Genomic DNA, 144,179 nt, shown 5'->3' with positions numbered 1-144,179 from the left:
GGTAGGTGTGCCAAGGTGTATGCTCCACCTATCTGCCCCAGGGACTAACAGCCAGCTGCTGTGAGTGTTGCTCCTTCACCTGGGACCCTCCCCATCTTCCAGAACCCCCAGGCCCACCCACCACCCTATCTCTGTTTGGGCCCTTTCGTGTGGTCATTTCCAAGTATTGTAACCCACCCTAGTCTATGAATGTAGACACACACATGAGTGCATTTTTATACATGGCTTACTAGAATATGTGGGTCACCAAGGCTCTTTCATCGATGACACTAGAAAAAAATGTCTGCCTCATTTTATTTCTGCCTTCTCTCAATTCCTTCCCTCGTTTACTATATTAGCAACTAAAGAAAGGGGTGTTTTGATTTGATCGCCCAAGAAAATCATTCCCCAAAGACCACAGGAATACATTTTTAGTTTCATTTAAAGTTGACTAAGATTATTGAACAGATTGTAAAACAAAAATAAAATGGGAAGCCTAATGAAACAAATGTCTGAAACACAACATGTTGCCATCGCCAGCCTGGCTGTCCAGGACAGCTCTTCCCAGAAGCCAACCAGATTGAAATAAACAAATGGAAGTGGAGAAGCTGAGATTATTCTTAAAGCCGGGCCCGTCATTCTAGCTGCCAACCAAAAATGATTTCTACCATACAAAAGTCTGCAACAAAAATTCGGAAGCAACCAAGGTCCAAGATGTCCTTCAGTAGGGGAAGGGATAAACAAACTGTAATACATCCAGACAATGGAATGCCATTTAGCCATAAAGGGAAATGAGCTATCAAGTCACAAACCTACATGGAGGAACTTTAAATACCTATTGCTGTGTGAAAGAAGACAATCAGAAAAGTCTACATACTGTGTCATTCTGACTACATTACATTCTAGAAAAGACAAAATTATAGAGACAGTAAAAAGATAAAGGTTGGGGGAGAGAGGGATGAATAGGAGGAGCACAGAGGATTTTTAGGGCAGTAAATCCATTCTGTGTGACACTGTGATGGTGGATACCTGTCAGTATACATTTGTCAAAATGCACATCTCAAAGAATGAACCCTAATGTAAACTATGGGTTTTAGTTAATGATAATGTATCAGTTTGGGCTCATCAATTGTAAGGAATGTACCCACTCATGAATTGTATGGTGGGGCATTTGAAAGGGTATATGGAAATTCTCTATACTTTCCATTCATTTTTCTATAAACCTGAAACTGCTCTAAAAAATAAAGTTTATTCATTTTAAAAAAAAAACATTAAAAATTTTATTAGATGTTTGTCTGTGGATGATCCTCTCATAGATTTAATTAAGGACCTTTCTTGATCTCAAAGAACACATAAAGACCTTCAGGTAGACTGTCCCATTCAGGTGTTGGAAAACCATCCTTGGGTAGAAGAAGGTGGAGCCTAGAGAATCTATTTCAGTCCCAGCTCTTGTTTCCTCGCTGAAAGTTTGTGTGGCCTTGCCTGGTAGAGTGTAGGTTAATTGCCCAAATCTTTCTCCATTTGTCATCTATAAAATGTAGATAAAAAGAGTGGCCCAGTCAGTTAAGTGTATGACTCTTGATCTCAGCGTCTTGAGTTCAAGCCCTACATCAGGCTCCGTGCTCGAGTATCTCACAAAACTATTGTAAGAATTAAATGTGCAATGCCTAGCACAGAGCAATCCCTCATTGATGCCTACTGGGTGCTATTCTATGCAAGCTGCGGTACCTCTCTGGACCTCAGTGTTCTAATTTGTAAAGTAGGAGATTGTATTGGGGAATACTGAGGTGCCTTCCAGGACAGCTGTTCTAGGTTTCTATAATTGGGCAGCTAAAGAACAAGGCCTGGCTGAATGAAGGCAACACACTGAAACTAAGTATTATGAGCAACCATTCTTTCAAGTGAAAGAAAAAAAAAAGGAAGGGATAGACATTTACTGAGAGCTGGTTCTTTGTTAAACCAGTGCTTTCCACATCTTGTTTCCTCCAATCCTTACCAATCCCCTCGATATAGGCACTATTATCACTCTTCTACTGAAGAGGAACTGGAAACTTCTCCACTCACCCAGCAGGTAGTCAAGGCAGGGTTTGAACACAGGGCTGTCTGACCCGAAGCTCATGTTCTTTCCTCCACTCCGTGCTACCTTTATCTACTTCTGGGGGACCCCAGCTTGTCTTCCACTTGGCAGGAAGAGACATAGAAATACTGGGAACAACTTCACAATAAGATGAGACTGCTTACCAAGATTTTCTCTGCAAGAACAGAGCATGATGAATCCCGCTAATGAAGAAGAGAAATGCCAAAGGTAAATAGATGCGAATATCCAAAAAAGTTCACAGCCACAGTGAGGCTCCAGCCAGACAGCACCGAATAAATGTCTACTCTATCTTTTTGAGGAGTGTTTTCTGAACACCTCTCACCCTCCCATTCCCTGCTGATCCAGCAGCTCTGGCCCTGGAGCTGGGAGAAAGCCTGGAAGAGAAGACCAATTTTCCTAAAATCTAATGGTGAGACAGGCCTCCTTTCATGTATACATCATTTCCCTTGCAGCCACCAGCTTTCACTCACCCAGCTTGGTCCCGTACAGACTTGGAATTGCAACTCTTATACATTCAAGCCCAGATTATCCTTCTCAAAGGAAATCAACCATTGTCAAAATCCCCTGATAAATCATTTTTTTTATACTGCTTTCCCAGAATGTTCAAACTCTAAATTGAAAGAACAAGCAAAATAAAGTTGATGGTTTTGAATATCAAATCTCAGCCAAGAACCCAACCAAACATGGTACCAGGGCTCCAAAGACGTCCCCTGTTCCCCAACAGTTCTCAACTACCAAGGCCATTCCTCTCCAGAAAGTCATGGGCCTGTGCGAACATCCCCAAGAATAAGGAGGCCACTTTTGGGCAAGACCTGAAGGCACAGCGCAGCGCCCTCCCATGAGCTCAGCTTAGAGCAGAGGGGCTGCCTCAGAGGTTTGGATCTTAATCTGTGATTCAGCTCTAAAAGCTGCACAGGGGAAAGTACCCAGCACAACTGTGGGCAAAACCAGGAAGGAAGCAGCAAGAGAAAGCCAGAGTGGGTTTCAAAGCAACTGTGCCTGAGGTCCTAGCAGTGAATCTAGGGACTTTAGACCCTGGATGGGCCACAGAGCCCCCTCTTCCCAGGATCCCACCTTAATCGGCCTCCCAGCTAAGCCTGGAGTATATTGCACGTGAACCAATATATGCTTTCGTGGGAGAGTGACCTCCTCATTCTCTGCCAGAGACACAACACAAGCCATAAAACAGAGACAGCAAGCTAACAGGATGCACAAAATGGGGGCATAAGAAGGAAGAAGTAGGAGGGAACATTGAGAAGGTGAAGATGTGGGCTAGAGAGGCAAAGATTCATGGAAATTCCCCTCTCTATGCTCTTTCTTTTCTGGATCTTTGGGTATTTTATTTTACTCCAGCCCCCATCAAAAGTCTTTCCTCCACAAAGTCTTCTTCAATGCCACAACCCAACATTGGCACCTCTCCTTCTCCCAAGCATGTTGGGCAATTTTAGTCTGAATTACCAGTCAAGCTCTTTATTTATACCTGCTTCTGGGTTCAAGCATATAAACTCGGTTCCTAACACATCCTTCCAGCAAGAGGTATTCATTGCTTGAGGGCAAGGTTATGCTTGAAACCTCCTTTGCCACAAGATCTCCATTGCTCACTGAAATCCCTCCACCCAAATACTGTCATAGACGAGGCATTAGCAGAAGAAACCACAAGAGCTCTCCCTTCAGAACCACCCTCTGTGGGCCTCATAGATGAGGCAAAGGACCTGCCGATCTTTGTCACAAACTACTGATAGTGACCGAAGTTGCTATTTCATCCAGAAATTGGTTACCATTTTTCAAACAGACACATGCACATTTTGATTTATAGAATACAAAGTCATTTCAAGGCAATGCTGCCTTTTTATTAACTTTTTCTCATAGATTTTTTTTCTAAATGAAAGTTCAGGTCCAGGAAATTTTTTTACATTAAAAAAAAGAATTTCTATGTCATATTAGAAAAGATGATAATCACTGAACATGCCACATGCCAAATACTGAAATCTCTCCCCATTCAGTCAGGCAGGCGACATTCTGCTAAATGGATCCCAGGGTCCAAATTCCCCACTTATAAACTCAACCTGCTGCAGAGTCAGTTTCTTCGAATGGATACTTTCCGAGCCTGCCAAATGTAAGCTTCTGAAATCACAGAACCTCAAAGCCTAGGACAAAGTTTAAATGCCACTGATGCAAATGTCACCCTTGACCTATTTGCTGGGAGTAGCAATCTTAAGCAATATGATTTAACAGTTCTATTTTAACTTACAATAAACAACAAGGCCCAGTTCCAATGGCTGTCCCTCCACAATGATGGTTATTCAGAGTCCCATCCTTGCATGGCATGGAGGAGGAGACCATCACGCTTTATCATATTTCCCAGCATTAACAGAAACAGTAGGACCTCTCTCCTTCCTTGATTCACTACCTTTATTTCCCCAAGCCATCTGGAGTGATAGCCATTCAGCATAGTGAGCCCCACTGAAATAAATGGGCATCACTTGAATGCCCTAATAATTACTTACATTTCCACATGTTACATTTTCCAAGAGGCAACTGCCAAGTTAACAAATATTCCAATTCTGACAGTACTTCCATATTGTATGATGACAGTGATTACATTTAGGGCAAAAAATGAAATGAGTCTTAAACTGAGTTGTAAAATAGTGATGCCCATCCAAAAAGCTGGGACCTGGAAACAGACAGCCTTGGGCTTGCAACTTCCTCTGTAGAGTATCCACAACAAACAGAGCCAAAGATTAAATTGCTTAAACAAAAGATAAGGCAAGCCTGCCAGTCTCCCCAGTCCACCTCTCCTAACTAGACCAACATCATGAATTACTGTGTGTCGATAACTGTGCTGTGCTTCTCATCCATTATTGCATTCAATTCTTCCTACCAGGCAGGTACTATTTACATTGCTCTTTAGCAGGTAAGGGCATTAATCCTCAGGAGCTGTGTAAGAAAACCCAGGTAAAACAGCTAGTGTGAAGCAAGGCCGATTCAAACTGAGAGTCCCTGACTCCAAAGACCATGTATTTTCCACTATGCTACACTAACCTCTCAAGAGAAAAACTTATTTATAAGCGTGGCAGTCCTCGCAGCCAGGCAGATGTGGACAGATTTGAGTATGGCCATTGTCTAAGAAAGCAGAGAGATACCTGGAAGGCTTAAAAAAATGGTTCATCCTTCAAATATTCAAAGTTCCCCCTTCACACAAGAACCCCTACTGAGTTTTCTAATTACTATGCCCTCAGCTGGCATTGCTAACAAAGAGATTTCAAAAATCAAATATGAGCAAGAATGTCCCACTTACTCGTATTTGTAACCATATTTAAGAATGGGCAGTGAGTCATCAATATGGAACTCCAAGTACAGACGCCATGCGGATAGCCCTTGAGGTCTCCCGGTGGAAGCTAGGTGTGTGAAGGGTTCCAGGGGATGTGCGTGATGCTAGAAGGGGCAGTGTACCTAGGTCAGGAGCTGGCTTCAGCCCCACAGCCCCCACAGGAATGGGGATAAGAGATTGCAAATGCTGGGGGCCAGACACAATGGTGCTCTTGGGAAAACCGCTGATCCAAACTCACAGGCCACAGGACTTCATCACAGGCCAAAGTCTTCATCAGGACTTTGGAGCAAATCTCAGAACTAAACAGTGGGAAGAAGGCTAACTGGGGTTATACATGACTCAAATAAAGTTATGGATATATTTATTTTGTTTTTTTTACACACACATTTGTCCCAACTGAAGAATTACAGTGTTGGCATGAATATGCATTAAAAGACTAGCAACTGAGTTGTGTTCCAAGGGAATTGTATTGACTATACAGGCAGCTAATGACATGGTTTACTTTTCCAGAAGAATCAGCACTCATTTTCAGAGTGACCTTGTAGTTTAAACTCTTTAAATTGAGAACACAATGAACAAGCTCCTCCGCTGAATTCATAAGTAACTAAAACACAGCAGCACTGAGCCACTATCTGGGTAATCCTTTTGCCTTTTGAAATCTGGGCTGACCATTGTTTGTGCATCAGTCTCCCTGAGCTACTAATATCTGCAAATAGTTCTTTCTATACCAGCTTAAGAGATCTGGACTTGGGGTGCCTGTGTGGCTCAGTCGGTTGAGCATCCAACTTTGGCTCACGTCATGATCTCACGGCTTGTGGGTTCGAGCCCCACATCCAGCTCTGTGCTGACAGCTCAGAGCCTGGAGCCTGCTTCAGATTTTTTGTCTCTGTCTCTCTCTGCCCCTCCCCAGATCGTTCTCTCTCTCTCTCTCTCTCTCTCTCTCTCTCTCTCAAAAGTAAACATTAAGAAAAAAAAAGTAAGAGACCCTCACTCAATAGAACCCATATGTCATAGATTATTTGCTTAACCTCTCTCAACACAGAACTTTGGCAAAGAGGTTCTTATTTATTGCATGGACACCTGACCAAATGGATTTGTTTCTGAACAAGGTTGGAGGTCACTAAAGGGAGCATGCACCTGGTCACCAGCCAGCCTCACCCTTTTAGTGTACTAGCCATCCCTGAAGCTCTGCCCTGTTAACTGACACTATGAGAACTTTGTGTTCAAGAGTGTTCAAGAGCCACAGAGTACTATGACTCCAATTTGTGATCACATGACTCAAAAATTTTATCTTATAAAGGAAAAAAAACCCCTGAAGTCCAGACAGGTTAAGTAATGTGGCCAAGGTTACCCCACTAGAAGGTGGCAGAGCTGTGAAAGAAACAGAGTCCAGAGTCTGGGCTCCAAGGCCCAATCTCCCTCCTGAGCATGAATTGTATCTAAGACAATGGTCTTCAAACTTAAGAGCATATCAGAATCATCTGGAGATCTTGTTAAAACACGGATGGTTGAGTTCTACCTCCAGAGTTTCAGATTACAGTATGTTTGGGGTGACTCTTTAGACAACATTTTTTAATAAGTTTCCAGGGAATGCTCACACTCTTGGTCTGAGACCAAACACTTTAGGAAACACTGATCTAGGATGTGTGGTAAGGAAGAAGTTGCTCCTCTGACCTCAAAGACACAAAAGATTTATCTAGCAACACAGAATAAAGCCATTTGTTCCAGTTTCCAAATCTGTTCTGAGCTAAGTTAAGTGAGGTGAAATTGTCTTGGAGAGTGCAAGTTCTAGAAGAAATCCCAATGTCAAGGGAAAGGCTTCCATCCATCCTGCTGAACCATAGTAATGGACTGGATTTGAGTCCATCATCAAAGATGAGGAAGTGAGTCCTCAGGCCAATACAGAAGCCAGATAGAGGTCCATGGAAAGTAACCTGGGCAAAGATGAAGATGGGCCCAGGCAAGCAGGCAGGAAACAAAGGTATCGGTTGGGGGATGCAGCAGGAGTCAGAGCTCAGACTCAGCCTGGCCCGGTCTGGCACATGCAACCAAGAACATAGGTGAATGCCAGTTAAGTTGTTCAACCAAGAGCAGAAACACTAAAAGTCACTTATAGAAGACAATGCAAGTGTTGATTCACTAAGAGAGAAAACAAAACTTAGCTGCAACTGGAAGTGACTTCACCCCTTGATGGAATCATTCAATGAGCAATACTTGAGCATATCCTGGGTGCCAGGTCCTGTGCCAGGGACTGAGAAGGTATTGCCTCTGTTCCCCAGGTGCTATTGTTTTGGGAAAGAGAAACTGAGTACAAACAAGTCTGGTGAATGTCATAAATGTTTAAGAGAGGTGTAAAGCACTTCACAGAAGAGAAGTAACTTCCACCTGGGAAAAACCTCTGTTTCAGGCTTCTCTTGCTTTTGTCAGCAAATGAATGTTGGCTGACCCCAGAGTTCCATCCTCAAACTTTTTATTGTTAATGGCTATTGGTGACCTAGAAATCCAACCCACATGCTCATGACTCTGAAACTCCCTTCCCCAGCATGATTCCCCTCAAGTTCCATCCCAGGCTATTTCCAACCACCATCTGGACATGAATGCCTGGCTCTCAATCCCCTCAACTCAACATGGCCCAAACTAGATTCACTTTCTTTCATATTTCTAACTGTTACAGTGACTAATTTGATCATCCAAATAGCCTCCCAAGCTAAAATACTCCAGTCCTGTTTGGCTCTTCCTTCTCACTCACTTTCCATTCCTGATGGAACCAGAATCTCTTAGTTCTACCTTCATAACTGTCATTCATCTGGCTTTTTCTCTCTGTGACCATGGCCTTCATCAGCACCTTGCTAGGCTCCCAAAGCTCTCTCTTCTCTGAAAACCTCTGCCTCAAGCCTCACCCTCCATACAGGGTTGTCTTTCACACACCAAAAAGCTTCTGGGAGCTTTGTTTGCCCCTTTGTTTCAGGCAATTCACAGCCTGAAGGAGAATGGACAAGGAAAGGTTATAAGGGCCATGGCTGGCAGGTCACAGGAACTGTCCAGTGTTCAGCTGGTGTCTGAAGGACAACAGCAATAAATGAAGATTGAGAAGAGCTAAGTCTTGGCTATCTGTGAATGCCAACAAAGGACATTCAACTTTACTTGGCTGGCCATGGGAAGTGAGAAAAAGCTTTTGAAGAGAGATGTGATGTAATCAGAGGTATGCATTAAGAAGATTAGTTTGGCAGGAGCTTATAGAAAAGATTATATGGAAAATAGATGAGCAGTAATGTTGCTACAGAGGCATCTGAGTAGGGTTAACCTTGAACTGTCCTTTTGCCCTCTGTCTTTAGATATGCAAATACTCTCGTCCCATAAATGAGACCTTCAGTTTACTATGTTGTTAGTTTTATTCACTGCCTTATGTCTCTCTATCAGAGAGACACTTTCTAATCTTCTTAAGTTCTAAAATGAAAAGTCATTTTTTCCCCTCCATCTTCCTCAACACCTTGTCCCTCTGGCATCCTTCTGCTTAACATTATGTGTTGAAGAAATTCCCTTCCTTCTAAGCCAATGACACCACACCAGTCTAATAACTATTGTAACATTGTAGGAGGTCAGTTCTCCACGTGAAGCCCAGCTGGCCCTTGCCCTCAGGGGTATTAGGTGAATTTGCCAATTCACATGAGCCAACCAATGTCCAAAGTCAACTGTGGAAGCTCCGAACCACTGTTTCATCTAAAATCTCAGCGATGGACCCTCGGTGGCCAAACTCACAATGCTGAAGTGTAAATAAACATTTCAATGTAGTGCTATTCCATAACAAACTCAATGATCACACAGATCAGGAAGACCAACACATCCTCTATCTATCTCCATGGGCAATCTCTGCAGCACTATTTTTTACCCCAGGGAATGTCCTGTCCATAGAACTACACATCTCTAATTCAAGCCACCAACATTACAATTTCCTTTTTATTTCCTTCCCCTATTGACCAGCCCCAGGGATGATTGCCATTTTCTTTCTCTAGGTATGCTAGCACACTCCATTAGATTACAGCCAAGCTATGTTGGACTAGGGCTCATTCTGTCTCTTTGCCTGGGTTCTTAACCTCATCATGCATAAAATTCAACATAGAGGATTACAAAGGAAGTCAATGACATTGAACGATAGTCCTGACCAATGGCCAGGGAGCTTTCACATGGATATCCTAGTGACAATGGGCTCACCGACTTCATGAGGCAGAGTGCTACAGGCTACTGTAATTGAACATCTTCTGAAGGTGAAGCCATGTGTCCCACCACAGTGGGAGATACCAAAATCATATACCTTAATGTTGTGTATAATTTAATTATTAAGAAAATATATTTGCCCATTTAATGGAAATAGCATCATTATAAAGATTTTCAAAAATTATCAAGAAAGTTTATGTTCTTGCTTATAAGTAAAACTCAAACTTCCCAGGAAAGCACTGAAGAGCTTGCACAATCTAACTCAGAACTATGTTCCTGACTCATCTCTTTAGGGTCATATAATGCACGATTCATACAGTAAACACATCTCTACTCTTTGTTCTCAGGCCAGACTTGATACTCTTCCATTTCCACACTTTTGCTCCCTCTGGTTTCCACTTCCTCTGTCCTAACAGCTCAGTGCTGAGACCAGCTCCCTTATCCTTCACAAATTCACCTCCAAGGGCCCAATAAAATCAGCAATAGCAACAACAAATATAACCAAACACTTATAACTAGGTCTCAACATGTCATGGTTGAAATTCCCAATCCATGTGTAACAAATGGAATATATAAGATATATTGGGATGGTCCCCTCTGCCCTTGGAGTAGCCAGGTAGGGTTTGGGGAACTGGGTTCACTAGGCTCATCACCTCCAAATGGAGGTCACCCTTCCATTTACCCCAAGTGCTGCTGCTACAGATCTTATCATTCCTACAGGAGTAGAAACTTTGGGAAAGCACAGCATCAGGAACCCTCTTCAGTTCACACTCCATCAAACTTCAGGCTCTGGAATTGCTCTTACCCCTCCTCACCTGCTTGCTCTGTTGTCTCCATTACTAGCCCATTGCCTCATTCCTGGTCTTAACCTCTCTCTCTAGCCCTTTAAAACTGATGCTTCCGTCAAATTCTATGCTTGGTTCCTAATCCTTGTTTTCAGATTTTCCTCTATTCCATGTGCCACAGTGTGGATGACACTAACTTCTCATTCTACTCAGTCCAGCTGAGGTGTCCAATGCTTCCTTACTTGTATGGGACAGAAATCATACACACTGCTCCTTTTCTCTGATCTAGATTATATTTATCTTTGAATCTCACTTCTTACACTAGCTTTCCATGAGCCCAAAAGTGACTTCCTCCTTCTCTGAATAATTACCTACTTCATCAACTGTTTCCCATTGAATGACAAATATATTTTCTTAATAATGAAACTACAAGCAACTTTGAGACATATGCTTCTCGATATCTCTAGCTAGCATATGGCACACATTCAGAAGATTCCCAAGAGCTGTTTGTTTTTATTCAGTTGATGAACCTAAAATATCTCTATATTAGTCATATTTCCAAACTTGAAAGATATATAGAAGTGACCAAAATATGGATCCTGGGGCGCCTGGGTGACTCGTCAGTTAAGCACGCAACTCTTGATTTCAGCTCAGGTCATGATCTCACGGTTCTTGAGAGCCACTATGCTGACAGTGCAGAGCCTACTTGGGATTCTCTCTCTCTCTCTCTCTCTCTCTCTCTCTCTCTCTCAAAAAATAAATAAATAAACTTAAAAAAAAAAAAAAAAACAAGACATGGATCCTAGATGATGGTCCTAAACTGATTCTAAAGGAGATATGGGTAGAGAGATAAAATCAATTGAATAAATCTTTTTTAATTCTAGCTGGTACTATGGACCCAAACCCCAGGCAGTCTCCTGGTGAACTGAGCTAAGCTATCAGGCAATCACAAAGACATGTTTGGAGAGGAAAGTAGTCTGCTCCATACTGCCCTTCCATCAGGCCATAGCCTGGTTCTTGCTTACCTGTCACAGGATATGGCCACATAGGCCCATCCAAGTGGCATGCAAGTCAGGCCTGGTTTGCCACACCAGCTGCATGAGAGCTGCAGAGGAAAACAGAGAAACCCAAAGAAAGCCTGCCAGCTAGATAAAAGAACCTCGAATCTCCTCTCCCGTCCATCATAGGTGGGGATGGGTGAACTTTGAGTGGCTCTAGAAGCCAAAACTCTAACTTCATCTAATAACCCCTAATGGATAAAATTCCTAGCAAATGTATGATTGTTGTGACACATATAAACTTGGACCCAGGCATGGGTGTTTTGATTTTGACTCATCTGAGCTACTAACATAAGGTAAATTAAAGTCCCCCAGATAGAGACAGGGTCACTTCTCAAGATTGATGTGGGGCTGAGGTTGCCGCTTTTGAAGTTATGTAGTCCCCAAATATGGCAGCCTGCAGGGTAAGAACTGTGGAAGGAAGATTCTTATGCTGGGGAGTTCCCGATTGTCTTTCCCAACTAGGTTGGGCACTAAAATTCAACCATGAAACTAAAATCACACTTGATAGAAAAATGAAACGTGATCTGATTAACATATCCTAGCTAATATTTGCCTCTACCTGCACGATTGTCCACATGGACAATGAAAGAAGGGCGGACAAAGGAAAAAGCTTTTTCAGTGTTTATTCAGCAATCCCTGAGGAAAGGTAGGCCAGATAAGGTGAACACGAGCATTCTGAGCACAAGGAAAGCATACTCTAGGATGAAGTAAGGAAATTACCTAGGCTCTTCAGCAGTCTGGATAAAATGTTTTCAAAAAATTAGTCACGTTCCTTTGCTGCAATTCCTTGCTTACTCAGCAACCATCTGACTATTAATTAAATTGGTATTATGGTTTTAAAACGAGTCTTTTATGATTTGCTTACCATTAATCAAACCCACAGGGCTTATTCACCTCCAGAGGAGCTAGCAAAATTGAATTCTTTACCCTGCAAAGATCCAGGGCCCCACACCACTCCCAGTCCGTCCCGTGAGACCCAGTCCAAGTACTTGGCCAGCCAACTGTCCACTCTGGCTAATCAGCTTACTTGCAATAATATTAATAGGCATTTCAGGGTCAACAGATCACTGGCTAGTAGTTGGCATGCACCCTCAGAAACTAAATGAAGAAAAAGGAGTTAATCTATTGTAACTTTTAAATCATTAATAAATAAGTCTGCTTATTATAAGGGAGAGAGCAGAAGAAACTTAAATTAAGAGCAGGCCTGAATTGTCCATTAACCACCTCATATTCTCTGGTAGGAGGAGGAATGTTGTCATCAAATTAGTCTTTTTTTTTACCTCAATTAAACATCTACACTATAGTCCCATGGTCAGGACGTGAGGAAAAACAGTACATGACTAAGAAAAGACAAATTTATGGCATAAATGTTTCAATAACACACCTTTTGTTTTCTGGCATCTTTTTGTTTTCTGGATCCTTGTTGCTGCTTATATTTGCCCTAGGGCACAGTTTCTACAGCAACCACTTAGGACTCCAGGAATGTGGTGACCTTTGACCCTAATTCACCCCTCTTGGTGGATCCCATGTAACCATCTTTCTAAAAGAGCTTTCACAAACTCAAATAATCATGGGGAAGGCAGGTCCTCTTATCTGAGTGAGCCTGTGTTTATCCATGTGACCCTCAGTCATCATAGATTGCTACTCAGGCAGGAAACACTGGACTTTTCTTGTATTTTTCATTGCCACTGGTTCCATACAAGGGTTCCTTTGACCAAGAACGCATTTCAACTCCTTTTCTCTTTTTCCTTCCTACTTGCTCTTCTCTCACCTAAAAGGCACCATAAGCTGCTTCTCCAGGATGCTCCCATTTGAAGAGAAACACTGGCCAAAGAGAGTATGTCAGAGAGGGGAGTTCTGGGTGATGAGGGTTTCAGGAATTGTGTCTGAAGAGGACTCATTCAAAGAAGTGGGAATATCTGTTTGGCAACACAAAACAAAAGACAAACACAAAAACTAAAAACCAAGCTGTCATTCACTATCTAAAACGCTGTTAGAAGACCAGCGATTGCTGACCCAAGTTTCCAGGAAGATGAGTCAAACAGGGCATGGATACAGAAAGAAAAAAGCTCGAGCCTGATAGTGCCACTGGAAGTATTGCTTAGCTTCAGAGCTGGAGGGAGGCCTCATGAGCTGTGATGTCTGAGAGTGAGAGCTTACTGCCATGTGTCAATAAGGGCCTAGTGTTGCCATCTTTTCCGATTTTTCAAGAAAATCCAGGAATCCAAATTTTTACACAATGTCTCAACTTTTATTTTTTTTAAGTTTATTTATTGTGAGAGAGAGCGAGAGAGAGAGAGAACGAGTGGGGGAGGAGCAGAGAGAGAGGGAGAGAGAATCCAAAGCAGGCTCCACACTGTCAGCACAGAGCCGGATGCAGGGCTCCATCTCACCAACTGTGAGATCACTACCTGAGCCAAAATTAAGGGTCTGTCACTTAACCGACTGAGCCACCCGGGCGCCGCAGCACTGTCTCGACTTTTAATTTTAGAACTATTTCAGAATATTTAAAGAAACATTCCACAGTCATACATACCATGTCTATGAGCTGGTGGCAGCCTGGGATTGCCAGTTCACAATGTCTGCGGGGGACATTTCCAGGTTCCAACAGAGCATAGTGCTAAGATAGAAGGTTGACTTGGGGGGCGCCTGGGTGGCTCAGTCAGTTGAGCGTCCGACTTCAGCTCAGGTCACGATCTCGCGGTCCGTGAGTTCGAGCCCCGCGTCAGGCTCTGGGCTGATGGCTCAGAGCCTGGAGCCTGCTTCCAATTCTGTGTCTCCCTCTCTCTCTGCCCCTCCCCCATTCATGCTCTGTCTCTCTCTGTCTCAAAAATAAATGTTAAAAAAAAATTTTAAGAAGGTTGACTTGGGATATGAGACAATTTTCAAATATTTAAAGTTCATAGTCAGAAAACAGGCTCTCCATCCAAGTTCTGAGCAACGGAAACAAGTCAAGAGAAAAATCAGATGACAATATATGTGAAACGTTAGAGAAAGGGTTTTCTCCTTAGCAGAGATATTAAACTGAATTCTTATAACTATCCTTGACACCAGGACAGTGGTTTAAGGTTACAAAGAGCTTTTATATTATCTCATATTAAAAGTTATTAGAAAGGTCCTTTGAGGTAAGATATTAGGTATTTCTACTTAACAAAGTCATGAGCTGTGTGTCTGAGGTATTAAATAACATAGAGAAGGTCATCCCGGAAACAAGACGGCAGAATTAGGAATTGGATGACTCAGTTTATCTATCTCCAGACTCAAAACTCTTTCCAGCGCCACGTCAGAGTCAGACTCCAAGGCTATAGGATTTCATTCCCAGCTATACTCAGAACTGGATTTGCTCATTGTTGCTTTCATGTGGTCAGTCCACTCTCCCCGAGTCTTCTGCACATTTCCATATTCCTGAAATGCCTCCCTGTCCTTCCACTACTCCCTGAAAGCCCTTTATCCTTCATGATTGCTTGTCGACTTTCTTTTAGCCTGACTCTGTCAGCTGTGGGAATTCTTTCCCTGCCCTCGCTCCTCCAAACTAGACTTATCCTTGATGTGTATTTGTCTAGAATTTTTGTCTTATCATCTGCATGTGTCTGTAAGGACAACCTTGTCTTCATGAATCTATGAATAAAGCCACATACATATTATGTGTGCACACATACACCTGAGTTAGCTCTTAATCAATGAATCATCAAATACTAATAATTTCTAGATGTGTAAGTCACGAGAAGGAAGAGAATCTGCTGTCAGCCCTAACTTCTATTTCTCACAGTCATCGTTACTTCCGTCCAGAAATTTGGATTGTGACTCTGTTTTTTAAGTAATCTCTGCACCCAACATGGGGCTCCAACTCATAACCCCAAGATCAAGAATTGCACACTTCACCAGCTGAGTCAGCCAGGTGCTCCTGGATTTTGATTCTTGAGATTTCATAACCAGCTGGGCAGCTTGGTTCCTGCACGTTAGTGCAGGAGAAGGAGTAAAGTATATCTGGTTCTCTGTATTTCAGGATCTTTGATGCCAGTTTGAAATATATCATTATTCCTTAAGTTGAGATGAACCTTGTCTGGGAAGAACACAAAATTGGTGGAGAAACTGCTGAGTAAGCAAAGGTTCCAGATGACTTAGTTTGGCTAAAACATAGGCCTTTTAAAATATAAGCACTGCCAAGGGTTTCTCCTATTGACCCATGGACGTATATCCAGTGCAATGATGTTTTCGAATGCACTGTACTTAACCCTGTGTGGCCAAATGTCATTCTAAGTGAAATAAATCATTACAACTTGCATCCAGCATATAAAGCAAAAGACAAAATGTATAGAAAATGAAAAGGCATGCAGAGAAATCGGTCAGGGAGGAAAAAAAATATCTCAAGAATGTTGCTGCATCCTGCCAAGGAGGAAGAATATTTTTGTTTGATTTTGCTTATTTTTGTTTTGGTGACCAAGCTGGTCAAATGACCTGTTAAGAATAAGAATATTTCATAGAGCTAATGTTCCTACGCTCTAATCTCTCTAGGCAAGGTTCATATTTGTATGAGTTACTTATTCTCTCTTTGTTGACTAAGTCAATAATCAGAATCAGCAGGTTTGGAGTCATGTTGGCAGGGATCAGCATCATGGCTTGGGAGAAGTGAGTATAAAAGCCCCAAGCTGTGGGCAGCCAGCACAGACAGAGGCTCTCTCGTTCTTGGCAGGATGGCTTCTCATCTGCTCCTCCTTTGCCTTGCTGGACTGGTACTTGTGTCTGAGGCTGGCCCTGCGGTGAGTGTTTGATTCTGTGAAGTCCTTTTAGATGATTCTTGTGTACACCTGATGAAGTAGAAGGGCCCTCTCCCAGCTCTGCCAGTCAGCTTGTGTTACTAGGACAAGGGTACCCAGGATCGACTTTTAAATATCATCGATTCAAACTGCAAAATGAATGAAGTTCTGCAGAGCTCACTGACCTGGAGCTTGGACCCTGGGTGCTCCCCACTATAGCTTTGGTTCACTGGGTTTACGGTGCCTGCCTCCTTGGCTCAGTTTCCTCAAATATATGGTAGGAATAACAATATGATATTCATGAAGCTACCAATATTGCATTGTCAGACGTGCATCCTTTTATAAAGTTTATTTCCCTTCAGCTCATCAAAATGTATCTATTGATTAATCTCTGAAAGGCTGGGTGGACAACATTCTAGTCGAATACTGAATGCTTAAGTCCTCTAGAAGAATTAACTAATACTATAAAATGCATCCTTAAGTAGTCGACATTATTTTACAACCAGTAAGAGGGAATTACTACAACAGCAGCTGACTAAAACGTTCTCAGGAAAAACAAGCTATTTGGTCCTGTGGCACATTGCATCTTTTTAGTAACTCCACTCAAATGGCAAGGCTTAACAAAGCAACTGTTCTCAGAGGGCCTATTTTCTCCTTTAAAATTCATTATACATGTTCCAGGTCGATGGCAGCATGTCCGGAGGCAGAAACCAGTCTTTCTTTGGGAACAATCATGTCTGTGTTATATACTGAGAAGGGGAGCTCATTAACTGTCAACACTTACAATGCTGGAAATGGACTTGGCATGGACTTCTTGCCTTGTTCCAGATTTCTAACACCATAAAGAACAGCTCCTTTCACTCTTAACCAGTTTTGTTGACCTCTTACTGGTCTTCTCTATGCCCAGGGCACTGGTGAATCCAAGTGTCCCCTGATGGTCAAAGTCTTAGACGCTGTCCAAGGAAGTCCTGCTGTCAACGTGGCCGTGAAAGTGTTCAAAAAGGCTGCTGATGAGAGCTGGGAGCCCTTCGCCTCAGGGTAAGCTGCCCAAGAAACCCAGACATGGGACCTCATTCTAGCTCCTCATTCTCCTGCCACTTGTTAGAGAGAGCAGCTCACATCATTCGTTGAAGAATCTTCAGGTAGATTGAAAACACAGGCAGAGGTCAAGTGGGCCCTGGGGAGGATGCCCTCCTCTCGCTTTGCTTAGTTAGCTTGGAAATGTCCAAGAGGGGGAGCAGCATTCAGGGCAAGTAGCAGGGAAAAGGAGCCAGCACCTCGTCTACTCCAGTAGTGGTTCACTGCCTTCTTGGGTCACAGGCCACTTTAAGAAGGTAATGAAAACTATAGTCCTCTGCGCCCAGTAAAATCACACCCACACGCACACACAGACACACATGCACACACGCACACACCATATATAGAATTTCAGGAGTGTCACAGATTCCCTGGTGCCCTTGCATAACATTCAAGCTGGGGTCCTTGTCTTGGAATTTTGTTTTTTTAATATTTATTTATTTAAGTAATCTCTATCCCCATCACGGAGCTTGAACCCACGACCCTGAGATCAAGAATCACACACTCCATTGACTGAGGCAGCCAGGCTCCCGTGTCTTGGAATTTTAGGCAAGATGTACAATTTGTGTTACTTTATTAAGGAAAGGAAAGGAAAGGAATCGAGGGACAGCACTGATGAGGCAGTTCTCTGCATTTTTCCTGGATCATCCAGAATCCAGCACTTATGTCTAACAAGCACTGTGGAGCACCTACTCTGTGAAAAGCCGGGACTGTCACACTCAGTGACAAAAAGACACAGAAAAGAAAGACGCATATGCAAAGCAGAGCCATCGCCCAACACAGGGTACAACAATGACTTCTCCCCTTCGTTGGCCACTTTACAATTCTCATAGAGTTTTTCCACCTCCATTAACAAGAATAGCAAAGAAAATGCACATTAGTAAACCTAAACCAACTAACTGAAAGAAAGGGCAACCAAGAAACCCTCAGCACCAAACAATACTGCTCAGCGTTTGTATCTCCAGGATGGTAAATTTCTGTGGGTTTTCACTGAATCTCAAGAACCACATTATGATTCTTCACCCATCACTGGGAAGACCATTTTCATTGGTGTAGTTTCAATTGAGTTTTCATTTGTGACTCCATTTATGTTTATCTAAAATGCCAAGCACTATGTGGAAAGTACTTAAGGGAATATTCTAAGCAAGAGATAGAATGAACACATAAAATATTCAGATGTTCATGTGAAACTTTTTATGACAAGACAAAAAAAAAAGAAATTAAATATTCTCTTCCTAGAAAAGAAGAAAGGTGGAAAGGCAGTGATGAAAGTTAGTGAAGACAATTTCCATTTTTATCTGTCAGTTTTGAGGTCTAATGGAGAGCAATTTCTAACATCAGCAACTGAGCTGGTACATAAAGGGAAATAGAAGTTCCCTAGTCATTTCTTTAAAAGGAACTGCCTAGTATTTATTGTTGGAAAAGTGTTACCAAAGAGATTGAATAAGTAAATAATAAAAAATTCAGATGCATTATACTTTGGGGTTTCCCCAGTGTGTTCCAATGATACTGCCTCTGAAAAACACCCTGACACCAGGGAGGGAAGCAGTGAGACCCTGATGTCATGGGGAACTGCGGAGTCAAAGCAGCTTATGGACACTTCCAAGGGGTAGTTACAAACCTTCACCCAAACACCAACCGTGAATCGCAACAACTCTTTTTTTTTTAATTTTCTTTAATGTTTATTTATTTTTGAGAGAGAGACAGACAGACAGAGCATGAGCAGCGGAGGGGCAGAGAGAGAGAGACACAGAATCTGAAGCAGACTTCAGGCTCCAAGCTGTCAGCACAGAGTCCTACATGGGGCTTGAACCCACGAACCATGAGATCGTGACCTGAGCTGAAGTCTTGACCGACTGAGCCACCCAGGCACCCAATAATGACTATTTTTGAAGTGAAACATTACACCTATATCTTCTGTTCTCCTAAGAAAAATCTGCAATAAGCTTTTTGAAACATTTCTGACAAATTTCTTGTCAGTTAATTTCAGAATTAACTGAAATTACCAGTTACCAGAATTTCACCTTTCCTTCTCATCTCCCTTTCCTGAATATGTGTGTGTGTGTGTGTGTGAGTGTGTGTGTGTGTGTGTGTGTGTGTACACACACAGTAAAACCTTGGTTTACGAGCATAATTCATTTCAGAAACATGCTTGTAATCCAAAGCACTTGTATATCAAAGCAAATTTCAAGAACCATTGGCTCAATTGTAATCATGTGACATTTGGCATCATGTACTACTTGTATCACAAGACATTGCCTATCTGTCAAGTTAAAATTTATTAGAAATGTTTGCTCATCTTGCGGAACACTCGCAGAACAAGTTACTCACAATCCAAGGTTTTGCTGTAAATAAAAATACATATAAATATATATATATTTCCCCTCACTTATACACACTGCACATATGTGTAGTGTAGTGTGTGTGTGTGCGTGTGTGCGCGCGTATGTGCGTGATGTCACCTTGCCATGCTTGCCATGGCATTTATTCCCCTAATGCCTAACTTAACCTGTAATTTTGTACCTTCTAGGAAAACCAGTGAATTTGGAGAGCTCCATGGGCTCACAACTGCTGAGAATTTTGTAGAAGGGGTATACAAAGTGGAAATAGACACCAAGTCCTACTGGAAGTCACTTGGCATTTCCCCGTTCCATGAATATGCAGAGGTGAGAGTATAGAGACACATGAGTGTCTTTTATTTTTATTTTTTTGTTTTTCATCCCAGGCAATGCCCAGTTTGCACACCACATACCATGGAAATGTCACTGGGAAACTGAACTAGCACAGATTCCCTTTCCTGTTTCTACAGTCAGAAATCTAGAAAACTCTGAAGAGCAAAGTTTATTTTTAAGTTTGGTGGAAACTCATTGAGTAACATGACCTGAATTTACATGATGCTCCTTACCGTCTTCTTTCATTCCACCGAATGGGAATATTTGAATATTTGCTAGCTGAAGAACTGTTAGCATGTTGGATTACTAGGCAGCTCTCCAGACCCTACCTAGGGAAACAAATCATCGACACATCATTTTACTTCCTGAAATCTGAAAACACGCTTTATTCCAAAACACGCTTGGCTCCCAGAGGTTTGGGTAAGTGACTTGGGGCAATGCATATAGAGACAGTAAATTCAAAATAATAAGGGCAACACAATAGATACCACTTATCAAGCATGTACCCCTGCCAGGCTATTGTGTTTTCTATATTTAACCTATTCAGTCCTCATGAACAGCCCACTGGGATTGGTCCTATTATTACCCTCATTTTACAGAGAAAGAAAATGAGGCAGAGGGCAGTTCAACAAGTTGCCAAAAGTCACAGGCTAGTAAAGGGAGGGGCAGAAATCATTACCGACAGGTCCCAGACTGGGTTTAGCCTCAGGTGTGCCTCAGCTTTCTTCCAGTAAGAAGTCAGGCTAAAAAAAATAATAATAAGGCCACATTTGCAACCCTTGGTTCATACTCTGTTTTTTGCTTATGAGGTAGTAGGAACCTCAGAGTTATATGTGGCCCCACTCTTGCTGCCTCCTCCTTGTATGTAATTCCTTAAATCATTTAAAACAGATGGCTGTCATGGAAATACAATCCAGACATGTTGGTCAGAGTCAAAGATCAAATAATTGCATCAAAAATAGCTCAGCACGAAAGTAAACAATTCTCTCTGGCTTCGTCATGGATGAGACTTTCAATCGACAGAAAAGGGTTCTTTTAGTAGACAGTGTTGCCAGAAAAACTGGGGCAGGGGGCTGTTTGACTCACAAAGCATCGAGGGAGCCCCATCCACCAAGAAGCTTGCCTTTGGCTGTTCCTTCTCAGTGGGGCGGCAAGACAAAGAGCCTAGTTTAGACAGTACAGGGCTTAGAGGTGTCCCTAGAGTCTCAGCCTTTGCCCTAGATCAGCCTCCTTGGAACCCGTGTCTGCTCTGGTCTCAGCCTAAAGAGACCATGTGAGAACATTCGCTGCCATACTGCCCATGATATGTTGTTCCTAGTCACTAGATGTTAGCTTCCTTGTCTATTATTTACCCTCTTAGTATTCATTCAACTAACATTTTGAAAATAAAAGCCTTTGATGTGTCAAACACACTGCTGAGTGCTAGAAATTCAGAAGTGAAAACACATTCCTGCCCTTGGTGTGGAAGGAAAGGGACTGAGGTAAGACATATTAGGTCAGACATTCAGCCCAACCTGGAGCTCGCATGGATACGGAGAGTGAGAGAGAGCAGTTAGGCAAGAGTGAGGCCCAACGCCTCAGTTCAGTAACTGGTGATTGCGGGTCCAGCCAGGAGTTCCTTCCCTGCCAGCTTCTTCTGATCAAGACCTCCCTAGACAGCTGCTATTCTTCAACATTAGTCACCTTCTCCCTAGCCAATGACGCAGGTGGCCATGTTATACTTACTGAGAAAGTTGGGAGATGTCCTGTGGAACTATCAGGCCTCTTCATTTCATGGGATTTTGAGCACAGATTATGCCATCTACAGTTTTCAGGAAGAATCAAGTGGGGCTGGAGGCCAATGTCAGTATAAGAGAGAACAAGCTTTCCCTAGTTCTTTTAGACACTTGGCCTTTAAGGAATGTTTTTTTTCTCCTTTCAGAGAGATTCTCAGGTGATTCTTACCTCCTCTTGCCCTCATGCTATTTTTATTTTCAGTATAGTTTAATCAGATCTTTCCTCTCCTGTCCCCAAATAATCAAGCCTTCTTTTTGCATATTAGGAACAAAACATATTTATCCAGGATGTGTCCCAAGTCCATTCCAAGGCCTGTGTACACAATGAGTAAAATCAAAGACCTCCTCACTGCCCCTCATCACTCTCCTGAGCCAAATCCATCCCTTCTAGACTATTCCAGTGCCTGAGTCTCAGAAGCTCTACTAAACTTGCCTCAAGTACATGGCTAAATAGAACAACACTTTTGTTAACAATTTGTCCATGTAGAAAGCTCAAATGAGCTCCAACCTATGTGTGTCTATTTCAAAATTCCCACATGATCCTCCACACTCTGTTATTGTAAATAGAACCCTAGGATGCTTTTACTTCAAATTCATTGCTTGTTATCCACATAAAAATATACTTGTTAAAAAATGCAAAGGAAGAGAGAGAGAGAGAAATTTCTGGGTTTATAGATGGGAGACTTAACTCCTAGCCTGGCTCTGTCCTGTATAAACGTGGGACAAACACTAACTCAGAGGTCTAGTTTACTTATCTATCAAGTAGGAAGAGTTATTCCCCGGCAGCTCTTAAAATTCAAGGTCTCCGGGTATCTCCGCAGGAATGGCAGTCACCATTCTTCAGTCTTCACGTCACTGAATGCCCGTTACTGCCTTTTCTCCTTTTTTTTTTTTTTTTTTCTAAAACCAAGAAAATGGACAAGAGGATCCAGGCTCTCTGTGATTTCTCTCAGTCAGGCTACAGCCACCCTGATTTTTAGTGTGAATTTGTAAAAACGACATGAAACAAAAAGGAGAGACCTGATTCTACAGGCAGTAGTTAAAGAAATCTTGTCCCGAGGGCTGCGCCAGGCCCCTGTGGAGTCTCACCAGCCTATTTGGACTTTTGCCTTTTGCTCAAGGTGTTTCAGAAAAAGAAGTAATAAAATAAAATGGATTAAATTGGCACTGGACCTCCAGTGACCTCTCTCCCCGTGACTCGCATTTTAGGCTCTGTGAGAAATGGACGCTGTCTTTGCTCTCTCTTAGGTGGTGTTCACAGCAAATGACTCTGGCAGCCGTCACTACACCATCGCTGCCCTGCTCAGCCCCTACTCCTACTCCACCACGGCCCTCGTCAGCAGCCCCAAAGAATGAGGGACTCCCCCTTGGGTGGGTTTGAAGGATTTTGTGTAACCGATAGTGTTCCATTTTTATTAATGCAGTGTTTTCACTTTATACGCTATGGTAGAAACTTGGGCAGAGACAATAAAACATTCCTATTAAAGCACTTCCTGTTTCATTTGGACTCACTGTTTTATTCCCTTGTTGTCCTCTCAACAAAAACAAAATTTCAAACTTTAGAGAGAAGCAAAAGAACTCAAAAAAGTCTCTGGCTATATTTCTCGGAGAAATCCCAATCCCTAATGTCTTTCAAGCTAAGCACATATGCCGCATGGTCGGTGGCCACTAAAAGCGTACATCCTGATGGAGTACCTGGGTGGCTCAGTCAATTAGGCATCTGACCCTTGATTTCAACTCAGGTCATGATCCCAGGGTCGTGGGATGGAGCCCCACAATGGGCTCTGTGCTGAGTATGGAGTCTGCTTAAGATTCTCTCTCTCTCCCTCTCCTTCTGCCCCTCCCCAGCTCACATGTTCTCTCTCTCTCCCTCCCTCTCTCTCTCTCTTTCTCTCAAACACACACACACACACACACACACACACACACACACACATTCTAAGGGCTCCTGGGTGGCTCAGTTGGTTAAGCATCCAACTTTGGCTTAGGTCATGATCTCACAGTTTGCGAATTCCAGCCCCACGCTGGGCTCTGTGCTGACAGCTCGGAGCCTGGAGCCTGCTTCAGATTCTGTGTCTCCTTCTCTCTCTGCCCCTCCCTTGCTCACAGTCTCTCTCTCTCTCTCTCTCTCTCGCTCTCGCTCTCTCCCTCTCTCTCTCAAAAATAAGTAAACATTAAAAAAAACACATTCTGAAAATGAGAAAGCTTGAGTTTCCTCTAACCTTCAGTGAATAGCAAAAGATAAGCTCTGAGGACCCACTTCTTTATTCTGTGCATTCCCTTTAAGTGCTTTACTGATTTTCAGAGTAGCACAGCTGTACAAGGACAGACCTGCAGTGGCTCAAGTCCTCTAATCCGGTTCTGACCAACTACACCCCAAGTCAGCTGACTAAAAGATGCAATCAGAGAGCACTCACACCCCCAATTCACTCAGACTAATCCAAAATTCATGCATGGAGAAGCCACTACATGCCAAACGCTATTTTCGGTGCTCTGAACATACAGAATATGATCTAGTACCTGTGTTTAAAGAACTCATGGCCTTTTGAGAAGATGACTGCGTCAACATGATTTGACAGAGGCTATGGTACAAGGCACAGCGAGGGGAGGAAAAAGGGGGGTAGCAAAAAGCCTGGCGAAGTCAGACAAGGACTCAGAATAAATTTCACTTCTGAATCTTGGCGACTCACCAGCTCCAAAAGGGAGGAGTTATTCTAGGTAGAGAAGAGCAGAGATTGCAAGGCCAGACCAAGTGAAACAACGTGATTCGTGAGGGAACAGATGGTGAGTGAGGATGCTGACGTGTAGGAGGTATTGAGGTGGGCTACGTTGTGCTGCTACACTGACAATCTCAGTCTCTGTTGCTCAACAAAACCAAACTTTATTTCTCACTCACGCCAAGTCCGATGTAGGAGTTCTTCATCTGGTGACTCCCAGGGTGGCTTTCCTCTATGGTGACTCAGGGCCCAGGTTTGATTTATTTTGTGGCTTCAAAGGATACCTGATCAACAGACTGGAAGAATAGAGAAAGTATGGTCTTAATCCCCTCTGTGCTGAAGTGACACACATGATTCCCACTGACATTTCACTGGCCAGAACCTGTGGCATGGTCTCATCTAGATGCACTGAGCAATGTGGTTCCTGGCCAGGAGTCATTTCCCAGAATGACTACATTCTGGAGAAAAGCACTGATCTGGGTTGGTCAAGAACCATCTCTGCCACAGTAAGACTGGAAACAGAGGGAAAGGAGGTTGGAGTGAAGGTGGGCTTTATATGGCACCTGCTAGAGCTATGAATTCATCTTCTAGACAATGTGGATCCATGCTGGGAACCTTGTCATCAGGCAACACCTCTCACCCCCCACCCCACCCCTGTGTGGCTGGGGCAGAGGTAGTTACTTCTTGTACACAAGCTCCAACCAGGGTTCCCTGGGACCACCTGGGTCTGACCCAAGGGATAGGCCTCAACATACCTAAGCAGCCATCCCATTTACCTCCAAACTCAAATCTAAAACCTTGCTATGCTTTTGCTGACTGTGTAGAAGGAGTCAGAAATTTGAAGAAAGTGGAATGTAGGTTTGGGCTTTTTGACATGTATTAACCTTTCCCCCAAATATATGTGGCAAAATCAATGCCTCTGATTCTGTTAATGAGGTTAGCAAGTCCTTTTCCCATGTATATTAAAGCTAATCCACATACAATTGCCATTTTTATAGATTAAATGACCAAATATTGGCACTCTTGTAAGATTCAATCTAATACTTACAATGATTGTATTGGTCACCGATCTGCATGTTTATGAAATGCTACATTTCAATTTGGCTGCTGTTAAATAGCCATGGATTTTTATAGCCCAAGCAGATTGAAAATATGAATCTGCCACATATATACCTGAATTGAATTTAACTTTTTAATTTTCCTGGCTCATGTCTTCTTGGTATCAACAAACCTAATCTTGTCCACTAAAGTCAATTCCATTTGACTTCTAGTTTAACTTTCAGACTTCTCCTTCCTTTCTGAATGTCCTCTCCCTTCTGGGTGCTATGTAGCATCTTGGCATGTGTTGTCTGGTCCCTGATAGTCCTCTGTCCATGCTTCCTCCACTGAAATGATGCTTTATCCTTTGCTCTTTGCTGTTATGTATTAATATCTCAGCTTATGCCTTTCATGGCCACTGTTAAGGGTTGAATTGTGGCCCCTGAAGAGGTATGTTGAAGTCCCAACACCCAGTACCTGTGAATGTGACCTTATTTGGAAATTGAGTCTGCAGATGTAATTAGTAGAGATGAAGTCATTAGGGTGGCCCTAAGCCAATACAACTAGTGTCCTTAGAAGAGGAAAATTCAAGGGCACCTGAACGGCTCTGTCAGTGGGTTAAGCATCTGACTTTTGATTTTGGTTCAGGTCATGATCTCACAGTTTATGGGATCGAGGCCCTCCATGCTGACAGCGCAGAGCCTGCTTGGGATTCTCTCCCCTCCCCTCCCCCACTTGCATGCACATGCTCTCAATCTCTCAAAATGAATGAATGAATGAATGAGGAAAATTCAGACACAGACACACAGGGAGAAGGTCATGTGGTGACAGAGGCAGAGAATGGAGTGTTGTGGCTGTAAGCCAAGGACAAGAATTAATCGCCTTCAACAGATGTCTTCTCCTTTTTAAGTTTTGGAAGGAGTATGGCCCCAGCTGACACCTTGATTTGGGACTTCTAGCCTCCAGAACTGCGAGACAATAAATTTCTGTTATTTTAAGCCACCCAGGTACTTTGCTGTGGTACTTTGGTACTTTGTGGTTCTTTGTTACTACAACCCTGGGAAACTAATAAAGTCTCCTATGGCGTTCTTCCAGATTTTATCCTGGGTTTGTATTCACTGAAATATAACATTCCGAAAGTCAAAATTTACACTTAATAGGTATTTAGATTTCTTTTCTATACTTAGTGATGCTGAACATATCGTCTTGTGTTTATTGGTCATTTGAACCTCTTGTGAACTGCATATTCACCTCATTTGGAGGCGGTCTGTTTACTGAATATTGATTTATAAAAGTACTGTGTATATTAAAGATATTTACAAGTTATATTTGAAAATTAGATGTGACAAAGGAAAGTTATCTAAGTTGTAGAAAACTACATCAGCCAAGATACCTTGATGGAAATTGATGTGATGATTGCAGAGAGGAGGGTGGGAACTGGGTTGTCACAAGCAGAGAGATAAAAAATCATGGGGGGAAACTGGACGGTAAGTAAGTTGGGTTATAGAATCACTGAACGCTAGGTTTTGGAAGCCTTTTGGGGATAAGAAAGCTGAGCTACAAAAGATTCAGTAACTTGCCCAAAGCCGTGCAGAGAGCTTTGGAAAGCCCTGAAAGGCACAGAAACAGACTTGCTACAGTGGTCTATTGGCTCCTAATTCGCTCAGCCTGAAAAGAGCTGCTTACCCAATCGCTTGAAATAGCAACGAATGCTAATTAGAAAGTCCTGCCAAAAACCTACAAAAGCAATGATATCTGCTTCTAACATATCAACCTTGGTGGCCTCCAATCAGCCCCATTCTCTTTCCCATAAAAACACCCAAGAGATAAATGAGTATTTTAATTAATTCCATTCATGGCCTTTCTCACTAATAAGAAACACACATCTCCTACTTCCCTAAATCTAGAAGGATCTTTATCATGTTTTATCAATTTCCCAATAACTTCAGGAATAAGTACTTCGTTAGGTACCTAGTTTTTGGTCAAACACCAGTCTAGATGTTGCTGTGAAGGTGTTTTTTGTTTTTTGGGGGTTTTGGGGGTTTTTTTTGACATGATTAACATTTTTTTCCTCCAGCTTTATTGGGATATAATTGACACATAACATTGTATAAGTTTAGATGTAAAACATGAGTATTTGACATACATATATACTGTGAAAAGATTACCACAATGAGGCTAGTTAACACATTCATCACCTCACATAGTTACCTCTTGTGTGTATGTGTGTGATGAGAACTTTTAAGATTTTCTCTCTTAGTGACTTTCAAGTATATAGTACGGTATTGTTGACCATAGTTACCATGCTGTACATTACACCCCCAGAACTTATTCATCTTATAATAGGAAGTTTGTACCCTTTGACCACCTTAAATGTAATAAACATTTAAATCAGTGGACTTTGAGTAAAGCAGATTGTCCTCCATAATGTGGGTGGGCCTCATCCAATCAGTTGGTGGTCTTAAAAAAATACCGAGGCCCCCAGAGAAAGAAGGAATTCCGCCTGCAGCCTGCCTTTAGAGACAAGACTGCATCAACTCTTCCCTGGATCTCTAGTTTGCTGGCTGGCCCTGAAAATTTGAGACTTGCCAGCCCCCACAATCACGTGTGCCCATTTCCTTAACATAAATCTTTCTCTCTCTAAATATGTATATTTAAGTATAAATAAATTAACATTTTATATTTAATATAAATGTATATTTATATTTATATTTCTCTGGAGGACCCTAATATAGGGACTATATCCATCCTTTGAAAAACATGTGTATGGTAATAAGGAGGCCTTGTAGGGTCTGGACCAGGGGAATGACATGGTGAAAGTTGAATTTAAGAAAACAAAGCTTGGAGCACCTGAGTGGCTCAGTCAGTTAAGTGTCTGACTTTGGCCCAGGTCATGATCTCATGGTTCTGAGTTCAGGCCCCACATCGGGCTCTCTGCCATCAACGCAGAGTCTGCTTGGGATCCTCTGTCCCCCTCTCTCTCTGCCCCTCCCCCACTTGCACTCTTTCTCTCAGAAAAGAAACATTAAAAAAAGAAAGAAAATTTTTAAAAAAAAGATTATTAGGAATGAGCCTGGTGGGATTGATTGGAAGCAGAAGCAGGGGAACCAGCCCAATTCATTTGCAGAAATGAATGTTTGAGGTGTAGATTAGCGTGATTTGGACAAGTGCGGTACCCATGGGAATTCAGAAAAAGGAATGAATATTAGATTATAAAATATATACATGATGAATGGGTTTCACTTGCCTTTTCCAGAAGAAAATTACAAGGTGGATTGAAAAATACCTCGTGCTTTAAAGGAGAGTCGAATGAAACTATCCCTCTGGCCCATGTCGACTTCCTAATATTTGAATCAGTAATTTATCTCCATACACGAAAACATAAAATCAGTCTTTGTAAAGGAACCATGTGTGTATATGTGTTTGATAGCAGATATTTAACAACTGGCTCTTCAGAGAAAAAAACGTCAGCCCAGATTTGTAGTGTTTGCCAATTTCTGTGGCATTAATAATGCCACCATGGCCAACTTCAAGCAGCCAATATGGTGTCACTGAACGCAGAGCTGGAAAGAGAAGAAAAAAGCAGCACAGCTGGACAGCACAGTGTCTCCACCATGCAGACACCACAGACATAAGTAACCTCAAGAGGGTAGATAAGATGATTAGAAGGTAATGAGATTTGAGTATGTATTACCTTTATTTTAATAGACTTTACTGCTGTGTTTGATAATCAACTCATAAAATTCCTGAAGACTTTACATCAGGTATCACATGCTGGCTCCAGAACATCAGTGCTTAAATCCTCTGTCACAACTCCTTTCAAATGTCATTTGACTGTGAGTGTACATGAGTGTGGACGGGGAGGAGGGTAAAGGTAAATAGCAGTGTCATTTTAAAGGGCAGGTATTCATTCTCCTAAAATGTCCCTGCCCTTTCAAATTTTTTTTTTTAAGGTTTATTTATTTTTGAGACAGAGAGAGAGACAGAGCATGAACAGGAGAGGAGCAGAGAGAGAGGGAGACACAGAATCAGAAGCAGGCTCCAGGCTCTGAGCCATCAGCCCAGAGCCCGACGCGGGGCTCGAACTCACCGACCGCGAGATCGCGAGATCGTGACCTGAGCTGAAGTCGGACGCTTAACCGACTGAGCCACCCAGGCGCCCCTGTCCTGCCCTTTTAAAAAGAAGAAAAAATATACTGCTATAATGTCCACATAAAGCGTATTCAAATACATATAATTTTAATGAGACATTTATATGCAGCAATCTATTTCAAGATTAGGGGCACCTGGGTGGCTTCAGCTCAGGTCATGGTTTCTCCATTCCCAAGTTTGAGCCCCGCTGTCGGGCTCTGTGCTGACAGCTCGGAGCCTGGAGCCTGCTTCTGATTCTGTCTCCCTCTCTCTCTGCCCCTCCCCCGCTCGCACTCTACCTCTGTCTTTCTCTCAAATATAAATAAACATTTAAAAAAAGGATTAAGATTGCCTCTGTTTGAAGTCTTTTCTGTGCCATGTATCATACCTGTAGGGAACCTGAGATCATCATTAAAATCAATTCAATGTCCTGAGACTTTGAACCCAGACTTCATAGGTAAAATTTATTAATCCGGTCACATGTCAATGAATTCATTAGTACATTTTTCTCCCCATATAACCTTTCTTATATTTCAAAGTGCTACACTGCTAAAGCCTGGAGACTCATCTCTGAGGTAAGACCAGCCAGTCAGCGCTTTTAGGGGCAAAGGAGAAAAGGAATATTTTTCTCATGGTTTCAAATATAAATAGAGAAAATAAATGGAATGTGCACTTGTACTATTTCTACATATATTTGTGTCTCTCTGGCATCCTCTCCTCACCAGGGCCCAGGGCTGTGCTCTGGAACATGAGGGAGTGGTTGGGGATTGACGTGACCTGAGGACAAGAAGGAAAGTATCAGAGAAAAGATAACAAATTAATGGAGTCATATAAATTCCAACAGTGGGGAAGCAAGCCATGGACATGAGCCCAGTGAGGTCAGTATTGCTGGAGAACAGGCCTGAGCAGGGAGGCCAGCATGAAGGATGGCGGACAGCCTGTGAGACCCTTTATGCACCACCCCAAGCAATTGCTAGTGAAAACAAGCATAGAGGACTTGTTCCTCTCATCCCAAATGCAAGGTTTTTAGCAGAAAAGTGGCATGATTAAATTAGAATGTGAGAATGCATTTCTTATTTAAGGAAAAAACCTCTATGTCCTATTGTGTGTGTGTGTGTTTTTTTTTTTTTTTTTTTAATTTCAGGATAGTTAACATACAGTGTTACATTAGTTTCAGGTATACAATATAGCGATTCAACAGCTCCGTAGCTGAGCTCAGTGCTCATTGCAGTAAGTGTACTCTTAATCCCCTTCACCTATTTCATCCATCCATGCCTCTCCCACCTTCCTTCTGGCAACCATCTGTTTGTTCTCTATAGTTAAGAGTCTAGGTTTTTTTTTTTTATTTGCTTTTTTTTTGTTTCTTAAATTCCACATGTGAGTGAAATCATATGGCATTTGTCTTTCTCTGCCTCACTTATTTCACTTAGCATTATACCCTCTAGATCCACCCATGTTGCTGCAAATGACAAGATTTCATTCTTTTTTTTATGGCTGAATAATATTCCATTGTGGTACGTGTGTGGTGGAGGTGTGTACATGTGTGTGTATTCCACTTCTTCCTTATCTAGACTTCTGTCACTGGACACTTAGGTTGCTTCCATAATTTGGCTATTGTAAACGGTGCTGCAATAAACATAGGGGTGTGTATATTTTTTCAAATTAGTGTTTTCATATTCTTTGGGTAATTACTCAGTAGTGGTATTACTGAATCATATGTGATTCTATTTGTAATTTTTTGAGAAACCTCCATACTGTTTTCCACAGTGGCTGTACCAATGTACAGTCCCACCAACAGTGCACGAGGGTTCCTTTTTCTCCACATCCTTGCCAACACTTGTTGTTTCTTGTGTTTTGGTCTAAGCCATTGTGACAGGTGATGCTAGGTCACTGTGTTGCTTTTTTTTTTTTTTAATGTTTATTTATTTTTGAGAGAGAGAGTGTGAGTGGAGGAGGGGCAGAGAGAGAGAGAGAGGGAGACACAGAATCTGAAGCAGTCTCCAGCCTCTGAACTGTCAGCACAGAACCTGATGTGGGGCTCAAACTCATGAATTGCAAGATCATGACCTAAGTCGAAGTAGGGTGCTCAACCAACTGAGCCACCTGGCACCCCTCTCGTTGTGGTTTTGATTTGCATTTCCCTGATGATGAATGATGTTGAACATCATTTCATGGGTCTCTTGGCCATTTGTATGTGTTCTTTAGAGAAATGTCTGTTCGTGGTTTCTGCCCATTTTAATTGCATTATTTGTTTTTTTGAGTTGTATAAGTTCTTCATATATTTTGAACAATAACCCTTATCGGGTATATCATTTGCAAATATATTCTCACACTAAAAGACACTGGTTGTCTTTTAGTCTTGTTGATTATTTCCTTCACTGTGCATAAGCTTTTTATTTTGATGCAGTCCCAATAGTTTATTTTTGCTTTTGTTTCTCTTGCCTCAGGAAACATATCTAGAAAACTGTTGCTATGTATGCCCTGTTGTTTTAACATCTTATTTTGAACTAGTTTTAGCCTCAGAGAAGAAAAGTTGGAAAAAATAGCACATAGAGCTCCTTACCCAGATCCTAATGCTAACATCTTACGTGATCATAGTCCAATATTCGAAACTGGGAGAATAACATTGATATAATTAATCCTTGCTAGTGGCCTCTAGTCTGTAAGTTTCTCAGACTTTCCTTGCTGTAGTAAATTCCTGGGGCTGCCATTAAAAAGCACCATAAACCAGGTAGCTTAAAACAACAGAAATTTATCGTCTCACAGTTCTGGGGGCCAGAAGTCGAAAACCAAGACATTGGCAGGGCCATGTTCCTTCTGAAATCTGTAGGGTAGGATCCTTCCTTGCCTCTCCCTAGTTTCTGGTGACTTGCTGATGATTTGGGGGCCGCAGACTTGCAGTTGTATTTCTCCAGTGTCTACCTCTGTCTTCCTATGGCTGTCTTCTTACCGGACACCATACACAGGAGTAATCTCATCTTGTTTTTTTAATTTATATATTTTGTATTGTGGTAAAAAGCACATAACATAAATTTTACCAGCTTACCCATTTTTTAGCTAGCAGTTCAATGGGTTGAGTATATTCACATCATTCTGAAATAGACCTCTAGAACTTTTTCATCTTGCAAATCTGAAACTCTATTCCAATTAAACAATGGCTTCCCATTCCCCCCTCAACACAGCAACCCCTGGCACCACCATTTCTACTTTCTGTGTCTATAAATTTGACGACTTTAGATCCTCATATAAGCAGAATCATACAGTATTTATCTTTTTCTGACAAGTCTGACCTCATCTTAACTAATGACATCTGCTATAGCCCTATTTCCAAATAAAGTCACATCCCGAAGTACTAGAGGTTAGGACTTAAAGATATCTTTTTGGAGGGAAACACGATTCAACCCATAACATTTGCTTTTCATGCCCTTGACATTTTTGAAGAGTACTGACTAGTCATTTTGTAGCATGACTCTCAATTTGGATTCACCGGACGTATTCTCATGAATGAAATGACACTATACATTTTTGGTAAGAATACCACAGAAGTGATATCATGCCCTTCTGAGTGTATTACACCTAGGGGTTTATGTTGTCAAAACGTCAAACACTATGCCCCATTTTTGATAAACAGAAAGTCTCGTGCAATGTGCTGCTGAGGGTGGGAGAGGTAATCTCATGGCTGCTTGAAAGAGGAATCAGAGAGAAAGAACCTTGGGATCTGGAATAACACACTTGACATTGCTACAGCTTTATAAGCTGGTGATAATAAAGAACATGACGCAACCAGAACAGAGAGAAGAGAATGGTGTCAATACTCTCCAGCCCAAATCCACCAGGAACACATCTATGTAGTTGAACCACTTGAGTTTATTGCCTTTTCTAGGAAGAGAGAACACATACCAGGGGGAACCATAAAGTGTCTCACTTAGAGTGTTGAAAAGAACCTATTGTAGGTTTTGGGCTTCAACTGATTTGAGGAAGAGTCTGAGGAAGTGGGATTTCGTCTAGTTTGGATGCTGTCAGAAAATGGATGCAATTCTGTGGTGTCTCAGGGGTCTGTCCATCTGTAGGGAGGGCAGACTAGAGAAGAGAAAGAACTGCAATTTGGTAATAAAGCAGAAGCAGTTACTCCTTTCAGTGAGAGGGGACATTTGGTGTTTTGTGGGTTTCATGGTGACTTGGTTTTTTGTCTTACTTTATCATGGTCTCAGAGCAACCTTGATGATATTGATGTTCTGTGATATTGTCACGTCTAATGGAATGACACTGCCCAGATGTGAGCCCCAAACTAGCTTGTGATGACATTGAGGCCAGTTCCTCGGTGCATGAGCTACTTCCTGGCCCCCTCCCCCTTTTCCCCAATGTCTATAGAGGTATTTAGAAAATCCACAGGTAGCAATGTGGCTTTGTTGTGGGAATGAGAGAATTAGAGGAGTCCATGAAGTCTCAGGCATGATCTTGGCAATCATGGTTAGCAGACTAAGTGAACAAGCCAGCCACTGAGCCCGGGAATATGAACGGAAAGGCAGATTTGTAGGCCGAGATGTTGAGCTCAACTTCTACCATGCTGAACTTGAGGTAATCAAGCTTTTTAATCTTATACCTTGGAAGCTGGCAGAAAGCAAAAATCACCAATATTAAAATAGCTTCTGAAACATTTGGATGGCACCTGCCAAACAAGGACATTTAGAGTATTTATGCCTTAAACTACATTTTATCCACAGAGGCAGCACTTCCTAGGGATTTTATTTCTCATCCAAACCCTCAGTTTTACAACCATCCTTCTTTCTACTTCACAGTTCGTAGAACACACTCCTCCCTCAGCCCCATTACTTCTTACTGCCTCTCAAAATGGAAATAAGCTCCTAATCAATTCCATTTCCCAGTTCCCCATTTGCTGTGGGTTAGTACTGCCCCAGTTAATTTCAAGCCAAGGCAGATGGTCATTCATCTTTGGCAATCAATGCAAACGCTGACGGTCTGTTCTGGAACCACTGTCGGCTAGTAAGGAGAGAGGGGTATGAGAAGCCTGCTTAAATAAACACTAGAGATGTGGTGCTCCCCTCCATGCTCAGCAGCCACCACCTGCTGTCCCTGCCACGAATGTCACTCCCCAGGAGGCCAGAGGGTGTGAAACTGAGTATAAAGCCTGCTGTGGAAATACAGTGGTGGGCTTAGGAAGAGAACTCTGGGTCTGGCCTGAGAGCCCCCAGCAGCTGTCTAGATGACCCGTGCTGAATGAACACTACTACAGCCTTCCCTGGGAAAGACTATTTGGAAAATACATCGGAATATATTTCAAAGTATCTGCAGAACAGTGTCCAGCACATAGTCAGTGCTCGATAAATATTTGCTGAAGAAGTAAGTGAAAGGCTTGGCTCTGAACAGGCAGATAGTTCTCGTGTGGGCCCTTACGAGGTCTTTGGGTTTTACCAGGTGGTTTTTCCTCTCACACAGACACATGAGAAATGGCAGCATGACCCTACCAGATCTACACGAAAGGAACCAGTTTGTTGAGAAACACTGAAAGACCACCAGCTCCTGGGAGTAACCAAGTTCAAATACTGAGTACAGGTTCTGCATCCAGGAAGTGACTTCAAGAACTTAGGCACTGAGAATGTTTAAAAATAGAAACAGCCTGTCTAAAATGCTCTTCTGCCTAGGGCCAGGGCCAAAAGAACAAGAGTCCCTTTTGTTGTAATTGGTTCAAATTACAACTACAGCCTATTGAGTGGGTTTTGCTTCAGCATCTTGAAAGACAGACCTTTCCATTACAGGTTACCCCACAGAGAAGCATCGTGGGATGGGAGCCCCCCACTGTGGGGAGTCAGGGCCTGCACAGGGAGTGAGGATCCCCCATGGGGAGACAGGGTCCTGCATAAGAATTTGGGGTCTGGTCAGGAATCAAGGCTTTTCCTGCTGGGGAAAAGAGGCAAACACACAGGAAAATCCATGAACATTCTGGCATCTTTTAGGTTAGGGGTGCTCAGCTAACATGGTCCGATTAGAGGGAAACCCAGGACTTCTCTTCCATGGTGAAAAAAGAAAGTGATATGCCCCCCTAAAAGAGTGCAGCCTAGGAGGTGCTGGTAGCTGTCCCCTAACTATGAGGGGTGACCTTCAGGGGGGAACCAGTTCCAGAAAGGTAGAAAGTAAGACTTGGTGACAATTTGGAGCAGCCAAAACATCTAATATTTCTCGAATTTTCATTGGCATTAAACAATAGTTTCTTTATTTTGTAAGTGTGTTTGATGCAGCGTTCTTTTTGAAATCCATTTTTATTTATAAAAAAAATTCATTTTATTTATAAAAAAAGTAGGGGCGCCTGGGTGGCTCAGTTGGTTAAGCATCCAACTTCAGCTCAGGTCACGATCTCACGGTCTGTGAGTTCGAGCCCCGCGTCGGGCTCTGGGCTGATGGCCCAGAGCCTGGAGCCTGGTTCCGATTCTGTGTCTCCCTCTCTCTCTGCTCCTCCCCCATTCATGCTCTGTCTCTCTCTGTCCCAAAAATGAATAAACGTTAAAAAAAATTAAAAAAAAAAAGTATACATACTTTTAAAAAAGTTTTTTTAAATAAACTTTTAATTTTAAAACAATTTTGGATTTACTGATTTAGTTGTTTTGTTACTTGTGACCAAGAATGTCTCAAATGATACAGCTATAGAAATATTCATCTTCTCTTGTTAAGATAAAAATGTACCAAAAAAATCAATAATGGTTCTAAAATAGGCTTTCTCATGCATATTGCTAAACTGAAAGACTCAATCCTGTGATTTATTGAGAATAAAATTGGCTGAGTTTTTTCAAGGATAATTATTTTATTATACTTTTATTGAAAGGAACTTAATAATGTTTAGAAAACTAAAATTATAGTTAACACATAGTTGTACCACAATAGAATGATTTTCATTAGTAGAATACTATAAACATATTTATATAAAGTTGCAATCACGTAAAATTATTTGCATGCTTCAATTATGTTATCATGAACAATTTCTCATATTTACATATAAAATAATTGCAATTTGTACTTTTTGAAATTTTCATAATGTAATTTTCACCTCAAAAGTACTTTCAAAAAGTAATAATACTTCGATAGTCTCCATTTGGGGGACTCGAAGTTAGGGCCACAACGAACACCTTTATGAAGCATACAGCTTTTTCTTCTGTTAAATTATGTGAATGACTTGACATTTTCTAGAAGGATCTCTTAGTGGAAGTGGGACCCTGAGCATCAAATTGCCTGGGAAGTAGTCTGGGCTTCACAAGCTGTTTGATCTTGCACAGATTACATCAGCTTTCCATGCCTGGCTGTCTTTTTGTTTTTTGGGGTTTTTTCGTTTGTAAAATGGGAATAATCACAGCACCTCCTCCAAAATGTTATTTTAAAGACCAATTGTCACCATTCATGTAAAAAGGCTTAAAGCAATCCATGGTAATATTAAGTTCTCAAGAACTATATTGCTTGGAGTAATATTGGAGTATGAGCATATTAATGTAAAAAATTCTATCACACTGAAGCCTTACCAGTTGTGCTTAATAGAAATGTTTCTATCATTATATCTCATGATTGCTTTAATTTTTATTCTTTGACTACAAAGGATGAACGTTTGTCCTCTATTTTTTTTTTATGTTTATTTTGAGAGAGAAAGAAAGCACATGAGTGAGCAGGGGAGGGGCAGAGAGAGAGGGAAAAGGAGAATCCCAAGCAGGCTTGATGCTATCAATGTGGAGCCTCATGTGGGGCTCGAACCCACAAACCCTGAGATCATGACCTGACGCAAAATCAAGAGTTGGAAGCTTAATTGACTGAGCCACACAGGACCTTCCATTTTATTTTTAATGTGTATTGTCTATTCCCTTTAACAAACCATTTTAAAAAATATGTCTAATAGGTTAAAAGGTCTGACTTGTTAATGCATTTAGGCATGAGTATTACTGTATTAGTGTATTGCCACTGTAACAAATTACCACAAATCCAGTGGCTTAAAACAACCCAAATTCATTCTCTTACACTTCTGGAAGCCAGAAGTCTAAAATCAAAGTATTGGCAGGGCTGTGTTCCTTCTGGATGCTTGACCTCAAAGAGTGGTTCTCCTTGCCTTTTTAAGCTTCTGGAGGCCACTTGCATCCTTGGCTCCTGGCCCTTTCTTACAAGGATCCTTGTGATCAGATGGGGTCACTCAAAGAATCCAGGATAATTTCCCCATTTCAAGATCCTTAATTTAATCACATCTGCAAAGTGCCTCACACAGATTAGGGGAATTAGCACGTGGATATCTTGGGAGGAAAAACATTACCCAATCTGTAACAACACACATGTATTGGTTATTCCACACACACGTATTGATCACCTGAAGACAGGTATGAAAGAAAAATGGAGGGAGAAAGAGAAGGAGGGGAGGAAAGAAAGAAGGGAGGAAGGGAGGGAGGGAGGAAGGAAAGAAAAAAGAGAAGGAAAGAGAGTCTGCACTGACCTTGAAAGATATAAATGCTATTGGGGCATAATAGAAAAACTTGCCCTGATTCCTGGGGACCTAGAGACCTCACAGAGGAGTGACCCCCTGAGTTCATCCTTAGAAGCTAAGTAGGAGACACCAGGCAAATGAGTAGAAAAAGCCATTCCTGGCGAAGAGACTGAACGCGCAGGGACAGAGATTTGAGAGCATATTAAATATTCAGTGAAAGGCAAGCAACTTGGTTTAGTTAGAGGCTAGATATTGCATATAGAGTAGCTGAGGATGGAAGGCTTATGCTAAGAAGTTAAAGGACCCATGAGTAAAAAGGAAGCTAGGGTAAATAAAGGTAAAGAAAGGCAATGGACTGATCTGATCAGAGTTTTAAACCCAGTCTCCTGGCCAGGGAGTAGATTGAATGACAGGAACTTTACAAGCGTCTGGTGGAGGAGTGGTAAATTCCATTTATATTTCTTCTTTGTTTTAGTTTATATCTAATAAAATAAATAGAAAGAAAAAGAAATGAGCTAGATGATTTTGAAGTTCCTTCCTGACCTTACTTGATCTTAGTCATAAGGCCAAGAAGCGATTAAAGTTCCTTCCTGACCTAAGTTCTGTGGTCTTATGATTCCTATTCAATTTGTTCTCCCCATGGGAGTGGTAATTACAATACTTTTGATACGAGGCCTAGAGTAAAAAATTACATTTACTCCCAGGAAATGACTTACAAAAGATGTTTTTAGATAAGTACCTACTAAAAAGTGTTATTAAAAAATTACTCAATTATTTCCCAGTGTATACTCATAAGCCTTTGGATAAATTTTCTTTACAAAAGCACATTATAAAAGCAATGCTATATTGCTTGTAACTTAGAAGCAGACTGCAGACTTAGAAGAACAATAAATGTTTGTTGGTCATTTTTTTCTTAATTTTAATGAATTGTTGGACTTGAAGGTTGAAGTCTAGAGTCAGGAATCAATTTCTAGAAAGATTTTTCTGAGGCCTGTAAATTTCTGGGGTTTATAAAATTTCTCATATGCTCTCTGATTAATCTTGAATGGGAAGCATTTAATTTATTCTCTTCTGCCTTGAATCTCTTTCCTGTGGCTTCTCAACTGATCCCTACTTCTACTCCTTCAGAGTGATTCTGAGGAGGAGTAATGAGGTAGATGACATAAAACGGGCTTAGAAAGCACCTAGCACTTTAGGGGGCAGGAGCCAAGATGGCGGAACAGCATGGACGTTTTTTGTGTGTCTCGCATCCATGAAATACAGCCAGACCAACACTAAACCAACCTGCACACCTAGAAAACCGATTGGAGGATTAACACAACAATCTGCACAACCTGAACCACAGAATTCAGCAGGTACGCAGCGCCAAGAGGTGAATTTGGGGAGCGAGAAGCCGTGAAAGGTAGGGAACCGTTTTTGCAGGTGGAGAGAGGACAGAGACTGGGGGGGGGGGGAGAATACGGGAAAAGCACCCCTCCCCAAAAGCAGCTGGAGAGAAAGTGGAAAATTAGAAACAGCCTCAGGGACTAAACTAAAAAGGGAGAAAGGAGAAAGGAGAGGGTTTGAATTCCATTAAGACTGTAAACAGGGGAGCGCAAAGGCTGCAACTCCGCAGCTCCATACCTGGCGGTGCTCTGGTGGAAGGGCGAATCCCCAGGAACAGAGTGGGGTCCGGGAGGTTCTTGGGCACTGGGAAAAGCGGTTCCACTGCTGGAAGGGCATTTGGTAGAGACTGTTGAAGCCACCTGGTCCCGGCAGACCCCAGAAGGCAGCCACATTCGCTGGTGCTTGGGCAACGTCGTTAAGGGTGAAGCCTGGTGCCAGATGTGTGTTGTGATCTTCCACAATCCCTGAAATGCTGCTGCTACACTGTCTCGCGCAGTTTTTCTGCAGTGGGCTGGCACCTGGCCGCAGACTCAGGGCACCGGCAGCAGCAGGATCCAGCAGGTGTTCCTGGGTGCAACCGATATTCGGCCATTGCTCATTCGGCCACTGCTTGGTGAGACCCTCCCACAGAGGGGCTGAACGGGTCAAAGCCACAGTCCGTCGGAAGTGAGGGGTCGGGGAAAACAGAGGCATCCGAGACAAAACTCGGGAGAGAGGTACTGCCTGGGGCCTGGTCTCGGAGAGTGAAAAAGCGGGGAGTGGACGAGAGCTGAAGACAAAGGACAGGTGCGCGATTGCTGATCTGGGAGAACAGACTGGGTAGAGGGCTGACGCCATTTTCACCGCTCCCGCACATGCGCATACACACCTATGAGCACCGCAACAACCCACTCCAGTAGGCTAGCAGCGCCATCTAGTGGAGAGTGGAGCTGTTACACTGAACCCCGCCCAACTGGGCCAACTTCCCTCTTCAAGAACACAAGTCTCACTGCTGGTTTAATTTATGGACTATAAAGAGCTACATAGACTGACTTCTAGGGGAAAATGAAGCAATTTCAGTCCTACGTCAATCTGTTAGCAGGTCCATCTATTCAAATTTCTTTTTTTTCTTTTTTCTTTTTCTATTTTACAATTCTTTTCTTTTTCTTGAATACAGAAAGAGAAAAATTTCATTTTTATTTTCAATTTTATTACTTTTTATTATTTTATTATTTATTATATTATAATTATAATTACATTATAATTATATATTATTATATATTATATATATTTATTTATATATATATTATATATATTATTTTATTTTTATTATTACTATTTTTCTTTAATTTTTATTACTATATGTTTTGCTTTAGTGTGAATTTTTTCAAATGCTACTTTACTTCCATCATTTTATTTCAGTCTACTTCAGTGTATTCACCTTTTCAAATTTTCAAACAATTTCCTTTTTTCTTTTTCTTTTTTCTCTTTCTCGTTTCTTTTTTCTTGAATGCAGAAAGAGAAAAACTTCATTTTTACTTTCAATTTCTATTAAAAATATTTTTATTTAATTTTTATTACTATATTTTTTGCTTTTATGTAAATTTTTTCAAATTCTATTTTACTTCCATCATTTTATTTTAGTCTACTACAGTGTACTCACTTTTTCAAAATTTCAAACAATTTCTTTTTCTATCTTTTTTCTCCTTTTCGTTTCTTTTCTTTTTTCTTAAATACAGAAAAAGAAAAATTTCATACTTATCTTTTTTATTAAAAATATTTTTCTTTAATTTTTTTCTACTATATTCTTTACATTTGTGTATATTTTTTCAAATTCTGTTTTACCCCCATCATCTCATTTCAGTCTACTTCAGTGTATTGATTTTTTCAAATTGTCAAACAATTTCCTTTTTTTTTCCTTCCAGTCCCCCCCCTTTTTTCTCTAGTCTGTCAAACCACCTTCAACACCCAGACCAAAACACACCTAGGACCTAGCATCATCTATTCAATTTGTGTGTGTGTGTGTGTGTGTTTAATTTTTAATTTTAATTTTTTTTTATTTTTATTTTTATTTCAATTTTTCTACCTCATTAATTCCTTTTCTCCCTTCAAAATGACAAAACGAAGGAATTCACCCCAAAAGAAACAGCACAAAGAAACGACAGCCAGGGATTTAACCAACACAAAAACAAGCAAGATGTCTGAACCAGAATTTAGAATCACAATAATAAGAATAGTAGCTGGAGTTGAAAATAGATTAGAATCCCTTTCTGCAGAGATAAAAGAAGTAAAAAATAGCCAGAATGAAATTAAAAATGCTATAACTGAGCTGCAATCATGGATGGATGCAGCGGCGGCAAGGATGGACGAGGCAAAACAGAGAATCAGCGATATAGGGGACAAATGTACAGAGAATAACGAAGCAGAAAAAAAGAGGGAGATTAAGGCAAAAGGGCACGATTTAAGCATTAGAGAAATCAGTGACTCATTAAAAAGAAACAACATCAGAATCATAGGAGTCCCAGAAGAGGAAGAGAGAGAAATAGGGGTAGAAGGGTTATGTGAGCAAATCATAGCGGAAAACTTTCCTAACCTGGGGAAAGACACAGACATCAAAATCCAGGAAGCAGAGAGGACCCCCATTAGATTAAAAAAAAACCAACCATCAACAAGGCACATCACAGTCAAATGCACAAAATACTCAGGCAAGGAGAGAACCATGAAAGCAGCAAGGGAAAAAAAGTCCTTACCCTACAAGGGAAGACAGATCAGGTTTGCAGCAGACTTATACACAGAAATGTGGCAGGCCAGAAAGGAGTGGCAAGATATATTCAGTGTGCTGAATCAGAAAAATATGCAGCCAAGAATTCTTTATCCAGCAAGGCTGTCATTCAAAATAGAAGGAGAGATTAAAAGTTTCCCAGACAAACGAGAATTAAAGGAGTTTGTGACCATTAAACCAGCCCTGCAAGAAATTTTAAGGGGGACTTTCTGAGGGGAGAAAAGATGAAAAAATATATATATAAATAAATAAATACCAAAAGCAACAAAGATTAGAAAGGACCAGAGAACACCACCAAAAACCCCAACTCTACAAGCATCATAATGGCAATCAATTCATATCTTTCAGTACTCAATCTAAACGTCAATGGACTCAATGCTCCAATCAAAAGACATAGGTAGGGTAACAGAATGGATAAGAAAACAAGATCCATCTATATGCTGTTTACAAGAGACCCACTTTAGACCTAAAGACACCTACAGATTGAAAATAAGAGGATGGAGAACCATCTATCATGGTTACTTCCACAAAAGAAAGCCAGAGTAGCCATACTTATATCAGACAATATAGACTTTAAAATAAAGACTGTATCAAGAGATGCAGAAGGGCATTATATCATAATCAAGGGGTCTATCCACCAAGAAGACCTAACAATTGTAAACATTTATGCACCAAAGTTGGGAGCACCCACATATATAAATCAGTTAATCACAAACATAAAGAAACTCATCAATAGTAATACCATAATAGTAGGAGACTTCAACACCCCACTCACAGCAATGGACAGATCTAATAAAAAAATCAACTAGGAAACAATGGCTTTGAATGACACACTGGACCAGATGGACTTAACAGATATATTCAGAACATTTAATCCTAAAGCAGGAGAATATACATTCTTCTCCAGTGCACATGGAACGTTCTCCAGAATAGACCACATACTGGGACACAAATCAGCCCTAAGTAAATACAAAAAGATTGAGATCATACCGTGCATGTTTTCAGACCACAAAGCTATGAAACTCGAAGTTAACCACAAGAAAAAATTTGGAAAGGTAACAAATACTTGGAGACTGAAGAACATCCTACTACAGAATGAATGGGCTAACCAAGCAGTTAGAGAGGAAATTAAAAAGTATATGGAAGTCAATGAAAATTATAACACCACAACCCAAAACCTCTGGGACGCAGGAGTCATAAGAGGAAATTATATAGCAATCCAGGCCTTCCTAAAGAAGGAAGAAAGATCTCAGATATACGACCTAACCTTACGCCTTAAGGAGCTGGAAAAAGAACAGCAAATAAAACCCCAAACCAGCAGAAGACAGGAAATAATAAAGATTAGAGCAGAAATTAATGCTATTGAAACCAAAAAACAGTAGAACAGATCAATGAAACCAGAAGCTGGTTCTTTGAAAGAATTAACAAAATTGATAAACCACTAGCCAGTTTGATCAAAAAGAAAAAGGAAAGGACCCAAAGAAATAAAATCAAGAATGACAGAGGAGAGATCACAACCAACACAGCAGAAATAAAAACAATAATAAGAGAATATTATGAGCAATTATATGCCAATAAAATGGGCAATCTGGAAGAAATAGAAACATATACACTACCAAAACTGAAACAGGAAGAAATAGAAAACTTGAACAGATCCATAACCAGTAAGGAAACCGAATTAGTAATAAAAAATCTGCCAAAACACAAGAGTCCAGGGCCAGATGGCTTTCCAGGGGAATTCTACCAAACGTTTAAGGAAGAGTTAACACTTATTCTCTTGAAACTGTTCCAAAAAATAGAAATGGAAGGAAAACCTCCAGACTCTTTGTATGAAGCCAGCATTACCTTGATTCCAAAACCAGACAGAGACCCCACTAAAAAGGAGAACTATAGACCAATTTCCCTGAGGAACATGGATGCAAAAATCTTCAACAAGATATTAGCCACCCGGATCTGACAATACATTAAAAAAAGTATTCACCACGACCAAGCGGGATTTATACCTGGGATGCAGGGCTGGTTCAATATCCACAAAACAATTAATATGATTCATCACATCAATAAAAGAAAGGACAAGAACCATATGATCCTCTCAATAGATGCAGAGAAGGCATTTGACAAAATACAACATCCTTTCTTGATAAAAATCCTCAAGAAAGTAGGGATAGAAGGAGCATACCTCGAGATCATAAAAGCCATATATGAACGACCCAATGCTAAGATCATCCTCAATGGGGAAAAACTGAGAGCTTTCCCCCTAAGGTCAGGAACAAGACAGGGATGTCCACTCTCGCCACTGTTATTCAACATAGTATTGGAAGTCTTAGCCTCTGCAATCAGACAACACAAAGAAATAAAAGGCATCCAAATCGGCCAGGAGGAGGTCAAACTTTCACTCTTTGCAAATGACATGATACTGTATATGGAAAACCCAAAAGAGCCCACCAAAAAACTGCTAGAATTGACTCATGAATTCAGCAAAGTTGTAGGATATAAAATCAATGCACAGAAATCGGTTGCATTCCTATACACCAACAATGAAGCGACAGAAAGAGAAATCAAGGAATCGATCCCATTTACAGTTGCACAAAAAACCATAAAATACCTAGGAATAAATCTAACCAAAGAGGTGAAAAATCTATACACTGAAAACTATAGAAAGCTTATGAGAGAAATTGAAGAAGACACAAAGAAATGGAAAAAGATTCCATGCTCCTGGATAGTAAGAACAAATATTGTTAAAATGTCGATACTACCTGAAGCAATCTACATATTCAATACAATCCCTATCAAAATAACACCAGCATTCTTCACAGAGCTAGAACAAACAATCCTAAAATTTGTATGGAACCAGAAAAGACCCCGAATAGCCAAAGCGATCTTGAAAAAGAAAACCAAAGCAGGAGGCATCACAATCCCAGACTACAAACTGTATTACAAAGCTGCAATCATCAAGACAGTATGGTACTGGCACAAGAACAGACACTCAGATCAATGGAACAGAATAGAAAACCCAGAAATGGCCCCACAAACATATGGCCAACTAATCTTTGACAAAGCAGGAAAGAATATCCAATGGAATAAATACAGTCTCTTCAGCAAGTGGTGTTGGGAAAACTGGACAGCGACATGCAGAAAAATGATGCTGGACCACTTTCTTACACCATACACAAAAATAAACTCAAAATGGATGAAAGACCTAAATGTAAGACAAGAAGCCATCAAAATCCTTGAGGAGAAAGCAGGCAAAACCTCTTTGATCTTGGCTGCAGCAACTTCTCACTCAACACGTCTCTGGAGGCAAGGGAAACAAAAGCAAAAATAACTATTGGGACCTCATCAAAATAAAAAGCTTCTGCACAGCGAAGGAAACAATCAGCAAAACTAAAAGACAACCGACAGAATGGGAGAAGATACTTGCAAACGACATATCTGATAAAGGGTTAGTATCCAAAATCTACAAAGAACTTCTCAAACTCAACACCCAAAAAACAAATAATCCAGTGAAGAGGGCAAAAGACACGAACAGACACTTCTCCAAAGAAGACATCCAGATGGCCAACTGACACATGAAAAAGTGCTCAACATCACTCACCATCAGGAAGATACAAATCAAAACCACAGTGAGATACCACCTCACACTTTTCAGAAGGGCTAACATTAACACCTTAGGCAACAAGAGATGTTGGCGAGGATGTGGAGAAAGAGGATCTCTTTTGCACTGCTGGTGGGAATGCAAACTGGTGCAGCCACTCTGGAAAACAGGATGGAGGTTCCTCAAAAAATTAAAAATAGAACTACCCTCTGATCCAGCAATTGCACTATGAGGTATTTATCCAAGGGATACAGGTGTGCTGTTTCGAAGGGACACATGCACCCCAATGTTTATAGCAGCAGTATCAACAATAGCCAAAGTATGGAAAGAGCCCAAATGTCCATCGATGGATGAATGGATAAAGAAGAGGTGGTATATATATTCAATGGAGTATTACTCGGCAATCAAAAAGAAGGAAATCTTGCCATTTGCAACTATGTGGATGGAACTGGAGGGTATCATGCTAAGTGATATTAGTCAGTCAGAGAAAGACAAATATCATATGACTTCACTCAGATGAGGACTTTAAGACACAGAACAGATGAACATAAGGGAAGGGAGCAAAAATAATATAAAAACAGGGAGGGGGACAAAATATAAGAGACTCTTAAATATGGAGAACAAACAGAGGGTTACTGGAGGGGTTGTGGGAGGGAGGATGGGCTAAGTGGGTAAGGGGCATCAAGGAATCTACTCCTGAAATCATTGTTGCACTGTATGTTAATTAATTTGGATGTAAATTTAAAAAATTAAAAAAATAAACATTAAAAAAAGAATAAACATTACAAAAAATTTAAAGAATACTTTCTAAAAAAGAGAAATGGATGTCTCAATTAGGGGTCATTTGATTAAGAAACACAAACTCAGCCCAGCAAACTTGAATGACAAGGGATTTTACATAAGGATTCATATGTTTCTCACAGAACACAAATGGAATGGGCACAGCTAGGCCTCACCAGGGACTGGGTCTGGAAAGCCATTGGGAACTGAAATAACTACCTTTTTATCTACTTCTGGGTTGCAAGATTCCCAGTAGAAGTCTTCTTCATTCTCTCTGCAGACCAGCTTCTCTGCTCGCTTAACCGTGTAGAAGGAAATTTAGACTTGGTCCCCACCCCCAAATTACCTGCCTCAGTGCTTAAGTCCCTTCAAATTTCAGAGAATCTGGTTGGCTTTGTTTGTGTATTGTTGTGCTTTCTCTGGGCAAGACTCTACCTTTTGTCCAGGGAGCAGTGGCCAGGAGAGCTACAGGGTGTGTGGAAATCCTCCTTTGAGGAGTTGGCTAAGGCAGGTTCCCTGGGAAAGGGCCTTGGGCAGGGCTGCCAAACCCACTGATATGGCCACAAAAGAGAAGTTATTACATTTGTCACAATCACAATACAAAGTAGGGGCTCCTGGGTGGCTCAATTGGTTAAGTGTCTGACTTTTGATTTTGGCTCAGGTCATGATCTCAGGGGTCATGAGTTCAAGCCCCACATCAGGCTCTCTGCTGTCAACATACAGCCCACTTTGGATCCTCTGTCCCCCTTTTTCTCAGCCCCTTCCCCACTCGTGCCCATGCTCACACGCTCTCTCTGTCTCTCTCTCTCAAAAATAAGTAAAAATTAAAAAAAAAAAACAATGCAAAGTAAACTCTACAGAGAAAGAAAGAAAGAGACAGAGAGAGAGAGAGAGAGAGAGGAAAGAAAGAAAGAAAGAAAGAAAGAAAGAAAAGAAAAGAAAGAAAGAAAAAGAAAAATGTACAGTAAAAATGGGAAGAATAAAAGAGCTGGTAAAACATGCAAACATGGTAGCAGTGACATTTACCCAATGTAGCAAAAACAATGACCAAACAAGAATTATTTTCTTTATTGCTAAGGTTAGTTGTTAGCTCATGAAAAACAACATTTGTTCTGCTTTGTCCAAATACATTTTTCAACTTGTTTCTTTTTAAAATCGATTTTAGGGTTTGCTTTAAATTTAATTTTTGGAGTTTGTAAAAACATTGACACGATTCCAGTTCCTAACTATATAAAATCAATCACACCTAAAGAATCAGTCTCACTGCCAACCCCATGGTCTTTGCCCCACTGTTCCCCTCCCTCTCCCCACAGACCACCATTTTTATGAGTCGGTGGTTTGTCTTGACAGCCGCTCTTTTGTAAAAGAGAAGCAAACACACATACATTTTTTGTTCTCCTTCTTTCATTCACAAAAGGCAGCACTTTATATCATTTGTGAACTTTATTTTTTCCCACAGGACACTGTTAGCCTGGAAAGCAGTACATATCAGAACAGGGAGTTGATGTGCCCTCTTTCATATGGCTGCAAAGCGCTTTAGTGTGTGGGTGACTATTCAACCAGTTCCCTCTGCTTAGTTTGAATCTTTTGCTATTCGAAGTGACACCTCCATGAATAAACTTGTAGGCATGTTGTTTCATATCTGTAGAGATGTGCGTTTAGAATAGATGCCTCAAAAATGATTTCTGGGGCAAAGGGTAAATGCTTTAGTAATTTTGTTCGATATGCTAAACTCTTCTCTACAGGGGTTGTGACATTTTGCATCCTGTGTATGAGAGCACTTGGTTCTCCACAGCCCCCCCAAAGTGTCGGTGAAACTTTTGGGTTTTTGCCAGTCTTCCATGTGGTACTTCCATGTGATTTTCATCTGTCCTTCTCTTGGTGAGAAGAGTCGATCATCTTTCCTATAGGGCCCTTTACCTCTTTTCTAATGAAATCGTTAATTTTGAGGTAACTGTAGACTCACATGCAGTTGTTCAAAACAATACAGAAAGATCCCTGTCCCCTTTGCCAAGTCCTGCTCCCCGTGGTAACATCTTGCAAAGTGATAACGCCATGTCACAACTACTGTGCTGACACACAGTCAAGATACAACAGTTCCTGATCTTTCTTTTTATGTGACATTTCTATGAGTTGGACAAGATGGGGTAGATACATCCCATTCACTTCTCCCACGAATCGCCAAACAACGAAACCCTACCAGAAGACTGAGAGGTGGAGCAGTAAAGAAGGCCAATTCCCTGGGGACATGGGGACTTGACGAGAAACAACCCAGGGGTGAGTTCTGAGAGTTTTTTTCTTGTCCCCTCAGTATCCCAGCCTGGGTGCTAGGGATGTGTGCAGCTCAGAAATGCTGACAGCTGACAGAAATGCAGCTCTCAGAAGAGCCCCCCAAGAAAAGCTGGTTCACTGTAGCCCAAGAACCAGGAAGAGCGAAGGCCATCAGGCAGGCACTTTCCAATTATACCTGTCTATTCTCCAGAAGGCACTACAGAAAAACCAGGGCCCTCTCCACCCCCAACTGGCAGCAGCAGTGGCCAAACCCTGTCCCTACCACTCCCCACCCCTGCCCTCTCCGTGGTAGCAAGGTGATGCTCTCCTCCCACAGGCCCTGTGGACACAACTCTTTCCGAACTCCCTCTTCTATATGACCTGTCCAAGACTTTGTCCATATTTTAATTGGTTTCCGAGTAGGTTATAAAGTATTTAGAGGCAAAGGGGTGGCCCCCATGAGAAGGCCCTGGCAAACATTTCCCCTGCTCGGCCGTAGACCACTCAGGGGAAGGAACTGCCTTATTCACTCCCATGTGCCCAGCACAGCACAGTGCCTGACACAGCAGGTGCTTAATAAATGCCCAGAAATATTGGGGTTGGAGATACCAGAAACAAGGCTGCCAGAAGTTGCCAGAGAGGTTAAGACTGCATAATTACCCTATGCAAAATGATGTTTATACAAGGTCCAAGGATAAGAGATTAAGAGAATAATGAAGGGGAAATCTGGTTACCATGGTGATCCTGTTCTGCCAGAACAAAAGTACTCACAGGATTTCATAAAGACTGAAGCAAAACGAATTGCCACCGTGATTTTTTATGGATTCTAACAGTGGTGGTAGAAGAGAAGAAGGAAAAACAGATGAAGAAAGAGACAAGGGGAGGGATAACTGTGTAAAATAAAGTCTTTGGAAATCAAGTAAATACATTTTTAAACTGCCTCAAGATAGAAATTATGTTCCAGAGATAAATTAACACCTTCTCTCTGGTGTTAAGTCAGCCAGGTGTTTCCCAGGATCTGCTCTCATTCTTTCATCAACACAGTAGTGTCTTGTGACATTTATTTTGCTGGAAGGGGGATTTCCACCTTCTAGGATTTTTAAAACGTCAATAAAAATTGTCTTGGCAGTGAATTCTTCACTATTCTATTCTTTTTATGCACTCATCTATATTAATTTTCTAAAGCTTAATAAATACTTTTAAATTTTAAAAATATGTTGAGTAAAAACTTGGGCCTGACTCCCTATTCAGATACATTTGTGGTTAGGCTGAAATATATCTGTAACATCAGATACATTTTGATGATGGCACTTAATAGTCCTTTTTTTAACGTTTATTTATTTTGGGGAGAGAAAGACAGAGTGTGAGCGGGGGTGGAGCTGAGAGATGGGGAGACACAGAATCTGAAGCAAGCTCCAGGCTCTGAGCCGTCAGCACAGAGCGTGATGCGGGGCTCAAACCCATGAGCCGTGAGATCACAACCTGAGCCGAAGTTGGACGTTTAACCAACTGAGCCACCCAGGTGCCCTGGCACTTAATGGTCCTAATTAAGGCACTGATCCTGCTGAACACAGCTTTAAGTAGGTATGGCATATGTATTAACAGCACAGTAATTTAGAATGCTATGGAGTGTGCTGCCTGAACAGATGGCAAATAGTGTTGCCCAGGCAGAATCATTCTTTCGCTGAGCACTGTGCTAGATGCTCCGTGTCCAAAAACAACTGATACAGACCACTGCCCTCAAAGAGTGAACAGTCTTCAAGAGAGAAAGAAAATGCATGAACAAATAAATGTAATGGCAGGAGACATGCTTTAATAGGGTAGTACTGTAGGGTAGGAATGTAAGGGAGTGAGTGGCACATTTGACTTGGGTTGGCCAGAGACAGCTTCCAGAGGAGCTAGTGTCTTAAGAGATACGCAGGAGACCCTCTCATGGAGGAGGGTAGCAAAGGCCGGGCAGGTGGGAGTTTTCACAGGCAGCTGGGGAATGAAAAAGGGTGCAAGAGGGATGAGAAGTGAGGTGTCGGTCCTAGAGAGGCAAGCAGAAGATAGGTCATCTTAAGGCCTTACATGACAAACAGAAATATTTGGACTGTTTCCTGTAGGCAATGGGGAGCCACTGAAAGACTTAAAGCAAGGTAGCATTTTGAAAGACACAATTTTTGTGGCAATATTTTAGACAGATTCAAAACAGGCGTACCTTTGCAGTAAGACAAGACTGGGGAGGATCCAGGCAATGGTTGCAGAAACAAAAGACCATATAGATTCCAGAGAGACTTCAAAGGTGGAGCTCACGTTGACTGTGCTGAGCAGAAGGGGGAGGGTGACTCTCAGATTTGGCCTTGAGTTACTAAGTGGATGGGAAAACAAGAGGAAGACTAAGTTTTGAAGGGAGATATGATAAATTCAGCTGAGGACATTTCTGTGAACAAGCAGGTAGAGATGGGTCCAAAGTTGACAATGCGGGTCAGGAGCTAAGAATTCTAAGCTGGAGATTTGACTTGAGAGTTTCCTGCATGTACTTGGGGAGACCATGAAGTTGAAGCTCTGCAAGTGTAGAGATCACATGCTTTATGTGGCTGCTTAAACTTATCTAAAATTTGGGGTGCTAAAATTTGGGGCGCCTGGGTGGCTAAGTCGGCTAAGCATCCAACTTCGTCTCAGGTCATGATCTCATGGTCCGTGGGTTCAAGCCCTGCGTCGGGCTCTGTGCTGACAGCTCTGAACCTGGAGCCTGCTTTGGATTCTGTCTCCCTCTCTCTCTGTTCCTCCCCCATTCACACTCTGTCTCTCTCTCTCTTTCAAAAATAAAGATTAAAAAAAAATTTTTTTTAACATATAACATTTCACAAAATTAAATATCTGGTTCCTTGCTCACACTAGACACATTTCATGTGCTTAACAGCCACATGTGGCTAGTGGCCGTACTGGACAGCACAGTCACAGAACATTTCCATCATCATAGAACATACTACTAGACAGGGCTAGTCAGTGGTCCTAGAAAGTGTTACTGACCAAAGAGGGGAGAAGGGAGAAAGAATGGAAGGCAGATGAAGAAGGGTCTTCTGAGAGAACTGGGACAAAGATAGGTGAAAAAGCCAAACCCCAAAGCCAAGGTAGAAGAGAAAAAGCAGTACAGGCCCACGTGGACATGTAACTTCTTCAGTAGCAATACCGAGAGAAGCTTCAAGTTACTGAATGACTTCCATAAGAGAAGTATCGTAATAGGTGATTTCCACATCAGCTACTTAAATCACACAACCCTCTGAGGAAACAGCCTGATTCCCATATGCTGTGTTTATTCTCATGACTATTACTGCTAAAATTTAATTGTGGCCCTTTGCCAGTTTTACTAATTGTTTACATACATTGTCATGTAGAGGGTAATCACTGACTTCATTTCCTAGGAGAATCAAAGAACGCAGTTTATCACTCCTAGAATATGATCCAAGAGGGGCGCCTAGGTGGCTCGTTGGTTAAACGGCCGAGTCTTGGTTTTGACTCAGGTCATGATCTCACAGTATGTGGGCTTAAGCCCCGCGTGGGGCTCTGCACTGACAGTACGGAGCCTGCTTGGGATTCTCTCCCTCTCTCTCTGCCCTTCCCTGACTCATGCTCTGCCTCTCTCAAAATAAATAAATTAATTTAAAAAAATACGTATGATCCAAGACAATTTGCATGAAAGAAAAGCTTGTTAGCCTTGAGCTGAAAACTGGCTTAATTTAAGCCAAGTTTTTGCTCAGCATGTCAGGCACTGTGCTAAGTGCTCTGTTAGGATTGGCTCATCGGATCTCTCCAGCAATCCTCGGGTAGTTCCTATGATCCTCAACTGCAAGATCAGGAAATTGAAGACAACAGGGATGTAAAATTTTGCTAAAATTTCACAGCCAATAATAGGGGATCTCTGAATTCACCCTCAGGTCAATCTGATTCCAGAGTCTTTGCTTATACAGTCCTATGAAAAAGTTAACCACAAATCCTCAAGATCAATTGTAGACAATTATCTCAACTATCCTTCTGAAGCACAGGGTTTACTGCTAAGAAATATTCTGTGCCTTGGGAAAAGTTTCTCCTACACAGATACTCTATTGGCCTAACCCTGCATTGGGGAACACAAAACCAACACTTACAGAGGACACAATTGAGCACCTCATTTGCCAGTATGTAGGTTTTTCAGTTGTTTCCATATCGATTTTACCCACGGAAGACAATAAATTTCATGAGCGCAGGTAATGTCTGATATTTCTTAGAGAGCCTCCAGAGCATACCGTTCAACTGATGGAGTTAGGAAGATTAAATAAGCAATTGAATTCAGGTCCATGAAAATATAAGAATGTGCTAAGAAACATACAGGTTCTATTTTTATAACTTTTATCTTTTTCTTTTAATTGTAGTATAATTTTGAGTGCTGTAGCACTGTCTTTTCTTTAAAAAAAATTTTTTTTAACATTTATTTATGAGACAATGCGAGAGACAGGGTGCAAGCAACGGAGGGGCAGACACAGGGAGACCCAGAATCTGAAACAGGCTCCAGGCTCCGAGCTGTCAGCCCAGAGCCCGATGCGGGGCTCGAACTCACGAACCGTGAGATCATGACCTGAGCCGAAGTCGGACGCTCAACCAACTGAGCCACTCAGGTGCCCCTGTAGCACTTTTCTGAAGTCACTTACACTAAGAGCAAAACAGTACATGCTCCTCAAGAACAGCCTTCTCTAAATAAAAGTTTTGGTCCAGAAGATCTCCGCAACTTTAAATCTCTAGGTTTAAAGACACGACAAAAACATATACTTACAAGATCATTAAACTGAGTGGGCATGTTTCATCAGAGGACACATTAATACCAAAGATAGGGACCTGGGGCAGACTAAGCCAACTCAATTTTACGGCTCTGCATGATTTATTTTTTTTTTTTTTAATTTTTTTTTTTTCAACGTTTATTTATTTTTGGGACAGAGAGAGACAGAGCATGAACGGGGGAGGGGCAGAGAGAGAGGGAGACACAGAATCGGAAACAGGCTCCAGGCTCTGAGCCATCAGCCCAGAGCCTGACGCGGGGCTCGAACTCACGGACCGCGAGATCGTGACCTGGCTGAAGTCGGACGCTTAACCGACTGCGCCACCCAGGCGCCCCGGCTCTGCATGATTTAAATGACTAACTGATTATGATTTAGTGATTGGCTTGATTTGTGACATACAGTGGCAATATCCTGGCAGCTCATACAGGCATAAAAATTAATAATACTTAGAATTCATTACAGAGACAATTTAAGTTGAGAAAAGTCATGATCTCACAATCCAGGCCCAAATACAAATCTAGTCCCTAGGAACTATTTGCCTTAAAGTTCTTCACTACTACCCGAGAACCTGAAAAACAAGAAGGGGACTGACCACAACACACCAGCTTAATTTACTCAGGTTGTGTAGGTAGAAGAAAAGTTCAAAAAGACTTTTTAAATATTAATCTTGATACAATAGATTACTAACTGTACTGACGAAAAATATTTATTATTGTTTGTTTCCGACTTTTATTTATTTTTGAGATAGAGAAAGAGCATGAATGGGGGAGGGTCAGAGAGAGGGAGACACAGATTCTGAAGCAGGCTCCAGGCTCTGAGCTGTCAGCACAGAGCCCGACGTGGGGCTTGAAACTCACGGACCGTGAGATCATGACCTGAGCCGAAGTCGGACACTTATCTGACCGAGCCACCCAGGCGCCCCTGACGAAAAATATTTAAATATCGCTGTGTCTTTTCTGTGTTAAAGGCTATGAGGAGATCACTAAATGTTTATTTTTAACTAAAACTGTTCCAAAGGCAGACACTGTCGTCACTTCATGCTTCTGTTGCAATCCCAGTGCAACCAAGGTATTTATCAACAATTCACCTTAAATTTAGGAAAACTAACACAACAACAACCCTAGAAAACCCCCAAAAAGTTCCTGAGCGAAAATAACTACAGTGTCACACAAAGTCTTTAGAACATTGTATTTCATAAAAGACAATGATAAAAAAGTACAAACATTTCCATGAGAAGCAAAAAAAAAAAAAAAAATGAGAGTACAAGAAGTTACTAGCATTTATTTCAGTGCATTTATGTAGAAGCCTTTCAGATCTAATAAATAAAATGATCTTAAGTACACTTCCTCCTTCAGATAAACCACACTGGCCATTTTAGATCTCTCAGTTGGCATACTTGCAAATACAAGGCAATAAATCCAGAGTGCTAATATTTGTCTAACGAGCACATACAGAAATACAACAGATACAAGGAAAGGCCAAATAAAATGACAGAAAATCTGCTTTCACTTGTAGGAAGCCTCCGAAAGAAGGAGAATTTTGTATTGGTCATTTTTCCATTTTATTTTAAAATGGGTAGCAGTATTTTGGTTGGAAAGGGAATCTAAGCAAGTTTCTGATACATAATCACGTGTTTGCATAACACTGTAAAGAAGTTTTCTTATTGAACACCTTTTCGCAAAATACAAATTTAAATGTAGATTTAAAAAAATACTCATGTGTACACTTTTCCATCTCTTTTCTACCAACAGATCCATTAATCATTACTTCTCTCTGGAGTTGAAAGGCACTATGTAACTTTCCCAGTAGTGCCATAGGGACCTTGTAAGAGTGCCATGTCTACGTACATAAGGTTCTTGACTTTGAAACTAAGAAATACAACCGATAAGTTATCAGAGGATATCTTCATAATTTTCAAAAGGTTTCAACTTGCTTGATTGGATGTGTTCAGAAATAAAATATGTTTTCTGTAGACATACCTCACGCTGACAGAGCAGGCGATCAATACACGTTCACTAATAAATCCACCAAACGTAACGACAGAGAATTTGCATTTGCAATGGACTTGTTAATTTTTATGGAATAGGTTTATTTTCATAAAATAAAGATAATTGAGCAAAGTGTATATATCACTCTTACGGAAACACATAAAAGTCATTCTTTATAGGCAAAAATCAATTTTTGGTGTGCGCTTAAAAAGCAAAACAAAACAAAAAGGAAACGGAAAAGACAAAAAGGAAACTAATGAGATGATTTTCACAGGATGACATAGCATATTCAAAACTGAAGAAAGCTAAGTAATATGGCTCACTCATGAAACAAAAATTGCTATTAGACTTCCAAGAAAATAAGGCAGATACTAGTAGAACTGAGTGCTCCTGAAACTGTGGAGTGTGTATCAAAATGAAGATTCCAAAATGTGGGCAGCTTCACTTTCAAAAGCAAAATATATGTTTTACGTATAAGACTCAGAAACAGCCCTAATTTTCCCCACAATTAAAATATGTAAGTATTAAAAAAATATTTAAGTATTATTGGATTAATTATGCTCCTATGCCCCTACTATCTTGTTAGTGATTACAAATGTTAACATTCCCAACCGTCTTGCATTTCACCAAATTAAACAAACGGCGTTGGCTATGAGACCAAAACGAACAGATACACAAATTAAGAACAAATCTCTTATTTTTTGGAAGGTTCGATTTTTTTGTTATTTCGAGTGCCACCAAAAAAAAAGGAAGGCAAATATTTTGGAAATAATTCTAAGAAATAAATATGGAAAATTCTGTTTGGTATCATAAAGGGAGAGCAATCCATTTTTTCAAAGTATAAGAAATTCAATTATTTTATGATTTGGTTTGTGGTCATTTGTATTGCCAATATTGCCATAAAAAAATAACACTTCACAATTAAACTTAAAGCTGAGATAAATAACTTTGTTTCTGTTTTAGGGGAACAATCCATGAGGCAAATGTTATTCCAACACCCCTCATAGATAGATTTCTTTTGTTCTTCATTGTTTTTGCAGACTCAAGAGATGCATAATTTTTTGTCTTAAATTTCTGAAAATGTTAAGATTTTGTAGACTCTTTGGTTGACTACAGTGGATAATTTTCAAAGTAAGGATACAGTTTGGTTTGCCATCAAAACTTCACCCAACTTTAAAATAAAGCAATACACTGGATGTCAGATAGTAAGACCTGTTCTCAGAGCAGTGTCCTATAATGTCACCGCGTTTAAATAACTGATTATGTATTTTAAAATAATTCTATTAAATTATGCTTTCAGTGAGGCAATTTTAAGAATACCAGAAATGTAATTTCTTAAAAGTGAAAAAAATATATAGTTCTAATAAAACTGGCCGGCATTAAAGGTTCCCTTCAAAACTTGAAATTCTGAGTCCCAGAATTAAACTTAAAATTTGTTTTCATCTACTAAGCATTTATCTTCATAAAAATAGAACATTTAATTTCTTATCTAATAGTATAATTCATTTGTATATTATAAGTACTACTGGGTTTTCCATAGCTCATTCTTTTAAAAAAAATCATTTTGATTTTTTTTTTTTAATGAAAATTGTTTTTTGGCTCTTCTGAACTAGAAATAATAAAAGTGCTGTTCACTATGAATTAAAAAAAAAATACAGTGTACAAACACACACAACCTTGGGAACATTTTTTGAGGCACAAAATCCCTGACAATTACACCAAAGATACATGAAAGACAGTTAACATAAAGAGGTCCTTTATATCGTGTTACATCACAACGTTTACGATTTTCTTGGTAATACTCATGCAATGTGCATAAACAATATGGCTGTGACTTAGCAAAATCTGATGAGATTGCAAGCCAAGGAAAAAAACAGGTAATCCTGGTAGGAAGAAGAGCTGTTTAACTCCTTTCTTCTTATCCTTTAGAACCCTAAGAAAGCTGTGACTTCCACACAAGAGGCTGCAGGTCTAAAGCTCAAAACTAGTATAACCACTTACTGTATTAGTTGGCTGTCAATTATTGACAGTTCCTTCATTTCACACAAGGGTTAACCTTTGTTTAGTGACATAAATTTGCATTGTTTTTTTCCATGCAAATAAAAATGTCTAGAAAAGTCCAATAAAGGCATGACCAATTACATGCAAAACTGCAACACATCTTTTTCAACAATTTGAACACATTAATTTACATCACATATATACAAAACATGTTTAAACAGAAATAAAGCATTCTCTTGAATTAAATTATATATGTTAGTATAAAAATTTTCTCTTTGTAGGGAGGCCCTCTTAACTTCCAGACTTCTGCAACGGCACTGAGTCTCCGCAGTGCTTGCCGAGGGCGAGTGTCTCAGAGTCCAGGATGGGTGATGGCATATAATCTCACACCGTAAACACTAAGGACAGCTGGCTCTTCTCACGGATCAGGGCACTGTGACACGTCCATTCACTGACCTCCATTTAGAATACACTCCAAGTCTGTGATCAGCATTGTGGTCTAGCTTTGCCATGACAGCTACTTCTTTTAATACTCTTCAATTGGAGCTAACTCTGGCATGAGGTTTACAGATATGTTTGTATACAACCTATCAACCAGTATTTTTGGCGTATATATTAAATTGTTCAACCCATCGATGTACTGACGCTCTTTTGAATACCTCAGTAATTTATACCTACAGTGTTAGAGAAGAAAATGAAAAATAACAGCAACATGTTTAAAAAGAAAAAACTGCTGATGAATATCCTCAAGGTCATTCTTGTAATTACAGTGCTCAAAGCTCTGTACAATTTTAATTCTTCATGCATAGTTAAAAATCCTTCTAAACCAGAGCACCTAGGTGGTTCAGTCAGTTAAGCATCTGGCTCTTCGTTTCGGCTCAGGTCATGATCTCACGGCTTCACGGGTTTGAGCCCCACATCGGGCTCTGTGCTGGTAGCATGGAGCCTGCTGCTTGGGATTCTTTCTCCCTCACTCTTTGCCCCTCCCCCACTTGTGCTCGCTCTCAAAATAAATAAATAAACTTAAAAAAAAACATTCTAAACCATTCTAAATTAGCATTTTTACTAGCTTTAAAATGCCTCCTGAAAAAATTATTTTGCACACTTACAACTTAGACATCCTTAAGAAATAAAATATTTTATGTTAACGCTTTATGAAGTAATATGTTTTATATTAAGGAAACACTTTTTATTTTTATTTTTCTTTAATGTTTATTTATTTTTGAGAGACAGAGAGTGTGAGCGGGAGAGGGGCAGAGACAGAAAGAGACACCGAATCTGAAGCAGGCTCCAGGCTCTGAGCTGTCAGCACAGAGCTCGATACGGGGCTCAAATCCACAGACCGGGAGATCATGACTTCAGCTGAAGTTGGACGTTTAACTGACTGAGCCACCCAGGCGCCTCCAGGAAACAGTTTTTATATAAATGGTAACCTGGGCTTCTTAATATAACATAAATACATATGTATATCTCTTTTCTTTATATAAAGAAAAATAACATCAACAGACAAGTCCCTGGAGGAGATTTTTCTCATTAATATAACATAAATACATATGTATATCTCTTTTCTTTAGATAAAGAAAAATAATATCAACAGACAATTCCCTGGAGATGTTTTTTGTGGGGTGCAATGCTTTTTTAAAAAATCTTTCATACATTAAATAATTTTGAAACTTTGTTATCTGAAAGTGATATTAAACTTACCGTCCTAAAAACTGGACTTCACCTCGATGGTGATGAGGAATAGATTTGTATTTCCCCAAGTCTCCCTCTGGTCTTGTTACATTGTATCCAGCATAGTGAACTCTATAATACATGGAAATGAAAATATCAGGGAATAAAATCTGACATAAAATTGATTACGTGAGTTCAAGTTAAAATGCAGAAGAAGGATGCCTGGGTGGCTCAATCAGTTAAGCGTTGACTCTTGATTTTGGCTCAGGTCATGATCTCACGGGTGTGAGACTGAGCCCCACATCAGGCTCCGCGCTGGGTGTGGAACTTGCTTGGGATTTGCTCTCTCCCTCTGTCCCTTCCCCACTTGTGCTCTCTCTCTCAAAAAAAAAAAAAATTAAAATGCAACAGAATGAAATCATTACAGAGTTGTCAATTTCAAAAGGCACTCTTTATTTTTCCTCCAAATTTTTATTTAAATTCCAGTTAGTTAGCATGCAGTGTAATATTAGTTTCAGGTGTAGAATTTAGTGGTTCAATACTTACATACAACACCCAGTGCTCACATCACAAGTGCCCTCCTTAATACCTATCACTTACTTCACCCACCCCCTACCCACCTCCCCTCCAGTCACCATCAGTTTGTTCTGTAAAGTGAAGACAGAAGGCATTCTTCATGAAGAAAGGGACAAACACAAAATAGGATTTAGGAACCTCAAAAATTTTCCACCCCCACAAAATCTTTCCTCAGAAGATGGCAAAGTGCTATTTAACTAATAAAAGGAAATTTACAGAAAACTCTATTAAGCAATTTGTACCTCAACATACCTATTCCAAAGGTCATCATCTTCTCCTCCCCATCCCCAGAAGGCATTAGGAAAACCATTGATCTTTTTAAATTGTTCCACTGTCAGTCCACTTACACCACCAAAAAACTCTTTATATGGAAGACTAAAAAGAAAGCAGAATATAGCATTCTAAAAATGAAATCAAAACAGTTTGCCATATGAAATCAAGTTTTCAGTCTTATATGTGCTTTGCAAAATACACTCTTATTTTCCATATAAACAACTGTGCTGATTAAATCATATTCTGGGAAATGTAAAGTGCACCAAGAAACAAAACATTTTTATATTCTAGTGAAGCATCTAAATGTGTGAGGTAAAATGCAAAATAAAACACTTGTGATAACTGAAATTTAATATTCAATATTGTTACTTTGTCAGACTCAAAACCCAGTGTTCAAAAATTGTATGAGATTTCCACACCAAAGTAAACTTGCTTAAATACATCAATAGTTGTTCATGAAATGTTAGATGTTGTTAAGCTAATAAAATGTCCTAAATTAAATTAACTTAATTATAAATGTGTTATTACAGAGGCTGGGATAAAAATAAATTAATAAAGACAACTCTAGCATTTAATTTTGAAATGACTAGCTGTCTGTTCTTATGATAATCATACCTGCTTGATATGATACCATAATACTCATGGGTATTTACAAATATATGCCTAATGTACTAATATATATAAATGCATATTAATATGTATGTACTAATGTACTAATATATAGATAACGTACTAATGTACTAATATATATATATATAAATGACTTTATTGAGATATAGTAGACATATAACACCTTATACTCATTTTAGACGTATGACAAAATGATTTCACATATGTATATACTGGAAAATGATTACCACAATAAATCTAGTTATTATCTATCACCACACATAGTTATAAAATTCTTCATTTTCTTGTGATGAGAGCTTTTAAGATCTACTCTCTTAGCAACTTTCAAATATACAATATAGTATCATTGGCTCCAGTCACCATGCTGTACATTACATCCAAATATTTACTTATCCTACAACTGAACGTTTGTGTCTTTTAACCCCCTTCAATCATTTTGCCTACCCATCCCCTCCCCCCCCCCCCCCCCCCCCCCACTTCTGGCAACCACCAATCTGTCCTCTGTATCTGTGAGTTTGGTTATTTTTTAGATTCCACATACAACTGAGATCATACAGTAATTGCCTTTCTCTGAGAAATGACTACCTGGTAGTTTTTAATTTGGATTTTATTTTCCTCATCTTTAACTCATATTCCAAGGAATTTGTCAAACTAAGTTGTTCGTTTACATATTGTTTTTCTGATCTCAAGGTAGCATCCTTAGACTTAGTTCTGAATAAATTCCTGTGGCCCCAAAATGCTATTGGGAAGCAGCATGCCACAGCCCCTACAGAGGCCAGGGAGGGCCAGTGGGGAAAATGTGGAGGGCCAGTAGGGAAAACACGACCATGCACAGCTTGTGTAAATCAAGATAAGGGAAATCTGGCCAGGACTATAGCAAAGCTGCCTCAGACAGAGGGAGAGAGCAGATCTCATTTTTTGTCGGAGGGACTCTCACCTCATTCCCTGCAGGGAAGTGCTGTGTGCCAGCTGAGATCTTGTGCGGCCACGGAAGAAGGGAGAAGCAGCTCCTGCATGGAACTCACTGGTTGCAGGAGAAAGCAATCTTGGCCCCACCATGGACCAAAAGCACCCAAAGACAATAAAAGCAATACTGACTCCAAAGACAATCACTGCCCCAGGAGACTGCACAGGCTCACACTTGGGAAGTAAGGATTCCATAGTTATAACACCGGTTGGGGTTCAACAGGGTCAACAGGCATTCATGGCCCTGTTGTGTTTCCCATACCAGTCAGTTATTCTTCCCCAGGCTAGTGGTCTGGGAGAAACCTGAAGATCAGCAGAGAGGCAGATATAGATAAATGTGTGTGTCTGTGCATTGATCAACATGTACAAATTGGCAAGTACGTTAATTCCACTTATTGTTCTGCTTGAGTGGAAATAATCAACTGTACTATAACCAGATGGAGAAAGATTAGATAAAATGAAGGTAGAACAAATAAACTAAAGAAGAGGAAACAGAAGATCAACAAAAAAATCTAGTAGTATTTACCTCACGCTGTCCAAAGGGAGAGAGTCACTAATCTGGGGGCCTGGGCTTTTCTGTCAGCAGCCATCAGAGTGTGAGCACCATTAAGGGGCAGAGATCCTTCATCAGGCTTCATCCCATGGCCTGAAGTCTACCCACTATCAGGCCTATTCCTTAATCTGCTGCCATTCTCCCTAAACTACATTCTAATCTCTACTCAAGCTTCCAAGATACCCTACTAACCGTGGGGTTAGTCTAGGTAGATCTGAGGATCATATTACATTAAAAGTTAATGTTTTCAAGTAAGAACAATCAATTTAAAATTTTTAGTTTATATGATCTATATAATGTTTTTTAGTGAAAATCAGTTACTCTGGATCTAATTTGACTGTATTGGGCTAACCAAAACTGAGTTTCCAACAACCAGATCCTGAACCTGGATGATCTTCCCCAAGCCCATGGTAATGTCGGACTTGGAGTTCAGACACTGCAATAGTAAGGAAAAGGTTTTTTAATAATGACAAGCAAAAAAAAAAAAAAAAAAAAAGGCATTCATTTCCTATCCTAGTGCTGATTAACCTAGTCATGTCCAGGAGACTGTCTGCCTTCTCTAGTGTGCAGGTTGGGGAGCAGGCAAAACTGTAATGTAGGAACCATCTGCCCTGCTCTAGGCTGCCTGTCTTCTCTCCACTTCCATCAGCCAGGAAAACTGTGATGACGTAAATTCTTCTGTGTCAATTTCAGTTACTATCAGCGCCGATGACTTTTCATTTCAAGGTACATGAAGTCAGAGAGAGAGAAAAAAAAAACCACCATAAAAACCCTGCCTTCTACTATTAAAGGCAAGGCAAGAACCCAGAACTTAGAAAGAGAATGACACACTGCAGAGAAAGGGCCTTCCCTGCACTAAAACAAACCACGGGAAAAGCGGAAGCAGAAGGGAGCCGTCATGTGCTATGTGCGCCTACGCAGGGCAGGCCCAACATCCGTGATCTCACACAGCCCTAGGGAAGGGCTGACTCCAAGAAACAAGAACACCAGCAGCAGAGGTATGGGAAACTAACCAAGTCCTATCACTGCTAAATGGGGAACCAAAAGTTAAGTCCACATTTGCTTGATGTAGAACCCAGGTTTCTCTCTCCCACCACCCCACATGCAAACTTCTGAGTGAGGAAGCACCCAGAGGGCAGGCAAGTGACTCTATATCCTGGCTCCCTGTGAGGACGAAGTGGAGTTAAAGACACTCTTTAGGCTTCTGAGCCCTCTCAGATCCAGGCACAGTAACAGAACTCCCACGTCAATGATATGACTTTGTGAGTCTACTGTATGGCATCAGGAGGACTGCGTATTACTCACATATACATGTATTTATCCAGCTTTGCTGCAAAATGACGCGGCATTTCTCCACAACCGTAATAGTTTCGGTCATTTTCAGGTAGATGATCCACATCGTGGAAGATTACGCAGTCCCAGACACTGTCTTTCATGGCCTCTTTGAAGCCCACATTGAAGAGCATCGCACGGTTAAAAGGCTGTGTGCCGGTCTTTGCAGAGAAAAACACAAATACGGTCAGCCTTTGTCATCTGGCTTTTTTCTAACTTGTTGATTCAGGGTGAGATAATAATTGTAAATACATCCAAATCAACTACATAAAATGAAATTTTTCAGGATCTTCAAATATGCAGATATACTATGTTCTTTCGTGCTTTGGTTCAGAGAAGAAAACACTGTTGTTATCTAGTGTACTGTCAGATCACCAGATTTACAGAATGATGTAATTCATCTTTCTGTTTTACTCCAAGTATATCAGAATATAGATCATTTATGACGAGGGAAAAAAAGCCATGAAAAATAATACAGGTTCTATTTTTTAGTGAAGTTTTCCATGTGTGTCAGGTCTAAGAGAAGCAGGAAATGAACTGTGACTCGGCATGCAGTAGCCCTTCTGTTCTAGAACAAGGCCAAAGAGAGCTAAGTCCCTATTGTTAATGCTTACAATAAAGACACAGACATATTCAGAGACGAAAACAATCGGAACTTATTACACGAAACCCAACTTCTTTATTACAACCATTTTCTTTTATTATTAAGAAAAGTATATTAAAGTTCCCAGGCAACAACCACTTTCTGTTTTTATTATTCTTGCTTATGATAAAGACCAAGAGCACTTTAAGGGACAAGAAAATGGGAACTTATTACACAGAACCCAACTTCTTACAGAATAACCACTTCCCCTTTATTTACGAGGAAAGTTTTATTAAGGTGCATCGGCAGTAAAAAGTTTCATTCTACATCTGAGGAAAATTAAAGAGCAATTATCCATGCCTTAGCAATATTTCTCAAAATCATTTCCAAAGACAGCAAAAAAGGACAATGACAGGAGCAAATGAGACACGCAACATGGTCACCACCAGAGTGCTGCCTCAGGAGTGAGAAATGATGAATTTTTAGTCCCGAGTCCCACACTAACTTGAGGTAACAGAAATCCCTTTACTTTTTACAGCTTCCTTCTTCACCAATGAAAAGGAGAGAACATACAGGAAAGGGAATTAAATTATAAGGTCATTACTGGCACATCAACATCAGCTTGAACAAACTCCTTTCCTTTAAGGTTTTAAAATTTTGTTTTTATTAAATGTGGACATAATATTTAACAGCTTATCATAAAAATAAGTTCATCTTCCAAAAGTAAAGCATTTCCCCTGCTCTAGTAGTTTATACTAGTACTTTTCTCCATATTGCAAGGTAATAAGAGTTCTGATGTTTCCCTGCTTCGTTAACTTTAGACGCCGTCCACTGACTTCGTACCGTGGTCATTGAAGATTCACACCACCACGCTCACTGCCCCTCCATCCATTTTCCCAATGTAGTTATATAATAATTTTTGGTAAAAGCAATAGTATCTGCATTATTAGGACTGCATAAATATTTCTGGAGTGTTGAGTGAATTAGGATTCCACTTTCTTTTTCAAACTGGGATTAATGACTGTCTTCTGTTTTCTTAGTTTTCTATGTAACTATTATTACTCTGTACAAAAGCCTCAATAGATATGTCCTCTACTTATTAGTAATTGATGTAGTTCAAACACATCAAGTCACCTACCAATTCCTTCTCCACCCCCTCAAGCCCGACTCCAGCTCCCGCTGCCCTTGATTCTTGCTCCAATTTGGACTGGTCTGACAACATGTGACTCTCATCCTAGGACTTTGTTCCCTACATCACCCCTGTTTTGATTTGGCTTTCTCTATTTGCTAAGGCACACCCTTCAACAGCTTCCTAAGTAAGGGTGCATGAAAAAAAAAAAATATATATATATAGTCAATGAATGCTTGAAAATGCCATCAGTCTACCCTCACACCTGATTGATGTATGGGCTAGGTAAAAACTTCTAGGTTAAAAAATCAATTTCCCCTAGAATTATAAAGGCATGGCTCAACAATGTTCTAGCTATCAGTGTTACCAAGAAGATTCATAATCACTGGTAATTTTTCCTATAGAACCTTCTCGATATCTTGTCTTTTTAATTTGTATTCTAAAATTTTGAAATAAAATGCTTCACAGCAGGTCAGTATTTTATTTGCATACACATGTGAGCCCCTTTAATCCAAAGACATGTCTTTCCTTCTGGGAAATTTTCTTGTATTATTTCTTTGGTCATTTTCTTCCCAGTCCCTCCCCAATTTTTTTCTGCTTTATTTTTCCAGAACTCTGCCCAGCAAGTCTACCACCAAGTGTGAATAGGGAATGCCAACGGCACTGCACCGGCGCCTCATCTCTGCTCCAGGACGTCTGGGCCTCAGCTGGGGGACCCACTTCCAAGGTGGCTCACTCCCCCAGCCGGCAAGTTGCTGCTGCCAAGATGATGTGGTTTCCTCTCCACAGGGCTGTTCGAGTGTCCTCATGACCTGGTAGCTGGCTTCCCTGAGAAAGTAATCCAAGAGACCAAGGCAGAAGCAGCAAGGTCTTTTATGACCTGCCCTCAAAAGCCACATGCTGTCCTTCTGCAGCTTGGTTGCCCACGCAAGTCAGCCCATATTCGCTGGAGACCACTCAGGGGCTCAGTTACACAGAGGCAAAATCCCTGCGGGCCATCTTGGAAGTGGTTACCCCCGTGACATTCTGTCCTGATTGATCTTCTTAACTTCTTATGTTTTAGTTCTATTTTAGGAGTTATTTTCTTAGTGATCTTCCAGCATTCTACGTTTTGTTTTAATAATGACATTTTCTTTTACAGTAACTTCCTTATTCTGACTATTCTTCATGATGTCCTATTTTTGCAGATTCATGATCTTTATTCTCTGTGGATACTGATTATGAGCTTTTGTTGTTCTTTGAAGATTTTATCTGTTCCCTTCACTGTCTCTATTATCTACTCTCCCTCTTGTTGGATCGTATTCCTGCCTGGAATCCACTCCCCATTATTCTAGTCAGGGCTGCCCCAACTTCACCTCCTCCGAGAGGCCTTCCCCGAACACTCTATACAAAAGAACACGTGTCCATGCCCTTACTGCTCTCTTTGCCTTGATCTTTAGCCCCGAGCACCACCTGCCACATCATGAATGATTCACTGCCCATCTCTCCTCACCAGAACGAGGGGCCTTGCCTTGGTTTGTTCCCTGCTGTATCCCTGTTGTTGAATGAATGAAAGGGCTTCATGGAGATGATAAAGCGATGAGCTGGCCTTTTCCTTTGGAGATGTCTAAGTACAACATCAGGCATCTCCTTTCTGAGGCTAATCTATTTCTCTAATAAAGACACAAGTTATGCTCTGTTGTCAGCTGGAGGGGCTGGGGGGATTCATTTCTGAATCCCCTGCTGGCTTCAAAAACCCCAGACAGAGAAAATGCCTAAGGATCCCCAGGGTCCGTATGCAGACTCACTCAACCCCTCCTGCTTCGAGGCCCCACAGCCTGGCTGTGCTGGCACAGTTTGTGTGGTTTCTCCACAGGATAAACTTTCATTTCTTACAAGACACAACAATCACCTGGTGGCACGAGCAAAGATGAGGAACTGGGAATGTGACTGTTTTGTAATCAAACTTTTTAAATCAATCCCGTGACTTTCTGGCCAGTGCTACGGTCCATCTGTGACATCTCTCAAGTGCCGGGACCTGCAGGAGCTTGTCCAGCAGACTGCCTCCATTCTTGTCACAATCACCCTCAACAAGCACGGGGCTTCGAACATCCCCTGCTTTGCTAAGGGAGTCATCAGTGCTCCATCTACTCCCCGACTTGCAGAAATGTGTTGAAATCTCTCGATGACCATCACTTTGTCCTTCTGGTTTAAAACCTTTTTTTCTTTCACTCTCATTTTTGGTGTTTGGAAAGGAGAAGTGGTAAATATGTGTATAACCTCCCACGTTTAACTGAAGTTCTGAGCCGAACTTCAATTGCTTAGCACTTCTGGGCACCAGTCCAGCAGAAAAGCCACTCTTCTATTTCATATGTGGTAAAGATGTTACTACCTCAAAACCACCCACTATCAACTACATGGGCCTGAATTAATATCGATCAAGGCTGAGACTTAGACTTAAGAAGTTTATAAAATATGGATCTTAGCTGCTTTGCAAAGATTGCTCTATCACACACACAAAATAATTCAGTGGTTCTGAACTCTCGGAAGAATATCCCTTTACAAACACTGACACTGTGCCCTCTTCGATAGTTCAGCTGGGAGAGTGGAAGACCATGAAAACACGGATGCAGACGTCTCACCTCCCAACACATTAAGGAGACTGAAATTTCAATAAAGGAAACTAGCAGTTGGTAAAACTGACCTAGAAGTTTTTACTTATGGCTATCCTGAAAGTAGCTAGAAATTGTGATTTGTTATCAGGTAAAAAAAAAAATCCATTTTCATAGTACAGGTTGTTACATTAAAAAGTACATAGATGTACTATATGCATCATCATATGCACAGGAACAAACCTGACAGGGGTAATTTACATACACGGAAGTGTAAATTCTAATAAATAGCAAGCATTCACAGGGGTAAAAATAGAGGCAAAAAGCTAAGAACAGATGTAAAATAAGCCACAAAGGAGCTGGAAAAACATACTAAATATAATAATCTTAGGAACAAAACTTGAATATTTTCCACATGAAATACCCATAAGCATCTAATAATATAAGCTAGGTCACTTTATGTCTACTGATAAATAAGGAAATACATTTTTAGTCAGGTTTAGTGTGAGTAAAAAGAAGGAGTATCAGGATAAAATGAGGTTATCAACATCAAGCCAAAAGTAGCCAAATTACAATATATTTGAAATACAAACAAAATACACATGTTAGAAATGCTACATAGAAATCACTGATAAAATTCAGCAAATGCCCTAGTGTTTGGGAGGTGGGGTGGGGGAAAGATAAGTTAAGAAATCCAAGATGATACCTTAATATAAAACTAGGTAATAACAGGAATGGAAAAAAACAAAAGTATGGCAAATATCTCCAAAGGGTTCAAATAAGACTGAAAGAAATTGTATATATGGAATACTGAGACATGAAGAATATTTATGGAGAAAAAATTAGCTGATAATATGAAAAATAATTCAAGAACAACATTTCACCTTAATAGGTAAGACATGATGATTAAAAATGATAGGAGCATATCAACTGATAAATGGATTAACAAAATGTGGCATATATAATACGCTTAATCCCAAATGAGATTTTACCAAAATATAAAACCAAAGATTCACCCTAAACTAAACATTTTTAATCCCACCGTACCGAAGAGTTCAAGTTCCACTATACTTACCATTCTGAAAAATATTCTCACCTGTTCAATGACATAAAAGGCAAATTCCAGCCTCTGCTTCTGGAGCATTGGAATCAGATGCAAGAAAAAAATTGGGAGATGTTCATGGCGATTCCGGAAAGGAATGAGAACTGCCACCTTTAAAAACAAAATAGTCACATATGTAGATAAATATTGCACAGCAAGCCCTGGAGGTAAAGATAAAAACTGATCCTTAAAAATTTCTGAAAATTTTAAAGTCAAACCCTCATAGATTTTCTCACTAGAGATCCAACAGTGAGAAAAAACAGACCTGGCCTTTGCCTTTGTTCCATTTCCAGTCTTGTGAACCTGGAAGGTGTAAGTGGGTTCTGAGGGCCATTCCTTACATTGTGATATTTATTTATCGTATGGTCACCATGGAAGTCCTAGAAAGACTTCAAAGGCCTGATAAAATCAGGTTTGGAGAAGGCAAAGACTACTGTGGAGAGTAGACTGGAGAAAGCCAAAAATCGATTCAGCGAGCTGGTTAAGCTAAGAGGTAATGGAAGCTTGAACTGAGGTGAGGGTGGAGAAGAAGAGAGGTACATGAATTTTTGGAACATGTGAGAAGTGAATTAACAGGACTGGTTTATGGATTGGATATAAGGAGGGTGGGGAAGGGATGTGTCAAGAGTAACTTCTAGGTTTTAAAATAGATCATAAATAATAAATTCATGATTTTAAAATTGAATTTAAAAGACATTCCACTTGAATATCTACTATCTTACAGATGGCTTATTCAGCCTAGAGTTATTTTTGAGAAATATAAGATATATCATAGAAGTTTCATAATAATATTAGTTATTTTTCATTTAATCAAAATGTAAAATTAAATTTTTGATACATTTTATGTTTTGCAGTGGTAGGATAATACTGAGTTTAAAATGAAATTGATAGTAAAATTACATTAAAATGTTAAGCTTAACAAAGAAAAAGTAATGTAAGCAGTAGAAAACAAAGAAATTCGTCCAAAGAAATGTGTGTTTTTTTTTTTTTTTTTTTACCTAATGTAAAGAACAAAAGAAAAAACAAATATATGGAAATTAAGTTGTTTTTCAGTAAATCGATGTTTCTCCTGGTGGGAAAGAAAAATTATTGGGGCTCTTAAAAGCAAGACTAAAAAACACCATCTATATATAAAATAGGAATAAATGAATAATTATTAACCACCACTTACTCAAATCCTCTATTTCTTGGATCCAAGATTTGTCATACAAACTAAATTACCCTACAATTTAGACTTTGTCCTTGAAAATGATGAAATGTTTTCTAAACATTGCTTTTCTTAGCTAACCTGGCTTTATTATAATTGTGAATTTTCTAATGCAAATTGAAATAAAAACAAATATTTTGTACAGATTATAAATCCCCAAATCATTAGATTTTCAAAGAAGATAACAGTCAAAATATATCTAATTACAGTATCTATGTGTCACTTTATATTCTGGATTTTAAAATACAGTTTAAACTGGTTATAAGAGAAAACTTTGTAGGAACATTATATCTGGGATTTACTAAAATTTCACCTGTACCAAATAATTTTTACTACTGAATGAATAAATGTAAATAATTGAGAAGGCATAGGTTCAGGACCTGGTCCTATTTGTAAAATCAGGTCATGACGTTAGACACAGTCAACAGAAAATAGTAACATTTACTAATGTATTTTACATTACCAGGATAAATAGAGAAATTTTTAAATTATTAAAATAGTTTCATTTTAAAAAACCCACAAAAGATAGTTTAGCAAAACTGAAGATGTCTAAACTAGAATCACCACCACTAGTTTTCCCTAAACACTGATGAGACAGCAGAAAAAGAGACAAGGGCTGCTAGGACACTGATATTTTCATGTGTGCACTATTTTATTTTCAGTGAGTTGTAAGAACTAAAGAGGTTCTGGTGCCTCTCTGCCAGCCGCACTTTTAATCCCATTCCCTTCTGGTTCACCCGTAAGGTACCTCTTGAATGTAAGGACCATAAGGTTGCCGGAGCAAGGCTAACTCACATCCAAGAGTCTGCCCACCCCCAACATGGCGGCCACTGCTCATTCTACACACATCCCACTGACTGGGGACCTGCTGGTGGGTGTCCAGTATTCATTGCTGGCATAGTCACAGAACTCCCAAAGCAACACAACTCCCAAGGCAGCTAGGGACCCCTACGTCCACTCTTAGGAGAGCAAACGACTATGAAAAGTAAAAGAAGGGGAAGAAGTCAGATGGCAAGAACAAACCCCTACCACTGGCTTTACCAGATGTCAACAGTGTGGTAACTTCTGCAGAAGTAAGGGTCAAGCTTGCCCTTCCTCATTCTGAATTTGGCCACAAGGCAGCCGCCTGTGACAATGTAAATGGGCTACAAAAGCAGTTAAGGCGAATTATTTAAAGGAAGATATTTAAAGGAAGAAGCTATTAAGTAGCTGCCGAGTCCACATTAAAGATGGTCCACATTAATTAAATACAATTATGCTGAGTGATGGGTTGAACATATAAGAATAGACAAGGTCGTAGCCTCTAAATCAGCAATTTGTTCAATGAAGCATTTAAAATATCAAGACTTGTGGGTTTTTTTCTTAACCTTACAAGGAAACTGAGAATATTATAAAAGAAAAAAACTACCAGTGTCTTGGCAAATTCAAAATAAGCTAAACTGTTGTCTTAATAGCAAATAAATGGCCACATTTTAATGAGACCATTATCAAATATTTTGAACATGCCTAAAGCAAAGTTTTTATTAAAATAAAGCAAAACAGTATCTTAAAAATTCATTTGGCATGTCCCTTCTTGTGGCGGTGGAATGACATTCTCAACAGTTTACAAATTATTGTCTAGAAAACGAAGATCTCAGGGTTCTGCAATAATATATTTAAGGTTTAATAACCTTTGCTTCAGGACATTTCTCACATGTGCCCTAATTTGCTGTGCGAGCCACTCTCCCATTGATGCATCTCCAGTAGAGACAGACAACATCTGGTCGTTATCTTCTGCAAAACAGCACTTCATCTTCACCAATCCCTCCTCGCCACCTCTTGTTCAAGCAAAATTATCCCATTCAGTTTGCTCCCACTTTAAGCCACTAATCTTACTGAATTTATGCACCTACATTTCTTGCTTGCTTATGTGCTCTTATACTCACCATGAGATTAGCAAGAAAAGTGTTTACTACATACATTTTCCCCACTAAGTTTTTGTCCTACTTTCAAACTTCAGGCACACCACCGGCTACAGTGTCCCTAGACGACCCGGCTGCAAACTTGCCTACTTGAGGGGTGCGGTAGCTCTGTGCCACTGACGAAGACGGAACACAGTAGAAGTTGCTGTGCTCTCTCTTCGTCAGTGGTTTCTGGTCCATCGTCCTCATCCTCCCCATTTCCAGTGTCTGCGGGAGCTTCTCAAACAGGAGGCACTTGATAAAAAAAAAAAAAAAAAAAAAAAAGAGGTTCTTGTCCCTTTCCACCAATAAAATCAGAATGTCTGAGGACTAAGTTCAAGAATATTCACTTTTACCAAACACCCTGGGTAGTTCTGAAATAGATGCTAAGACTCATCTTTGAGGACTAGATATGGAACCCTGCCTCTGAGCAGACACCCACAGCAGGCAGCTGCCTGCTTCTTTAAGCCTTTAGGCTTTAGACCTCCAGTTCAGACCTCCACCTGACCCCTGCATGGAAAAGCAAGGTCACAGGTAAACACTTCACCTTTTAATGTCCAGAAAAGCATTATCATCTTCCTCTTCCAAACCCCTTTAGAAATAAGCTTGCGTGTATAAGGCCTCCAATCTGTGCTCCAACCCGTTTTCCACGGGAACCTGTAGTGTTCAAAATACCTGAGAATTGCTGAAATCACTTGGTTTCAAAGATCTCAGTTCCAATTAATTGGCCATTAATGAACTTAGTTGTTTTTTTTTTTTAAAGAAAAAGAACCTCAAATATTAAGAATCAAGTTGGTAGCAGACGTTTAACATAAATCTAGTAATTCCTTCTTTCCCTCTCTCTCTACTCTGTTCCAAGATTAGAATGGGACATCATTAGAATGTAAACAGGTTGGGGGCAGGGAGAGAAGGGGAATGTCCTTAATTAGTTAAACACGGCAAGTACCAGTCACCTCTGAATCATGTCCAAATTTCTTCTCATACTTTTAGCTGCACAGCTCAGAACCAGAAACTGTATTCTGAGAAGGGTTTGCATCAAGTTGAAATAACAACAGCATTACCATACGGTTCCTAAATAAAATAAGCTTATTTTTAGATCCTTGAATTAGCTTGCTCTTGGGAACTCCACTTTCAATATTGTTACCTAGTCATTCACACGGAGTTTATAGTCTACTAAAATCTTTAAATAGAACTACTTGTGTGTGATATACCTTTCTCCCGGAAAGTGAGAAGAAGAAAGCAAACCATAAAATTTAAAATCCAATGTCTGATATAGACCAATGAAGGAAGAACAAGAACACTTAATGTTCCCAATCCCAAATTACTCTACCACAGCACACAATGCACATCTAAGCAGTATGCTGTACCCCACCTAAACACGTCAGAAGACCAACCTCTACGCTACCCCACAGCTGTTGAGATTAATGATGTTTTTTTCTCTTATTAGCATTCAACATACTCATCACCCAAGAAAAATAATTTATTTGCCCAGGATTTGTTTTAAAAGTAGAATTGTGCAAATTAGGTCCTATTTTGTATACAAATGTGAGAAAAATCAATCATGAAATATGAAGATTCATTTATTAACGGAGTCTGACCAGACAACTGTAAAATAAATGATTTGCCAAAACTTGTACTGGAATCCATTTAAGTAGTTTCACAACTTCTTTGAGGCAAAAAAAAAAAAACAAAACAAAAAAACACCACCCTAACATTTATTTAATAATTTAGAGCAAGGCTCTCTCTCCCTCTCCCTCTCTGCCCTTCCCCTGCTCATGCTCTCTCTTCCAAAATAAATAAATAAACTTAAAAAAAAATGTAACAAGACATTTATTTGTCTTGTAACCTCAATTCAGCAAAACTGGGTTTAGTGCTTACCTTAGACAAGATAATATAGTGTTATCTGGTGTTAGGGATGCAGATAGAAATAACACTTCCCCAACACAAAGAGTTCAAGGCCAATTAAGTCAGAGCACTTTTATCTACATTCTCCTTCACAGCAGTGATTTTTCTTTGTACCAAAAGACAAATATTTTAGCAAAATACTAATATTCAAAAGAGGAACTGAAAACTTTTCCCAAATTAAGGCTATATCACAATCCTCCAGGATATAACTATTGATTCAATCCTCTGTAGTTTTCACCTGAATTCTGTAAATGCTATTTCCTACTCAAACATAACCACCTTACAGGAACATATATATATATGTGTGTGTGTGTATATATATATATATATATTATTTATATATATATATATATATATATGCACCCACTCGCGAATTTCACAGTACTGTGAGCAACTCTGATTTAAATCAGGGTTTACAACTGATTTTAAACCGCAGAGGCAGACCATTCCCTTAGAGTTTTTCAAACAAAACATTAAGTAGAAGTCTGACAAGTCAAAAAGATAAAAAGCTTGTGCTCTGCCTTCTGAAACAGAGGTGAAGAACCCAAAGTTCTCCTTTTTGTGTCCCACTGTGATCTGCAAGCAGCCTCTTGAGGATGCTGAGACTCTAAGAACACCCCAGTGTGAGACCCAACTGGAAGTCACAGTTCCAGGACTCGGTAGGGCCATGCCTACAGGTGACAATGAGCATTGCGGACAGCAGCAGGAGGCAGAAAAGTCAGAGCCTCTGCCCATTCCAAACAGAATGGTGACAAAAAAATCTGTTTTGCAAGCCAATCTCAAATGAGGCATTTACTACCAGGATCTCCAAGAGACAACGCACGAGCACATATTTTGTATATACGCAGAGGTGTGGTTACAGCCTTCCCAGGCAACACTATTAAATCCTATCTGAACTGTCAATACCTATACATTAAATACAAAAATTCTGTTGCCTTACATTTTCAAGACAAATATATTTCACTATATATTCTGAATCAAGCACACTTTTCCTCAAATGCACAGTAACAATTATATTACTTATGAAAAAATTTACCTCACCTTCCATCTGGGTTTACAGTCTTTAGGCCTCCAGTGACCTCCTGGCTCAATATCTAAATCCTTGGAGAAGAGTTGATGAATTTCATCAAAACTGATTTCACTTACATTGACATTGAGGAATCCCCCTAGAAGGTCAAACACGTGAAGAATTGTTTTAATACAAAGCAAGACAAACAACAATCGGTAGGGCTGATGGCATAACTTGGTTGCCAGGACAGTACAGTTTATTCCTGTTATCACCACATAACTGTTAGTATCATTCCCTTTCAGTTTTAGTTTGGATGATAAATTATAAAATCACTCCACTATCTTTGGTAAATCAGCCAAAGATAAGAGAAATCAAATTGTTTAATACAGCAAATATTTTTAATATTCTTTGGGAAACGTTTGCACATCATTACAGATTAGCTTATTATTGTAATTTGACAATTTAGTCACATATTTTAAAACTACTTTTAATTTCCACATAGTCAACCTAGGTAGCACGAGAGCACAGTCTGTAAGTGTTAATTAAGCGGTTAGATTGGCAGGAAACCGCCAAATCCTACCTTCTGTGTACTGGGGACACTATTTAACTTCTCTGTGCCTCAGCCTCCTTCTTTGCAAAAGCAGATGGTAACACCTGCCACCCCGTGTGGTTGTGTCCACTAGATGAAACAGTGCCATGAGAAGGATCAAGCAACAGCATCAACCACAAAGGTACACACTCAATATACGTTAGCTGTTCCTACTGTCTTCTACTGACATTTCTTAAGAGAGAGAATTTGCAAACACAACTTAAGCAATTTATATTTTTAGCACCTACCCAGTACCCCCTTGATTTGCAAAACTGGAAAACTACAGGCTTTTAAGATATTCCTGGCCTACCAGGCACTCACTTTCTGAGTTAACAAATATATTACTGGAGGTGTTTTTACTACTAGCTTTTCTGTTGTGTACCACTGAAATGACAAATGACTCCGGTGGAAAGTCACTTCCATTAACTCAGTCGGAAACAGAACTGAGAACTAACAGAACTAAGTTAGGTCTAACCTCTTCATCTCATAAGATACATACCAACAAATGAGGTTTCCCATTTCAGGTCGTCTGAGCCTGACTGGCCATGACTCCACATAGAAAACCTTCAATTCCTCTTTGAGAGAGCCCTCTCCTTTCCTCCTGTCGTTCTGTATCCTAAGGTTTCACAACTGCGTCTCTTCCCCTCCCTCCCTTCCTCCTAACTAGGCAGGAGTATCAGCAGCTTCCATTAAACACTCAGGCATGCCAGCGAGAAGCATTGTAAAAACCAGATGCCAGGCGTCTGGGCGGCTCAGCCGGTTAAGCATTTGACTCTTGGTTTGGGCTCAGGTCTGATCTAGCGGTTTTGTGAGTTCGAGCCTCGGCATCGGGCTCTGTGCTGACAGTGCAGAGCCTGCTTGGGATTCTCTCTCTCTCTCTCTGCCCCTCCCCACTCATGCTGTCTCTCTCTCAAAATAAATAAACTTTAAAAAAAATTTAAAAATAAAAATAAAATAAAATACAAATGTCTACATTTCAAAGGGTAAGCTGGGGGGAAAAAAGTGCAACCTTCTAACGTCTGCCGGTTCTCCTGACTACGTCTGTGGCCTTTTACCCTGCCTTTGGGGTGGTAAGATATGCAAAGTAGCTAATCTTAGAAAGATGAGGCTCACCTAAAAGGAAAGAGTAACGTATGAACTCAAAGAGAAAGGGGAGGTCACAGCATAAGACTGATCAATATAAGTACCAGCTTAGCTGACAAAGACTGAATCTACCACTGTAATCAAATAAAATTCACACAAATAAATCTGATGCACTTAATGGTATGCATGATTGCTAAAATGATAGTCATTATAAATAATAGGCAGTTCATATGAGTAACTGAGGCTGGTATTCTATATGCACTGTTAAACCAATTTTTTTGGCCTTTTTTCCAGCTTGACTGCTTTAACAGCTGTAATCATCATTACTGTCAGCAGGGTCCTCCAGTCTCATTTGCTGTTGCGTTTTCATCTCAAACACACACGCACTGGCAAACGAAGAGGCAAGTCTTACGTCTCTCTCCTCAATGGGCGGGGCCTCCGGTGCCCACCACTTAACCATCTCTAATGCATGAGGCATCCAGAGTCCAACCTCCCTTCTGCCTGCCCCCCAACGCACCGTCCTCAGAGGCCCTCAGCTGCCTTCCTATGTGCTTGCTGCTCTTTCCTCTGAAATCTTAATCTCATACTGGCTGAAGGCCAAAGACAATCCAGTGGCATGAAGTTGTCATGCCAGTGGTCACAGCAACAGTACTATTTGGGGGGTGAGGGGGGACGGATGGTAAGGGACAGGCCTCCAAGATAGGATGGCCACCACTGGGAACAGTAAAAGCGTGATCCGAAAGAGGAGAGGAAGAAGAGGCACAAAATTAGTGGGGTGGGGTGCGATGAGACAAACAACTCTTTTTTCTGAGCTGCTGCCTCGGCATTTCAAAGTATGATAACCATACTCACACCCAGAGTCTCACCATTGAGATAAGAATGCAACTTTAGGATTCCTGCCATCACTTCCTCCTTTGCTTTTCCCCAGGGCACCTTTTAAAATAATCACTTAGAGTTAAGCCCACCAAAAAGTTAAGTGACCTCTGCCCCAACCACCCTGTAAGTGATAGTTGCTCTCTCTCCTGCTCATTCAACCTGGAACAGAGGACTGCCCTTCCCCCAGCTCACCGAGCCCCCTTGCTTCTGGGATCTGGAAGTAATTAAATCTTGTGACTCGACTTCCTTTGTGTGGGTGTGCTGAAACTGTAACTCCAGTCAAAATGACTCCCTGGGTTTCATTTCCCCAAAGTGGGAGCTCAGATGCTGAGGGAGCGCCTGCCTGCCCCATGTGGGTGGCATCTGGGTATTCTTAATTCAATATACCAGTTCTGCTTCTCAACACAACCGGTGATAATGATGGGATTGTGGGTGCAGTGTGTACCCCCATACAATGCCCTGGAGCTACAAATGGCTTACTAACTCCTCTCCCAGACCACTCAGTCTCCCTGGGAAGGAACCCACTGCTTGCTTGCAGTCTGTGGCACTGTTTTTGCACCGCTGCGTACTGTTCACAAATCCCCACCCTAAATTGTCGATGCAGTGAAAGGCAGACTCCCCTGAAAAGCTGACCACCAGCAGGCTCCAGTCGGCAGTAGGTGTGTTTCCCACTAGTCCCTAAACAAGTCCCTGCTGTGTGTCAGGTCTGGAGGTAATCTGCAATACTCACATGCAAGAGTCCCAGCACCAGGCCAAGGTGAGCTAGCGGAAATAGCAGGACCCTGCCGCCTTTCCCCAGGCAGGGACAGCGGACAGGGCAGGACAGTGGCAGGGACACGGAAGGGAGTTCTTTTAGATTAGTGCCACAGGTGTGGCCGGCTGCAAGGGTGCAAATTGGCTCTTACAGGTCTTTGGAACTGGCTCTGAACTGTTGGTTACAGTGGCTGAGATGCGTGCCCTGGCCAGACTGGCCAAAGTCCTCAAAATTTATAACTTGAACCAAAAAAACAACCCAAGGTATTGAGGGCCTATTTTATTACAGACACCCTGGAGGAGCCTCTGGACTTGTCACCACAGCGACAGTACTCCCAAATGCGTCGAGCCACCAGGGCAGGAGATACAGACAAAAACAGGAATAGACTCTCAGGAAGAGACCTCCCCCACAAGCCTCCGGAGTCCACAGAGATGAGAGGAAGAAGCTGCCTCACCGGATGTGTGTTTCTATGGCTTGGCACCAGGCCCGTCCGTCCATCACAGTTATTACAGCTCGGGTTCCCTGCGCGTAGACAAGCCTAGATGAAGCATGCCTCCACTTATATAAAATTGGGATGGGCTAATGGGCATGCTTCCACGGACCCCCTTGGCTACTTCCAACCCAGAGGGTGCCCTCGGGGCCAGAATCTAAGGAGTTCTTCTTAAAGCACCCCCACCCAATTATAAGGCCATACTGTTACAATTCACAGCAATGTTAGATATGGCAAAATAGGCATTAGACCACATTAATGCTATAGCTAGACATGAAAAAGATAATTTTCCTGAAGCCCAAATCTTGTTTGCCAGTAAAGGCAAATGGCCCCTCTCCCCCCTTCAGCCAGGAACCCAACAGAGGGCTCCCGGAGATATTAGGGCTTCCAGGCCCCTTCTCAGTCCCCATGGAGGAGTGGCACCTCAACTCAGCTCACTCTCTCATTAGATGACCAAAGGTCCCTCTGTGTGAGTGGTTCTGGAGATCACGGGCCCCTAATCCAGGACAGCTCAAATACAAGCCGGAAGCCTTTGCTCAGGCACTGTGGGCTCTTCAAGAGACCACCGGCCCACCTTGAAGGCAAATGTCATTACTGCTTGGAATGTCCCAGCCCTGGCACCAGGATCTGGGCTCCCAAACTCTGACCTCTGAGAGTAGAAGCTGCCAAGGCCTCTGCCCTAGGGACCCAGCAACTCCCCAGAGCTTGTCTCTCTTCTGGAAGGGACAATTACCCATACAGTTCCCTAATTATCCACTAGGACACACAAAATAGACAATCCTCCTATTCAAGTCTTCTGACAGTCTTAAATATTTTTTATACAATAGGCAGAAATCACAGCTTATTTTGAGGGCTGCTAGAATTGCCAGACATCTTACCAGGCTCAACAAAGGCTGTTCCCGAGTTAGCGGCCTACGAAGCTGATATATTGATCCTGCCCCCATCTGACCAGCAAAAGGCTCTCCCTGTACGCCCCTGTGGCTTGCCTGACCTCTGTCCATGGTGCTCAACTGCTCTCATGCAGGACATTTTGCAGTACATTATGTGATGCTTGGCAGGAGCCCCCAGTGCCTTTTATAATCCTCTGTATCTGCCCAGGAACCGACACCACATGGATGCTTATGATCTACACCCTGTCCCAAGGAGAACCACCCCTGTGGCCTTGGGCCTCAATGCCCAACCATCCAGGAGGGACTTCCAACTTACTTTAGCTTCCCTGATTAAGCAGTTAGTGTCCACTGTGGGTCCAATGCCCCGGGGCTGTCATAGATACATGGCTCTCCATATGTGCACTTCTTCCCTCAACCTCCAATGCATTTGCCTCCGCGCCAGCCCCCACGAGTCCTGTCTATTCCTACCAGTGTACTTCAGTCTCTCTGGAGCTACCCTTACACATCACTGAACAGGACCCCCCAATCCGTATCTCTGCCCCCTCACGTGAAAAGCATACAGTATTCAACTCCATTATATTGGGCACAGGTCTGCTGTTATCCCTCACTGGGACTGGGCTAGCTGCCACCCCACTAGGCACACGACAACAAATTATTAAGATAAACAGCAACCTGTCAGCCACCCTGCCAAACACACTGGACTGTTACACCAAAGCCCAGCCCTGATGCAGCAGACAGTTTTGGATAACCGTTTAGTTTTAGATTATCTACTGGCCAGGGAAGAAGCTATATGTGCTGTAAAGGGCCCATCTGCTGCATGAATATTAATAATTCTGGAAACATTCAGACACATTTACAAAAGATAGCCCAACAGGTATATGTATTCCATCATCTTACCCAAGTTTTTAAACAAATACCTACCTTAACCTTATCCAAGGGCTTTGGTTTATTTTCTTGGCTGGACCTCAACAAATGGAGAGGGTCATTACAAACAGCATTTCCAATTGTTGTCTATAGATATTGCTGACTGGCATTTTTGCTTTGCTTAAGTGCTTCATGTGCTGGGTGATCAAAACCCTGCCAGTGGCTTATAATACCTCCACCGTTCAGATAGTGCCTATGATTATCCCTAAAGATTAATGCCTAGGCATCACGGGGTCAGTTGTGATGAGAAAAACAACTATTGTTCTTCTGCAAAAACAACTTTGTTTTTCTGAGTTGCTGCCTAGGCATTTCACACTATGATAACCCTGCTCACACCCAGAGTCTGTCACTTAGATAAGGACTTGAGTCTAGGATTTCCGCCATAAATTTCTTTTTTGCTTTTTTATCTTTTAAATAATCACTTAGAGTTAAGCCCACCAAAAAGTTAAGTGACCTCTGTCCCATCCTATAAGTGATAGGTGCCGGCTACCTTTCTCTATCTCCTGCTCCTTCAACCTGGAACAGAAGACTGCCCTTCCCCCAGCTCACTGAGCCCCCCTGCTTCTGGGATCTGTAATTAAACCCTATGACTCTGTTTCCTGTGGGTGGGTGTACTGAAACTGTAACTCCAGTCAAAATGACTGCCTGAATTTCATTTCCCCAAAAGTGGGAGCTCAGATGCTGAGGGACTACCTGCCTACCCCATGTGAATGGCTTGTGTTAACCTCATCCAGCGGGTCATAATCTGCATATTCCTTTTTTTTTTTAATGTTTACTTATTTATTTGAGAGAGAGAGAGAGAGAGAGAGAGAGAGAGAGAGAATTCCAAGCAAGCTCCATGCTGTCAGCACAGAGCCCAATGTGGGGCTCAATCCCACGAACGCTGAGATCATGATCTGAGCTGAGATCAAGAGTTGGATGCTTAAATGACTGAGCCACTCAGGCGCCCCTAATCTGCATATTCTTAATTCAATACACCAGCTCACTTCTCAACACAAGGTGTTAGGGGAAAGATGCCATGCACAGAAAGTGAAGGGAAAAGGAACATTACAGAGAATGGCCAGGAAGAGGCACGAAGCAGAAGAACTACTGGTGACATGGTTTCCAAACGATCCTCAATAGAAAAACATCTCTCAGGGAGGACTTGGGGTCCTCCCACCACTGCACCCACTGAAGTGACTGTCACCTCCTTTACATACTGGATGTCCCCTTCAGGTTTCACTCAAAGAAGCATTCCAGTGCTTTAAAACCAGAAGAGGATAAAACTTTCTCTACGTGTAAAAAAGTAAGCAATCAGCCAGACTAGCCCCCCTTTATTTCACTTGTTGAGATGCCAAGGGCAACTGAAGAAAAAGGACCCGCTGCACTCCACAGAGAACCCCCAATCTTCACTCAGCACCTGTGCTAACCTGAGCTTTTCCAGTGAGAACGTATGCTCTCTCCCCAATTAGAAATAAAAAAGTCAGGGCGCCTGGGTGGCTCAGTCGGTTAAGCGGTTTAGCGTCCAACTCTTGATTTCGACTGAGGTCATGATCTCGCAGTTCATGGGATCGAGCCCCATGTCGGGCTCTGCATTGGCAGCATGGGGCCTACTTGGGATTCTCTCTCTCTCCCTCTCCTCTGCCCCACCCCTACACACGCTTTCTCTCCCTGTCTCTCAAAACAAATAAACATTTTTAAAAAAATAAAAAAGAAATTAAAAAGTCAAAAATATAGTCTCTGAAATCAATTTATCCAGCAGTGCCACCAATCAGCACACAAGTGTAAATAACATAATCTATCAAATCTTGATTTTCACTATTTGGAAGGTGGAACTGGATGGAGTTAAAAGGAAAGAGCAGAACTCGGTGCCTGAATAGAATCGGGGCTGCCAGTTCACGAGAGGGTCAGGTCAAGTGGAAGAACAAAAGTCAGTTGTAAGCTACCCATCAGTCCTGTCAACAAAGCCTGATGCCAAACTACTTCTATTATGTGTTGAGAAAAACTTAGTTGCATCATTGGTTATATATGGTATTTACTATAATTTTCTAATGCTGAATTAGCAAGACATGTGATAATGCCACCCAGTTTGGAAACCTAAATGGGTCTAGGGTCCGTTAGGTGTGTGCAGGCCCAAACCACATGCTCATGGTAGTGTGGACTACAACATATCACATGACATGACTTAGGATATTACTTTTTCTATTAAAACATAATTCTTTTTTTTTTTAATTTTTTTTCAACGTTTTTATTTATTTTTGGGACAGAGAGAGACAGAGCATGAACGGGGGAGGGGCAGAGAGAGAGGGAGACACAGAATCGGAAACAGGCTCCAGGCTCCGAGCCATCAGCCCAGAGCCTGACGCGGGGCTCGAACTCACGGACAGCGAGATCGTGACCTGGTTGAAGTCGGACGCTTAACCGACTGCGCCACCCAGGCACCTCAAAACATAATTCTTAAAATAATAGTCAATGCATATGAATTACCTATATTTATATTTTCTTACATTTCAAGTAAAATGTAAGGCATATTATCTCTAGCCAGAGAGTTGCTTTCTCTAAAAATCCACAGCTTCCTGTGACTGAGTTCAGGGCCTATATCTATTTTTTGGTATCTAAAGCCTAATTCTGGATACTCTGATTTTTATCACCACTTTGCCCTCAGGGTTTCAAATGTGCACAACCCAAAGATCTGATTGACAGTGTTGAGAAAGACATGAATTTCCCAAAGAAATATCCCATCGGGTGAATTCCTCTCCAAAGTCAAAAAATGGATTTTTATGTTAAGATACACATTCTCTCCCACTCCCCCTGGGCTGCTGCCTGAGCACACACAGCTCAAGGCTAAATGGCTACATCAGGCATCACACCCCCCTCAGTCACCCACTGCCTCCTTTGAGGCCAACACTAGAAACTGCCTATTCCCAATAGGGAACTACTTAGGCTTCTCAACTTCTGGAATTTTATGCCTACTTACACAGACGATTTCTTACTCAACTATTCCTGAAGTGACCAAATCTAAGTATTCTAAACATAGAGTGGTTTCTAGCCACACATCACCAATGCCAAGTGCAATGCCTGGACACTGGATAGATGGATGGATGGATGGATGGATGGATGGATGGATGGATGGATGGATAGGAATGGCAAAGCTGGCCATGTCCAATCTTGTCTCACCTCTCTTTCTGCTTCCTTCCTACTTTATTTCCACCCGTTGGCTCTACCAGGTACTAAAATATGCCTGTAAGCCATTTGTGCAACAGGTGTCCCACACGTAAATGACCCAAATAATAGCCTCCATACAGCCCAAGTTCTCATCTCCTAATCCTGGTCACAACACACAGCTCTTAACACCCAATTTCTTCCCTTGCTTATAGTTTTCTCTCACTTTACTCTGAATGACTACCTGAACCTCCAGTTAACAGTCTTTGCTTTTTGTCCTCACCTTTCCCTCATAAACCACCCAATGAACCTTTGGTCCCCCCTTGAAAGCCCTGCAGCCTTTATCACGTCTTCCACACTGTTTTCTTAGTCCCCAGCTATTGATAAACTGACCATCTCCTTTAGTGTCATAATCCACAACTATTATTGTATTTCCTCAACTCTGAGATATGCACTGACTTATGTTTTCGCATCCTGACACAGGGACACACCCTACAATGTGTGCATTTAATGTACTGCTTCTTTCTTGTTCCCAAAAAGCTGTTATGAAATTTATAATGTATCTTGTCAAGAAAATATGGTATATCATATACTCCTCCCGTGATTTCAAATGTTTCCTGGAACCATTTCATTGCCAAGAAGCTTCCATATACTGTACTTCAGTGTCTTCCCTAGAATACCACCCTACCCCTCATCTTAAATGAAAAAGTGTTCTCCCTTTCAAACTGTGCCAAATGCTTGCTTTCCTAGGTCTACAATCTTGGAGCCGGGGATAAAAGAAAGTATTCTGCAGACTTACAGCTACACTCTACAAACACACACACACACACACACACACTTACTTCCTTCTTTCATGAATTCACCTCCTTTGAAGTTTGTGATTTTTAATTGCTTCAAATATCCAGCCTTGTTTACTGACCAGGAGGTACTTTCCCCTCCCCTGTATATCTATTTCTTTCTTTCTTTCTTTCTTTCTTTCTTTCTTTCTTTCTTTCTTTCTTTCTTTTTTATTTAGTACATCATCCTTATAAACTCTGATCTGTATTCATAGCTTAAGCATCACCATTACCTAGGAGGACTGGCAGTGTCAGAATTGAAAGCCAGTCAGCTCTGGCTTAAATTTCTCTCTGCTATATCCTCATTTGCCCAGTCTATCTGGTCTTCTAATAAGCAGCTCAGTAATTTTGGTCATGTGGCTAAAAATCACGAGGCATAGCTGTTTAGAATGAAGGTTACTGGACCCATTCTCAAAGCTCCTATGTCAGTAGACACCCCTGAATCATGTTTGTGGCCACACAGCTGGACATGAACACATTTCACTTGCGGGAACTGCCCACCACTGAGTCCCGCCTTCCTGGCCAACCTCTCATATGTATATGGCTTCCCACTTTATCAGGAACACTGAATAGGCATGAACCCCCTTAACTTTCTCCACCTCATCTCCCAATGAACTATATACACTCTTGCCTCAGGGGAGAAGAGGTTCTTGCTTTCCAAGGCTAATTCCTTGACTTGAACCTACTTCTGTTTCCTGTAAACTTCTCCAGAATCTGGCTCCATGGATACTTCCCTTCTGCTTCCTTATATTTACCATCTCGAGAGTCTCTCTGGAATTCCCCAAAACTTGCTCAAGTCCATATCTTCCTAAAGAGTTCTTCCCTTGCCCCCACCTCCTCCAGATACCTTCCTCCATTCTACTTCCCTTTCCCACCACACTTTTTTTTTAACCAACAAGTTTTTATATCCCTCTAAGTCACTTCTCCGGACAGTGTCTTTTGCACCCTACCCTACCCCTCTACTGAGACTGCATTTGGTGTCGCCTCTGTTTTCTCTATGCCACACTCAATGGCTTGTCACAGGTCTTCATTCCATCTGCTTTGAGGTATGTCACAAGACAGAACATTCTCTCCTCAAAACTGTGTCCTCATTAGCCTCTGGGACACTGCTCCCTGACTCCTTCATGTCCCTGACAGTTCTCTCTTCTGCTACTGACTACCTGTTGCCCCCACAAGTGCCAGTATTCTCCAGGGACCCACCCTTAGCATTCCCGTCTCACTTCCTCTGTTTCTAGCCCAGATCTCTTTGATGAAATTCAGGCCCCAAATTAACTCTCCTGAGCTTTAAACAAGGCCCAAGCCTAACTTCCTCATTAACTTCCTTATTCTCCAAATGTGATGTTTATCCTCCATTACTTGTTTCAGTTAGCAATCACCAAGCCAGAAACTTGCTCATTAGCCCTGATCCCTTGGTTGGCCACCACATCTAGCCGATGGCACCCCTAGAGCTTCTTTTTGGTGCCTTGTCCTCTCTCCAATGCCACAGCCTCGGCATATGCTCTTGTCATTCCTCTTGGCCCAGGCAGAAAGCTCCTTGCTGGTCTTCCAGGTTCTAGTATTTTCCCATTTTCATCCATTTTTCCACTTCTCATCAGAATAATCTTTCTGAATACCATCTTAGTCACACTATTCATCTGCTTAAAGCAGTGGTCTTTGTTCATTTTGTTTTATCCTTTTTTGCCCCAGACCCTTTGAAAACTGCACACTCATCCTAGAGATAGGCACACAGGCCACAAATCAACCTTTTGCATATATGCTCAAGGGCCCTGCTCCTTCTGAGGCCTATCTCATGGATGCCCAGGGACTCCTGGAACCCACATGCCCTCAAGGCCCCTCCCCTCCCTGTCCAGCCTCACTTCCCACCCTGGTCACAGCAGACCACCCTCCATTCTCACAGAACCCTTCAGGCTCTGACACTGTTATCTCAGCTACTAGTGAACTATCTTGCAAGAGCCAATTACAATGTCCCCTCTCACTGACATCTCCCTTTTCCTTTTCGAATGAACCATAGGTTCCCTTTCATCACATAATAACCCATTCATAGTGAGGACGCTGCTTTTCTGTGAGCGTGTTACCTGCTCTGGCTGTTAGACACAGGGCCATTCAGCTTCGTGTCTCCTCTGCCTGCCCCTGTGAACAACCCAAGGCCACTACATGTGCAGCCACGGTTTACTCGAAAATGGTTCCCATCTCTTTTTACAGTACACATGTGCATGATGGTTTGTCACAGTACATATTCTTTGAGCTTCTCTGAAGTGTACTTATCTTGTCCCTTTCTCCTGATTTTCATTTGAGTTATTGAAATTCATCTCAAAAAGTCCTTATAGCTTTTGTTATATTCCTAAGTCTAGCAACTATAGCAATTACCAAGGTTAAACCATAAAGGGAAATATTCCATAAACAGTAAGGACAAAATATATGAAAGTTACTGGAAATGTATTCTGTTCAAAGAATTAAGAGATAGGAAAACTCCAGGCAAGTCTACCTTCATTTTAATGCAAAGTACACGAATGACATTTTCCCCACTCTGCTTCACTCACAAAAATCAAACCATCCACGCTAAGCGCTTATTATTTTTTAGGTCTGGAAAAAGTGAAATTTCTACTTTACTTTGTTAGCAAGGAGAGTCTCACATAAATTTAAGAAAGCTGAAAATGGATTAGCCCTCTGGAGGATCTATAAATACTAACAGTGACAAAGAAGTCATTCATATTGTATAAATAACACACATTAAAACAGATTTTACAGGGGCGCCTAGGTGGCTCAGTTGGTTAAGCATCTGACTTTGGCTCAGGTCATGATCTCATGATCTTTGAGTTCAAGGCCCGCATCGGGCTCTGTGCTGACAGCTCAGAGCCTGGAGCCTGCTTCAGATCCTGTGTCTCCCTCTCTCTCTGCCCCTCCCCCACTCATGCTCTGTCTCTCTCTGTCTCAGAAATGAACAAACATTAAAAAAAATTTATAAAATAGATTTTATGGTATAATTGACTGAATGTAAAATGTTGCTGAAATCCATGAAATCCATTTTATCTAAATTCCAACTGGAAAAGCCACAAGTTTATCTCTATGGTAATCCAGTGCTGGCAGTCCCATTGCTCCACTAGAGAAAAATAAAAAAGAAGCTACAGCTAGATAATCAAACACACCAATGTTAAGCCTCAACTTCACTTTTGGTGAAAATTACAGGAAAATTAAGTATCATTCATACTTGGACAGTTTTCATCAAAGTAGATCTTCTCCCTACACAGACTTCGTTTAACTATTATTTAGGGAGATACTGCATTCAATTATTTTGTGCGATATTATAAAAAGATTTTACACTTAGGTATTTTGGTATGCCATTCTCTATTTTCAATGGCAAATAATCCTGTGAACTTAAAAAAAAAATAGGGATACATAGCTAAGTACAAAACCCCTTCACTCCACCCATTTCTCCCAGGTTTCTCATTCCCTTGATCATCACAATGTGTAGCTCCATCAAAGCAGTGAGGAAGAAAGAGAATATCAAACTAATGTCTATCAAGCTTAAAGCACTGCACTTCTTTTTATCCTTGCAACACTGTGAAGTTGATACAATACTCCCTAGTTTACAGATAGGTGAAGTGAGGCTCTATTTTGCAGAGGTCACATGACTCAGTGAAGGGGCTCTCCTGGATGGCTCAAGTAAGGCCCTCTTGGAAGAAGCCTCATTATATTGGCTGTTCCCACAGCCCCGTTCTAAGTAGTTATTTGTACATGACCAATCTTCTAACTACGACATGGGGGTGGTGCTGGACCCAAAGCCAGCAGCCCATGAGGAGGCCTTCTGTGAAAAGGTGGCTCGCCCAACCAGTGTGATCCTCTCTTGTGAAGAAGACTCTGACGGAAGCAGTGATAAGGAGCAGTAGCAGCGGGACATTCAGTGACAGGGCAGTGAGTGCGCAGCAGGCCTGACAGTCTCTCCAGCACCACGACAGGGACATTTACAAGTTCTGGGCTGGAGGAGAGCAGTGCTAGTAGGAAGGCCTGGCAGGCAGATGCTTTTAAACAGAGTTTAATTAGTACCCATAAAGCAGTAATTAAGAAAATGGCAACTAAACCGAGAACAGAAAGATTTCCTAAGACTGTAAACCCTTGAATATGCAAATGATGAAAATGAAATTATTGTAATCAATATTTCAACAGAACATTACTTAGTGGTTTCAGTACTGCACAGACAAAAACATTCATTTTTAGAAAACCAGGGCTACAATAACAAAGTAATGACAAATACACGGCCACAAAAATCATAGCTTCATTCTCTATTATAAGACAGCAAAGAGACAGGAAGATTCGAGTCAAGTGAGAATCTTTTTTAAAATACCCATGCCCCCTGTCAGATTAATAAAATCACTTAGAGGTTGGGACCAAGAATCACAAAAGTTCCTCAGGCCTGATATAGCCTACTCTAGGCTGGTGGCTAGAATAGGACGTACTGTAGATTGGTGGCTCTCAAAGTGTGGCCCAAGGATCACCAGCACCCAGGAACCTGTTAGGAATGAAAATTCTCAGACCCCACTCAAGATGTATGGAGTCTGAAACTCCGAATGTGGAGCACAGCAACTTGAATTTTAAGACTATCCAGCTGATTCTGATGCACCCCCAAATTTGAGACCCATGGCCTTAGATGACATTGAAAGGGGACTCTTGATTGTAAATATATAATTTCAATAATTTACCAACGATAAACTTTCAGTTTATAAATATGATAGGCAAAGGCCAATTTCTTCAAGAAAGAATACTTATGTAAAGACATAAAAAACACATTTTGATACTGAGTGCTTTAGAACCCAAGGATAAATAAGCAATTCAAAAGGATATTTATTTAATTTTTTAATTACATAGAAATCAACATATAAGCTTATCTGTACAGAGCATGCTTAAAATTGGGGGAGGGGAAACATACAAAGAAAAAAATGCCAAAATGATAGCCCTGCAGCTTCTGAGTGATTATAGTGGGCTTTTTAATGATCATGTACTGTTTTCATAATTTTGAAAAAATATGTATTTTTAAAAATACATATTTTTAAAATACACCATCTTTGTTGCTATCTCATACACAAAAGTTAAGTACAAAATGGTAAAACTATTAGAAGGAAATAAAAGAGTATTTGTACGGCCTGGGAGTAATATAGAAAGCTTTCTTGAGACAGAAAAAGCAAAAACTTTAACACGATTGATACACTTGAAAATATCGTAACTTTTTTTTTTTTTTTTAATTTTTTTTTTCAACGTTTATTTATTTTTGGGACAGAGAGAGACAGAGCATGAACGGGGGAGGGGCAGAGAGAGAGGGAGACACAGAATCGGAAGCAGGCTCCAGGCTCTGAGCCATCAGCCCAGAGCCTGACGCGGGGCTCGAACTCACGGACCGCGAGATCGTGACCTGGCTGAAGTCGGACGCTTTAACCGACGGCGCCACCCAGGCGCCCGAAAATATCGTAACTTTAAACTTCTATAAAACAGAAGATTCCATAAACAAAATGAAAAGACAAGCCAAGGACTGTGAAAAGCTGTTATACAATACATACAGCAGACAATAGGTCATTGTTGGAATATATGTAAAGAACTTCCATTAATCAGGACAAAAGCCCAATTAACCAATATGGAATCAATAAAGCACACAACTGAGTGAGTCACAGGAGAGAAAATTCAAAACCACTCACTAACCCATCAAAAGTTACTCAAACCCATTACTAATGAGAAAAGTGAAAATCCAAACAATGAGATGTCATTTTTTATCTAACAAATTAGAAAATATATTTTTATCACATTAGCAAAAATTTAAAAGTCTATCAATATCAAAATAGTTACATTCATGCTTTGATGTTGAGGATATAAACTGGTACAGCTCCAGGGCACCTGGGTGGTTCAGCTGGTTAAGCATCAGACTCTTGGTTTCGACTCAGGTCATGATCTCACAGTAAGTGGGATTGAGCCCCGCAATGGGCTCTGTGCTGACAGCACAGGGCCTGCTTGGCATTCTCTCTCTCTCCCTCTCTCTCTGCCCTTCTCTGCTCACGTGCTCTCTGTCTCTCTCTCTCAAAAATAAATAAGCACTTGAAAAAAATGAAAATAAAAATAAAAATAAACTGGTACAGCTCCTTTGGTGCAAAACCAAGCCAGCCTATGTAGCAACTCCAGTTCTAGGGATGAACCCTCAAGCATATATGTACTACATGCAGAGAAATCTGTACCGTACTGCTCCCAATAACACTACTTTGTGATAGCAAAAAAGTGGAAACCATGTAAATTTCCATCAGCAGGGAAAAAGGTAAATGGAATGTAGTACCCTTATTCAAACATGTACAATACAGTAATTAAGGAAAATAAGTAGATCTATATGTATCAATGTGGATAGTTCTAAAAAAATTAAGGAAGGGCGCCTGGGTGGCTCAGTCCGACTTTAGCTCAGGTCATGATCTCACGGTTGGTGAGTTTGAATCGGGCTCTGTGCTGACAGCTCAGAGCCTGAAGCCTACTTCCAATTCTGTCTCCCTCTCTCTCTGCCCCTCCCCCACTCATGCTGGCTCTCTCTCTCTCTCTCTCTCTCTCAAAAATAAATATTTAAAAAATTTTTTTTAATTAAGCAAGCAAATTCTAGAAATAATTGTAATCTTAAGACAATTTATATAAATTCTTAACACCTTTGAGACATTATAACTGTCTACCTATTTCTGTAAAAAAATTTTTTTAAATAACCTGTAAGAACACATATCAAACTCACAATAGAGGTTGCTTCTGGGTAAGCGATAAGCTTTTTCTTCAACTTTTCAATCTCCCTCCCACCCCAAAAAAATGCTTTGTCCAAAAAAGAAATATCAAGTAACATGCTACATAACATGAACATTAGCACCCACAGTTAATGATCTGAGCATGGTGTGCTCAAACCATATGATTTGTATTATTTTATTATAACACAAGCAAACAGTTAAGTCAAAAATTAGATGACACTTACGCATATAAGGCAGTTTTTCTGGGCAGGGGAGATATGGTGAATATGTGAAGTTTTCCGGAAGATATGTTGTTGTTTGAACAAGATAATCACTTGAATTATTGCCATCAGGATAATCTTGGAGAGAGAGAAAAAAGTTACAACCAAAAAACTGCCTTTTGCTTTGCTCCTAGTACGAAATATGTCACTACCACTGTGAGAAGGCCTACAGTATGCAATCTACAGAAGTACTTAAAAGCAATTATCTACAAAGAACTAGAGAAAAGCAAACGCAGCTGCCGTGGCTACTCTCCCATTCACCCTTCACTGCTGCTAGAAAAGACCTCTCAGCATGATTTCCCAAGGGAACTGGGAAAAAGTCTAGAGAGCAGCCTGGCCAGATCTGTGCATATATACAGAGCAGGCTTATCTGTAACCATAGGAGAACACCTGCTCCCATCCCTCCCCCGGCTGAGCAAGATCAAAAGGGAATGTGAAAGTATACCAGGGAATCCTCTCCACCGTCAAATGGCCAAGGGTATCCTGGACAACCACACCGTCACAGCACAGTGCTTCTAGTAACCACGGAGCAGAGGGGTGGGAGTAATGTTTTCTCACCACCCCACACTTAAGAAACTGAGATTTACCACTCAAGTTACTTCTGTAATACGGTCCATTTTAAATCTTTTTTTTTTTAATTTTTTTTTAACGTTTATTTATTTTTGGGACAGAGAGAGACAGAGCATGAACGGGGGAGGGCCAGAGAGAGAGGGAGACACAGAATCGGAAGCAGACTCCAGGCTCTGAGCCATCAGCCCAGAGCCTGATGCGGGGCTCGAACTCACGGAGATTGTGACCTGAGCTGAAGTCGGATGCTTAACCGACTGAGCCACCCAGGCACCCCCCATTTAAAATCTTTAAATTACTCATTCCCAATAGCAGGTTGCAGTCCCTGGGGAGCTGTGAAGCTCTATCTCATGTTAGGTCCATTATTTTTAGATACTGCAAGTTATACAGCATACAGGGCACTAGTTAGGGTGCCACAGTCAAATGGGAAGTTCAAATCCTTGCTCCAAAATGCCCTAGCTTTGTGGCACAGGGCAAGACAATGTAGTTTCCCACCTGTGCCTACCTCATGTAGCCATTTTCAGGTTTCAGTTAGAAATGCTCAGAACAGGGGCGCCTGGGTGGCGCAGTCGGTTAAGCGTCCGACTTCAGCCAGGTCACGATCTCACGGTCTGTGAGTTCGAGCCCCGCGTCGGGCTCTGGGCTGATGGCTCGGAGCCTGGAGCCTGTTTCCGATTCTGTGTCTCCCTCTCTCTCTCTGCCCCTCCCCCGTTCATGCTCTGTCTCTCTCTGTCCCAAAAATAAATAAACGTTGAAAAAAAAAAAAAATTAAAAAAAAAAAAAAAAAAAAAAATGCTCAGAACAATCTGGAGCCCATATATATATTCACTGACTAGAGCTATGAGTGACTGGTTCAGAGATGTGCATGTGACTTAACCTGGGACAGTTAGAACCTCAGGAATTTTGAACTTGGAACCAAAGAGATCATGTTTCGGCCCTTCTGTAACAAGGTTCTGAGATTCAGGCCTAAGAACCATGACCTCTATGTAAAATGAGGCCAGTCTAAGAGAATGAGACCAACACGCAGTAAGAGACAAGACTCGGAAACAGCTGATCAAACTACTGTCTGTCTCCTAGGTCATAAACCGTGTCCCCACAGGAAATGAAGCTCTAGCAGACACTTTAGGAAAATGCAAAGATATTCTCTCAATCTCCAGTAATCTGCTCTGTTGAAAGAGTTATTCCTATCTGAACTGGTCTGCATGAAAAGAGAGAAGAAAGAGGAGAAGAGGCATGTGACTGCAAAAAGAGGCCTGTCTGTCAGTGACCAGCAAGCAAAAGGCGAAAGGTAAAAATCACATACCTCACTAAACTGGAAAAGCTAAACCCTCTCACTGTGGAAAAATGGTAGAATCCTGGCAATTGAATATGAATTATATTAGAATAACCAAATACCAAACACCTGCATACTTTTTGCCTAACATAGATATTCACTCATCATCAAAATGAATTTGACAAGGGATGCAGCCCGGGCTCCAGGATGGCACTTCCGAGCAAAGAGACTCTCCCCACCCCCAGGCACACCTGCTGGACCGGACCCTGCAGAGGCTGCAAGAGGAGGTATAAGGGGATCTGGTACCAAGGAGAAGACAGAAGCTGGAGGAGAAGGTCCAATTCTAAAGGACTACATGGAAATCCCAGTTATGAATTTGGCAGGGCACGGGGAAGGGTTTAAGGGAAGTGCATTTACTGCCAGGAAACCCCACGATAAGATGTACAACTGCTAAGGCCTATTCCGCCAGGAAGCTGGAAAGCCCCGGCGACAGAATCCTCCCAATGCCCCTCTCCAGAGGAGCCCTGGAAAGCACTCAACAAAGAAAATCCTCCAACCCAAAGGGGAGGGGGCGTTTAGTGGACATTAATTGTTTTGTAAGCCCAGGGACACACCAAGAGCATTGAGACCCCTCTAGCAGTCCACACCCTATATGTCCCCCATATATATCTGAATGATTTAAGATACTGAACATAAGGGGCGCCTGGGTGGCGCAGTCGGTTAAGCGTCCGACTTCAGCCAGGTCACGATCTCGCGGTCCGTGAGTTCGAGCCCCGCGTCAGGCTCTGGGCTGATGGCTCAGAGCCTGGAGCCTGTTTCCGATTCTGTGTCTCCCTCTCTCTCTGCCCCTCCCCTGTTCATGCTCTGTCTCTCTCTGTCCCAAAAATAAATAAACGTTGAAAAAAAATTTTTTTTAAAAAAAAGATACTGAACATAAAACAAGTGTAAGTCCATTAAAGTTCTGATTCTTTCCTTAAGATGCTTTTTTTTTTTAATTTTTTTTTAACGTTTTTATTTATTTTTGAGACAGAGAGAGACAGAGCATGAACGGGGGAGGGTCAGAGAGAGAGAGGGAGACACAGAATCTGAAACAGGCTCCAGGCTCTGAGCGGTCAGCACAGAGCCCGACGTGGGGCTCGAACTCACGGACCGCGAGATCATGACCTGAGCCGAAGTCGGACGCTTAACTGACTGAGCCACCCAGGCGCCCCTCCTTAAGATGCTTTTTAAAAAATATATCCAGATATAGATCAAATTTCAAGTTATATTCAAAAAACTTTTCTTCATTTATGGGGACTCGTACTATAGTAGGCATTTACTATACACTATGCATTTGTAGGAGCTAAAAACAGCAGATAAATAAGGTTGTCCCTGGCCTTTATGTGTTCAGAAGATTCATTTTCTTATAATCCTGAGGCAGATAAATATTAACATTCTCAAAATTCCCAAGCAATTTCTTCATGTCATGTAGTTAACTTTAAATAAGAGTATTTTCTTATTGTGCATAATTTATTATTTGTTGTTATTAATGTCTGGCTCCTTCTTTTAGCCACATGCTATGATTCTATAAATCTACATCCAACTCACAGAAGTTATAAGCTCTCTAGACATTTCTGTAAAACAAACTGTTAACGATAGCTCCCCCTGGGAAGCCTGGTGGCAACAGGAGGTCTGGAGGATTGTTTCACTTTTTATTTTAGTGCTAGAATGACTGAGTCTTTCGCAAAGTACCCTTGCATCAGTTTTTAAAGAACCATTAAAAATAAAACAAACCTCAAAGACACACAACAGGAATATATTCACTTCCTTTAAACACAAAGTTTTGGAGCTAAACATGTTATTCTTGGCCACATCATCACAAATGATCATAAGGGTCTCAACTCATTGCCAGACTTACAGAAAAGTCTCTGTACCCCTTGAGTACTGCGTCCAGTGGGACTTATGTTATCCCAATGTATTATGTATAAATCCATCCACTCAACCCCTGCCACTAGTCTGAATATCTTTTTTTTGAAATCAAATTGCCTTTGATTTCCAGTATCTAATAAAGTATCTACAACATGGTAAAAAAAATTACTGTAAATGAACACCTCACAACTGATAATACAGCCAACAATTTAAGCTTTTGGAGACTATACTGTAATAAACCCACAAAATCATTATTCCCACAAAAGTGCTTAGGTCCATCAAGTAGAACCACTGCTTTCAAAATCAGGAGCAGTTTTAAAAGGTTATGCACGATAGATGCAGTTGAGACTGATCTACCACAACTGCTGTAAAATATAGACATTATTTCATCTAATGAATGGATGGATGAAAACACAATGAGCCTTCTTCCTCTCTTCTAGAGCCACACCTGAAGGAAAGAGAGACACAGAATGAAAACTGCTGGGCAGATCCCCTCCTCAGCTCTCATAGGACCTTATGACTAATGGAAAAAGGACCCTCAAGGGCGTAGTTTTTCCCACAAACGGCAGCTTAAAACAGGTACAGAAACTCAGTGAGAGTTCTAGCCTGTTTACCACTGCCTTATGGTATGTTGCCTGTGGCGTCTCAGACCCTGCATCTATCAAACGAGGAAGTGTGCTGGGTTATTTCTAACAAACCTACCACTTCTAACGCTGCATGACAACTATCCTCTGCTTCGGTAATTATTCACTGATTACATCTTGTTTTCTAAACTTGACTAACTCTGTAGCTATAAGGCAAAGCATCATTTGATCATGAGAGTGTGTAATTTCTTTACAAAAGTATTACATGCAGTATGTATTTATATTTGGTGCTTCAGAAAGCCAGTTAAAAACCCTTTTCTGAAATCAAATGTGTGCTTAGAAATATCACAATCTATTTGCGATCAAGTGTTAAATTTTAAATGAGCCAGTACATGTTAATCGATTTTCCCCTAGAGTTCAGTTAGCTCTTTGTACACCTTATTGGCCATTATCTCCTTTTTGCAGATTATATCTGTATGTCTGTGCAGAAATAAACTGCATTATATTGGTGCACCTGGATGGCTCAGCCGGTTAAGCATCTGAGTCTTGATTTCCACTCAGGTCATAGTCTCAAGGTCATGGGATTGAGCCCTGGGTCAGACTCTGTGCTGAGCATGGAGCCTGTTTGGGATTCTCTCTCTCTCTTCCCCTCACCCATTCACACACGCCCGTGCTTGCACGTGCACACACGCACACACTCTCTCTCTCTCCCAAAATGAATAAACTTAAAAGAAAAGAAATAACAGTATTATAAATAACCATGTATGCTTCCATCTCTCCCAAAAGCCTAGAGATCCTCATACAAAGGGAGGATATTGTTCTTAATGTTGTATCTCCAGTATCTAGTAAAGTACACTAACTATACCAATTGTTCAATATCAGTGAACATGGCAAAAGCCTCACAGTTGCCTACTCAAACTCCATTTTCTCTTTCTCCTTAAGTAACAGAACCCCAATTTCATTCAAAGCACCAGTGTACCCAGCTCAAAGACTGTAATTTATAGCCCGTTATAACAAAGTCCTGGCCAATGAGATTTAAACAAAGATACCATGTGAAACTTCTGGGAAGTCTCCTTAAAAGGGTCCCTCTGTTCTTCCCTCTTCCTTTCTTCCTTCTTACTGACCCAAGTACAAATATAAGGACCGGGGCCCTATAACAACCTCAGACTTAAAACTCTGTGACAGAACAGAAGATGGAAGGCGTGTGAGGACACTCTCCACCACAGCCACAGATAGCCAACTTCCAGACATAATATAAAGCCTCATGTGCTTAAGCCACTGCAGCCGGGTCTTTCTTATGACCAATCCCGATCTGTAGCTGATACAATGACTGTCCCCAGAGAACAGTGTTACCACCAGTGAAGGAATCACGTGAGAAGTTTTCAAAGGTTGACAAAAGTAAGCCAACTCTTACCAAAGCTGGCATTGGTTGTTAGGTCACTATTGAAAATACGAGATGGAAGGGGCACCTGCGTGGCTCAATCGGTTGAACGTCCAACTTCGGCCCGGGTCATGATCTCACAGTTTGTGAGTTCAAGCCCTGCGTCGGGCTCTGTGCTGACAGCTCAGAGCCTGGAGCCTGCTTCAGATTGTGTGTCTCCCTCTCTCTCTGCCCCTCCCCCACTCATACTCTGACTCTCTCTCTCTCTCTCTCAGAATAAGTAAACATTAAAAAAAAATTTTTTTTAAAAGAAAGAAAATATGAGATGGTAAAGGGGAAAAGAGGATTTCCCCATTTATTTCTTGTCTTCCAGTTGTGGGGTCTTGACTCAGTAATAAATTCTCTTAATCAAGCTCAATGTTCTCACATAAAACTTATTCATGCCCCAGGAAAAGAACCTGATCATGCACAGAAGTCCAGCACTCCCTTACACGAATACAGTAACCTAAAGATGCTGAGTATTTCTGTTCAGTGGAGTGAACTTTTAGTGAACACTTTCACAATCAACTTATTCAACCAGAACAAGTCCTAAAGAAGCTTTTATAATATATAAGGAGTTTAAACTGCTCCTAACATTGACCTACTAGTCAGAAGACCAATTAAAGCAGAAGACCAGTTAACAAGATTTTTACTATACTATTAAAATTCCAAGTACAATGACAGTCTTTCTAAAAGAAATTTCTTTAAAGTTAAAAGGGAGAAAACAAGAGGGTTTTGATTTGTGACATCATCAAACAAATCAGGCAAATGGCTAGAATGGATTTTGCAGAAGCATGTGTGAAATTAAATTAAGAATCAATATGATACAGTCTTGAATTTTTTAGAAGGGTAAAACTATTACCCACCTTAACAGACATTTTAAGAAGATCTATGGTTGGAAGATAGGGACTTCCTATTAATAGAGTGTGTGTGTGTGTGTGTGTGTGTGTGTGTGTGTATCTGCCTCTTGTTTACAATGGCACATTGGAGAACTACTGACATAAATTAAATCTTTTTTTTTTTAATGTTTATTTATTTTTGAGAGAGACAGAGACAGAATGCGAGTGGGTTGGGGCAGAGAGAGAAGGAGGCACAGAATCTGAAGTAGGCTCCAGGCTCTGAGCTATCAGCACAGAGCCTGACGCGGGGCTCAAACTCACAAGCTGTGAGATCATGGCCTGAGCTGAAGTCAGACGCTCAACCGACTGAGTCGCCCAGGCGCTCCAAATCTTTAATTTTAACTGCTTAAAATGAGAATATAGAGGATGCAACAAGTGACAATGAATCATTAAAACCTTTAAGTAACCTCTAATAACACTTCAGGAGACACCGCAGAAACTCTGCCACATGGGGGCATGAGCATTCTTCCACAGTAGTTAAAGCTATTTACATCAAGTCTACCTTCATTCACTACTTGGGCATATTACTTAAGTTTTAACCAAATGTGATTGTGATGGAGAGTCTACTTCCAGATAATATTTTTAAAGAAGAACAGCTAGCTACGGATTTCCAATCTTCAATAATTTCTCCTGAAGCCCCCTTAAAAAGCCATACAATTATTAAGAATCTTCTGCAATTAAAAACAGTAAGTATTTTCTAGACATAGTTGAAAAACATTTTAGGAGTCAGAATGGGCATAAAGAGAGACAGCAAAAGGACTAACATGGATAAACTACTCTCTCTGTGGTTAATTCCTCTTGACAATAGGTGAATTGGAAAAGCTTTTTGCATTTTATGTTTGCAGGAATTAAGTATCTTTGGACAAAACCCCCGTCCCCTCTGTGAGAACACTTTTACATATCCTAAAACACGGGACAGCCCTGGCTCACGCAGTACAAGAACCTTCCCGCAGTCAGTAGGAGACACCTTCATCATTAACAGAGTTACTTAGAGACAAAACCAGAGGCTGCGAGACTTGGTTTACCTCTTTTCGCTACAAACGTTAAGAAACAGAAGCAGAGCAGGAGGAAGCAGCTAGCCATCTCACCTGTACCGTTGAGTGTGGTGTTCTTGTTTGTGTACAGCCTGATCATATGTCCTATGGTTTTCACATTTTCTCTCAACATTATTCCTCGAGCTTGTACCATGAAGAGATACGTGTTGGCTACAAAAGAAAAAAGATGAAGTATCATGACTCAGTATGCTTTTGTTTTTAATTTAATAAAATAATAGTCAGAATGAGGAACTGTCCAACAAACCCCAACTGACTCAATCAGCATGTCCAAAGAGAAAACAGAAATATAAAATGATTACTTCCCATTATCAAAAACTTATAAAAACAGGGGTGCTTGGCTGGCTCAGTGGGGAGAGCATGGGATTCTTGATCTCAGGGTTTTAAGTTGGAGCCCCAAGTTAGGAATAGAGATTTCTTAAAAATAAATAAATAAATAAAAAACAACAAACAAAAACATAAAACAAACTGCTTTTTTAAAACAATAAAAATGAAAAATTTAATGTTTATTTATTTTTGAGACAGAGAGAGACAGAGCATGAACGGGGGAGGGTCAGAGAGAGGGAGACACAGAATCTGAAATAGGCTCCAGGCTCTGAGCTGTTAGCACAGAGCCCGACGCGGGGCTTGAACTCACTGACCGCAAGATCATGACCTGAGCCGAAGTCGGCCGCTCAACCGACTGAGCCACCCAGGCGCCCCAAAAATGAAAAATTTAAGTAGTGATGTCCACTAAATAGAATGAGACTAACTGAATATCATAATTCCTTTATTCATAAATTACTTTCTACCATAAAATATACTTAGAAATTTCAAAAAAGGCATTTTACTACAAATATACAATCACATAATATACTTTCTCTAATTCTATATTAATTCCCTCAAATCAAAACTCCAACAAAGGCAAGCATTTCTTTATCTAATTATAAATGTATCATAAATCACCACATCTAGTATGAATATGAATCTCACAATAGATCTTGCAAATTCTCAGTGTCTTTGGGGAAGGAGAGTTAGGGGGCAGAATGACCTAGAATCAACACCTATTTTGGTAATTTCTCTCTACTGAGTTAATTTCTTGGAACGTTTACACTCCCTTTGAATCACAAATCTACCTACCAGGATTGTAAAAGCAGACACAATCAAAATCAATGTGCATTTTCAAGTTGGTACATTTAATTCTTAGTGGTTAAGTGCTTCGAACTAGGCCCCAAATTTCTTTCTTTGGGAGAAACTGGTAAATTGACCAAGATTACAAAAATCTCTGCCTTTAACAGATGCCAGGCCTCTTCAGAGAGGCACAGAAGTAATCAAAAGATCCTTTCTTTGTCAGTCCTGATTCTACAAGCACAATGCAGGCATAACTTTGGACAGCTCACAGAATCTTGGCTTCCTCCCCTAAAAAAGGCAGTACTGACCTGGCTGTTCTCTAGAGCCCCTTCTTCTCTAAATTCTCCAAGCATACGGCCAAAACATCATGAACTCCACACAGTCAAAGGGAGGAGGATCACTTTCATGGCAAAACCAAAAAACTGCAAGGTTCACCTAATGACTCCTAGGATTTTAAAATAATCTGACCCTGAACACTGTAATGACACTCTCAAAAAATGAATGCCAAGTGAAAAAATCTTAAATGCCAACTAATTTTCTGGGTCTTATTCTACTTCCTTGAGATGATACAAAGAGATGAGCAAAATGTAATGTTTACTACCTCCTTTCCCATTTTTTATGTAAATGTTAATTTGCTCAAAATACAAAGGAGCAAAGTAAATAAAACTAGTAGAGAACAGAGTAAAATAACACTCTCCTCTTACCTTCAATCTGTAACAGAGACAGAAACAGAAATCCAAGCTTCACATAAGTTTTACCTCAATCATTTTAAGAGCAAGTCTACATCCTCTCTAGAAAGCAGTCTTATAATTATATATATATAACTCATTTAGGCTTGAATTTATTACACCCGTGGGTTTACAAACACAAGTTTTTATTACATTTTTGCCCTTCGGTGGACTTTAAAAGAAAGAAGAAAAGAAAACAAAGTGCAAAATGAAAACAAAAGAATAACCAACCAAAACAAATGTAGGAAAACAAAACTTCAACTGAATTGATACAGGCAAAAACCATCAAATAGAAAACTAATGCCAACTGGTTTTCAACACCCTGGATCATTTAAACTTGAACTTACATAGGAAATTTATTGTCCGTGATGTAAATACCTTGTAACACTTGTTCCATTACAAACTGGGGAAAAGACCTGTCATGAAGCAGCCCCTGTCAAAGTCTTGAGGCCCCTGTCAAAGTCTTAGTCTCCAGGAAACAGTACTGAGCCTAAGCAAGGATATGCTAGTAAGAATGTAGATGCACTACTATGTGTCCTAGAAATGGAATTTTTTTTAACTACATTGCTTTTACTTTTTTTTTTTTTTTAAATTTTTTTTTTTTCAACGTTTATTTATTTTTGGGACAGAGAGAGACAGAGCATGAATGGGCGAGGGGCAGAGAGAGAGGGAGACACAGAATCGGAAACAGGTTCCAGGCTCCGAGCCATCAGCCCAGAGCCCGACGTGGGGCTCGAACTCACGGACCGCGAGATCGTGACCTGGCTGAAGTCGGACGCTTAACCGACTGCGCCACCCAGGCGCCCCAACATTGCTTTTACTTTTAACACACCAACTCATATACAGAAAATTGTCTGACATCTTGAAGCCAAGTCAGATTTAAGCAGCAAGGAAAACATCTGGTATAGAAAAGAAACATCAAAGTCAAATGATCCTAAAAACTTCAAAACATCAGGTAACAAAACTGCTAAGGAACATTAAAAAATAAAAAAAAATTTTTTAAAAATGCCTGCCGGCAACTGTGACAAAGGTGAACCATTTACTGAAAGAATGCATTTACTACTCATTAGATGGATAGAGAAAAAAATTCAGGAAAGCAAGACACCAAGCCCTCCAAATGGAAAATCTATTAGTTTGTCTTAAATCATTTACAGCTAATTGAGTTACATTCCTTAGGTTAATGGTCCTCGTGGGTTTAATCCCCAAAGATCAAAATCCATTAGGGAATGAAGCTGTTTTGTTTAGAGTTGTCATTAATGGGAAGAATGCAAGGTGTCAAAGTATTGCAAGGCACACTAAACCAGCATGAAAATGGTTCCAACTACCTGATTTCCAAACACCCTACATTATTAACCACACTCAAACAACCATATGACTGCTAATTATCACGAATATAAAATGGAATATCTTACTGGCAAACCAACAAATTCGACAAAATCCTCTTCTAAAATTTCTCTTCCAAGGGTAAGAAACTGCATTTCAGAAAACAAATAGGAAAATCTCTCTCAGCTTTGCCCTTTGGTCTTGAGACAACTCAGAAATACACTAAAAATTACCACTGCTTAATTAAAATCATGCCCTGTTCTCTAGTTAATTTGCTATTTGGCTCTGCTTTATGAGACAAATTTATTTACATTGTTCTGCTTTTGGGGTGGGGAGGGGGTACCTATAACTTAACAAAAACAAAAAAACTTCAAAAATCAACAGTTTACAACTTCCAGACATCTCACCCTGGGTTTGCGAGGCAAGAAATTTATGAACTTGCCTCATTCTCAACATCAGAAAACTAAGGAATGTACTGTGTCTCCCCATCTCTTTCCACATCCAGCTTTGTTCAGTGAAAAAGTATTCAGTATTCAGTGAAAAAAGACAAGGAGTATGTGCCAGTCTGCACTGATCTGGAAACGTTTCCTGAGCTTCAAAGGCCTCAAACACAATATCCCCTACCTTGCGACACGCTAGCACAGATCCTTTAACAGAATGTAACCCAGTGAAGGAGATTATGTGAGTTAGGTACATTTTAAGTGTAGCACTGTAGCTAAGAGGTGCAAGAAATACAACTTGGGGTGACAGTATTTAAGAGTGGGAATTGGGGTGCCTGGGTGGCTCAGTCAGTTAAGCGGCCAACTTAGGACCTGAGCGGCCAGCTCAGGTCATGATTTCACAGCCCATGAGTTCCAGCCCCGCTTTGGGCTCTGTGCTGACAGCTCAGAGCCTGGAACCTGTTTCAGATTCTGTGTCTCCCTCTCTCTGACCCTCCCCCGTTCATGCTCTGTCTCTGTCTCAAAAATAAATAAACGTTAAAAAAAATAAAAATAATAAAAATAAGAGTGGGAAATATGGCAGTGAATTACTGTAAGAAAAATGATCCAGAGAAGAGATAAATTCAGATGCATGGAGAGAGACCGCAAATAGGGTCACATAGATAAAAGATCCCAAGATGAATTAGTCTGAGCTTGAACACAGTGCAGGAGAAAGAGGAAATGGTCAACTATATCAAATGCCAGGAAGGCTAAGAAGAAAAACTAAAAAGAATAGCTTGGGGTGCCTGGGTGGCTCAGTCAGTTAGGCATCCCACTCTTGATTTCAGCTCAGGTCATGATCTCGCAGTTCGTGAGATTGCACCCTGCATCTGTCCACATGGAGCCTACATGGAATTCTCTCTCTCTCACTCTCTGCCTCTCCCCCCATCAAAATAAATAAAGAAACTTAAAAAAAAAATAACAGCTTAAAAAAGTAAAACACTAATATTCAGTACATACTCTTTACCAGGAATCCTTAGAAAAGCTTCACATACACTAACCGAATTAATCCTTACAAGCAACCATACAAGATAGGTACTAATATCATTCCCATTTTACAGAGTAAAAAAAAAAAAAAAAAAAAAATGAGACATGGTTAAGTAATTTGCTCAAGGTCACACAGTTATCAGGTGGTGGTGGAGGCAGAATTCAAATCCCAGCAGTTTAGTTCTTTACCACCATACTATTTAGCCTCTTAAAAATGCTATTAGGAGATCACTGTCAATCTTTTAAGAGAAGAGTTTCTGGGAAGCAATGGAAACAAAAGGCAAACAGGAAAGAGTAAAGTGGGTAGTGGCAAAGTGAAAACAATTTTCAGAGAAAATTGTGAGAGCAAAGTCAAGGGAAAGTGGGTTTTGTTTTTTAGGAGAAACCTGAGCATGACTGTGGCCTAAGTAGAGGGAAGAAAAAGTACATTTAAATTTAAGGCACAAAAAGAAGTAAGAGGAAGGACAGGAAAGCACATTTCCACTGATGGGACAGTGTACGTAGAGGCTGTGGGGTACACAGGTGTTGAGCATATCCAGGAGTAAACAACCCAACTTGAGTAGAGTTTGGAAGCAATGGAAAATAATTTGTAAAGGTCCACGTGGATGGATGGTGTGGAGGAAAAAAAAAACACAGAAGAAAAAAGGGGAGCGGACTTGAGGTCATTGTGAAGATGAGAAGTAATGTTAACAATGGTGAGAAAGTGCCAGAAGTATAAGGTTAGGAAGACCGTGGACTGGGGAGGTGCAAGGGAGAACAGGTCACAGCTATGGGGACTTGGCACATGGGAGGATGGAAGACAAGGACCAGACTGCCTGATGGCCACCAAGAGAGACCAAGAGAGACGTCAGTGGGATAGGAGGTGGAGCTGGAAGGTTCTGAACTGATGCAGGCATATCTCAGAGACACTGCTGCAGTGGTCTGCTGCGACCACCACAATAGATTCTTTTTTATTTATTTATTTATTTATTTATTTATTTATTTATTTATTTTACTATAATAAATCAAGTCAAACAAACGTTGTCACTTCCCAGTGCGTCCAAGAGCTACACTTGCACTGTACTCTAAGTGTGCAACAGCTTTATGTCTTAAAAGTAATGTACATACCTTTTTTTTTTTTAATGTTTATTTATTTTTGAGACAGACAGAGCACGAGCAGGGGAGGGGCAGAGAGAGAGAGGGAGACACAGAATCCGAAGCAGGCTCCAGGCTCAGAGCCCGAAGTGAGACTCGAGCCCATGAAGCACGAGATCATGACCTGAGCTGAAGTCGGATGCTCAACCGACTGAGCCACCCAGGTGCCCCAAAAAGCAATGTAATACCTTAACTAAAAAATACTTTATTGCTAAAAAATGTTAATCATCATCTGAGCTTTCAGCAAGTAATAACCTTTTCGCTGATGGAGGGTCTTGCCTCAAAGTTGATGGCTGCTGACTGATCGGGGTGGTGGTGCTGAAGGCTGGGATGGCTGTGGCAATTTCTGAAAATAAAACAACAACCAAGTTTGCCACATCAAATGATTCTTCCCTCCACGAATGATTTCTCTGGAGAATGTGATGCTGTTTGCTAGCATTTTATCCATAGTAGAACTGCAAAACTGGAGTCAATCCTCTCAGACCCTGCCACTGTTTAATGAACTAAGTTTATGTAATATTCTAAATCCTCTGTTGTCATTTCAGCAATCTTCACGGCATCTTCACCAGCAGATTCCATCTCAAGAAACCACTTTCTTTGTTCATCCATAAAAAGCAACTCCTCACCCGCTCGAGTTTTATCATGAGATTGCAGCAAATCAGTCACATGATCAGACTACACTTGTAACTCTAGTTCTCTTGCTATTTCCACCACATCTGCAGTGACTTCCTCCACTGAAGTCCTGAACCCCTCAAAGTCATCCATGAGGGTTAGAATCACTTTCTTCCAAACTCCTGGTAATGCTGATATTTGGACCTCTTCCCCTCCATAAATGTTCTTAATAGCATTTAGAACGATGAATCTTTTCCAGGTTTTCAATTTACCTTGCCCAGATCCATCAGAGGAATCACTATGTATGGCAGGTAAAGCTTTATGAAATGTATTTCTTAAATAATACTTGGAAGTCAAAATGGCTCCTTGACCCATGGGCTACCGAACGGATGCTGTGTCAGCAGGCATGAAAATACTAACTTCATTGTGTATCTCCATCAGAGCTCTTGAGTAAAGGTACCTTGTCAATGAGCAGAAATATTTTGTAAGAAACCTTTTTTTCTGAGTAGGTCTCAACAGCGGACTTTAAATATTCAGTAGTAAACCATGCTGTAAACAAATGTGCTCTCATCTAGGTTTTGTTGTTCCATTTCTAGAGCACAGGCAGAGTAGACTTAGCATCATTCTTCAGGGTCCTAGAATTTTGGGAATGGCAAATGAGAGATGGTTTCAATTTAAAGTCACCTGCTACATTAGCCCTTACCTAACAAAAGTCTGCCTGTCCTTTAAAGCTTTGAAATCAGGCATTGACTTCTCTTCTCTAGCTATAAAAGTCCTAGATGGTGTCTTCTTCCAATAGAAAGCTGTTTTGTCTATACTGGGTGTCTGTTGTTTAGTGGAACCACCTTCACTAATTAGCTAGACCTTCTAGATAAGTTGCTATGGCTTCTACACCAGCACTTGCTGCTTCTCCTTGCACTGCCGTGTTATAGAGACAGCTTCTTTCCTTAAACCTCATGAACCAACCTCTGCTAGCTTCCGACTTTTCTTCTGCAGCTTCCTCACCTCTCTCAGCCTTCCCAGAATTGAAGAGAGTTAGGGCCTTGCTCTGGATTAGGCTCTGGCTTCAGGGAATGTTGTGGCTGGTCTGATCTTCTATCCAGACCACTAAAACTTTTTCCATTTCAGCAATAAGATTGTGTCACTTTCTTATCATTCATGTGTTCACCAGAGTAGCGCTTTTAATTTCCTTCAAGAACCATTCTTCTGGGGGCACCTGGGTGGCTTAGTCAGTAAAGCATCCAACTCATTGATTTCAGCTCAGGTCATGATCTCGCAGTTCATGAGTTCAAGCCCCACGTTGGGCTCTGTGCTGACAGCATGGAGCCTGCTTAGGATTCTGTGTCTCCTCTCTTTGCCTCTCCCCACTTGTCCTCACATGCACACACATGCTCTCTTTCAAAAATAAACAAACTTTATGGGGTGCCTGGGTGGCTCAGTCAGTTAAGTGTCCGACTTCGGCTCAGGTCATGATCTCACGGTTCATGAGTTCAAGTCCCACGTTGGGCTCTGTGCTGAGCATGGAGCCTGCTTTGGATTCTGTGTCTCCTTCTCTCTCTGCCCCTTCCCTGCTCGTACTCTCTGTCTCTCTCAAAAAATAAATAAATAAAACATTAAAAAATAAAAAAAATAAAATAAAATAAAAAAACCTTTCCTCTGCATTCACATCTTGGCTGTTTGGTGCAAGAGAGCTTTCCACCTGTCTTGGCTTTCGACATCCCTTCCTCACTAAGCTTATTCATTTCTAGCTTTTGATGTAAAGTGAGACGTGCAAATCTTCCTTTCACTTGAGCACCTAGAAGCCACTGTAGGATTATTAATTAGCCTAATTTCAATATTGTTGTGTCTCAGGAAATATAAGGAGGCCCAAGGAGAGGGAGACTGACAGGGAAGGGTCAGTCAGCAAAGTGTCAGAACACGCACATTTATTGATTATTAAGTTTGCTGTCTTAAGTTTGGGTTCATGACACCCAAAACAATTACAATAGTAACATCAAAGAACACAAATCACCATAACAGATATAATAATAATGAAAACGTTTGAAATATAGTGACAATTACCAAATGTGACACAAAGACACGAAGTGAGCAGATGCTGTTGGAAAAATGGTGTCAACAGACTTTCCCGACGCAAGATTGCCACAAACATTCAATTTGTAAAAAATGCATTATCTGCAAAGCACAATAAAGTGAAGCATAATAAAATGAGGTACGCCTGTACTAACTGCCAAAATCATCCCAGGATGCAGAATGTTGGGGGCACAGGCTTCTAAAGAGAAGAGAAATGAATGAACATTTATTGAGTACCTACATTGGTCAAGCTACCTGCTGTATACAAATATATGTAAATACATATACATATAATTATATTTAATTCTTTTTTTAGTTTTTTTAATGTTTATTTATTCGTGAAAGAGACACAGAGCACGAGTGCGGGAGGGGCAGAGAGAGAGAGAGAGAGAGAGAAAGAGAAAGATAGAGAAAGAGACAGAATCCAAAGCAGGCTCCAGGCTCCAAACTGCCAGCACAGAGCCCAACGCAGGGTTCGAACCCATGAACCGCGAGATCATCATGACCTGAGCCAAAGTCGGACGCCTAATCAACTGAGCCACCCAGGCGTCCATGATTATATTTAATTCTTAAACTGCCTGTATGTATCAGGTTGAATGGAGACCCCCCCCAAAAGATATGTGCACATCCTAATTCCCAGAAGCGGTGAAAATGTTATCTTATTTGGAAAAGGAGTCTTTGCAGATGTAATTAAGGATCCTGAGATGAGGAGATCATCCTGGATTATCCAGGTGGGCATAAAATCCAATGACAAATGCACAGACAAGAAAAGGGCAAGGGATCATTTACACACACACACACACACACACACACAGAGAGAGAGAGAGAGAGAGAGAGAGAGAGAGAGAGAGAGAAGAAAGAAATGTAAAGATGGAAGCAGAGACTGGAGTGATGTGGCCACAAGCCTAGGAAGACAAAGAATGCCAAGAGGCACCTGAGGCTGGAAGAAGGAAGGAAGGATTCTCCTCGAGAGCCTCCAGAGGGAGCACAGCCCTGACAACACTTGATTTCAGACTTTTGGTCGCCAGGACTGTGAGATAACAAATTTCTGTTGCTTCAAGCCACTCAGTGTGTGGTAATGTGTGTAACGGCCATAGGAAACTAATACACTACCACATGGCGTGGGTACAATTTTCCCCATCGTAAGATCCGAAAACAAACTCAGAAGCTGCATAGGTAGGTATTAAAAACTGGGATTCAAGGACAGGTCTGAAGGACTCTGAGGGGCAGCAAAGTGTTAGAAGCAATGGTTGAAAGTCATAGAGCAGAGGGAGGGACAAAAAAGAAAAAAAAAGAAAAATCTTCAATGTAAGAAGTTCTGAGGGGAGTGAGAAGGGATCGACCAGATTCCAACTAGTGCAAGGAAGAAGAGGAGGAAATCAGAAGGGGCACTTATAGTTTTCCATATTAACTATAACACATAAAGAATTGAACACATAAAGAATTGAACAATGTGGAAAAAAGAAAAATACTGCTTATATTACACCCCTTGATATTAGTACAGATATCTGAATCAGATAGCTCTGAATTTCTAAGAACTCACAATAATCTTCTAAGTATCTATTTCAGATGCTTAAAGGTTTTCTTCTTCCCACATCTAGCCCTTGTTCAACAAATTCCCAGAAATTACTCATCCAAGATGGTAAAGCTAAACATATTATCTCTGTTAATAATGTTGTAAACCCAGAATTAGGCCAGATAATATGTGAAATATTGTTCATACTTTGTCTAGGACCAAAGTACTGCCTGCGTTAAAAACAAAAAAGTAACAAATTTCTAGGCTGTGCCAGGCTGTGAGACAAACAATTCACTTTATGTCAAGGTACTATTTAAGCAGAGTACCTCACCATGGTGATGATAATTCAAAGCCAGGTATGGTCTCACGGAAATCTGTAGTGCAAATAATTACCAACCTACAATAACTTCCTCCCCATCTTTCAAGTGAGTCATGGGCTGACTAACGAATAAAGAGAATGAAAGACTTCTTCTGCATTCAGAATCCCATTTTATCAAGGAATAATGAATTCAGTGGTTAGACAAGGTACAGATCTATTTCAGATTTTAGCCAACAGCTACAGCTTTGCTGATGTAGACACTAAAAATTAACAAGAAATTCTTTACAACTGGCGCTTTTACCACTTCCACTCTGCAATTTAGCAGTCTTAAGTTATTTCTGGAGATTATTTCTGTTTGAATACTGATCAAAATTAAATATTTTTAAATAAAATTGGACTTTTCCAACAGTCTTAAAGACGTTCAGGGTGGAGACATGTATTTGTTCAACACATATTTACTGAACGCTTACCATTTGTCAAGCAGTACCAGAAATTAAGGGGTCAGGGAGGTTCCTTTGTAAAAACCAAAAAATCCTAAAGCAGCATAAACTACCTAAAACACCAGAAGTACTTTTGCAGATCATCAGTGAAGCCTCGTTTAAACTCAGCTGATAATTCTAAAATTAGACTCTGAACCTAGCAATATGAAAACACTAACACAAGATATCAATCTGCACTGACATTTCTTAGTTGACTGTTGTTCACTTAAAAGAGACATACATTTCTTTAAAGCACAAACAAAAGTTAAGCATTATGCACCACATTGTAGGAAAGGAAAATTAGGAGGAAATGAGGGAATCAGGGAAGGAAGAATGTAGCCAATTAAATAGATTTTTTAACCTAATCGGTAAGGAAACTTATCTAATGACATTACAGACTAAAAGATCAAACCATAAATAAACAGCCAGGCAACATTATTAAATTTTTGAAAATTAATGATTTCAGAACACATAAGGTGAATGTGAAATGAATCTTTACTGAAGAATTCTATCATGTGGGGCGCCCGGGTGACTCAGTTGGTTAGGTGTCCAACTTTTGATTTCAGTTCCAGTCGTGATCTTACGGCTCCGCACTGACAGCACGCAGCGTCCTTGGGATTCTCTCTCTCCCTCTCACTGCCCCTCTTCTGCTCACGCACTCTCTCGCTCAAAATAAGTAATTTTTTTTTAATTCTCTCATGAGGAAAAAGGGTGAAAAGTATTTGAACTATATGTTTTATAATTATCCCCAATTTCCTTGTGTTTTCACAATTAAAATACCTTTTGAAATTTCAACTTATTTATGAAAGGAAAATGATTCTGTAACAAGCAGGAGAGAAGGAGACACTGTGGGAAATGAATTTCAAAGATTTCCAAAGCTAGAGCATATTTTCAAATCAGTAAACAAGGCACCTTATAATTCTCTCCCTTAGGTCTCTTGATTCAAATAAAAATAAAGTCCAATTTCTCTTCCTCTGAGTCAAACTAGAAATTGCATAAATCATAATTTGAGGTATTAACATAATTATCAGGAAAACAATATATATAACGTGGTTTCAATAAGGTCACATTAACACTAGCAAACCTCAAATATTTAAAAATAAAACAAGACCCAATATTTCAATCGAGATTATAGCACCAAGTTTCATATACCTACTTAAGTGTAACAATATTACAAAGAGACTTTTCTAGAAAAATGCTATATAAAATGTTTTTAAATCATTGGCTAACATGCAAGGTTATCTGCTTTAATCCCTTTTACTGATCTGATTAAGTAAATTACAATGTATCTTTCTAATAATTAAAAACACTAACAAATTTCAGATCACCCTATAACTCAGTCACATAGTGCAGATTCACAAAGAAACACATGATCCTGGTTGTCTTAAAGGATGTATTTGTCCATTCTGTCCATTTCTATTCTGGAGGAAAAAAATTCTTCACCATGACAGCCATCTCCGCTCCAGTAAAACATGATGCTATAAACAAGTTAATCTAGTTTTTAAAAAGTAAGATTTCTTTTTTTTTTTTTTTTTAATTTTTTTTTCAACGTTTATTTATTTTTGGGACAGAGAGAGATAGAGCATGAACGGGGGAGGGGCAGAGAGAGAGGGAGACACAGAATCGGAAATAGGCTCCAGGCTCTGAGCCATCAGCCCAGAGCCCGACGCGGGGCTCGAACCCACGGACCGTGAGATCGTGACCTGGCTGAAGTCGGACGCTTAACCGACTGCGCCACCCAGGCGCCCCAAGATTTCTTCTATGAAAGATCAAATGATATAAGATGATTAATTTAGAGAGGTAAACCTGTCAAGCACTTAACTTTTTTTCACCCACCAGTTGGGGTATTTGTCAGAAATAAAGTTCCCAGGGTCCAGAATTACCTAAGATGTATATTAAAAATGAACCAGAATCAGAATCAGAATCTCAGGTGATAAAACGTAGGAAATAAGTTTGTTTATGCAAACCACCTTAAGCACATTCATGTTTGAAAACCACTGCTTGTAGTAACTCTTTAAAAATAACATTTGTAACAAGCAAAAAATTAGAACGTCCTTTTACATCAGTTTAATTATATTAAATAAATCCTCTTTACATAGCTTTCTAATTCATGCACAGCTCATTCAGACATGGAAGAATCTAAGTTTACCTCCTAGTATAATGGTATCATACGATGATTTGGTCAAATCAAAGACTTTCACACACTCGGGTAATTAATCATGAAAACATAGATGCAAGCAAAAAGCCATATTTATTATGCCTCTGGAGAAAAAAACAAGTTAATTACAAATTTCAGATTTAAAATTACTAAGTATGTTTTCCTAAACATTTCGCCACACCACGCAGCCAAAAATATAACTGCTGACGAACACCCTTTAAGCTATCTTTCCTATTTTAACTGAGGGCTTTTGCTGTGGCTTTAAACTAAACTTTGCCAAGTTTTGATATGACTAAAAACAAGTATGCTGATGAAACATAACAAATCAAGTTGGCTCACTACAGGATTTATATACTAGAGAAAAATAAAATTGGGGTGTTGCCTGAAATTCCCCAGTGAATCCAAGACACGAAATAAAAATGTCCAGTACTAACTGGAGTAAAGTCTTAATTTTGCAAAGGTGTGTTAATGGTGGTGTAGGTATCCTCGGAAAACCTACTTTCAACCTTGAGTCAGCCTGATCTTCACCATAAATCACAATATTACCTGTATAGTACTCTCTTTGCTACTATTCTGACAAAAGGCAGAAATGGAAAAAAAGTCTTTTAAATATTAAATCACTGTGTCCTCCAGGAATTAAAAAGAGGGAAGAGAAGAGAAGAGAAGAGAAGAGAAGAGAAGAGAAGAGAAGAGAAGAGAAGAGAAGAGAAGAGAAAGAAAAGAAAAGAAAAGAGAAGAAAAGAAAAACAGATACAGAGGGAAAAGGGGAAAAAAGGATGACAGATGACAGGGACAGGCTGTTCTGATTAAACTGGTAAACTGCAGTCTGAGGCAGTGGTAACAACAGCCAGCTCGGTCTAAAGCAGCCAGGAAAAATGACCAGGAGAATAGTGCACAAATCAATGCTCTTGGGAATTCCCAAAAGTGACCTAGGAAATCCAAGCTCTAGAAAAATCACTGCAATGTACCTCTTTCCACTGTCTCCCTGCAGTCTCCCCATCCACCCCCACACTTACTTAAGACAAACATGAAACGCAGGCTTGAAAGGGAAAGGAAGTCATAAAAGGCAATGTGGGGGTGGGGGGACAGGTGGAGGAACAGGTCTGCCCCTAGGCTGGGTGAGCAAGGGTGCTGCGGAGGTTAACATAGCATAACTGAGTGTAAGAGGCTATTAGAAGTCTGACCAGTCTCCCAAGCAAAGCACCTTCTCCAGCCTTAACAGGTGGTCATCTACCCCCCGGATTAAAAACATGCTTACGAAGCACTTATTTCATTGTTTACTGACAACTCAGAATGCTGTGGTTTCTTAAAATCTGCTTCATGGGGCACCTGGGTGGCCGAGTCGGTTAAGTGTCCGACTTCGGCTCAGGTCATGATCTCACGGTTCGTGCGTTCGAGCCCTGCATTGGGCTCGTGCTGATGGCTCAGAGCCTGGAGCCTGCTTGAGACTCTGTGTCCCCTCTCCCCCACTCATGCTCTGTGCCTCAAAAATAAACATTAAAAAATTTTTTTTAATCTGCCTCTTTGTAACTAAACTACCTTTATGGCTATCTGACGCTATCCAAAAAAGTTTCGTCTCTCTTCTACGTGGTCTTCCTTTAAGCTGAAGAAGACAGAGCTCATATTTCCCCCAAACCATCTTCCAGGGCAACAATGATCAGGTCCTTCAACTCACGCACAGTGGAAGAGTCAGATACCCCAAGCTGTACATTTCAGCTCTGCCAGAAAACTACTTCAGCTCTTCCAACAACAACGTGTGAGACTTCGGAAAGGTGACAATCTTTGGGAGCCAGTCTTGCCTTCTCTTTCTTTACAAGACTATTCCATTAGCATGGGGCCGGGGGTGTGGCAAGGACAACTCTATGAAGCTCCAACAGTGAAGCAGTGGGCTACATTTGGGATCTTTCTCCTATAACTTCTTTCTTTGCACAAAGATTTGGCTCCAGAGACACCAAGGCCTCTGGGTCCAAGGTTCCCATGGCCCCGGCCCTTGAACAGAGGAGCAAACCTAGAGGCTCCAGTGGGGAAACAGGCAGCCATAGCTCTGACCACCAGAGAGCCTAAGGCCTACAAAGCCAAGTGTCCTGATAAGCCTTGTAGTATATCCTCTGATAAACAGGCTGGCCACACGATGGGCTAGGAAACTACCCACTGTATATAATAACACTGCCTCAAGAGAAAAATCCATCCTGTTCCCAGCTAAATTCCAACTGGTATTTGGAATACCTGCCACACAGAGACTACAACCTAGATTAGGAGTTTCCCTTTTAAAAGTATCCACAGACATGGCTATTTTTACCTTCAATAAACATTAAAAGGCAGTAATGGTAAACACTGCTGCAGAATAAATACATCACTTACCTCGTTCTGCCACATTAACAGACCTCAAATGTATTCATGAAAGAAGAACATGAAGAATGGTATTTAGCATTGTCAGATTTCAATGAATAAATTTTCTCTTCAAAAATACCTAATTTCGGGGTGCCTGGGTGGCTCAGTTGCTTGTGTCCGACTCTGGCTCAGGTCATGATCTTGGGGTTTGTGGGTTAGAGCCCCACATTGGGCTCTGTGCTGACAGCTCAGAGCCTGAAGCCTGCTTCAGATTCTGTATCTCCCTCTCTCTCTCTGCCCCTCCCCTGCTCACACTCTGTCTGTCTCTATCTCTGTCTCTCTCTCTCTTTCAATAATAAACATTTAAAAATTAAAAACAAAATACCTAATTCCCACAGGCCCCTAGGATTTAGATTCACATACACTGAAACAACATAGTGGAGTTACGTATGCTGTTCAAGGATGGCAATCTGACTGTGGTAGGCAGTCTCTAAGAATGCCTCCTATTCCCTTGATTGTAGACCAAACTGAGGGGCTCTTTTCTGAGAAAACAGCAAAAGTGATGAGGTTGTGAGCTGCCCTATGGAGAGGCCCATGTGGCAAGAAGTGAGGGAAGCCTCCAACTAACAACCTGCAGAGAACTGAGGCCCTCACTCCAACAGCCCTCAAAGAACTGAATCCTGCCCAAACCTACATGGGTGAACTTGGAAGGCTCCCCCTTCGAGCCTTCACCCACAACCCTGATCAACCCTCAATACTCTGTAGCCTCGTGAGAGAACTTGAACCACAGGCATGCAGCCACACCATGTCCACATTCCTGGCCCATAGCAACTATGAGATAATACATATGTGTTCTTTTAAGCTCCTACATTTTGGGGTAATTCACAAAGTTATAGATAACTAATATGCTGACCAATCCAGTTTTCTCTACTGTTCCTAATTCCCAGCCCAACCATCCATAAACTCCCAAGGTGTCTAACATCCAACATCCCAATGGTATTGATTAGTCAGCTGGTAAGAGAACAAAGGAGCCGCCCTACCAACAGAAGGGACTGAATTAGAAACATTCAGCCACTCAACAATTCTTTAGTAAGCATCTAGCATGTGCCAAGGCAGAAACCAAATCTCTTAACTTAGTTTAGGAAACAGTTCACTCTATACTTAGATTTGATCAAATAAACTGAGCACCTCACTCTAAACAGATAACTCAAACACCTACCTAATCTTAGTATGAACTCCCTCAACCTCCTTCTCCATATTCATCTAATTTTTTGCTACAGCAAACATCTTTATGTCCTCTCTTCTCCCATCTCCAAAACTAATGTACCTATACGCTTTATCCCACTCTACCTGCTCTAATTCCAATCTTGCTCCCTTTAATCCATTCATAGTGGTACCGCCTAAATATTCTGAAATGCAAATCTGATTGCATCACTCTCCTACTTAAAATTTAAGCTCAATGGTTTGACATTGTCCTCAGGCTAACGTCCAAGTTCTCATACCCAGTTTACAAGGATCACTCCAACTGGACCCATCTGTATCTCTCTGGCTCCAGCCCACACTCCTCTCTGTACTCTATACTTTAGCCCCTAACTTTTTTTTTTTTAACTTTCCATTTCCCCCTCACCTCTTAGCTTTCAAATATTCCAATCTAGCACGAAATATTTTTCCCCCAAGCCAATCGTTTAAGTACCTAATTTAAGCTTCTGGCCGCAGCTTCATCTTTGTCTTCTCCATAATGCCTAAATTAATTTAGTGCCACCCCACAACCGGTGCATCCACAACAAATGGCATTTCACTCTACTCTAGAATAGTTATTCTTCAGTTGTGAGGATTTCTCACTGGTTATATGGTCTATGAAGACAAGGACCTGTGGATCCTGTTCAATGCTGAACCACAGTGTCCTGTAGAGACAAACATTTGCAGTATGAAGTCTTCCTAGATCACATGTTATAATCCGTTCTCTACTTACCTCCTACTTACCAAATCGGGAATTCTTCTAAGCATTAACCCATTGCAACACTTGTCTTGCTAATCATCATTTTTCATTCATTCATTCACTCACTCACAAAGGCCTCACTTCATTCCTATGATCTCTCCCTCCCTTCATTTTCCTGTTCCTATTTCTCCACTTGCCCTAAGTTGTTAGATTTCATCCATGGCTATCTTCTCTTCAGCTTCCACAAGCTCTCCTTGAGTGGCCATCCAAACTTCCCATGATGTCAACCACATTGACTGCCTATGTGAGACTGGGGAATGAATAGGGTAACAGAGCCTTTGGGAAACTTTTCAAACTACACTTAGGCCTCCTCCATATTTTGATTTAATCCTTAGCACCCCATGTTTACCAGTAACTGACATGATGAGTTACTTCTACTTGCAGGAGTTAGTTTTATCACTCAGGTGTGTTGGGGGAGAAATAGGTAAGTACCATTTACATATATGCTGAAGACAGCCAAATCTCTCTCTTGTTAGACGTCTCTCCTAGGCTCTAAGTTCTTATTTGCATCTTCCTACCTACTGACATGTTCTTCCTGGATATCCCACACTCTCTCTAAAGAGTTAGGATATCCTAACTCACTCTCCCTAAAACCAAAATAGCTTCCTCAAAGCACATGCCTGTCTATACCTCCTACCAGCCACCTAGCTGTCTAAGCTGGAATACCAGCATCCTCCTAAAGCCTCTCTCTTTCCTTCAATGTCACTACTCACATCCTCTCAACTCTGTCTGGATCCAACTATGACCTTGATCAGGTTCTAATATTCTACTTTCTGAGCTACTGAAATAACTTCCTACCTGGTCTCCCTGCCACTGGTTCTGCCCTTTATCAATCATGCTCCATGCTAAAAGAAATGCTCTAAAACAAAGGATTGCATCATTCCCCTTTTCAAAACTTCTGATGTTTCCTGCTACTCCCAGGACAAAAATTTGAGCCTGGGATGAGTGACCAGCAAAGAAAGGCCCAGAGGAAAGAAACCACTGACACCAAGACCCAAATCCAAAGAAACCCTAAAAGGAGCCATGTAGGTCAGAGAACTTGGTAAGGAAAACACCAGTGGACCTTTGACACACAAAGCAAACTTCCACAGCTCAAAAAGAACACAACCAGGCTCACACAGCCAGGGCCAGGAGGCTAAAGGGCTATGATAAGAAAGCTGCAGGGCAACCTGCCACCTTCTGAGCTAGCCAAGAGGAACTCAGGCAAGGAAAAAAAAAAATTAAATGGGCATCAATGTTAAACATTCAGGAAAAATCAGTAGAAATACAACTACAGGATAAATGTATAAAAGCTTTGAAAATGGATACCATTGTAAGAAACAACTGAGACGATTTCATATGGAAAAAAAAAACTGTGAAAGTAATCTATAAAAATTTAGAAAAAAAATGTCAGGGGGCTCTCAGCAACGACCTAATAAGCCACCATCTCCCATAACGCATACCCCTGCACACAGACCCCCACACTCTGACCACCCATCAGCTACACCAGAAGTAGCAGAGCTCAAACAGCCCAGAGGCCCGAACTAACAAAGCACTTGCCGGGTAATTCCTTAAAGGGCCCATAGGAATTCAGACCAAAGTGCCCCAACCAGATTCCACCTCTACTCAAAGAATAAAACAGCCTGTCAACATGTCTAGGAAAGGTCAGAAGCTCTGGTGAGTCAAATAGACAGTGAAACCCCATTCCCAAAGGAGTTATGCAATCTTCTCCGCCATACTACCCCACTAATTATAGGCACATCAACTCTTTTTCTTAATCATAGACAGCTTCAATAAACCTGTGCGAGTCAAGTCCAGCTTCTCTCTGCCAGGAATTTTTGGGTCCTCGACACCAAAATACTGGCTGACCTGCCACTCCACATCCTAAGTGGTAGCCGGGTGGAAATACTTCTGTTTTTAAGTACCTTTGCCCATGCTGTCCCATTGCTTAGTCCGGAAAACTCTTCAATGGCCTGCTCCAACCATCAGCGCCTTCTGGAAATCCTTAACTAGCCCACACTCCACAAGGCATGCTTTCCAAGGACTGGCTATAGCTCTTTCCTGATGTTCATCCCATTGTAGCATGAGGGAAGTAACTGTGTCTTAGTCATCTATCTTCTGTGCCTCAAACAATGTCCAGCCTATGTGAGATACTCCACTTGTGTTTGCTGAATGAACTTGGAAGTCAGCTCATCTTCTCCTTTGATACTATAGCAGGAAAATAGAAGTATGTTGTGTTGGAAGTTACAATGGAAACTGTTTCACGCTAAATGGAATTTCACTGGCAATCCAGCCAGGTCAAGACCTTGGGGGGAAACTGCACTCATCTTTTTGCAATCCTGCACAAAAGCAGAAAGAGAATGAGAAACAATTAATGGCTCCTGACTCTACCAGGTGGGCTAGGGGAAGTGGTCTATGGACTTCCTGGGGGGGAGTCTGCAGACCAATTTCCCTTGGTACTAAAGTTCATGATATAAAGACTATCCCTGTATTTCCAGCATGAATTAGAAATTTCAAGGAAAATGTTTCAAAATATTCTCAAGAATAATGAGTTTAGAGTTTGATGGAACTCATTGTAGCTTAACACCCATTAGCCAAAAAAATTGTTGAACACCAGAAAACACTGGAAACGAAACAGATCAGGCTGTCTACAACTGTGTGGTACTACACAGAGGGAAGAGAGGCAGGGAGGGAGAAACACAGGTAAAGAAGACTGAGGAAGAGGAACTAAAAATGGCAGACCGATTGCCTGGGGGAAGGCGCATGACAAAAATAGGTCTCTGGACATAAAAGGCAGGAAAATATAATTAATGTCTACTCAACAGGTTGGTGTGGATAGGAATAATATGGACTTTTTAACAGAAGAGATTTGAAACATTTATTTAAGATCAACAAAAAGCACCCTCTTACACAACATATATTTTAGTCACATGAAAATTTTGCCCCGAGATGTAATTCAGGCTAAGAGATTAATTATTTCGGGGCATCTGGGTGGCTCAGTCAGTTACGTGAGCGTCCGACTCTTGATTTCGGCTCAGGTCATGATCTCACGGTTTGTGGGTTCGAGTCCCGCATCCAGCTCCCCGCTGACAGTGCAGAGCCTGCTTGGGATTTTCCCTCCCTCTCCCTCTGGTCCTCCTGTCCCCTCTTTTTCTCTGTCTCTCAAAATGAACTTTAAAAACTTAAAAATAATTAAATATGAATTATTTCGAGAAGATTCTCTGTACACCTCATGCAAATTAGTTAGTTATAAGAACCTAATTAGTTTGGGGTACATCTCATTAATAAGAAACGTGTCATGAAATGGGAAGTGTTCATAAGCATCTCTGTAGCATACCAAAGTACCATGGTTATCTTAAAAATCAACTTGCGCACTGACTGCTGCATTGTGAGCTGAACTAGCCACATTTTACATAAACTCATTTTTATTTTAGAGAACTGACAAACTATGGTTAGATTCCTGTGTTTGACCTACATTTTCCCAAAAATGAACAAAGTGAGCTGGACACTTCAAAAAAAAAAAAAAACTGACAGTATTTGTTGCCAATGGTAAAATTTGAGCTTTCAGGCAAAAATGTGAATTTTGGAAAACTGCTTCCCAACACTTAAAAGAAAAATAAGACTTTTTTTTTCCTGCTAAATAATACTTGGTTTGGGAAATAGACCATATAATAAATTGATAGTACTTTGTAAGTTTTGATTTTCATTCTTAACTGGCTTTAATCAACTTTTTTAAGTTATAAATTATAAGACCCACAAAAACAGTAGCTTAAACTGTGTCAGCCTAATTGTCTGTATGAAAATTGCCAAATTTTTTATGACATATCATAATGTTATGGCAAACATTAAGTATATAAGTGAGAAAAATGTATTAGTATATCACATCAACTGAATTCTAAGAATCTACAGATTCAGTGCACCAAGAAAAAGGGATGACTAAGAAACAACAGCTGGAATTTATTTCCTTTGGTTAGCTTTTTGAGTAACCTAAGTTCAACAAGTTACTCAAAATACCAAGAAACAAAACTGTTGCCTAAGTGCAAAAAAACTTTTTTCTCCAAAACCTCTCAAAGTTAAATATCTAATAAAATAACATCACCCAAAGATTTCCAACCTTTAAAGAGAGAGCTACATGACAAAGTAAAAATTGCTATAGAATGAAGAGTTAATTTATTATTTTTTAAATTTATTTTGAGAGCATGCATGCACGGAGGAGGAGCAGACAGAGAGGGAGAGAGAGAATCCCAATCAGGCTCTGTGCTTTCAGTGCAGAGCTTGACGCAGGGCTCGATCCTACAAACTGTGAGATCATGACCTGAGCTGAAATCAAGATTCAGACACTTCACCTACTGAGCCATCAGGCGCCCCGTTAAGAGTTAATTTATTTATAAGACTTCCAAAATGGCAGAAGATTTTAAGAACAGCCACCAAATATTTTAGTTAACTACTCTCAAATCCACCGAGCTATCGCTGTCATATCTTCTACAGGTTTCCAGGGGATTTTATTCAGCCTAAGGAAAAAACTGCATTAAAGGAAAATAATATTTTAAAATATTCACACCTCTTCAAACTTTAACCTAAACTTCTATTTTGGGATACATCAAGGTTTCAACAATTTATGTCTTCTCAAGCATCATTATCTGAGTTTAAACATCTTACTTGAATCCAAAAATTTAATCAAGAAAAAAATCATACAGTGATTCTGTTTTAGGAAATAAAACCGTCTCAATAAGGTTTGCCTCTTCCCTCTCCCCTGAAAGTCATTAATATAATCTACTATTGCATGGGACAATATCCTGATAACAATTCCATCTCAAAATTTTGCAGTTGTTTTCACTGTATAAGAGGCCATACATTTTTGCCTGAACCAGGGAGAAATGGCACTGGCTCAAAAGGCTACCAGTGTCTAAAAAGAAATAATAGGAGATCCACATTAATACTAAGTTAACGTTAAACTCATATTTCACACTAAATACACTAACATTAAATACATACCATAAATATTTAACAGTAACTACATAATAACCAGGAAAAACCCAGAAAAAGTTTGGGAGACACGATGTGTTTTAATCCCATATGAGGTTCCTAGGTTTTAGTCACTAGAACGCCACATTGGCACCTTTTCAACCAAAGGGGGCTGAGTAATTAGAATATATAAGAAGCCAATTCAAATAGATTATTAAGAAGGGTATTTAGGCCAAAGGCCCAAAAAATGATAAGTAGGATAAAGTTAAACTACAAACTATCCCACAAAATTGTTGTTTTAATCGTTATTTTATCTCAGAAGTCATCCTAACAGGTAGCCGAATCTACCTACCCTTGAAAAGCAGACTAAATAATGGAGCATTGTTTTCATAAGAAAACACATCGCCTAAAAATTCCTGAAGTGTGTGGCACAAATGTTCACTGACCTCATTCTAAAAAAGTGACCTAGAACACTTGAAAACATACATTCTTGAACTCAATCACATTCGCTGGTGTTGGTTTCTCCATCATATTTTTACAATCAGCTATTATATCTGAGACTGTGTGAATAAAACTACGATTAAGCACTGAGTTTAAGCTTAAAGGACCCGATATTAAGTGAATAACGCTGTCATGAATACTCAAGAAAGCAACCAGGGCATCCGGGGTCACCACACCTAATTTTGCTGTGTCCGTTTAATGCAGTCTTCAAGTTATTCAAACGTGCACAAACGAAACTCACTCACGTACCAAAGCCATGCCCCCCAAGCAGTTTATCTGACACTCCTGAAATCACATTTCAAATAAAACGCTTTCTGCCGGGCCCCTGTTCGCACGCCTTGCAAATCCCATAAGTGAACATCCTGCGTTTCCTTCGGCGTGACCGAGAGAAGTGAGGGTGTGTCTCGGTGCTTACCGATGCCTGGAGCCACATAGACGAAGTAGAGGCAGGACGAGGAGAGGGAGAAGAAGAAGATGAAGGCAAGGAGGGAGCGATTGGAGACCCGCATCATCCGCTTGAGCACAGACATCTTCCTGTTCCCGGCCAGCAGCTCGGGCTGCGTTCTCAGGCTGGACTTGGGGGCACCATCCAGGCCCTAAACTTCCACGAATGTGCTAAGAATAGCGAGACTGCAACGGGGTCCGCGTGGGGAGGCTCTGGGGGAGGGCCGGGGCGGGAAAGAGGAAAGGGGAGGGAGGCAGCGCACGGAATGAATGGGAGGCCGGAGAGTCGGGGGAGGGGAGGAGCGGGGCGGGGGGGTGGGGAGGCAAGGCGGGGTGGGGGCCGGGGACAGCAGGACTTGAAGAGGCCGAGGAAGAGCAAGGACGTGCGCTTTATCCCCCCCGGCAGCGGCGGGAGGAGGGGCTGCAGGTGGGGAGAAGCGCGGGCTGCACGCCGCGGCGCCCCTGCGGAGAGGGGCAGCAAAATGCAGCACGCCCGGGCTACCCGCGTTCGCCGGGGTGCGGGACGCGAAGCCCCCGCGCTCCGAAGGCTGCCCGCCTGCGCTTGGCAGGCCTGCGCCGCCGCCTCGTCCGGCCCGCGGCGTCTCGTGCCTGCGCGGGGCTAGCGTGGGCGCCGGGGCCGCAGCCGGCGCGCGCGACGCGCGGGGGCCCGCGGGGGCCCTGGGGGCCGAGGAGCTGAGCGCTCGCGGACGCGCAGCCACCTCCTCATGCCGCGCCGGGCCCCGGCGCCCCGCGGCTGCCGCGGGAGCCGAGCGCAGGCGAGGGCGGCGTCCCGGCTAGCGGCGAGCGCGCTCCGACCCCGGCTCCTGCCACCGCCAGCTGCCCGCCCGGCCGCAAGGGCGGCAACCGCAGCAACATTACCGCCGCCCGCCCGGGGTCAGGCGTCCCCGCCGGCGCCGCCCCCCCACTCCGCCCCCGGACACCAGGCGTAGAGCGACCGGGAGACTCGCGCTGCGGGCAGAGCCGGGGGCCCGAAGAGGAGGAGGCCGGCCGCCGTCGGAGCCGCGTCTGGATCGCAGGAGGGGGCGGGCCCGAAAGGGCGGGGAAGAGGCGGAAAACCGGGACCGGCGGGCGCACCCGGAGACCCCTGCGGGGCTCCGCGCTCGGGCTCGAAACTGCAGGCGGCGCTGCCCGGGCACCGGAGGAAACCTGGAGGCCCCCACCCACCCTCTCTCCTCCCTTCGCCCGAAACACCGCGCCTCCTGATTGGCTGGCGCCGCACCGCGCGGAGCAACCTGCCCCCACCTCGCGCCGCGACCTGGGCCGCCGCTGCTTCCTGCGTCACGGCCGCCCCCGCGAGCCCGGGGACCCCGCGCTGCTCCGGGCTGAGGGACTGGTCTTGAGCTTCGGGTACGCCTCCCCCTGGAGGTCGATAAAGAAGGATGATGTACCTGGAGGGAAAAGGGTATCTCAAGGAGGGGACTTCAATGGTGTAATTTCCTCCCAAAATACCACGCTCCGGGAACAAGGTTTTTTCCAGTCCCAGATTAATGAAACCTTCCATCTCGCACTTCTTATAGAAACATATTGTCAGGATGTGTTATGGATCTGTGTATATCCCTTGTAATGGGACTTGCCCTCTCATCTGAAGGTGAGCACTGTGTGGTCCTACGGTAGCTATACCCATTCAGGCGTGGCGGAAAAGACTTCCGTGCAGCCAACTGGCCCTTGAGTACTGCAGCACCAACCAGCTTCAGTAGGCAAATTGTTTTAATCCCCCCTCCTAGGCCGTGGTCTCCCTTTTGTTCAAAAGCTGCTTCTTCCTGCTAGCTAAGTGAAGAAGTCCGGATCCTTAGCTATGTCACATTTTTCCAACGTATGTGAAGGTGTTTCTATTTCAACCAATCATGTGGGAAGTGGTTGGATGCACCCTACCGCCATGATTTGCTCACTATTTCCAGATGCGGTGGTATTGAACCATCATTTGATTGCCAGCAAATTTGGTACCTTCTTAGCAAGATACCCAGGCCTTGGGTCGTCTCTTAAATAGTACTATGCTCCGTGGAGCCTGAAACACCTGAGTTTATAATTCACTAAGGCCTTTTATTAACTGTGAAATTCATAGCAAGCTACTACCCTCTGCAAGCCTCTTTTCTCGGCCCCCCCCCCGATGATGGGTGTGACCTTGCAAGGCTGTGGGGTTAAACCGGATAACTGTAAAATGCCAAGCACGATGTCTGGCACATAAGAGATTCCCTCACATCCCATTGGACGCTTGACTGAATGAAATCGCCAAGTTCAAATTCATTTTTTAACATTTTGTTTTTTGGGATACTTACAAGTTACTCAACTTCTCTGGTTGATTGGGTATTTAATGTGAAAGGAAATGACACGATTCTGTAACATTTTTAGATGCTTAAGGGAAATGTGAAATACAAATGGTGCCCCATTAAATACAAGATAAAACTCGCTTAAAAAAATACTTTTGCAAACGAAAGAAATCCATGAATGTTGAGGAAGCAAAGTTGTAGTTTCTCAGATCCTGCTGACTTTTCATCTTATTTGCACCAGTTCAACTGCTGGCTTAGCAATGGCCAGGTCTCAGGTGAGGTTGGCTTTTTATTAGGAAACTTTATCATAAAACGAAGAGGGAAGTATTAACATCTTAGAAATTGATTATGAATCTTATTTTAAGAAATCTGACCTCTATGTATAGATGTGCCTGGCTGGCATAGATTACTGCCACTGGTATCTCTTTCAGGTTCACTACAGTACTTGTTAAAACTGGTTGCTAAGAGAGTAAATCTTAAAAGGCTCACATCACAAGAAAAAGAAAATTTGTATTTATGCATGGTGACAGATGGTAACCAGACTTATTGTGGCGATCATTTTGTAGAGTATACATATATCGAATCATTCTTTGTACCTGAAAGTAATATAAGATTGTATGTCAACTGTACATCAGTAAGAAAAAAAGTCCATTATAGAAAAATTAAAAAAAAAAAAAAAAGACTAGTTCTAAAAAGAAAAAGACTGGTTGATTCTGCTCTGGAGTAAAGCAGCGTACCAGAAAACCAGCTTAGTTGGTGTGCCTGTTACCTCTTTTATCACCACTCACAAAGAGCGTCAGCAGCCAAGCCTCTGGAGCCAGGGAGCCTGGGGTCGAATCCCAATCACTGATCAAGTGACCTTGAAGTTTACTTAAGCTCCCTGTGCCTTCATTTCCTCATCAGCTAAAGAAGATAATCATACTGCCTATTAGGGTTGTTGTAAGGATTAAATTAAATGAGCTAATGCCTCTAAAGAGCTTTGGGGAGCCTGGTACCTACTAAGCACAACTAGAATATTTGTTAAATTTGGTTGTTTTTTTTTATCTCTTTTAGATCACACTCTGCCAACAGTAAAGAGTGATGCCGGTCTCTTCCTGTTTAAATACCAAATTTCCTACTGAGTCATCCATTAAGTTTCCAGTAGTCTGAAGGATGCCTCAGGGTCTCAGCTCATTTGTAAAGCAATAGTCGATGAAATACTTAGAACTGAAGAAATGCTAACCAAACCTTTTCAAGCCCAGATTATCAACTGATACTTCCTCAGGAGCCAGGTAAAGCCCACAGCAGAGGAATGACCTTGCAGAAAGTTTAATTTTATCATATCAAGGTTTAATTTTATAACATCAGTAAGACTTTAAACTTATAATAAGACAAAACTTAACAATAGTAAGACATAAGTAAATTTCATTTAACTGCTTTGTTTTACATTTATTACTACCAAGTATTCCTTCTATTATTTTCTGTTTATGAGAGCCCCCTGCTCTTAAATATCTGCGTGTCAAACTGAATAAGTTAAAACTAATGATTTTCTATTTATATTAATCAGAAATATATTACTGAGATTGTGATTACAACAGAATAGAAAAATGTACTTGTTTGATGAGGTGGGTGACATTTTACTTGGTCTGTGCTGAGTGAGGATAAACAATATCCATTAAGGGTTTGGGATTTGCTCACAACCTTGGTAGCATAAAAATCTGTAAGTTTTTTTGTTTTTTGTTTTTTTCCTCTAAACTGGGTGGGGGTGGTGGTGGAGGAATGCATGAAAGCACATAGAATCTTACTTTTATGGTTGGTTAAGGTTCAGACCTCTATATTACAATCACTGATTAAATATGGTAATTTTATATATTTAAACACATGGTCTCAGCATCTGATATTCGGTTAAAGAAAATTGTTGGGTTGATGAATTATGCTTAGACACTTGAATTTTTTACTTACATTATTGGGGTGTAGATTGTATAAGAGTTAGACTTTGGTGTGATTTATGAAATGGAATATATATTCTAAGATATTGTTGTGGCACAGACGCTTCTCTTAAATAAAGCCCGTTTTCCCCACTGATTTTCATTATAAATACAGTCAGAGTTCTGCTGAGAAAAATCAGCAGATTTTTCTATATCTTATTTAGGTTGTATTAAATAAATATTACAATAAGTGCCTTACATTTGAAAGCAAACAATCACTTTAAAGGCAGATTTTAATAATCTTATATATATGAAAAAAATACAAGCTGTAAGGTGATACTGTATTGTGGTTAACATTTAAAAGGAAAACCATCGTAGTAATAACAATCTCTACTTCAGCAGTTGACCCAAATTTCATACTCCTTTCAAATTACCTTAACCCTTTCATCCTAAATCCAAAATCATTCTTTCCCATCATAAGAATGCCCTATAGCATTTTCAAGTATTCAAACCACCTTTCTATCATTTTCACAACATCCCTTTGGGGTACGTTTGGCAAGTATTATTATGTCACTAAAGCTCAGTAAGGTACAATATCTGGCCTGAGGTCACATGGTAATAAGGTAGCAGAGCTGGGCAGAGAGCCAAGATGTTATCAGCCTCATTCAGTGCCCTTTCCACAAACCACACCTGCTCCAGTTTTCACAGGGATTACGTTGTCTATGGCGGCAAATGTTTTATTTAGTGTATTTTTAAAAATTTTTTTCTAGAAATCTTTCAAACTATCTTTACTAATTTTGTCTCATATCTGTGTCACAAAGCATATAAATTATGTTTATAGTTTCTAGTATAAACCATAAAGTTAAGGCCCATCTGTCTAGTTCAATCAATTGATAGGTCAAAATGAAAAATTAATAGATTGTGTTTGCTTTATCCATTTTTTTTTCCTCAGCATAATGTTGGTTTATTCAACAGATTGCTAGTTTTGCTTTAAAGGGAATCTGAGCTGCCAGCCAATGCCCCTAACTAGCCCCTAGGCTGCCTAGAAAAAAAAAAAAAATCTCCCCATGGCAGATGAAATAAGAATGTGTTCAGAAAACTTGAGGTTGGAGGTGGAGGAACAGACAATGAAAAGCAAAGACGGGAGACAGAGAGCAGCTGGGTCACATAAAAGGTAGTGCCTTGTGCCTTCCATGGGAAAGGGTGTTATTTAAGCACCCACCAGGGTGAAATGTAGGTTTCCTCTTCCTGTTTGAGGCTTCCACCACCCAGGTTCCCAGAAAGCTGAGGGAAATCACAGTATCAGCACACATAGAAACAGATGCAGAGGACAAGTGGGCATTATACATATCAGCTGATCAATCCCACCCTAGAGAGAGGGTCCATAAACCTGGCTACTAAACACACAAAGCAATAACCACATTCCCAGAGCCGCCTTGAATTCTAAACAGCAGTTAGTCCTGGGTAACTTTGAAAGATATCTTTCTTATCGATACACACATACACACACGTTAAAAAGAAGGAAGAAAAAAACACTCATTACTTGACACAGTTCATTGAATTTTTTAAAAAATCATTTCCTGTACATGATTCTATTTTGATGACATACAGTAGTACCCCAGAACCTTGTACAAAAACGAGGCAATAAATAATTATTGAATGAATCAATCAACATTACTTTTAACCTTTTACGTGATTACATATATTCCTTTGAGTAGTGTAACAAGGAGTACAAGTTAGTTCACCTTAATTTACCAGGAGCATTTTATCAAAAGAGCCATCTTCATAGGTGAATGAATCATAAAAGTAGAAGATAAAATCCATAGATAAAAGCTAGGATATTATTAAAATGTTCTTCTATCATATCAAGAATCCTATAACCTGTGGCAGCCAAAAGCAATCAAAAATATAGAATTTAAAATACAGAATAAACTTTTAATGAAGGACATTCATAGGCAATTTTTTATCCATTTTTTTTTTATCCTATGTGACATCATAGGGCTCACAGGATTTTCTCCGTCTATTCTTTTAGTGACTAACTCATCTATTCTTTTAGTGACTAACATAACTTTAGAGTTTAAATGGATAAATGTTGAAGTGAGAAAGAGGATTCAGGTAAATTTGATAAAGGATTTCAGTGCTTCTGTGCCTGAGAAGAGAATTTTGGAATACTGAGGTCCTGACTTAAATTAAAATTCACACGTTCATAGTCACAGGAAGGATTTAAGTTACCATACAAGGGATGTAAAAAAATAAACAAAATAAAATAATCATGGTAAAACACTAAAAAAAAAAAAAAAAACCCAAGGGATGTAAAAACCTAAGTTTAAATATATCAGAGCTAACCAAAAGAAAGAAGCCAGTCTTGGGGCATCAGGGTGGCTCAATCTGTTGAGAGTCTGACTTCGGCTAGGCTCAGGTCATGATCTCGTGGTTTGTGAGTTCCATCTGTGCTTGGGCTCCTCACTGACAGTGTAGTGCCTGCTTGGAATTCTCTCTCTCTCTCTCTCTCTCTCTCTCTCTCTCTCTGTCCCTCCCCTGCTTTTGCTTGCTCTCTCTCTCTCAAAATAAATCAAAAACTTAAAACAAACAAACAAACAAACAAAGAAGCCAGTCTTTTAAGGTTAAAAAATATGAATAACACCAATTCACCATGACCAATAAGGAATGCCCCAGAAATGCAAAAACCTAGGCAAGTTATTAGCATAACCCAACATATTAGGCCAAAGAAAAGAAATTTAGTATATTTTTAAGTAGGTGATTGTATAAATATACTACAATTTGATTACCTATCCTATTATTTGTGAATGAACATTGCTTTGCAATTGGATCCAATTACAAATAAAACTAGTATAATGCACACATTATAAACTATTATAATGCACACAAATTTGTGCATTTCTGTTGGCTATATTCCTACTAGTCAGAATTCTTGCTTCATGATATGAGTGTGCTCAGATTTCACAAATAATGGCAACTATTTCCCCAAAATGGTTCTATCAATTTACATTCCCACTAGTAGGGTTTGAGAGCTCAAGTTCCTTATGTTCTCACCAACACTGGCGTAATCAACCCTATAAATATTAGCATTCCAGATAGAATGTAGTGGTGCCTCATCTTGGTTTTAATTTGCACTTTCCTAAGGACTACCAAAAAGATTGAGCAATTTGTCATAAATTTATTGGCATACAATATCTTGTATAGAGGCTAGAAAAACATTTGATACAATTAAGCAATTTCTGATGTTAAAACTCTTCATAAAATAAGGATAAACAGAAATGTTCTTATTTTTAAAAGACCAAGAAGCATCAGTATGATTAATATAGAATTATCCTCATTCAAATCATGAAAAAGACATGGACTGGCAAGAATTAAGCAATGCACTTGGATGAGAATACGAAGAGGTAAAAGTAGTGGAAAGAAAGTGAGAAAAATTATTGTTATTCATAGGTTTGTGACTACCAGAAAGTACTAACTGGAAAACCTGTTTCTTCTAATAGGATAGATCAGTAAAGAGCCGATGAAAACAATATGTGCACACTTACCCAGTTCAGCATGGAGATTAATTCCTAGGAATCAGAGCTCTAACTGAACTTAGTTATATGAAGTTCTATAGTTCCTATGGAGAAGTATTTTAAGTATTGTACTGAAGCAATTTTTCAATCCTCACAGCTTTTAGCAATATTTAAGATGTCCTTCAAAATGTCAAAAGAAAAAACTCCTACCAATCCTCTAATTTTCTGCTTCCTCAAGCAGTTCCTTGAAAGTATCACAAGTTTCCAGAAAATCTGTCTTCTAACCTAGCTTCTGGTCCTCCTTTTTCCTTTGTAGTAGATAAAGCACTGTGTAGCACCATAACTTTGTTAGTCGGTTTATGTCAAAATTATTTACTAGAGCTCAAAATGCAGGAGAGGTTGAAGCAGAGAAAACAACACCCATTGTAGAAACACTCATCTCAGGAGGGCTGGGACATCACTCACTGGTTATGTTTGGTAGCAGGTAGTCCACTAGAACCTCATGGGCTGAGCATGTGATGGCACTCGGAGCATAGAGAAAAAGCCTATTAACACGGCAATATGATATATTATTGAATATGTAAATGTACTGTTATTCATATAGCATATTCTATCTTTGAAAATATCATAAGGACAAATAGCAAATGGGAAATGTAATGTACCTAACTATATTACAAAATGGATAAAATTCGATCAACTCATCCCAAATATTAACCTGTGAGTTAACCACAGCCCAACTAGCTGGGGCATTATCAGAGCCTAATTCACCTAGGGGAGAGGGAATACCAAATTCCAGTCAGCTCTAGCCTTCCATGTGGGCTAAGAGAAATATCCAGTTCCAGCCTAAGACGTCAGTTGATCTATCAAGTTCCCAAATTGATCTATAGATTCAGTGCAATCCCAATAAAAATCCCAGCAGGTTGTTTTATGGATATCTACACACTGATTATAAACCGTATATGAAGAGTTTACCTCTCTCTCAAAATAAGTAAATAAACTTAAAAAAAAAAAGTGAGAAATGTGTAAAGGAAAGTGCCCTTTTCTGATTAAAACAATTGCCTTGGGGCGCCTTGGTGTTTAGTCCGTTGAGCATCAGACTTCAGCCCAGGTCATGATCTTGCTGTTCTCAAGTTCAAGCCCCGCATCAGGCTCTGTGCTGACAAGCTCAGAGCCTGGAGCCCACTTCAGATTCTGTGTCTCCCTCTCTCTCTCTGACCAGTCCCCACTCGCAATCTGTCTCTCTCTCTCTCTCTCTCTCAAAAATAAACATTAAATAAATAAATAGATAAATAAATAAATAAATAAATAAATAAATAAATAATTTGCTTCCAGAAAAATGGAGACCCAAAAGAAAAGAAATGGAATGGATGGTGGGCCCTGGGTGGCTCAGTCAGTTAAGCGGCCAACTTCAGTTCAGGTCATGTTCTCATAGATTGTGGGTTTGAGCCCCGTGTTGTAGCGGGGGCCCGCTTGGGATTCTCACTCTCTCTTTTCACTTGTTCCTCCCCTACTCATGCTTTCTCTCTCTCTCAAAATAAATAAATAAACTTAAATAAATAAATATGTGTGTGTGCACACATGTGTGTGCATATGTGTATATATATATATACATATGTGTATGTATATATGTGTATATATACACATATATGTATATGTGTGTGTGTGTATATATATATATATATATATATATATATATATATATATAAATGGGAAGGATGGACGAATTCAGTATTACAATGATGTGGACTCTCCCCAAAGGTGACCGTGAATGCTGGAGAATGACCAAGTTAAAGAGTTACAGTCACTTATCCCAAAAATAAGTGGTTTGAGACAGGACACACCACAGTAAACGTGCTTCCAAAGCAAAGGACGACTCCCTATCTATATATATCTATACATATAACCAATTATGTTCCTAGCATTCTTCATCTGACAAGCATGAAAAATATGGTTATTGTCAAGGTGAGAAAGAAGATTAATCTATCCTTAAATAAATGAAGTCTTTCTTCAGGAAGAGGTAAGGTAAACAGGAAGTATTTCCAGACTAGTCAGCTAAAGCGTCTGAGGTGGAGAAGGTCAGCTCTCATAAGCAAGACTTGCCTTCCTAGGTGGAAATGCTTGCACTCGGCGTGATACCCCTTTGCTTACCCAGAGCACAGATGTGTACAGACAATACCAGACACCTTTGAACACACTGACCTCCTCAGGACTACGTGTACTAGATAGGGAATGATTGTTCAGTGTCTCTCCAGGCTCCACAGCGACTTGGGAGAGCCAGTGTACTAAGGAGAGGATATGAAGTGACTTCAGGTAGAGTCCTTGGCTATACGATCTTCCCCCCTGGTCAAATGAAAAGCATCTGTCGGACTTTAGTTCACATAATTTGCAGCAACTGGCAATTATTACTGAGTTATAATTGGTTTTGCTTCTGGTCCTGCTGTGAATTTTCTTCTAATAACTTCCATTTTAAAAAGTCCTTATTTTTGCTGTATGATAAAGATAGCTTAAAATCCCACCTTACCAAAACAATATGCATTAACTGTGAAACTGATAGTACAAAACAACAAATAAATTTTACTCCACCACATTTGACATACCGGTCATCCCCAGACCCCATATGTCTTTAAACGGTTAATGGTAGAATAATCTTAGCAATATGAATTGCGTTGTGATTAATAAAGGCATTTAATTTTAAACATTCCTGATTGAGTTCTGGGTCTGCTTGTAAAATAACCTTAAAATCTCTTGGGAGCCTTTATCATGTATGGCAGTTCTGAAGAACCATGCTATGCAGTGGAGAGGGAATATTGATCTGATGAAATAGAAGTCTCATTAAATTAAGGTGGGAATGACTTTTTTCCTACTTCTAAGAAAAACCTTTCTGGTAAGCCCTTCTCCACTCCCACAGAGAAAGGGGCTAAAACAGTAAAAGTAGACATGTAGCAGGAGGTAACTTGTTATAAAAAGGCTAGGCTGGCAAAAGGTGATTTCCAGTTTAACCGAATGAAATAAAAATAGCTCTTCAGGGGCACCTGGGCAGCTCAGTCAGGGTTAAGTGTCAGACTCCTGGTTTCCACTCAGGTCATGATCTCACGGTTGGTGAGTTCAAGCCCCACATCAGGCTCTGCACTCACAGCACAAGGAACCTGCTTGGGATTCTCTTCCTCTCTCTGCCTCTCTCTCTCTCTCTCTCTCTCTCTCTCTCTCTCTCTCTCTCTCTCAAAAATAAATAAACATAAAAAAAATAGCTCTGTCACCTCTTCCTCCTGAAATCAACTGAAAATAAGAGTAATACAAGAAAAATCTTCAATGATGCAAGAAAACACCTAAGATTCTGAACAGTTACATATGAAGGAAGCCTGGGAATATTGTCATGGAGAATGCTGGAAGAGGATCCCTACTCAGACCGTTTGGGACAGAGCTCTTGGAGCCGTTGGAAGGAGAGGTGATAGCTAGGCTGCCTGAGGGGCTTCTCTCACCTCTTCTGTCGTGTGGCAGGGGAAGTGTCCAACCAGCAAAGCACAGACGCACTACGTCCCTAAGAAGCAGTGTATCATGGATGTATCAAGCAAAACCCTGGATGACCTGCAACCCTGAGCTGCCAGCTTCTAGAAACTGCACAGTTGTGAAAGCTAAGGCAAAGGGAAACATCCTGGAAAATTGTATCATATAGAGATTCGTGAAAAACCAGTGCAACTGCTAAGCTGGATAAGAATTACGCCACAGGGCAAAGTGGTAAACACTTTCTCAGGCAGCATCTTGTAATGCTGCCGTTCCGCGGGGGCGCTCCCTGGCCCTTACCTGCTACTCCACTGGGAATAACTCCATTCCAAACAGAAATAGTCAAGAAGGGGCCGCCATAAAACACAAGAAAAACAAAAGGAAAAAGGACATGATGTAAGGTAGGCAGATAACCACACACCAGAAAAATTATACCATAAATGAGATCAATATAGATTTTTTTTAATTCCAAAGAATTTTTATACACACATACACATTTATCTGGGATAAGTGTAGAGGGTTTTACAAGAGCTCAAGGAAGCAGGTGCAAAATAAACCGGCAGAGCTCAGGAGAAAAATGAAAGAGAAGAATAATACCATCACAAAAATATCCATATGGAGAGCAGAAATAAATGAATAACAGATATTGGTGAAAATACAATCAGAGGTGTGAGATAACAGGCTTGAGAAAACTGAGCAAAGTGAAATAAATGAAAAAGTAGATGTGAAAGACAGGTGATAGATGTGTTAGTTTAGATGGGGGATTCCTTTCATGTATGCATATATCAAACCACCATGATGTACACGTTAAAGATACTATAATTCTGTTAATTAAACCTCAATAAAGCTAATATTAAAAAAAAGATGCCAGCAGAATTCATCAGGTATTTGGTATTGCTGAAGAAGAAAACAGAATAAATGCAACAGAAAAAAATTCAAAAATATAGTTGAACAAACTAAAAACAAAGAATATCTCTATTCATTATAGATTTTTTTGGCTTTGTTTATTCCTATCAAGTCTTGCATTTGGTTAATCAAGTTTGGTTTCATTGCCTTTTCTCCTTTACTGTTTCCTACGTTCTATTTCCATTACTTTATTGATTATCCTCAAATTTTTAACATGCATATTAAAATTTTTATTGTTGTTTTAAATATTTATTTTGAGAGGGAGAGGGAAAGAGAGAGAGAGCAGAGAAGTGGCAGAGGGAAAGACAGAGAATTCCAATCAGGCTCCACACTCAGCACGGATCCCAACATGGGGTTCAATCCCACCACCCTGGGATCATCACCTGAGCCTAAATCAAGAGTCGAACACTCGAATGACTAAGCTACCCAGGCGCCCCCAAATTTTTATTATTAAGTAATTCTAAAATTATCAGTGTCTCCTCAAAGATCCAAAGCAATTTAACTTTTCTCCAAACAGCCTACATTCCATATAATATGCCATGCCTACCATTTTATTTTTATTGTTTTAAACCCCATCAAATTTCTTTATTTTGTTTTTTTTTTTTTTTCAAATTCTCATTTAAATTCTAGCTAGTTAACATATAGTGTAATATTGGTTTCAGGTGTAGAATTTAGTGATTCATTGCTTACATACAGCAGCCAGTGCTCCTCCCAAGAAGTGCCCTTCTTAGTACCCATCACCCATTTAGCCCATCCCATCACCCACCTCCCCTCCAGCAACCCTCAGTTTGTTCTCTATCATTAAGAGTCTCTCATGGTTTGTTTCTCTCTCTCTCTCTCTCTCTCTCTCTCTCTCTCTCTCTCTTTTTTTCCCTTTCCATATGTTCATCTGTTTTGTTTCCTAAATTCCACATATGAGTGAAATCATACGGTATCCAAATTCTTTTTTTAAAAAATTATAGTTGCTGCAGCTTTTAGGATTAATACTTCTGTATTTTTTTCTAAGATGTTTTATCCATTTCTCTTCTTACCGTGGCTTCTTACATCAGCTGTTTCATCTAAGTTCATTTTCCTTCTTGCTCAAATACATCCTTTATAGTTCTTACAGCAAGAGTCTGTGGTCTTAAACCCTCAATCATTATGTGTATAAATATGACTTTATTTTGCCCTCAGTACTAAATGATTACTAGCCTGGCATAGAATTATAGGTTGACAATTATTCTTCCTTCAGCCTTTGAAGGAATTGTGTCATTGTCTTATGGTACCTATGGTTGCTATTTGACTGATTATCATTCTTTACTAGATAATTTTCCCTCCATCACCGTTACAATTTTCTCTCTTTGGGGATGTTCTGTGGTTTCATTATTATGTGTTTGAAATATGTTTTTATTTAGACTGCTAGGGAATCAGTGTGTAATGCCTTTCTTAAATTATGAAAAATTTGCAGTCATGAGTTCTATGAATATTGCTTATTCCCCATCCTCCCTATGTGCTTCTTCAGGAATTCTGTTTGGCATATGTTGAATCTTCCCATTCCCCCTGCCTGTCTTTTAATTTCTCCTGTGGTTTTCCATCTCTTCATCTCTGAGTTAGAGCCTCAGCAATACTCAATTCAGTTATTGCATTGCTTCTCTGTTCTTCTTATTGATCTTTTCAATGTGTTTACAATGGAAGGGATGCCCCTGTCTTGTGAACTCAGAGACCATCGTACAGGAGGTTGAAGGCTTAAGTCAACATGTTCAAAGTGCATGCCATGTCCCAGAAGGCAAATAAATACAGACTAATCAACACTGATCAGTATACTCAGTACACAGCAAAAAAGAAAGAGTCTCTTCTGGACATCCAAGCAAAAAAGATCAAATCATTACAACAAGGAAAACAATTAACTGGATCCAGACTTCTCCACAGGGGTGGGTGTTGAATTCTACATTAATTTCCAGAAGTCACCAGGGAGAAAAAATATCATGCAATAATTTTATATCCAAAGAAATTATTGCTTAGCATAAAGGCAACAGATACTTTCAAACATGGAAGAAGTCAAATAGTATGCTTCCCATGAACCCCTTCTTGAAAAACCTTCTGTACAGAGAATGTCAGCTAGCAAAGAACTGAATAAAGAAATGACAGTAAAGGAATGATGTAATCATTGAGTCAATGCAGACTACTATCAACTAATAAATTCCATTACCAAAACAATAGAACAGAATATAAATTCAGAACTAAATGAATATAGGAATTCAATATATATATTAAAGTGCCCTTTTGAAGTCGTAAGAATGGGCAAGATTAGTCATTAAATGGTGAAGGAACAATACTAACATCTGGAAGGAACTAGATCTGCTTAATTTTTTACACTAAAAATGTCCAGGGTTCGAAGCTTTAAACATGAAAATATAAGAACAGACATTGCAAAAATACTAGAAGAAAACAAGACAAATCTCTTGACTGTCTCAGGATGGGGAGGGTATTCCTAACAAAGACGTTAAAAGAAATGATTGAGAACTGTTACCAAGCAAATATACATTTTCTTCATTGGAAATATTCCATAAGCAAAGTTAAAAATCAATGACAATCTGAAAACAAGTATCTGAAATGCATGAAAGAGACAAAGGATTAATTTCTTTAATATATAAGTGCTCACATATTAATAAGAGATGGAAAAAAGGAACTTTCTGGGAAAAAATAGTTTAAAAAAATAGAAAGTTAAGCTTTTACTCACAATTTTTAAGATGCAAGTTAAAATGACAATGAAATACCATCTTTCACTTATGGGTTTGGTAAGGAATTAACTGTATTGGCAAGATACTATCACAGGCAGTATAAATTAATACAATTGGCTAATATTTTAAGTGTCTATAGTCTTTGGTACAGCAGTTACTATTTTTTTTTAATGTTTATTTATTTTTGAGAGAGACAGAGACAGAGCACGAGTCGGGAGAGGTAGGGAAAGAGGGAGACCGAATCAGAAGCAGGCTCCAGGCTCGAGCTGTCAGCACAGAGCCAGACAAGGGGCTCCAACTCACAGACTGGACAGTGATATGATGACCTGGGCCTAAGTCGGAGGCCCAGCCAACTGAGCCACCCAGGCGCCCCTGGCAATTACTATTTTTTAAAACTTGTTCCACGCTTTTACTTACAAATACGTGCAAAGATATAAACACAAGGTATATGTTTGCATCAGTGTCATAAACAGGAAAAAAACCTAACTGCCAACATTAAGGAACAGGTAAATAAATTACAGCAGGTGTGATTGAAAATTACATTTATAAAGACCTAAGGTAGATTTCATGTGAGCTGAGATCCTGACATCTAAGCTCCAGAAAATTGCATAAATGCTGCTCTCATTTATATCTTTAGGATTCCACCAGGCCACATTCAAACTGGATAATCTGAGTTTTCAAAGGACACTGTTTATAAATTCATGTGGGTGGGGTGGAGAAACCTCTAGAGATAATGCAAGGCATGGTAACCATAGACTTGGAAAGATGAAAGAAAGGCACAGTTACCAGAATTGGAATGATAGAGTAGTTGGAGAGTCACCAATGGGACCTTAGGAAGGCAGACTGAGGCCCCACCTCTCTCTTCTCCCCCTTAGATCTTCCAACATGAAGCCAGAGGTGAGCAAGTCTGTGGATTAATCCCTAATGGAGCTCTGAGCAGGGAAAGAGAGGTAGAGAGTGTATCTGGGAAATGGGTGAGACATAGCACTCTATGTTTTGGAAAGAGAGTATACTCATACTTACGTACCCAAGAATCTGGCATGAGGGGCCTTTGAGAAAGAGAGCCATGGGAATGGGGATCTTTGCAATATGAGGTGGAAAGAAATCAGATTTTCTCTGGATTGTTTATTTAACTGTTGAAATTTTTGTAACCTTATGCGTGTATTATTTTTTTGATTTAAAAAGCAGCTGGTGGCAGAAATTCTTTTAGGGAGAATACGCTTGTTTAGCAAACATCTTGGTAAGTCATTCTAGCTGAAGAAAAAGAGGTCTGAGAAGCAAAAGAGAGAGAGAGAGAAAGAATTTGAAGAATAATTTGAAGAGAGTGAGGGAACCCAGCAATGAGTAGAAAGCAGGAAGTGAGGTTTTTGTTTTTTTTTTTTAATAAGCTCTACCCCTAACATAGCGCTCAAACTCACAACCCTGAGATCAAGAGTACATGCTCGACTGAGTGAGCCAGCCAGGTGCCCCAAAGAAGTGAAAAATTTGAGGAAAGATACAAGGGACACAGGAAATGCTGGATAGCTAAGACCTAAGGAGAAAAAAGGACCAGAATGACACAGAACTCTAAGAACATGCTCTCTAATACCCAGTTTTGTATTACCCCAATTCTTCAGAAAAACAAGCCATATTCACCGCTTGTACTTATGGTATGTGGTTAGAGTGGGTGGGAGAGATTAAAGGGATAGGACTCTGTTTCCTGTTTGGGCTGTTTTAGGACCGAGAATAAAGAAGAATTACAGTTGGACAGACACACAAAAAATGCATTTCATCCAAAGCCGGAAATTGGGACAGAATCTGACTTGGAAAAGCATAAGCCCCTAGAAAGTCTTCAGCAATGTAGGAGGGATGCTGATTTTTGCCATATTTGAGGTCAGAGACCAAGCCAATGTTAAGAAAAGAGTGAGCCTAAACAGCTAGAGCTCTAGGATGCCTGGGGAGCTGTGTGATATATATAGAACTCGAGGAGAGGCAAATAAATGTATTCAAGGACAGGTCTGACTCAGGTATTCCGCAAATGTCTAAGAATTCATATGGAGGAATATGTAAAGCTCTGAGCTCAACTGCTTTGCATTGGCTCTTTTTCATATCAGCAGGGTTAAGAGGTTTCAATATTCTGGGAATTGATAGCCAGTGTGTTGTGATTCAGAAGAGGCTATCAGACTTTTTCCATCATAATAAATCATATAGCCAGGCCTGGAATTTTAATCCTTCTTTGTTGTTTCTATTTTCTGCAAAAACAACATTAATGACAGCAACAAAAACTGAATGTAGGAAGCTGGCCCTAGAAAATTCTTGGGGTAAATGATACATAGACTATCAAGTACACATAATAATAATAATTCATGATAATTTTACAATTAATTACTAATCTGAAGAATTTAAAGGGCTTCAATATATAGACAAATAATAGAATCGGTTAAGCAAACCCAAGATCTTTCATAAAACAGCACAGAACGTCTTTTTTTATTTCAAAAAAAGTCCTGTATATATTCTCAGTACAGTTGTTGTTATGCCTTTTCCAAATATTTGTACTCATAAATAGGTATTTGGATATGGCCTTCTTTTTTTTTTAATAAATTGCATTATTGAAATATATACACCACATAAGTGCCAAAAAAAAGTGAAACATTTTTTCAAGTGGATGTAGGATATTTACAAAAACTAACAAAACATATGATTAACAAAACTGGATTTGTTTTTCTAAGACTGATGACAGATAGCATCTTTAGAAGACATCATGTGTAGGCTTTTGCTCTCTCCTGACCAACATATTTTTTTTTTTTTAAATTTTTTTTTTTCAACGTTTATTTATTTTTGGGACAGAGAGAGACAGAGCATGAACGGGGGAGGGGCAGAGAGAGAGGGAGACACAGAATCGGAAACAGGCTCCAGGCTCCGAGCCATCAGCCCAGAGCCTGAGGCGGGGCTCGAACTCACGGACCGCGAGATCGTGACCTGGCTGAAGTCGGACGCTTAACCGACTGCGCCACCCAGGCGCCCCTGACCAACATATTTTTGACTTAACCAGTTGGTTTAGGGACGCAGGCCGTGGCCATTGAAGAGGGTTTTTTTCTGTTTTGTTTGTTTGTTTGTTTGTGTTTTCCATATTAAAGCTAAGCAACCCCTAATGACCTCATTTGTCACATACAATAATCAACTGGGCTGACTGGCCCACAGTTTTGGGGACATGAAAAGAGTCACATGATTAGTAATTAATTTGCCATTTGAAAGAGGTATAAGAGATGTATAGAGAAATGTACGTAGGCATACAAAGTTAAATCTTTATAGTTATAACACTATATTAATATTCTATTCCCCTACCAAAAGAATTGGCCATAGACTGTCATTTAAAATTCATGATACAACACAATACCAAATCAGTCAAATAAGATAAATAAGACAAAAGTCAAGTAATAAATATGGTCCTATATGAATATAGCTTTTCTCAGTTTATAGATGGGAATATAAAGTTGAGCTGACCTCAAACTCCAATCTTTTTACTACCTTGTAAAATATATGTGACTTAGCATATTTGAGTCTGATATTTTTTCTTAACTCCTAACAAATTAATGAGGATAATGAAAGTACTTACACATTAGAGTACATTAAAAGTTATTATCTAGGGGCGCCTGGGTGGCGCCGTCGGTTAAGCGTCCGACTTCAGCCAGGTCACGATCTCGCGGTCCGGGAGTTCGAGCCCCGCGTCGGGCTCTGGGCTGATGGCTCAGAGCCTGGAGCCTGTTTCCGATTCTGTGTCTCCCTCTCTCTCTGCCCCTCCCCCGTTCATGCTCTGTCTCTCTCTGTCCCAAAAATAAATAAACGTTGAAAAAAAAAATTAAAAATTATTATCTAAAACTTGGCTCTAAGGCAGGGAAAGTGAAGGTACACTTTCAGTATCCTACTGGGCATTGTTTAGCCAGCCTATCCACGGATTATTTCGTGAGCTAAGGTAACATTTCTTTGTTTGATTTTCATACAGACCTTTGTGTTTGACTTGTACATAAATTAAGATCTTAGACTCTGTGAAGTGGTATGTTAATTTGAAGGTAGACACAATGGAACTGCAAGTAATTTCTGTCAGGTGGAAAAGATAGCTCCGAAGAAAAGATATTTTTTTACTGCCCTCAAGATCAGTCTTATTCTGTTGTCTTATGTGTCTGTAAATACCCAGTTCCTCAAAATGCTTTTTGAACAGCTTTATTATGTTGTTGATTTGCTCATTAATGAGTTAATAAATCTTTAGCATATATTCATTCTATATTGGAATGAGAATCATGTTTTTAGTTCCTTGAAATATACAGAGACAGGTAGTAACAATGATTAAATAAGACAAGTATAGAACACAGTAAATGCTCAATAACATTAGATTTCATGAAGTTCACATCCTAATTCCTCCAACCTTGTAAAAAATATAATGCTGTTCACAGGAGAAACACACAGATGTGTGTATAAATGTATTAGATCTATATATACACATATATGTACATGAATTATATGTATAAAATTAATGTATATATCATATACATAACACATTTACTATCAAGAACCTTATGCAACTTCAAAAGAATCTCTGTATATTTCCATATTTCCTATTACTCACATTAATGTCTTCTAGAAACTTTAATGGTAATAACCAATAACAATATGCTCACGCCTGTTTTAGGCTTAGTATCCCTTAGCTGAAAGTACATAAACAGACCTAGTGAGAAACAATAGCAGCATCATTAAGATAAATCTGAGGACTCTACTAATGCGGGAGGAGAAGCTTTCTGGGTGTTCCGTGAGAACTCTAAAACATTAACCATGTTCACATGCTTAAATTGCAAGAGTTGCCTATCGATTAACATCTATGTTGAGTGGACACTTCCTCGTGCACCTTGGTATATACCGGGGAGGTGGATGAAAGGAAGAAGGAAAACACAGAGAAACATAAACAGTCACTGCTTGTCTGTGTTTTTCTCCTCTTCGTAAGAGTGGCTGCATAGCACAGTATCTAGGAAACCATTTTCCTTGCCAATAAGAATCTGAAAGTCCATTTTTTTTCTGAACTTTTTACTCAGGGACCCAAAATGATTAACCAGACCCTTATCTGTAAGAAATAGTTAATTGATTTATTTTTACATTTCTTGTTTTTAAATAGTTAATGCCACTGAGGAAACCAGAATCTCTTTTTCCTCTTTAATAAAATATTCACTGATGTTCCAAGAGACCATAGTGTTAGAACTTAGTAAAATATTTCACTAGTACCTATAACCCAAACAAGGTTTCTGGCTTGAACGATGATCATCTTATTAATTTCTCACTCATAGATGTTGATCAACTGGCCTCATTAAGAGTTACAGCTTTGACCACAATAAAAAATGTGGGCACAGAAATTTGTATTCCTCCCTGTTCTAGATGAAGAGGTTAATTTATGAGCTAAGTTAAACATGTTCCGCCTGTAATTTAGAATGTTTGAAAAGAGTAAGCTCGGGAAAGAAATGAATAAAACATTTTTCACAGTAGTAAATTATTTAAATGGTATTAATTAATTTAAACCTCCTCAGAAGTTTCCTTGACATTGTCATTTAAGGACAGGAGCTTTAGGCAGCTTCTTATTTTAATATTTTCCCCCAATTATGCATGGTTCATAATAGACTCATTATGCAAATTTGAAAACAGAACTGTATTGAGTCTCCAATACAACAGTATACTGGCTCTGTAGTTTATCAGACATTATACTTATATGCATACATGTAATATAATATTCTACATAGCACATATGCTATATATTACATATATGATATGCATTAAAATAGATCATATTAAACCTGATCATGCTTTAACTTGACCTTTCACTCAACAGATGATGGGATTTTTTTTTTTTTTTTTTTGGAAAGCATCACATAACACGGAAAACTTTATTCATGCACACTCTTCCAGACAAAGGCAGGCTCGCTTTAGCATGCTGTCATCTTGGGCGTCTGCCAGTTTTCTCTCATTCTGTTTCCATTCGTCCTGCTTTTTCTCCTCAGCTGCTATCCTCCTTTCCTCTTCTGCCCAAGGTTTCAGGTAACCTTGATGAGCGGAGAGACCTTCACCAGTGGCACCAGCTTGTCCGTAATCTTCATGCCCCAGATTATGGGCATTTGTCAATGTCAATTAATATCACTCTACATTTTGATGGCTATATAGTACTCCTTCACACAGATTTATCATAAAGTGCTTTAATGCACTAAGCAAATTTCAGTTTACATTATTTATGCTCATGTAAATTTAGTAATTACCCTGCTGCCAATGTCCAGCTTATACATACTTAGATTCATAAGGCCCAGCATGGGTCTCACCATATTTTTAAGAGTGTTCAGAGGAGATTCTGATACAAGCCAAATTTTGGGAACACTTAGTTCATAAGTTTCTTATTGATGCACATGTAGTTCTATTTGTTTATGCAAAACATTGGGGGAAAATGACACCTGAAAACAAAAGAAATAGAAAGTTAGAAAGAAATCTTTCTTTCTCTCTCTCTCTCTCTTTATTCTTTTCCACATTTCTTCTTTATTTCACCCCAACCTCTGACCTTCCCACTTATTCCATGGAAGGAAAATAGTAAAACATATTAAATAGAGTTTTGGGGAAAAAATAAAATGTTAAGAGAAACTATGACAAGAAAGGAGTTCAGTAGAAGATATTGGGAGATATTGGCAGAAGGAAATACAAAATAATATCAGAAAGCAAAGGATGCATTTATTCAATTAATATACTTAATTAGAAAGA

At 40.6% G+C, this 144,179-nt stretch overlaps 2 protein-coding genes across 5 annotated transcripts; one reads left to right on the top strand and one right to left on the bottom strand.

The window, feature by feature from the left end:
* Positions 1-16,115: 16,115 nt before the first annotated feature.
* TTR (transthyretin) lies at positions 16,116-23,251 on the top strand. Of its 2 annotated transcripts, none has more exons than XM_030292217.1 (4): positions 16,116-16,229; positions 17,134-17,264; positions 19,834-19,969; positions 22,572-22,983. In XM_030292217.1, the coding sequence occupies exons 1-4, from the start codon at positions 16,164-16,166 to the stop codon at positions 22,728-22,730; spliced, it is 492 nt and encodes a 163-aa protein (XP_030148077.1). In that variant the 5' UTR covers positions 16,116-16,163; the 3' UTR covers positions 22,731-22,983. The 2 variants fall into 2 exon arrangements, with proteins under 2 accessions (XP_030148077.1, XP_030148078.1); XM_030292218.1 differs by lacking the exon at positions 22,572-22,983 and adding an exon at positions 22,999-23,251 and having other exon boundaries at positions 16,117-16,229.
* Positions 23,252-54,865: 31,614 nt separating this feature from the next.
* Positions 54,866-123,082, bottom strand: B4GALT6 (beta-1,4-galactosyltransferase 6). 3 transcript variants are annotated; one of them, XM_030336621.1, is made up of 9 exons: positions 122,555-123,082; positions 99,486-99,602; positions 91,711-91,824; positions 75,184-75,308; positions 69,085-69,201; positions 63,659-63,846; positions 60,184-60,306; positions 59,386-59,487; positions 54,866-58,355 (listed from the first exon to the last, which is right to left on the bottom strand). In XM_030336621.1, exons 1-9 carry the CDS (start codon positions 122,667-122,669, stop codon positions 58,208-58,210), a joined length of 1,149 nt encoding a protein of 382 aa, XP_030192481.1. In that variant the 5' UTR covers positions 122,670-123,082; the 3' UTR covers positions 54,866-58,207. The 3 variants fall into 3 exon arrangements, with proteins under 3 accessions (XP_030192481.1, XP_032451283.1, XP_032451284.1); XM_032595392.1 differs by lacking the exons at positions 75,184-75,308; positions 122,555-123,082 and having other exon boundaries at positions 99,486-99,572; XM_032595393.1 differs by lacking the exons at positions 91,711-91,824; positions 99,486-99,602; positions 122,555-123,082 and adding an exon at positions 80,755-80,971.
* Between the last annotated feature and the right edge of the window lie 21,097 nt (positions 123,083-144,179).

Source organism: Lynx canadensis, chromosome D3 (genome assembly GCF_007474595.2).
Source record: "Lynx canadensis isolate LIC74 chromosome D3, mLynCan4.pri.v2, whole genome shotgun sequence".
Classification (NCBI taxonomy): Eukaryota; Metazoa; Chordata; class Mammalia; order Carnivora; family Felidae; genus Lynx; species Lynx canadensis.
Note: the sequence above shows the minus strand (reverse complement) of the source record. Positions and strands in the feature narration are given on the sequence as shown.

What these genes read in the sequence shown, in the direction of transcription:
- TTR (XM_030292217.1), top strand. Translation starts at nt 16,164, where the DNA reads ATGGCTTCTCATCTGCTCCTCCTTTGCCTTGCTGGACTGGTACTTGTG. An exon ending in TGTCTGAGGCTGGCCCTGCG is followed by an intron (nt 16,230 to 17,133) that starts GTGAGTGTTTGA and finishes CTCTATGCCCAG; the next exon opens with GGCACTGGTGAATCCAAGTG. An exon ending in CGTTCCATGAATATGCAGAG is followed by an intron (nt 19,970 to 22,571) that starts GTGAGAGTATAG and finishes GTATCTCCGCAG; the next exon opens with GAATGGCAGTCACCATTCTT.
- B4GALT6 (XM_030336621.1), bottom strand. Translation starts at nt 122,669, where the DNA reads ATGTCTGTGCTCAAGCGGATGATGCGGGTCTCCAATCGCTCCCTCCTT. An exon ending in GATGATGACCTTTGGAATAG is followed by an intron (nt 59,488 to 60,183) that starts GTATGTTGAGGT and finishes CATGTATTATAG; the next exon opens with AGTTCACTATGCTGGATACA. An exon ending in GAAGTCCAGTTTTTAGGACG is followed by an intron (nt 58,356 to 59,385) that starts GTAAGTTTAATA and finishes CTAACACTGTAG; the next exon opens with GTATAAATTACTGAGGTATT.